Below are 144,179 nucleotides of genomic sequence, written 5' to 3' on the forward strand. Positions count from 1 at the left end.
ATAGCCAATGGAATTCTTTCAGTAGGGATAAAAAAAAAAGTCTAAGTCCTTATTGTTTCCTTCCATTTGGTCCCACTTCCTCTATGGAGATTAAGTGAAATTTGACTAAATCAGATAGGTTTGCCCTGGACCTTTTGAAAAAAAAATTAAGCTGAGTGGTCATAAAAAAAAAAAAAAAAATTTAGCCTGAGATGTGTTTAAAGGCAGGTGTTTTGAGTATTTGATAATGTCTCCGATAAGTCATTGCACAATTACCTGGTTTTAAAATTTTGAAATGTGATGAAAACAGTTTATCTGTGAAAGAAAGAATTCCCAATTTGTACTCTGGGCAATTTCACTTTTTTAACGCCTCTGCTGTAAATAATAAGAGGGAAGGAAGAAGCTGGAAAATTTGGCAATTTTTTTTTGCAGTAGAGTCTAACAGTTTCTCCAAGCCCTTATATTTCTTGTTTAGCTATTAACTAGGCACAACTTATTGATAGTGTTTTCTCTATGCATGAATCAAGATAGATGTTACCTAAGCTATTTTTATGTAAAAACAGTTGTCAGTCTCCTTGAGCTTCAATTTCATTACATCTGTAAAATATAGTTGTACCAGAAGATGATCTAAGATTCCTTCAACCCTAAAATACATGACCTCAGTTTTGTCAAAAGTGTTTTGAAAAACAGAAAAGCACAATGTAAACACAATCAGTTTTTTTATGTAGAAATACTGAAGCTTGAATTCACTGAAGTGATAAACTGCCATCCCCCGAACTGCCATCCCTTCTTTAGAAGAGGATTCAGTAAAGACATCCTCTATAAAAGATCTGTCCAGTTCTGGCAGACTTTATCGATCACTTTACTTTATAGATCACTAATCTTTTCCTGTTTACCCATACCATTTAGGAGAAAAATGAACTCAGCTGGTATAAGTCTTAGGATTTGTCAGTTAAAAAGCAACTGAAAATTATAAGGCATATCTCAAATTAAGTCAACAAGACTCATTTAAAAAGAAAAAAAAAGCACATCTAATTTGCTACTGATGAAATGAGGTGCACCTGTATATGTTTTTATCTTGTGTGATAAAAGTTGACATGCAATTAGACATCAAATATAGTTCCTCTTTGATAACATACTTCACCATTTAGAATGGGTGACCTCTCAATTTCTAACATTTGAGTGATTTCTACAGAGAACTGCTCATTTTTGTATCTGGGAACAAAAATCTGAGGTAGTTAATATATACTTGGACATCTTAAACTTAATGTTACAGGGACAGTATATATCAATTTTACTCACAAGAAACTTAGAGCTTGCTACCTTAGAAATGGAAAATATTATCAGCAAACACTAGAGAAATATCCACCTTGGATGCACTTAAGTCCTAAGTATTGACTGACCCTTTAAAGCATCAGTGCTTTATGCAAGTCAAACTCGGGCTTAAATTTTTCAAAACAAGAGGAAACTATTTATAGAAAACAAATTTGAATTTTCTTCACTTTTACTAGGACCTATTATTTTTCAAACACCCAGAGCAGTGAGTTAGGGGTGGAAATGTATTTTTGCATGTCTCCTAAATCCTGCTCTGCAGATTTCCTTTTAAAGCCGGATGTATAAGTAGCTAGCCTTACTAATCCAGATGGCTATTTCTTATGGAATGAGTGGGAAAGTGCTAGAGCACTGGTTTGGGAATCAGACCCAGTTTTTCGCAGGGTTACACTATATGAACTCTTAAATTCTAAACACTGTCAAATCTCATTCTTGTTGGGCTTCAAGTTTAAGCATTTGACAACACAATATCAAATCTTTTGAAAATTCTATGCACCAATGATTCAGTTCTGTGGTTCGTTGTGCTCAGAAATAAGGAGAACATAACAGCTATCACATTTAAGATTCTTTTCCATCAACTCTCAGCTGTAGCAGTTTTAAGACATAAAACTAGTGTCTGCAGTAAAATGTTTTGAGTTTGGTGAACATAAATACTAAAAGTACAAATTATGCCATCTTGGACAAATTCTGTGGCCCTAAGTTTCATCACTTGTAGAATGGGAATAATGACCAGTAAAATTCCTCCTATATATAAAATGTTCATATATGATTTAAGTATCATCACTTTATTAATTATTTTATCTGAAAATAGCCCCAGATGGACCAAATATACTTGGAGGACCAACATTGGAATCAAATTGACTTGGAGGGGGAAAAAGGGTGAAAACTTAAAATATCATACTTAATTGTGTGAAAGGAAAAGCATTCAAAACTGAATTGTGAATAAAAAACCCCATTAGATTATAGCATTTGATTATACTTTATTTAGACAAATGAAAATTTGAACTAAAAAAAAACAAAATTCATGAAATATCTTGTAACCCAATGCCTTGGGAAGTTGCAAAGCTTAAAGCTTAAATCCAAGTTAAAATCTACAGCCCTCAGCTGAATATTTGGAGTTCCAGAGATCAAGGCAAAATATTGGAACAAACTATCTGTTACAGATGTGTAATTTGTACCATTAATAAAATAACATCAGGGAACTGTCATAATCCTCAATAACAAGAAATGTCAAGTTTGCAACAGTTGTACTTTCTAGAGTACAAGATATCATATATCACTTGTTCCCCAACTCCTTCAAACAATTTACATTAGCTGCAGCTAACCTGGAGTTCTAAACGGAATTTTATACATTAAGAACACCTTTAAAAATTCTATCAAAATTGCATGCTGCAGTTGTAACGGGGATATGGGTATACGATTTCTGATTTTAAAAACATCTCACAACACATTCTGGTATTAGTAACTAAAAAAAAAAAATCACTAATATAATTTCTGGAGAATGGGTTTTGATGACTGCAATTTTCCAAAGTTGAGGCAGTTAGGGGGAAAGAAATAAGGGCGTTTACTTAGAACTATTTTAATGATTTTTGCATGATTTAGGTAAATCCCATACTCATGTTTGAGCAAAGAGCTTCACAGCTATTTTAGAAAGGAATATATAATAGATTTGACACAATACCAGTTTTGCTTGTACCTTAAAATATATTGTCTTCTAATGAGAGCAAGCAAATGTTTCACTGGTACTGAAAATTCCTAAGTGAGTTTTTCCTCATGCATTCAACATGCAGATAAGCTCTTTCTTTGCAGTTTATGGTCTTAAGAGGACTGGCTAAAGCACTGAAAGTTTACATTTATTTACTCAGGGTCACAGAAGCAATATATTGGACAGGACTGAAACAGAGTTCTTCCAGGTCAACCTACTATTCACTACTCCATACAGCCTCATAAAATTATATCTCCCCGAATATATTGTCAAGGCCATTGTGCATTATTTAATATGAAGTGCCCTAAGGTGAATAGCAAAATTCTATGGCTAATTTTTCTTAAGTAGCCATGCTTGCTCTCAACAGCAGAGGAAATATCTTCCAGTTTCATAAGTAACCAGTAAATTAAATGGGGAAAGGAGAGACATTTTGACCAAATGGATTTGCAGGTCTTAGTTCTCCAGCTGTTAAATATTTAATGTTAATATTAGTAACTTAGAAAATGAAAAAGCAACACTACAAAGACATAAACATAGTAAGACATTACATGTGACAATTACATAATAACAAAGGCCTCCAATGTTTAAAACTTTTCATGCTAATTTGTGTGAAAGATCATAATTGGAAGTATTCTGACATTTTCCCAAATTTTTTAGGTATTACCCCAAGTACTTTTTATTTATGGGATTTCTTCACAGAATAATTTGCTATTTAAATGTTAAGCAATTTTAAAGTGAGGATGATAACCATACCCCAGAAAACTGAGTAACTTTCAAGAAACCACCACCAGATGGTGGAATTGTACCAATAATGACATACAGTAGGTGGCTAGTCTTTGGCAATGGCAAAATAAAGCTCTGCCACTAAACACAGGTTTTAAATATGCTGTATTTAACGTCTGTTAAACTTCTGTAAAACAGCCATCTTTTAAAATGATGCTTTGATTTCCCCCTTAATCCATTCAGAGCTTAGCAGTTCATGCCTACCTGATTTGATTAATACAATGGCACAAATGCTTTTACGTAGTTCCAGGTTTCCTACATTCTAATAAGACCAACAAACCTAAGTGTAAGCAAATATTTTATTTAAATCACTTGTCAAATCACAGTTTACCAAATGTATATGAACATAATGAAACACTGTTGAGACAAGTGGGCATATATATATATATATATATATATATGGAGAAGACATAATCTAATATCTATCAAAAACCACTTTCTAAAGAACTTGTCTTATTTCATGCTGTGTGTGTGTGGATATGATATAGGATACAAGAACAATAGAATCTAAAAACTTTAAGCAATGTATTCTTTTCTCTGTAACATCAAAAACATTTTTCTTTTGCTCAGTACACATTCATGTCTAAACATCCATTCTGAAATGATCAAGGAGGGCCTAAAATTTTGCAGAATTTGACATTCTTGAGACTTCCTGACAACTTTCACCAGAGCTTAAAGCAAAATCCATCAGCAAAGTGACTCTCTTCCACAAATTTTCACTCTACAGAGTGAAAGAGCCGCTCTTTTAGAGTAATGATAGAAATGGGGATATAAACATGAATGAATATCTAAAGTAGGAATTGTTCCTTTGAAGTAGGAAGATCTCTCATGAAAGTCGCAAATGAAGCCTCATTTATTGTTTGCTTGTGGCTCCAAACTCCACAGGGCTTTAACTATAGTCATGTGCGCTCAGCACTTCAAATAATGTATGACAATATCTCCTTAACCAGTAAGTGAAGGAAAATATACAATAAAAACAGAACAAAGTTTATTTAAGATATACATATAAATACACAAAGAATTACACTCCAGTTTTGGAAGAATTTTAAACTAAGTTTGGGAATATAAGAAACTAAATGTTTCCAACTCCTCTCAAGGTTCAGAAGTAAGGTCATTAAATCAGAAACATCACATGTTATCAAGTGAAAAAAGAGAAATGTCTCAAAAAGAGGAAATGACATGTTAACATCCAAACTTAAAAGAATGATGAGTATAGCTCCTGATGTCTCAGGGTTGTCAGTGGCTCTCTAGGAATGGCTTCAGGTAGTAAGACCTAATCTTCTGTTCTCACAGATCAGGAACATTATTCTTGAGTCTAATCAGCAGCAGCCTTCACTTTCTTACATGGCCTTCTTCACATTCTGGTCCTACGATATACATTCTGAATTAACTACAGAGGAAAAAAAAAGAATAAAAGTGAGAAACAGGATAAGTAGATTCTTCTCTGTACCAAGACAATGAAAGGAGAAAAAACAATAAGTATCTGAGGATCCTCATTAATGATGGTTATTGTATATGGGGACTCAAAATAATTAAAACCTCAACAAAAATTAGTGAGGTTTTTCTGTGTACATTTTTATTAATTTTAAATTTAAATGCCAAATGAGAAGAAAAAACACGTCTCCACATAAATAGCAGGATTCAGAACATTTCCATGTAAACAGCATTCAACAGAAAACAGTAAATTCTCATTTGAAGAAAAGCTATAATACTATATAATGTATTCAAAGTTATTCATCTTTTTTTTTTGTTTTCTTCTAGATTTTTGTTTATTCTCTGCTATGCACTTTTTACTCATTTTTTCTTTCCCTAATTAGTAAGCTTTTTAATTTAAAAAAAAATTATAGGATGCAAAACAAATGACATTTAAAATATCACTTTCTAGTTTACACTGCATTATTATGTACTTCTCACCATAACGCCCTGAAATTATGAGTACACATCCATGTGCATGGAAGACACCTGTTTAGAACAGAGATACTTTTGTCTATAAGGCAGTATTTTGCATAAGAGACACCTTTAATTGAAGGAGTCAGGAAACAATATTTTAGTTTACCTAAATCAATCCTGAATTCTCTAAATTTTCAATTAATTGTAAATATGTGGCTTATTGAAACATATCGTTTACTAGAACCTGCCCACTCCCTTATGATGCCCTCAGAAAGGTAACTTTACTGTGTATGTAGCATCTTCTGCTGATTTTGTAGCGGGTAAGAGTAGGTCCAAGGTCTAGGAATTAATTTTATCCTTTACTTTTCCTCTCCAAAGCACTTGGTTATCTTGTCCCCCCCCCCCTCTAATAAATTGAAATTCAATCTCATAAGGCTAGAAGCTAGAAAGGGGGTCTTATATCCAACATTGATCCATGTCTTTACTTGATCTAGTTCAGAGATGTAAATACTACAGTTAACTTCATGATAACCTTTTTGTCAATGCTCAACGTGAGCACAACAAAATCAAATACTCCCAAGAACTTCCATCAAATAGTGATTTTTGTCATTGGGCACATAGCAAACCTCATACCTCTTATCTGCCTCTCCCTTTAGCTAGCTTTTCTTTTAGCTTCCATTTTCTTTATGTCTTCTATAGTTTCATTTGGAGAATGTGAATATAATATTTCAGCTTCAACAATATGTCCACTGAGTCACAAAATAAGACTGTCAAACTTAAACAAATTGATAAAACGAATCTTCGTACTGTCTGCCCATTTTCCTACCATTCTGCAGAAATGAAGAGACCACAATCTGAAGAATTGTGTGTTTCTTAGCTTTGCCTCTAGCCTAAAAGAATATCTTTCTTTAAAACATACTTTAAATAAACTGGATAAATAAGGATAATTATGTAAATCATATCTTGCATTATTTTCTTTCTGAATAGCAGTTGACAAACTATCTTTCTTAATTTTATAAACTTGAGTACAGATACCATTTGGAGTAGGGACCACAAAGCAAAAAGCTACAATTTCTTTTGAACTATGGCTATAAAAACTGGAATTGTTTCTTGATAAACCAAACATCTAATGATATAGTTAAGTGATAACAGCATATTCAAGTTGCCTTTCTCTGAATGCTCCCTAGCTTAGAGATGAAATAAAAATATGGCAAAAGAATTAAGTTTAATATTCTAGATTTGTTCTAGCTAGCACAAAATACATCACCTCCTTAATTTTAGGGAGACGGTCCACATATAACTCTCTTAATATGGACCAAGATTTCTGTTGTCATACAATATTGAAATATAAGAAAACCATTGAGATTTTTTTCAGAAAAAAATGTTGTCCATCCATTTATGTCTTTATATGTTTGTACCCTATTGAGCTGATTCACTCCAAGCTCTAGCACGCCAAGATCTTTATGGATATTGTCATCCAATTCCAAGTAGTGATTGAAGAATAAAGCAGCAGAGACCGAAATGCAAAACCTGGGGCACTATCAGAAATGCATAGCCTGTACAGCCTGGTGCTTTCTCCCTGCCCTCCTCCCCAGTTCCCTTGCCCATTTTCTGACTATTCAATGAGACAGAGAACTCTAGGCTCCAAGGCTTGCAAAATTCTTGAATCTACTTCTTGAATCCTTGAAGCATACATTTCCAGCACATCCCCAAAGCCATCTTCATTTGCAAAAATTAAAATTAAATGTCTGGAAAGTGACTTGACCAAAGCCACAGATATCCTAAATCCAAATAGTTTTCTTTTCACTGAAAAAATAATACCTCCCCTCTTCCCCCATCTAAATTTTAGAGAGCCGTTATCTTAGGGTACAGGTGATTCTATGCATCACTTTCTAAAAATTTATATGGTGGACTACATAACGTAAGAAAACTTAAATAGGTAGGACAAAACTTTGGAAGTGAAAAATCACAAAACTGGGAGGCAACTATTTTTAGTAAAATTACAACACAGGTCCTAAATCCCCACTCAACCCCTTCCTTTCTAATTCTAGACTGTGCAAATTTCAGGTCTTAGTCACCTCATTCACATCTCCTTCCTTAAGAAAAGCTGTAGAACTTAATGAGGCAAGTTTTCTTCTCTCAGGTACCAGCCCAACCTGGAATAACTTTACTCATGCCCCCTTATTGGAGGAAATCTCACCAACAGGCTTCCATCCCAGAGGAACATAATTTCCCAAACCTGGAGCAATTTCCACCCTGCAGTAAAATAGAATGCTTTCTCCTAGTAACACTTCCAGAGAATGGAGTGTGAAAATTACAGACCAGAAAAACTGATTTCTAATCCTAGAAAAATACTGGAATTTATTAAAGGAATGTCAATATTCATAAAGGAAAAGGGCAATCTTTAAGTCTGAAAATGAAACAATAAACAAATGGGTTGAGAATAGCCTCATTTCCTTTTTTTTTTTTTTTTTTTTTTTTTGTGATCAGGATCAAGGAAGTGCTGTAGTTAATTTACCTAACTTCTAGCAAAGAATTTAATAAAGGTCATTCATGATACTCTATGACAAGCTGGAGAGAGATGACCTAATTGGTAGTATGTCAGACCAACTATCCCCAGACCAAGGAGATTAAAGATATATTGGACATTTCAAAAGCTCCCTAGATAAAATTCTTAAAAAGGACTTGTGCAAGTCCTGGATCAATTTACCTGGGGCTGAAGTTAATTAAAAAAACAGCCCCAGGACTACAACCACAAGTTTTCACAGGCCTTTCTCAATTCTACCAGTAAGTTTCCTGGCCAAAAAACAGCCAAACACCAACAAAAAATCATGAATGGGTTGATGTCTACTTGAAGTAACATTTCTTTGCATCTGATCCTGTGCTAAGTTTTATCATCAGTGACCTGGATAAAAAGATAGATGCCATGTTTTACAAATTTCCTGAAACATAACTGTAGGAGAAAGAATTACTCATCAAAAGATCAAATTGAGATAAAAAAAAAATAGAAAATTAGAATAAATCCAATTAAATGAATTAGGATGACATATTTATGTTCAAAAAAAAATCAAGCTATCCTTTTATAGAGCTGGAGAGGGAAAAGATTGGAAAAAGAGGGGGAACCTAATACAAACTTGAGCACCTTTATGAGGTTGAATTTGTTTTATATTTTTAAAAATCAAATACAAAGTTAATAAATAAAAGTTAACAATTTCATATATATTCTACTTTGCATGTGGAAATATAGAAAATAAAATTTAAGTAAGCAAAAATAATATCATATACCTTGGAGAGGATGGAGAAGAGGTAGGCTGTTGTTCAATATTGTACAAATGTATGTGGAGGCTTTGCAAGCATTAAAACAAAGTCTAATGGTTAGTAATTTTTGTTCATTATTGTTGTACAAATGTGTGTGAAAAGCTTTGCAATGATTAAAGCAAAGTCTAAAGGTTAATAATTTTTATTATGACCCCATCCTGCTCAAACTCTATCTAAGTTATTGTATTTAGTTTTTAGAATTGCAACATTTAAAAGTATGGATGAAATAGATAATACCAAGACAAAGGTAGCCAGGATGCTGAAAGGCCTCAAAAGCATGTTGGTTGAAGATCCTGGAAATGTGTAACCAATGGAAGGGAAGAAATCTAAGATCGAGGGAGCTCCTAGGAGCCAGTCTCCAAGTATCTGAATGACTGTGAAAGGAATGAGACATTTGATTTTTTTTTTCCTTTTAGAGAATGGAACTAAGTAAAAAGAGAAAAAGTTGGCTTTGATGTAACAAAAAACAGTAAGAAGTAACCCAAAGTGGATAGTGCTGGCTCAGGAAGTAAAAGGTTCTCTTTATATAGAGGGTCTTTTTAAGACAAGGCTCATCCAGGCTATCTCCAGTCTTCTTGCTCTATATGTTATAGCTGGACAAAGCTCTGGAGGGGAAAGGTCACGTCAGGGTATCACCTCCCTAATGTCAAGGTCCTCTTCAAGAACAAAGGACAAACATCCACCATTTCTGAGTGAGTGAAACTATAGAGAGGATTCAGTTATAGGTTGGACTAGATGACTTTTAAGGCCCCTTTCAACTATGCAATTTGTAGATTCTATGAGACTTGGGCTCATCCTACCCTTCTCAGTCTCATTTTCCTCATCAGGAAAATGGGATTAAAAAAAAAAAAAAAAGCAAAAAACCAGTATCTGAGGCATTCACTTTAAAGAGCTATAAGTTAGACTATTCTGTGAACTGTATGCCAGACAATTAAAAGATATTATCAGATTCAACACACGAAGCTTCTAATAAAGAATTTCTACCAGTGCAGATAGGCGGCTTTCTCTGCTCCTCCAGAGTTACCTAAGGGCTCTGAAGGGACAGTCAGCATAGGCATTACTAATTCTCTACGCCAACTTTCTTTCCCCAGCAATCACAAATACAGACCTATTTAGAAAAATCACACTTGGGGAAGGCAAAAAACTGAAAAGCAAAGTAGGAGTAGAAGATGAACAAATTATGATATACGAATATAATGGGACACAATTCTGTCACAATAAATGACCAAGGAAAAGTGCAGAAAATTGAGACATTAGCCCTGATAGAGTGGAATAAGCTAAATCAGGAATAATGTCCAAACAACTTAGACAAATGAAAACAGTACAAGGCAGACCAACAAATTAATTGCAATAGTTATCCTCGGTTCCAGAAAACAGAGTATACTTTCCTCATCAGAAACAAAACAGAGTATACTTTCCTCATCAGAAACAAAGTGATACTTATTGTGTTCTTGATATTGGTAACAGGACCCTCACTGAAATCCAAACTTTCCTTCTCTCCTCACCCCTCCTCCCCCTTTCCCCTGTTTAATCTTAGAGGGGAATGGGTGATTGAATTGATGAGAAGAGCTTATCTATCATTGACATCTATCCTATGAGCTTATTTTATTGACGTTTTTAAACATCTCTTTGATATTTAAAGAAACAAAGGGGTAAACTACAGAAAGTATATACCATTAGAAAATACTGGGTTTTTTAGTCATTCTTCTTGTTTAAATTTTTTTTTTTTGGTCAAAGTGGAGGGGGTGCAAGAAGCGGAAAGCCATTTTTTAACAAAAACCATAAAAGCATCAATAAAATATTAAAAATGAAGCAGAAATGTTAGCTTACTGTCATTATATGCTATTTTAAGGATTACAGAAATTTGCCTTAAATCAACCAAAAATTAAGTTGGATAATTTCTTGTCACAGATGATTCAAAAAGTGAATTTTATTTCTCAGAACCACACTGAACTGGTTAGGGGAAAACCTGAAATATGTCGTGTTTTAGCCAATTCATTTCCTACTATGCCTCAAAAGGTAATTGATTGCATATTTAAATAGGCCAAATTTAGTGTTAGAAAGTATCAATTTCAAAGACTCATTCATTAATTTTGTGAAATATCAGGACTGCACAACAGGAATTAGGGTTGCTATTGATTTTTATCAAAAAGCAGAAACCAAAATTTATTTTTCAAATGTTTCAGATAGAATCAAACTAAGGTAGAAGCACAACTGTGTTTTACAGTAGGTAGGCCACGAGTTCCCTCCTCCATATGGCAGTGGAATCTCACAGAACTATTGTGAGAAAATTAGAGCATACGTATAATTTTGTAGATATATTACAAACATAGAATATTATTTTATAAGAAAAAAGCACTAGACTTACATTATGCCTCAGGATTTCTTCAGTGCCGATTTCGGTGGCGACTCACAAGGCTCATCATTTTTATGTACCTCTTCTTTTGTCTGTGTCTTGATATCTTCTACTGACTGGTTATAAATTTCCTTTTCTATCTGAACTACTAGTCTTTCTTGGCATTCCAGACCCTGGACAGTTTCCTTTAGTTTTAGTCCGTTGGAATCTAAGGACTCTCTGCATAGGTCTATGTCATAACTTTCTCTTGGTACTAATTTTGGGTCATCTGAATATTCAACTACAATGTCATCTTCAGTTTCTCTTTTAGGTACATATTTTAGCTTATCAGATACTTCTCCTGACATTGCACTGTCAATTTCTGGCCCAGTCTTTGTTTCAATGGCTTCTTCAGATGTCTGTACCTCAACGGCCACTATATTTTCAAAACTTTCAGAAAAAGAGGCATCTTTGTAAATATCAAAAATTAGAGTTTCTGAAGTTTGCTCAAAAGCTGCTGGCCCCAAGTGTTCAGTTGTAAAATATTTAATTTCACGCTGTGCTATCAGTTCATTTTCATCTCTTTCAGATACATTTTCTTCAGATTTTCTTATCTGAGCCTGACCTTCTGCATTAAGTGCAGAAGTTTGAGTGCTTAGATCTTTGTCATTACCAAGTTGATCAACAGCAGTCTGCATTATGGTATTCTGAGTTTTGATGTTTAACGTATCTTCATCCTTTCCAAGTTCTACTTGGCTTAGAGGTGGTTCGACTACCTGAGAAACCACTTCAACACTGGCTGCATCTGAGAGTTTCTGAGACCCTTCTTGTGGTCTTTTTATGAAACCAGAACTTTTGATAGTCTCTGTAGTAGCAGATACCACTACTGTTTCTGCTTTTTCTTGAAGTACAGATTCTGCTAGAGACTGCTTTTCCATGAGTACTTCTTGGTCTTTCCAAGCAATGTCAGAGTCTTTCAGGCTTTCAGAGGGTATTTTTTCAGTTATTAATTGAACATTTACAGAATCCAGAGTTTGAACTGATGTTTCTGAAAGTTTGACGGCTTCTGCTATAGCCTCTTCTACTATTGCTGCAGCTGTTAATGGTAAAGATGCTTTTTGAGTCTTAGAGCTCTGCATTTTGAGAATTTCTGAGGATAGTGTCTCTTCCTGAATCAAGACCTCTTCTTTCACTGAAGCTGAGTGAGAACTGATTCGATTTTGAAGTCCAATCTCTTCTTCAGTAACTTTTTCATCTTTCAGTTCAACTTGGTGTATCTTGGTCTGATCAGGTAATTCCATCACTTCCACGTCTAAAGAGATTGGTTCTTTTGTAATGTTTGTATCTTTCATTTCCTGATCAACAATGGAACCTGAATCTGGCACCACTTCAGTTCCTGAAATGTTCTGTAATGTTTGTGTAACTATCTGTTTCTCTTCCACTTTAGACTGTTCTTTATTTCCCTGTGAAGCCTGGAAACCAGGACTTTCTGGAGGTTTATCACTCGATACAGTGACCATTGTTGTTTCTACAATTTCAGATCCTAATGCAGGTGCAGAATCACCGTCACTGCCTTCTTGCTGCTTTATACTTATATCTTCAAAATGTACTAGGAGAGTACCTCCATCTATATTTATTTCAACTGGTGTTTTCCGTTTCATTGGAATTTGTGATGTCTCAGTGCCTGTACTCTCAATGTGATAAGTTGTAAAATCATTGTATGTTCTACATTCCTTCACTTCTAAACTCCTTTCAACTTCATTAAACTTATGTAAGGTTTTTGAAGGTGTTTGTTCAATTATTTCTTGTTGACCATCATTAATGGTTTTATCTTCAGTTTTTGTTCCTTGTACCTCTTCCTGCACCTCAGCATGCATCACTTTAGTGTTATCTAACCCAGCTGCTTCTCCAATTTCTAAGCTGATCCTTTGGTGATCACCACTTTGTTCAGATTTTTTCTCATTCACTTTCTCTGGTATTTTAGTTTCAAGACTCTGAACTGTTGAAAACGTGTCCCCTGAAACAATCGTTTCTGTAATCGCTTCAGATTCTTCAGATTGTTTAACTTTCTCTATAACTGCCTGAATTATTTCCTGAGTTTGTTGCTTTAGAGATTCTAAATCTGGTGTGTCAACCTCCTGCACAGGTGTAGCTTCTTCTGTAGTATCAGGAGAGTCAGTCAACTGTGAAACTGCAGAAACCATTTCAGTAGTCTCTTCTGCACAAGAGGCTTCGGTTATTTCTGTTGCCTCTTCTGGAACTGTCACTGCTTCAGAAGTTAACTCTAGCTCACTAACAATCATATCACTGCTAGTGTCTTTTATATCTGGCAAGGTTTTAGCAACGGGTATTTCAACAAGGACCTCTTTTTCAAACATCTCAGTCTGTTGTTTTGGCTGATCTGATGCTTCTTCAACAGGTTCTGTAATTTTAGTAGAAATCCAGGATGGTGACCTTTCTTCAATACTTGTAACTGCTCTCTCCCCCTCTACAACAGTCACACTAACTCCCTCAATTGTCTCCCCTGTTTTTGGACCTTCTACTTGATCAGATTTCTCCTCATGCAGACTTGTTTTTTCTGCTTTAATGTTTTTTACTCGTTGGGCTTCAATTTTCTCTTGTTCTGCTGCATCATATTCAGATAAAGGAACAACAGCTGGGATGTCAGAATCATCTTCATTAACTCCTGTTTGGTCTTCTTCAGCAGGAATTTGTTCTTGTTTCCCATCTAACCTTTTCTTTCTCCGACCAGGAATGAATTTCTTGATTGAAACCCAAGATTCTTCTTTCACAGGTTCTATCTCTGAAAGAGAATGTTCTATGCCAGAAATAGTTACAGATTCCTCATTTCTCTCTTCCATTTTTGATTTTGACTTTTTTCTTGGAGTAACTAATCTTTTAAATGACACCCATGTGGAAACTCCCTCTCCTTCAACTGGGCTTCCAGCTAGTTCAGGGGAAGAATTTATCTGCCCTTGATCAACTTCATGGGAATTCATGTGTGTTATTTCAGTCCCAGATTCTTTACTTTTTCCTGCATCTTCTGTTTTCTGGAAATCTCCATTAACAACTTTAGAAACTCCTTCTTCATCAGAAGATGATGACTTCCTTGCTCTTTTCTTGGAAGATCCAACACAAATTAAGGCTTCCCAGGACACTGAAGTATCAACCTTACGCTTTGGCTCTTCTATCTTCTGATCCTCCCCATGTCCTTTCATCTCTTCCTGATTATCAGAGACTGCACTTTCAGTTGAAGAAAGAGTAGCACTCTTTACTTTCTCAATTTCATCTTCCTTATCACTTTCAGAAAGCCTTCTAATACGTTTCTTGGGTGTCACCATCTTTTTAAAAGAGGCCCAGGGAGTGACACCTTCTCTCTTTTTCTCTCCATCTGAAACAGCCCCTTCTTCTTCAATCTCAACCTCCTGTGGTACTTCTACAATACCTTTCTCTACAGAGGTTACCTCAGCCAGTTCTTCAGGGGATGAAGCAGAACTTTCACCTTTTTGTTCCTCTGGAGTTTCTGGAGAATCTTCTGACACTTGTGTAAGCTCCCCTGATTCGTCTGGCTTCATTTCATCATCTCCTCTTTTCCCCTTATGTTTCTTTCCAGACAGTTTTTTTAATCCAGTACCAATAAAAAGTTTCTTTAATGGGCTTCCTTGCAATCTCCCTCTTTCTTGTGAGGACAGTATTTCTACCTCATTTGTGATGCCTTCATGTTGCTGACACAAGACTGATACTTCAGGACTTGGTTCAGCTAGTTTAACATAATCATCTCCAGAAGCACATACCACTTCTTTGGTCTTGACCAACTTCTCTGTCACTTCAGCTTTCTTCAAATCTGCATTTGTTTCAATTGCTGCAAGGACAAAAGAGCCAACAACATGTTCTACCTCATCACTTTGATTTTCTCTTTGTTCTTGCTCTTTCACAGTACTGACATGAACTTCTGCTACTGTTTCTACCTTTTCATCAAACACTTCTGTGGCTAAAGGAGCAGCTTTCTCTTCAGAAAGTATTTGTCCTTGAACTTGATCTTCAGGAGACCTATGTACCTTTTCATTTTCAGACACACTGGAATCTTGTGTACTTTCAATGATTTCATGGTGGGGTAGATGTTCAGTTGATTGTTCAGCAGTATCCTTTTTCTTTCCTTCATAAATTTCAACTATATCACCTTTCCCCACTTCTTGTTCCTTTTTCTTCTCAGAAGTGTCTGGCTCATCCTCCTTAGATTTCTTATAACTGGTCTTTTTTCTCCAGCCAGCCCAACCTAGACTGAAAAACTTTTTGAATGATGATATACTTTCAGATTCAGAAGATTTGTTGCCTACTTTTTCTTGTTTCTCTTCATCAGAATTCTTGCCTTCCTCAGGATCTGCACTCTCTTTTTGGCTTTCTTCATCTGTCCCAACTAACTGAGTTGATTCAATCTCTTTAGATAATGCTTCATTTTCTGAACCAGAATCTTGATAATCATCAGCTCCATTTGCTTCTCCATCATCATATTCATCTTTTTTGACTGTGAGTAATTCAACAGGGTCAGACTTATCATTCTTATCCTTTTTCACAGTAAATTTAAAGCCAACAAACTTAAACACCTTTTTAAATCCAACATCATTTGAGTGAGATTCTGTAGGTTGCTCCAACTCTTCTATGTTATCTTCTGACAAAGGCATTTGCTCAATTATTTCATGCACAGTCCCCTGAACATCCTGCACACTAGATGCTGATCTAGCTACCAGAGTATTATCCAGCTCATCTTTTTCAATCATGTTTTCGGAGTCTCTTTGTCCAACTATTGGAAAAAAGAAAATAAAAGAAAATAGTTAAAATAATGTTTTAATAAATGTGTTCATTTAAAATGCAAAACAATTATAACTGACATAAAGTCACCCTATAATATAGCTTACTAAACTTTACACACATCACTCCAAAGTCATTTCTAAGCTAGTAGTCAACTTTCCAGGCAACTTAATAGCTCCTCCAATATCTTTGAAAATCTAAAAGTATTAAGCACAACATAATCTCCTGACCAAATTAAGTAATCTAGCAAGTCATTTTTGACCACTAAAAGGAATGGAATAGCTATGTTTTTCCCCAACCAAAACTATACTTTAGGTTTGTAAAATATTGAAATTCTCTATTGTGGGTCTACTCTTTTCATCATAAGCCTGGCATCTATGGAAGCAAAGGAGTAAGGAAGGTAGAAAGAATAGGAAACTAATGTAAACATCCATTTTTAAAATAAACAAATAATAATAAAAACTAAGATCTCTTCGTAGCAAAAAAATCTGTATATCCATTCACTGACTTTTTTGCCTCTTTTTTATCACTTCTCAAGTGCACCATGGTTATTCTGAATTCTGGTTCTAAAATATTTTGCAAACTTAGTGAATGTGCCAACCTAAAAGGAGAGTCACAAAAAAAATCTATGAAAATTCCATAGTTATAGCATTAAATACAGATTCTCAAATTTATAAATTAACCAAAATCATCCTCAACATTGTGGTCCTGAAACTGCTTTACAAGTAAATTTACTTTTCACTACCTTTCTTCCCCTTGAAATATTAATTACAAATTGATTTCTGCAAAGTGTCAGGTAACAGGTTTCATTTTATAGAACATTTTGAGCTGGGAAGATTTTAGCACAAGTCCTATTCCCTCAAATTTGGAAAACTAATTCCTTGGAACATTAAGAGATTTGCAAAAGAAAACAAAGATATATAGGTAAAAGATCTTGAATTCAGGTTTTATTTGTTCCTCTTTCATGGCTATTTTATTATTCTTTCCAGTTTTATTAGCGTGCAGAAAAAAAAGATAGTAAGAAATTAAAACCAGCAGTTCTGATACATTAATTATTAGGGAAAAGGCTTTCAAACTGTCTTTGTATTTCTTTATATATTCTCTATCATTGTAGATTTAATAGAAGAGAGACTGATAATGGCTTTAGAAATCTCATCAACTAAGTCAAGATTTTTAAAGGAAAAATTACAATGAACAGAAAAAAATGACATGGTCCTTTAAGAAGTGTTAGGAAAATAGAAATGCAAGGCAACAAAAATGATTTTCTATGCTTTGTTGAAGAAGCTCAAAAAAGGAATAAAAACTTGCTCATTGTAGATAGAAAGTTAACTAATAAATTAGTTTTTCAACCAAATGGAATTATCTTCAACTGAAAAGGAATATGTTTGACTCAGTGACAAAAACATGTTTAAGTGCAAGGTAATATGTTAAGTCCTGCCATCTAGGGGAGGGGGTGGGGGGTAAGAGGTGAAAAATTGGAACAAGAGGTTTGGCATTTGTTAATGCTGTAAAGTTATCCATGCATATAACCTGTAAATAAAAGGCTATTAAATAAAAAAATAAAATAAAATAAAAAAATAAAAAGGTAATATGATAAGTACTAAAGATGCAAAAGATTAAATGAAAATCTCTTCACTTAATGAGGGTACAATCTAAAAGCAAATGGAAGAAATATGTACACAAATAGAAGTATAAGTTAGAACCTGACTAAATGAAGAGAAAAGGAATAGAACAGAGAAGTATAAAATTTTCATTCTTGGTGGAGAGAATCATGATGGAACTGAACCTGAATTGGCCTTAAAAAGAAAAGAGGGAGGAATGTAAGTAGGTAGGGTGTGTTTGTGGGGAGGGGGGTGGGGGGAAGAGGGTGGATGTGAGTGGGTGCATACAGGGCAGTTATGGAACACAATGGATAGAACACCAGCCCTGAAATCAGGAGGAGCCGAGTTCAAATCTGACCTCAGACACTTACTAGTTATGTTACCTGAGCAAGTCACTTAACCCTCCATGATTCAGTTTCCTCATCTGTAAAATGAACTGGAAAAGGAAATGGCAAGCCACTCTAGTATTTCTGCCAAGAAAACCCCAAATGGAGTCACAAAAACTCAGACATCACTGATGCAACTATACAACAACAAAATATATTTTTGAGGTAAGTAGACAAACATCCAAATACAAGATATTATTTCCTCAACTTAAGTGATTTTCAGTATGTTGTGTAAAAATTGGTTAACCATAATTATGATATAAGACAAGAAAAGTACACTTAGCTAACACGTTCAAACTACGTTCCAGGACAAGAATAAAGAAAACTTATGATGCTGAACACTTGTTGAATACTTGTTGAAGTAGCAGAACATTTAACTTCAAACTTATGATGGTGAACACTAAGTGTTGAAGTGTTTAAAGATTCAACTAAGGTGAACCTAAGTACTCTGACTCCAGGCCCAGCAAGCATTTCACTGCATCATGCCAAATTATAAATTGGTAAATTATTCCTTAAAATCTAGGGCTATTAAAAGGATGGCATATAGAAAAAATTATCTTTAAATATGGAAAGTTTTAGAAAAACTACACATGTTTAACATACATTGGATGGACATATCTGCTGGGGGGGGGGTTGAGGAGAAAGGAGGAAGAAAAATTTGAAACACAAGATTTTTCAAGGGTAGATAATGAAAACTATCTTTGCACGTATTTTGAAAAGTAAAAAGGTTTTATTATAAAAAAGAAAAAATTATCTTTTCCAAGACTCAGATATTTTTGTCAGTTGCATTGTCTTTTCTTGTCTTTCCAATTTATCTATTTCTCCTATTACTTTCAGATTTTCCTTTCCTGATTATTTCTTGAGATTCAAAATACTGGAAGGATATCAGTACTCAATGAAATAAAAATATCAATACTAAAATAATTCACAGATTTTTAGTGCTATACCAAACTATCAAAGAGTTACTTAAAAGTTATTTGAAGTATGGCCTGGGGGAGAGGGAGGAAGGAAGGGGGAAAGGGTAGGAAAACAGGGATTAAAAGGAAATACTTCTACACTTGGAATTATACTAGATGACACTAACCATAAAAACTACTTGGCATTCAGAACCAAAAAAAAAAAAAAAAAAAAAAAGAGCAAACTATCAGCAGCATAGAAAAAATGTTTCAAATCACAACAAATAAAATTAAGTTCTACCTCACAATTTGACAAAGATACCAAAAAATTATGGGAAAGACTGCAGAAAGACAAGTATAATACTGCACTTATGGTGGGAAGAGTGAATTGGTCCAATTACACTAGAAATTTGATTTTCTCTTTGTTCTTGCTCTTTCACAGTACTGACATGAACTTCTGCTACTGTTTCTACCTTTTCATCAAACACTTCTGTGGCTAAAGGAGCAGCTTTCTCTTCAGAAAGTATTTGTCCTTGAACTTGATCTTCAGGAGATCTATGTACTTTTTCATTTTCAGACACACTGGAATCTTGTGTACTTTCAATGATTTAGAATTTATATTTATGTTTAGTTTCTTTAGAATTTAGAATTATATTCAAAAAGGCACTAAATCTGTCACAATATCACACTGTCCTAGCAATATCACTACTAGGTATCTATCTCCCACCCCAAAGGGAGAAAAGATAGAGAAAAAGAACTCATATATGCAAAAAATATTTATTGTAGCAAAGAAGTTGAAAAGACATAGGTGTGAACAGGTACCATTAATATTAATTTCTTCTATTCTTTCATGAATATGCCATATTATCAAAGCTCAAGTCTTATTTTATTGGTTAGTTTGGAAATTTAAGTATGCTTTTTCATTAGGTATGGATGAGATATATTTAGTAAATTAACCTAGGTATTTGAAATTAGTTGTTGGTAACTTGATAAAAGAACAAAAGGAAAACTGCATCATATTAGCACTAACAAGAATTTCTATTACATGAATTAGAACCACAAAAAAGCATCAGTTGTCCAGTTACTTTTAGCAGTAGATAAAGTGGTGAACCCGAGTTAGAAAGATCAGAGTTCAGTCCCAACCTCAAACATTTACTAATTGAGTGGTCTTGAGAAGTCATTCATTTAACTGGTTTGCCTCAGGTTTTTCATCTATTAAACGGGGATAATGCCTACCTCACATGGTTGTCGTGAGCATTAAATGAGATACTGGCAGATAGTAAATGCTGTGTAAGTGTGCCTATTATTTGTAATTTCTTAACCGATTACACTATTTAAGTTCTCTCCCCTCTTCTAAATATTTTCATACATTGCTGCCACTTTAAATATACAAAAAACAATGTTCAATATGTAATTCCAATATGCAAAAACATGATAACTCCTCATTACTTAAAGGAAAAATCTAAGACTGCTCTATTTTGACCACCACTTAACTTTACACCCTTCCTTTTTCATTACCCTCCTACCTTGCTCTACCAAAGTTGTCTCATGATGTTCCCAACCAAAGCATCATTTCTGCTTTCCCCAAAACCTTTCCTCTTCTTTCCACTTTGAAATGCCTCCTCTAATTCTTCTCCAGGTCCTTATCTTTGCTGCAATATTAGTCCAAGATGATTCCTAGTCCTCATTCACACTAAACATAAAATGAACATCTAGAACTATGACATTACAGGATTATACATTTCAAAGCAGAAGAGACATAACAAGTCTTTTAGTTTAATCTCCTCCCTTTTTACAGATGAGCTTAAGAGGTCAAACAAGTGTGTAAGTACTGACTCCAAATCCAGTTCTCTCTTCCACCGATCACTTGACTTCCAATTTAATTTTTCATATTTTCATGATTCGGGTAAGATCAGGTCTCTAGGTTCCCCCTACTTGCACATTCCAAGGTGGGGAAATACCCTGGAGAACCCTAAAATCAGAAAACCTAGATTCAAGTTCCATCTCTGCATCCACTATCACACCCAAGCTGAGGCTGGGAAGTGGCTAAAGTTCTCCGTCTGGAGTTCCAATTCAGTTTCAAGCACTGACTAGCCGTGTTACCCTGACTGCGTCATTTAACCTTGTAAAATAGGGATAATATCACCTACCTGCTGTGAGGACCAAATGAGAGAATAACTGCAAAATGTTTACCAAAGTGTCTGGTACAGAGTAAGCTCTAGATAAACATCTTAGGTTGTTGTGGAAGGATCAAGAGAGGTAATAATTGCAAAGCAATGTAAGCAACTATGAGCTCCACATAAATGTTGTTGTTGTTGTAAAGCACACAGCACATTGCCTGGAATATCATAATTATTTGTTTCCTTTCTTCCCAAATCCCTATGTTCCAAAACCCACTGAGCATCAAAAACAACAACTCCTTTTTCCTTACAGGGAGGTGGTAACCATCCTCATTGTTGTCTGTATTGATCACATCATCAGCAATGCATTAAAGATCAACTAGTACACAGGAGAATAAAAAAACAATTTCACAACACAGCCACATTAAGTATTTTTAGAGTGAAGATCCACTAATTAGACACTAATAATAGGAAACACCTCCTCCCTCGCCGCCCCTCCCACCCCGCATCCCTGAGGATGCTCACCCCGATGTCCTTGAACTTGCACTTTAACACCACTTGAGTCTCTGCGGGCCTCCCCCCCCCCCTTCCCCACTCTCCCTCCCTGGGGAAATGCAGGGGCGAGTCAGCCTTGTGGCCTCATCCCCTCAACAGGCCGGAAGAAGCCGACCACCTTCCCTGGGCACCCTCCGAACCCGGCTCAGGCAGGCCCGCAGGCCGCAAGCCAGGCACCAGGCCCAGCCACGGTAGCAACAGAAGGTCTAGGCCTAGCCTGGCTCTCCGGGCCTTTCCCAACAGTTTGTGGCCCCAGGGCCTTCGTGGGGTCACAGGGGACAGCCCCCCCCCCGAACCCCCCTGCTGCCTCCTCAAGCCGGCCCCTGGTTAAGCCTCGACAGCGAGCCCGGCCGTGCTTCCCCCCCAGTTTGCTCACCACCCCCACCATGCCCCACCCACCCCCTCCAGGATCCTCCATCTCGCAAGCCCGAGACCTCCCCCAAAGCTTGGTCAAGCCGGGTCATTTCGGCCAAACAGGAATGCCCAGAGTCCCCAAGTCCTGCCCCAGAGAATGTAGGCAGTTAAGTCCCCTTTCCACTCACAGCAGTTGCTCCACCACGGCATCGTGCAGTTAAGCCCGCCAGGTTCTGCCCGGGCTGAGACCCTATGGGAGCCCCGGAGGATCAAATGGGAAGCTCTCCCCAATGTGCTGCACCACTAGATGGGGACTTCCTCAGTACTCCTTCCCTCCTTCCTCCTCCCCCCCTCCCCTCCTCTCCCTCCCCCTGTGTGTGTTTAAGCCTTCTGCGTTCCCCCCTCCCCCCGCCAATAGAAGCCTCTTAAAGATATCTATGGCAGGGCAGGTGAGAACTAATGATGTATGGGTCCCAGTGTGCCTTGGTCCATGCAGATACATGGGGGTAGGTGTCTAAAGAAAAGGGGGTTAGGGTCAGTGGGTGTGAAAAGGAGAGGGGGAGAGGTGTGGGTGTGTAAAGGAGAGAGGGAGGAGCGTAGTGTGTAAATAAAGGGGGAGGAGCATGGTATGTAAAAGAGGGGCGTGGTGTGTAAAGAGGGAAGGGTGTAGTGTGTAGAGGAAAGGGGCGTGGTGTGTAGAGGGAGGGGCGTGGCGTGTAAAGAAGAGGGAGGGGGCATGGTGTGTAAAGGGGGAGAGGGGTGTGGTGTATAGAGGGAGGGGCGTGGTGTATAGAGGGAGGGCGTGGTGTGTAAATAAAGGAGGAGGAGCGTGGTATGTAAAAGAGAGGGGCGTGGTGTGTAAAGAGGGAGAGGGACATGGCGTGTAAAGGGGGGAGGGATGTCTAAAGAGGGAGGGGCATGGCATGTAAAGGAGGGAATGATGTGTAAAGAGGGAGGGGCGTGGTGTGTGGTGTGAAGAGGTGTGAAGGAGAGTGTGTATCTGTGTGTGTGTGTGTTTAAGCCTTCTTGTGTGAGGGATCCACCCTTTTGGCAGGGATTCTTAACTTGGGGGTAAGGGAAAAAATGTGTGATGGGGCACCTTTGGCAGTACGGGGTTGCCTATGGACCCTTCTCAGGAGAACAAGGTTTTTTTCTTTTTTACTGAGGCAGTTGGGGTTAAGTGACTTGCCCAGGATCACACAGCCAGGAAGTGTTAAGTGTCTGAGGCCAGATTTGAACTTAGGTCCTCCTGACTTCAGGGCTGATGCGCCTCCTAGCTGCCCCTTTTTAAATGAACAAAATAATAAGTTCCAAAGAAATACAATTATTTTGAAATACTTATTAAAAGAAGTGTTAAAGTTGCTTTTTGTTTTTTTAAATACCAGGCTCACAGAACCCAGGTGAAGAACATCTGGTTAGAGGCTATTAATATAGAATCAGCTCCTTGAGGAAGGACTGCTTCATTTTTGTTTTCTAATCTTTGAAGCCCCCAGCACCATGCAAGGCATAAAATAGGCATTTATCTATACTGATGTACTGTATAGGCAGAGAGACTGACCAACTTTTGTCATCTATATTAAGAGTGAGATTCATCTGATTTGTATGTTGGATGAGGTCCAACTCTCAGATTCTGATTCTGGGATTGATTGGAAGAAAGTGAGTACTGAGGAAACAAAGCCACAAGGATGATGGGGGTGAGGGAACTTACAGGATAAAAGCCTGCCTCTTTGTCAGAAAGACCTGGGGTCAAGACTCAGTTCTGGTACTTACTTGCTATTCCACAAACATTCAGTGCCCCAGGCAACTCTCAGGCTATAAATTGTGGAAACAAGTATAACATTTTGTCTCTTGTATATAATTCAATTTTATCATCCAATCAGGATTCTGATAGCTTTTCTCCACTGACCCCCAGGATACTCACTTCTTTCTTTCTGGTTTCCTCCACTCCAGCTCCAGCCCTCAAATTACAGGTCAAACACACTAGCTTCCAAGTGTCTGAGTTCCCATGACCTACTGCACTGCTTCTCAGCAACACAGAGATGACTATAACCCTTAACATCACTCACAAGCAACTGCCACTATGTTCCAGAACTCTGAAATTCCTTTATCAAAGCATAATCTTTTAATCATTCCATCTTTCCCCCTTTGCCTTACAACGCTAATCCTTTCCTCACATCCCTTCAGTTCTTTGCCAGGTCATTACCCCTTTAGGAGGAACATTCAGCAGAATATAGCCTTTCCCCATTTTGGCCTATTCGTGAACAAGTTCAAATCAATAGCATTCTTTATATAGTCCAGTTCCTTGCCAGCTTATCCTGAAATCAAGCATCAAGCCTGAGGCTGTTCTAGGTATACCCCAAATAAGTATAAAGTTTTGCTTCAAGTATAGATTTCACACTATTAAGAGTCAAGTATATTTCTCTCTCATCATGGCTACATACCTCTCACAAACTTTTCCATTTTTATATTTGCCATTTTAGTGATCTGAGTACTTCCTTCGGTAGCTTTCTTTTTATTGGCTGCCTAAAACATTTCTATACCCTAGTCCTTGGGTGATACTTTGGTCACCTCCCACAAATTCACAGAGAATTAATATTACAGCTGATGGTTTTGGAAGATAACAAAAGTACACAATCACAAGGCAAAAGCATCAAAATACATCACACAACAAACATTTATTTTAAGGCCTGGCTCTCTAAACTATTTTGAAATCAAATTCGAACCAAACATTTATTTATAAAATTTCTATATTCTGCAAGATATTGGAAAGGACACAAAAATGAAATTTTAAACTTCTTAATGCTCAAAGAAAGAACTTTGGAGGGCGAAAAGAGAAAGGGATTGATTTCCCCACTACACAAATAAAATTTTACAGCATAATCTGAGAGAAGATCATAAAATGTTTACTTTCTTCACAGTATTTTGGATGATCTTTTTTCCCCTATGGATGGAAAGAAATTTCTTTCCTTCTTTTCCATTTAGTTTTCACATAGCTAATATCCCTAAATATCCAAAAAGGTCAAAGGATAATTGATTTTTTCTGACAAGAATTTATTTTTAATTTGCAAAATCTGAAAGTTAATCTGCCTCCCCCATGGTTTTCTTCAAATCAATGAAGACATGCTTAAGAATTATAAACTGCTCTGGAACTAATTTCATTCATAAGAATTTGGATAAGTAGCAAAAGAGATAAAAATTGAAGGAGAAAGAATATGGGTATGACTTAAGCACAATTTGCTAAATGAAATGAAATGAATATATATATATAGTACTTTGCAAACTTGAAGTGCTATAACAATGTAAGCTATACATATACTGGATTAGTTGTGAAAAGTTAAAGGTAGTTTCCTGTTATTTACTGTATAAATTTTATATTTATTATTGTTATTGTAAAATGTTATATATCCATTTAAGCCAAATCCTCTCCCCATTCAAATATTTGCTTTCTTTCCCCACAGTCTCAAATAGTTCTTTTCTTCTTACATTCATAGTCACACAAAAGCATTATGTATCTATCTTTAACACTAAAGAGACTTCAAGTCTTCCCCAGTCCCTCAAGAAAGTTCTCCTGGACTCAACTAAGCAGTAGGGAATACTATTATCCTCCTTAAGGGAAAATGCTTCTCCCTCCAAAAAAAAAAAAAAAAAAAAAAAAGCCAATATCCCCATAATTTTGCAGTAACATACAGTGGGTACTTAGTAAATATTTGCTAATTTAGTGTTCTTTTTTTAACCTTGTTCCACTGAACAGAGGCAGAGGGGAATAGAGATGGGATCAAAAGGCAATTTTGCCAAAGGGAGAAAAGAAAGATATATTCAAACTTTTATATCTACATGAAAATTGCCAAAGGCCAAAATAAGGAAAAATGTGTGATAGAAATTAACACAGAATTGCAACAATCATTTTTAAAGTTTTTTTTTTTTCTTTTTAAACTCTACAGAGAAAATAAAAATAAACTATACAGACCAGGACATGCCTAAAATTATTTGTCACTCTTTATAAAGCCATAAAGTGCTCTGTCATGAAAAATCTTTTGAATCCACACTAGCAAAAGAAAATGTCCTTAATGCCAAATATTATCATTCACAACTTTTTTCCAAAGGAAAAGACACTAAATCTCATACTAATCTGAACATGTAACAGGATAAAAGCTAGAATAAAGTAGCAATGGACAACAATTGGCCATCTGATACATGTGTCCATCTTAAGTGTTAGAATATGCCCCGTGGCAAAATATATACCTTTTCAAACTATTTCAATATCTATAATACAATACAGTACCTGACCTTGCCAGCAAACTCAGTGAATTCAAATTTCCACTGAAGATTAAATTCCTCTTAAAAAAAAAAAGTTGCCTAACAAATTACATTATCACTAAGGGTTTTTTTAAAAATAAGTATTTCAACTAATAATTTCACATACATTTTGAAGGAATACATTTAAGCAGCTAATCACTTTTCATCGACAATGAATGGGGAAGATTCCATGAATAGTTTCTTCAGCTGGTGGGGCAAAAGGATTCAGTAATAATCACTGGAATGGGACTTAGGAAATCTGAATCTTAGTTGTGCAAAGTTGACCAAATTTCTGGACCTCATCTGTAAAATGAGGAGATTAGGCTGCACAATCTCTAAAGGTCTCACTTTTTGACCTTTCTCAAATCACCACAAATCTCAACTCTGTAGAGCTTGGATTAAGTGCATACCTCATGGCCTTCAACATTTTAATTAACATACAGATCAACACATGAAACATATACACACAATACATAGTTCTCCTCCTCAAAAACTTTGTATAATTTTGAATTTAAATTCTCGTTTAGTATAAAATGGGCAAAATTCTTAAAGCCTTAAACTGCCAGTATACTTAATTTTTTATGACCAGAGGTTACATATCCATAGATTACATAGCTGTAAAATTCCCAGCTGTTTTAATGGGAAAAGGTGTCAATTTGCTAAGCTTATCTTTTAATCTCAACTTTAAAATCAAAATAAAATGATTTAAAGGTAAAATATAAAAAAATTATGTTTTATAACTTAAAAATGTGATCTTTGTAATTTAACAATATTATTCACTATCAATATTATAATTATTATTTTAATGTATTAAGTATTCAGGATTTAATGTATTAAGAATTCCAAATCCAACTACCAATTTAAAATAATTTAATAACTTGGCTTATATCTCCAACTATAATTAATATATTAGTATCATATTAATAATACTATATAATACTAATACTAGTATATAATCATACTAATAGTTGAGTTTTCCTCCAATAAAAACCCAGTTTCTTAGTGTGCAGTTCTAACCAAATGAATACTTTAAGACAGCAGATGGCAGTGTCATACTATTTTGATATCTCTAAATCAGAATAACTGCAGCAGGGTTATATATCTTAATGGTAGTGTCAATTTGGAAAATTGCCTATAAACCAAATCTCGTATATTGCCACCTATTCTTCCATTGCTTTCTGCTTGACAGGGCAGTTAAGGGGAGAGGAAAGGGAGCCCACTGCCAAGGTTAACCATCTAGAACATGAAGAGGGGGGAAAAGCACTGGGATTTGGAGTCAAAGGACCTGGCTCCCCATCTCTGTGACAATTAAACCATACTACCACATGTTAAGCAATTAAGTTTTTATGCCCTCTGGGCCTCAATTTGCTTATCCATAAAATAGACTTCCAAATCTAAATTATTCTATAATACCGAAATCCCTCCTTTTCCCCAAAACAGTTTTAATTCAGAGAATTCCAGTCTATCCTACTACTTATACAGGATAGAAACACGGGATCAAATTTAGACAACAATATTTCTTAAATAGCATCTTGCCCATTTAGAAATTTTACTTCAGGCCCTGTGACAAATAGTGAGCTTGAAGGAGCTCTTCAATTCAAATAGGCATGGTATACTGTAAACATATATTCAAGGTACCATTATAGATACTCAATATACAGAACAAAATATAGTACCTACCCTGAAAGCTTATATTCTATTGGGGGAGGGGGTAAAAATACAGTTACGGCACACACAAAATCCTGGGTAAAATGAGGGAGACTATACTACCAAATTAGGGGAAGACAGAGATGAAGAAGGCTCAATAAAGTCCAGTTCTAATAGTCCAATTCTGTAAGAATTTTTGAGAAATAAAGAAGATCAAACATACTGTAAAATATTTTATTTTGGTCGTGCTGAGTTTTATCATGCCTGTGGGACTTTCAAAAGAGGATGACCAATAAACAATTCACTCTATAGGAATTAAATTCCTGAGATAAGTTAGGATTGAATAGATTTGAGAATAAACTCCTTTGGAATAGAACAAAATATATAGGAGTAACTAAGGGGGATGATGCCATGAAGATGGGATAAATTACAACCAAAGGAGAATAAGACGATAGTGGCTCTTATAGTGGCATGGAACCCAAAAAATTAAGAACGACCTGCAGGTCATTGGATCTTATTAATAACACATTCTCATATCACCTTAGGGAAAGATGTTTTAGCAGTTTAATGGAGAGGCCCCAAAATCTAAGTGTTAAGGTCCTGAAAACTGAAGGGGTAGGAAGGTTGTGGGGACCATAAAAATAAAGGACTATTACTTTTGGTACCAAAAGGACTATTCCTTTTTGGTAAGGAAAGGAAAGAACTACATTTCGAAGGAATAGCAGTCAACTGGATTGACTCTAGTTTTCTAAGAATAGGTTTAATCTGAACATATATATTTGTAGGTAGCAGGAAAAGTCCTTTGACTAAAGGTCCAAATATTCTGCTTTGAAAAAAATGGCTATGGGAGTAACCACTAAAAAGCAAGACTACCAATAAGCTAGAACACTATTAAAGACAAGGTAAATGAAAATATTTAGCAAACAAATAAGTGTTTTCAAAAAGACTCATGAGATATGTAAAATAAGTGAGAGATGAATGTTATCAGGTTGAGAAGGTAAGTCCTGAGCTGGTGCCAGAATCTTCACGGTTGTTTGAATAGGCAGACAAAAGGGAGCTTTCAAAATAAGGAGAATAACATGGAACAAATTAAATGTATTTGAGGAGGCTAAAATACCCTTGTTAAAGCAGAAGATTCATTTTGGAAAAGAAATAAAGGAAACAGTGATGGCAGATTATGGAGTTACTTTACCATCCAGTTAAAGAATGCTACTCTACTATAAGCAATGATTCTCCACTTGAGAATTTTAGCACAGGAGTTAAATGATGATAATGGTATTTTGAAAAGATTAATTTGAAGATTAAGGCAGGGAAAAATTCAAGGTGATTCCAAATATTCAACTTTGTAACTAGAAAATGGTGATATATGGAGACTGAGAAATTGGGAGTGAAAGCTTTAAGACAAGAGATAGAAAAACTTATGTAAAGTTTAATAGAAATATCCTCAAAGAAATATGTTAATAAGTCATTGGAGATAGGGAATGCAAATCAAGTGAGAAACATTAAATATATTAGGACATATTAGCATAAAGGTAAAATTCTGAGTGTGTTCAGACTAGTATTTCCCCCAATATAAATTCTTTCCTCCCATCCAGAATGTGGAGAGTCTTTACCTAAAAAAATAAAAGTCATATCAATCTACCTCCATCATGCCAACAGCTGTCCCTGGAACCTGACTGGCCTCAACTTCCCAGAGCATAAAAAGTACTAGACACATGGAGTTAAATCTCAGCCTTGATGGGTGTCTAAAACCAGTGTCCTTATTGCATGTCCTCGCTGTGTTAGGGCAAAATATACCTTCTCTTATAAAGAGTGCCTCATGTCATTCCAACAACAAATCTGTACTAAGACGCCTCCAATAGTCAAAAAGGGTCAGGTACTTGAGGGAATGAGTAGAAAAAAGCATTGTCAATGACTGGGTTTTAGGATTGCATACTATGATTGGCTGAGAAAATCAAGAGGATTCACCTCACTATTTTGTTGTGGTTGAGTCACTTTTTAGTTGTGTCCAACTCTTCATGACCACATTTGGCTTTTTCTTGGCAAAGATACAGGAGTGGTTTGTCACTTCCTTCTCCAACTCATTTTACAGATCAGGAAACTGAGGCAAACACAGTTAAGAGACTATATCTGAGCTCGGAAGTCAGGCTCAGGCTTCTATCTACATGTCAGCCCTTTATTAGCTGTAGCAGCATTTAAACAGAGTTCTATTCCCCACTTCACTAAATATAAAGGGACCTTTTACAGTTCAAATGTATCTAGAAGCCAATAATTTAGAAGCCTGGGGGCCAATAAAATGGGGATTAATGTGTAGTCATATGCACGGGCTTTGTTCCTGCTTTTTCACTTTTCTTTCATTTTTAATTTGCCTGATATTAGAATTAGGGAATGGCCGTGTGATTTCATTACTATAGTAAAGCCCTCCTTACATCTTTTGGGTTTAGAAAATTACTTAGAAGGACAGCTAGGTGATGTAGTAGATAGGGCACCAACCCTGAAGTCAGGAAGAGACTTGAGTTCAAATCTGGCCTCAGACACAATACTTCCTAGTTGTGTGATCCTAGGGAAGTCACTTAACCCCAGTTGCCTCAGGGGGAAAAAATTGCTTAGAGTACTGAGAAAGCTAAATATCTTGTCAAAGGTCAAATAATATGTGTTAAAAAAAAAAAAATAGCTAGATTCTCTGATCCAAGGTTAGTTCTCTAAGTCACACTAGCCTTATTAAACTAAGTTATTACCAGGGCTGCAGCCCTCCTTTGGAAATGAACACTCCCAATGTAGCAGTCTATCAAATATTTCAACATGAATATAAATTCACTTTCCACCAGCAGCAAAAGCTAAAAGATTTGTACCTGCTTGAGAAATAAAAGTTAATAGCATTATACTTAACATTTTTCTATTTTTTTTTTCCACAAATGATATTTTTACTTGGAATAAAATATTTCTGCCTTTTCTAGATCCAGAAAAGAAAGATACACATGAAAGAATATAAGTTGATTAGGATATAGATAAAATGGCCTCTGTTGATTTAGTTTGCTGAAGACAACATCTTCAGATATTAAGTCTATTGAATCTATCTAGTACCTATGCCATTACATGTCATTCATTATTTATAACATCATAACAAGTAGTAGGGATACTGCCTGCATACTTACTAAGCAATCCGGACATCCTTCTGGCTTCCTGGAAAGTATATACCAATCAATAACAATGACCAATTGCAACAGCAACATTTGAGAGGAAATGACAATGACAAATTTGTTATTTGGTAACAACATAGCTCCACCATAAACTTCCCCTTTATCTTTATCTAGACAATCATGTCCTTAAAATGTGAATTATGGAACAGAAAGGAAAATGCCTCCTTCCACTACTTCCATTTTCTTAGGATAAGATATATTTCTTTGGATTTCTGGATGCCTTCATTCATTACGCTTCCTTTTTTCCCATATGAACGAAGGTTTCCAGTATTAGATCTTAGTTCTTCTATTTTCCTAGGTATCCCATTTATTAACTTAACTCCTTTGACATTTATTTTTAAGGGATTAACGGTATGGGGGAAGGGGAGAAGGAAATGCCATAAAATGAGAAACATTTTTAAAGTTTAAGGAATTCTGAAAACGTGTTATATTGATGTAATGATAAGGTCTATTTAGTAGAAAATCAAATGACTTTAAAAGACACAAATGCTATGTCCTTTAATAATAATAGGCAGCATTTCTATTCCATTTTAAGGTTAGCAAAGCACTATACAAACATTATCTCATTTGATCCTCAAAACAATTCTAGGAAGTATTATTATCCCCTTTTACATATGAAGAAACTAAAGTAGATACCAGATTTGCCCAGGGAAACATAGCTGGCCTGAGGCTAGATATCAGCTCTATCCATTGCATCCAAGAAACCTGAACTTCAAAAAATTAATTATTTTATGGATATATACATAAGGAGCTTAATTAAAATATGCCCAATTATTTTTCCATTAGTTCTCTACAAGAGGTAGAGGTATGACAGGTTACAATATTCCTAACTTGATAAAACTGACACAACAGAAAGCTAAAAAGAAAGGGACTATTGAAGGTCAAATGCCACTATTTATATTTGAAAACACACACACACACGTACGTACACACACACACACATACACACACACACACACACACCTATTTTTAACATCTTTTAACTGCATTTTTGAAGCAGTATTGTAATTCAAAGAAAAAAAAAAAGGAGGCCCGGGGGGGGGGGGGGGGGGGGGGGAGGTCTGATACTCCATGTTCTCAATATTTATTAACAGCATGACCTCTAAGAGCATTTCAGTTCTCAATTTAAGATTTTGTACCTTTGAGTTGTTACCCACTAGTCCTCAGAATTAAGCCAGAAAAAATAGTCTCAGTTAAAAAATTCTATGGTTCTTAATTTACAATGCACTACTATTTCCCATTTTCCCCATTTCACTCACTATCTGTCTCTTGGGTAATTCCAAATATCTAAATTATTTTTCACATCTGCCAAGGAGCCCTAAAAACTGAAATATACGACTGCTGAGATAATACCTCATTCTGAACTTCCACTGGGAATTCACTGACAATCTTCTGAAACATGATTAAAATGAAATGAATGTAAAGGTAAATCTTTACCACAAAAAGGCTCTACCCAAACACCTGGTGACTATTAATGGCATAAGCTATTGTTTTCAGTCAGTATTTTTTCCAACTCACAATTTCATTTCATAAACAGATAGACAAAGAGATGATAATAGAATATTTTATTTCATTTGAAAATTTCTCAGAAACATATAGGATTCCATATGAGGTAGGTTTAATGGTTGGAGTTGAAGTGGTCTGATTTTATCCAAATATAATGTTAAAAGTAATGTGAGGAGTCAACATTATTTTAAAATTAGTGAAATATGTGTAATAATTTTTTATTATGGGGGAAAGAAGGCTTACTATTGACACATCCATTATTTGGAAAGATTAAGATCCATTTCCTTGATTTGACCTTTTGATAAGTAAAGGCTAAACTAACTTTCTGATGATCCAGGATGGGCTGTAATAGCTTGTCCTGTAATAGTTAAATCTAAAGCACTTCATGGGCTTGCAGTCAACCATGTCGACATCTGGAGCTGGTTGACTATTTCCCCAAAGATTTGTAACACAGCTCTGGAATTTTTCCAAGAATTCTCCACATTCTAAATCTATCCGTTATGTCCTACACACCCAACTCCCCATGTTCCAAAACCTAGTGACCATAAAAAAAACTCCATTTTTTAAACCTCAAAGGAAAGTAGTAATCATCTCCAACATATCTGGGTTTTGTTGCATGTCATATTCTTCTGCTTAATGATCCTTTAATAAGTCCCGCCTATTAGCAATGTATTGAGGCTGAAACTCCCATCAATTTAGGTTTCCCCAAACTAATATTTGCAAGCAAACAAAAAAATAATTCCATAAAGATGGCATGTTAAATGTTTTAAGATGAATATCTCCAAGTGATTTTTGCAGAACAAATCATATCTTAATTAGATTCTGGAAGGGGAACCAAAGATAACTAATAGACAATTAAAATTTATCTTGGTTATTAGTTCATTTTCACTACTAAAACTTCTTAAAGTGATCTAGACATTATAGATTAAACACCTGAAGTTTTTTTTTTTCCCTTGACATTCTACAAATTGATATCCCCCCTAGCATATGCTTTAGGTCAGAGAGCCTCAACCTGGTATCCATGAAATTATTTATTTAAAAATTTAAAAATTAACTATAGTTATTCAAGTACAAACTATAATTAGTTTCCTATATAGTATATATTTCATTTTATGCATATAAGTTCATCCACAACCTTCATCAGTCTCCCAAAAGGATCCATGACCCAAAAAGAAAAAAATTAAGAATTCCTGCTTTGAGGATTTCATAAATTAGAACATGACAATTAGTTCTTTTACCTTTTAATGTATTTGAAGTGCCATTTTTGAATATGATACTGTTTATATACAAAGACCCAAGATGACTCTCTCTTCAAAAGAGCTTACATTTTACTGAGGGGAAAAAACACACGTTTAAGGTAACTTGGAAAGAGAACAACAACAGTTAACTGCAGGTAAGTGGAGTGAGAGTCAGAAAAGATTTTTAGGGAATGAATAACACCAATTTTGGAAGAAAAGGAATGGGAAATATTTAAATATATATACTCACATAATATGTATATATACATGTAAATAGATGCATATATACACACACAAGATATATATATATATACACACACACACACACCATACTATACATAGTTACTGTATATACTTAAATATATATAGTAACTATACATAAACATATGTTTAATGTTCCCTGATGATTCACAACTTAAATGCATTTATCTCTGCCTTCACATTTTGTCTATCCATCAATAAAATCATCAACTATGTGATCATTGACACTAGTGAAATTTGGGGATCATCTGAAAAGAAGAAACAAAGTTTTTTTTTTTCCCCTCAATACATTTCTTTCAAGTCCGAAAGTATTCAGGAAATTCAGGTTCTCCTCACTCCAAGGCTGGGTACTATATCCAATGTACCACATAGCTTCCTCGTCCCGCCTCCCCCTCCCCCCAAAATTTACAGGTTTTTGCTTTGATTAATCCTCTACCTCCTTCAGCAATTTCAAGAAGTAGTTGCTGTTCTTAGACCTTTAAAAGATTTATTTTATTAAATGCATTCTCCGTTCTCCACCACACACATAACACAGAATGTGAACCTTCACCATGTGAAGCTCAACATATGAAATTCTAATCCATGTTTAATTTTAGTCCTCTTAAGGAGATTTTTCTCTTGAGTATAGCACTGCTGTATACCATGTTATCTAATAATATATGTATATAAAATAAATATTTAGGATACAAATCACTCAACAAGCATTTATTAATCTTGCTGTGTGCCAGGAGCCCTGCCAAACTATAAGGAACACCAAGAAAGAACAAAAATAGCCCTCATGCTAAACAGACTGTTAATTAAAAAAATAAATATAAGGTAGAGAAGGAAGGTATTAGCAATTGGGAGGAGGAGAAGTAATCTGAAGAGAAAGTGATGAAGGTGCTGCCTAAATATAGTGAATCTTGAAGATGAAGGTGAGGAGAAAATGCATTACAGATCTGGGGAATGAGCAGTGCCAAGAAAAAGAGAGAGGAGAAGGGAGATGGAGGAAATTTAAGAATGCTGATTTTAATGTCTGTAAAATGCCCTAAAATATAGTTCACAATAAAAATGAAATCATCTTTTAAGAATATGAAATATGTAACAATTCTAGCCATTTTTTATATTGCTCTAAAAATGAAATAGAATGAATTCTTTGTCAAATTTTTAAAAATAAACAATTTTAGACAAATACTGTATAACAAGATGCAAACTGTCAGCTTTAAATACTTTAAATACTAAATGTGCCTAAGTGTTAATTTTTCAAAAACAAATCATTTCAGAAATATTTGTGATATTTACTTTTGAATAAGAATGTTTTCCTTGTCAAGATAAAACCCCTCATTATTTCATCTGATTACATATTCTCTTTTAGTTTTATTTGTATAGCCCAAGTTTCTGTGCCATTTTATTCATTCCCTGTGCTACTTTATATATTCACTCTGGAAAATAAGTGTCCCCTTCCCACAGTAAAATTATACCACAATTCAAAAAACATTTAATCTAATTTTCTGATGAGCTTTTAAAAAAAAAAAAACAACTTACATATCCCTTTTACTATCTATCCCATTATGTCATCATTTAATTACTTCCCCCCCCCAAAAGAAAACTAAAAGGATAAAGAGCCATAGCAAGTGATAAGTTAAGTAACTATTTTTATTGAAAACCCAGTCACAAACAAACCAGCCAAGTAGAACACTAGGCATGAAACCCTGCCCCCCATCTGCCAGCTGTTATACACCACATGCCATCCCTTGAAGGCAGGGTTGGAGTTTGATAGATTTCTCCTACAGTTTATAAATACAATGGAAGGGGGGGGAAAAGTGTGAACAGAAAAATCTTTAAGTGATTTTTCTATGATTTCTGGCATGAGAGTCAAAATAAGCAAAGACATTACAATCTCCAGCATATTGGAGGGGGAGGGGTGCTCCATTAAAACAATGAAAAATTAAAATAATTTTAAAAAGGTGGTTTGCAAAAACATATTCCTACAGATTAGTTTTTATGAATGAGAAATATTCCGCATAGGTTTTTCCATGTATGTATGTGATTTATACATATATGCTTATGCTTTAAAAAATACCACATAGAAAAACTACAAGTAAAAATGCAGCTATTAGCAATGAAATGGAAAAGAATCTGTAGAGATTTTGAGGCGATTAAAAATTATCATTAAACAGTTGGGGAAGTATTTTTATCCTTTAATTTACTAGATTTAGACAAGGTCTCTACATTCATTCCAGAAATTAATTCCAGAATTAAACTACAAATCAAAGTGTTTTCTAAGACATGTCAAATGAGAAAATATTATTACATGCATACTGCCAGTTTTCTAGAAAGCAAAAACTCAGGAGTATACTGACATGCTAAGTGTCACTAGAATTATGATATTAGAGAAGACTAACTTTTGCATCATAAATATCAGGAAAAAAAACTTGATAAGTTACACTATTTGATAAGTTACATTATTTGGCACATTGAAAACCAAGTTTTATATTGCCCCTAACTTCTCAAAAATAAGTGTCTTGCTAATTACATCCCATTTTGAGAATCCCTCTTAAAAAAACAATGTCAACAAAAGCTCTTTCCATCCTAATCAGTTTGGTTCAGCATATATTAATAAATTTAACACCAAATTTTGGTTTTTTAAAAACCTTCTCTTTTACTGTAAAGGTAATATAGAATATTAGTATAAATTATGCACTTGAAAGAGGAGGGGATCTCTTGTATTCAAAATATTCTTTGCCCATCTATCTCCCCCCTAAAAATGAACACTTACATAAAGTCATCAGAACTCATTGAGAATACTCTAGTATACTGCCACACCCCAAACATGAACATGACCAGCATGGTCAACAGAATAAAATTTGACATGCAAATATATCAAACTCAATTAACTGACTTGCAGTCCCCAAACACTACAAGTCCATTCCACTCACCTGTGATTGTTATAGTCCCTAGCATATTAAATAGCAGGTCTCCACAAATCCTTGATTCCTTTCTCAGGCAAAGGAGCTTCCTAATTGCTATTTTATTCTGTGCAGCTTTCTTTTAAGCAGAACTAAGCATGCAACAGCTTCCAGACAAGCCAAGGAGAGCACACGCTGCCTGAACAGACTGACCAATGTTCGCTCACTCCTTCAGTGCCTGATATGAAAAGCACTCTAGTTACAGGATAGACATCCCGTTGTGGTCTGTCCCTTTTCTGGGCTGGAGAGTTTTAAAGCACCTCTTACTTCACTTGGCAGGATGACCAAGTCAGTCACATGGTTCAGTTAAAGGAAAACAGCCCTCTCCCCCTCCGTCTCCCCCTCCCCCCTTTCCCCTGCCCAATTGCAGCAAGATCAACCAGAGAGGAGGAATTGTTTTAAGTGTTAGGATGCATAAAAGTTTGGACTCATATCATATTACCAAGATGGTTATTTCATTCCTGACACAGTTTTGTTTTTCTAGTCCCACATCAATTAAAGAGAAGCAACCAGTCCCTAGGATTCAGGTGTTAGCCTTCATCAAAAATGATTTGCAAGTATCAATAAAAACATTCAGAGACATAAGTGAAAATTCTACAGCCTTTCAGCTTCTTGCACATTTTTACATATTCTTACAGATTTCTCCACCACAGAACTAAAAAAGGAAGAATTCCTGTCCCCTTTCTCCAGGGCATTACCACATTTCTGTTCTTTTCCAGCTCTTGGAAGACCTCCTCTTCATCTTACTTAGAAAGAACACTAGATAGAACTGGGAGATCTCTGTTCAACTCCAACATTGCCCAGGTTAAAGGATTTGCCTATGGAAGTTACCTCTAAGCACCTCAGTTTCCCTATCTCTAAAATTGAAATTATCATTACACTTTTACTACCTAGGAATTCAACATAGTTACAAGATAAACAATTTGTAACCACTAAAGAACTACAGACAATTTTTAACCAGTTATAACATAAAACATTTCAAAAGTATTTGTTTCCGGTAACGATTCCCAAATAGAAAGGCAGGCTTCTCCAGTGGGTTAGTACAAAGTCCTAGACTAGAGTCAAGAAAAATCTTTTTACCACCTGACACCCCTAAATGACAGTTTAGCAAGTCACTTAAATTCTCTGTGCCTCAGTTTCCTTATTTGTGAAATGAAAAAATTAATAGATCTCCAACCCAGGTTTCATTGCTCTTCAATGCTATAGCATATTTAAAGTACTTGGCAAATCTTGAAGCAGTATAAAAACACCAATTATAATAAGAAGCATGTGGCAAATTGTTAATGGCAAATATATTTGAGCCAGCCCTGGTTTCTCTTGAAAACTATCACAGCTGAAATAAAGATGCACAAAATATTAACAGCTCCAGCTGATTTTTTGAGATTATCTAATCTGATTTCCTGAATTCCGATCAAGTTCTCTTTCAGTTTCTCTGAGTTGATGTAGCAAGGTGGCACAATGGGTAGTCAAACCCGGCAAGTGACTTAATCTTTGTCCCATCTATTTCCCATCTATTTCTGTTTCCCATCTATTAAATAAGGATAATAAAAGTTCTTACCCTGAAGGGTTATTGTAAGGATCAAATGAAATAGTAATTGTAAAGAGCTTATCATAATGTCTGGCATAGTGACATATAAATGTTAGCTATCATAGCTTATTATAATTGATAATGTTGATGAAAAATGCAAAATTGAAGTTATGGTTGCAATGTGATAATTCAGAATGGAAAAAATACATCAGGATACACAGACTAAAATAACAAAAGATTTCATTTGCATATTCGTTAAATGTATACATTCCTTTCTTCAAGTCAGTTTCTTTAAGTTAAATTCACCTCCTTGCTACCCACCATGGCAATTTTACTCCATACCTAGAGAACTAAAAAACCCCACCCACATCTGCTATCCAGCCAAATTCCTCAAATGCAGTTTGGGAGTAGATTATCCAGCTTCTCCCACAGATTTGCAGGCAGTTCACAGCCCCTGTAGAAATACTGTTGTGTGGATAATCTTAATTGTTGTATCAAATTGCTACCTCTAGGGGCAGCAAATCCAACAATTCCTCTACAACTGAAAGGACTAAAGCAATGACTGCTGAGGTAAAGAAAATTAGTAATGGATCTTAGTTCTATTTCTTCTGAAGTTTTCAGTTTTTTAAGCATCACTTATTTTAAAAATTTTAAGTGTAATGTTAGATAGGACAATAGTCATCAGCCTAATGGAAAAAGCTAAAACAATAAGGCAGGCAAAAGATATTAACTCACAAATTCAATCAATAAATACCCTTCCTTTCTTTCATCTTTTTTATATTAAAAAATCAAGGAAGGGGTATATAAATTCATATTCCTTGTAGCTTCTGTATATTTAAGTTTGCAATGTAAAACATTCTTATTTAGTGATGAAGTTTTTTAAAAGGTTATTACAACTTTTGTTATTTCTTTAATTGCATGGATGGGAATAAATTTTGTCTTCCTTAGGAAAGTCATACTCCTGAAAAGTAAAAGAATCAAGATACAGATTTTAACTTAGTTTAAGGCTTTGTCTATTTATAAATAATATTGACTTGCTCAGAAACCCCATAATCTGGAGCTCAATTTGAACTCAGATCTTCCTGACTCCAGAGCCACCTAGGGACCTCTGTATCTATATATCAGTGTAAACTTTTATCAACTGATTTCTTTGCCATGAGATGCCTAACATATAGTGATGCTTAATAAAGGGCCACTGACTTTGAAATGCTCTAAGAAGAAAAAATAAAAAATATTTTTATGCTCTAGGCCAGTATCATGGCATCACTAACAAAAATCTCAGTATCTTCGATTCATTCCCTAGTATTACTAGATATGAACAAAATGCGCAGCTATACAGCGCAAAAGGGCCTGGCATTACAGAAAATCAAGCACAATTCCTTTTCCCTTCTTTCCCCTAACCCCCTACCCCTGCTTTCTGACCCCACCAAAAAAATGTTAAAAGCAACCTGTATTCCACAGATGGATAAGAAATCCTGCCTTGATCACTCTTGAATCTTTACCTCAATGTGATATCTCTTCTTTACTTATATGTTCTATGAATTCTCATTTATTTACCCAACAAGTATATTTGTTAAATATCAGTTATAAGCCAGGTACTGTGCTAAGCTCTGGAGTAAATACAAAAGCCTCCCCCCAAAGTAAAATTGAACCTGGATCTCAACTTTACATTCTATATATACAAAGTGTATAAAGGGGTGGGGGAGGAGAGAACAAAGTATTAACAACAAAAAGAAATCTGGATAGACTTCCTGGAAGAGATGGCACTTGAGTGGAGTTCTGAAGAGAAAGCTAACTCAAGAGAGTGGATTCTAGCCATACCAGCCAGATTTTGTAAAAATATAAAGATGGTATTTGCAGAATAGTTGGAATAATCTCAGAGGGGAGGCAGGTAGGGACATGGAGAAATGAAAAAACACATTTAGGAAAATGAACTGCAATCAGATTTCTAAGGACTTGAAAATAGAGATTTGTACTTTATACAAGACACAAGAAGGAGTAGCAAGATCTATCAATCAACAAAAATTCATCAAGCAGCTACTCTGAGACAGCCACTGCTAGAGATAAAAACAACAAAGAAAATCACCAAAAAAAAAAAAAAAAAATCTGAAACAATCCCTGCTCTCAAAGAACTTACCAGGTATTTTTTCTTTTAGCAACTATGTGGAAAATGGATAGATAAGAGAATTGTGTCAGGGAACCAATTAGGACATGACTGCAATAGTTGAGGAGTAAAAAATGAGGGATAACAATATCTTGAAATGGGATGGTGTCTGTGAGTAAAGAGAAGGGGACAGAAGGAGATATCCTGGAATAAAACTGACTAGCTTAGGAAATCGAGAAAGAGAGTAAAGAGAAAAAAATGGGGATAATTTCAAGGCTGTGAAGCTTTTCAAAGCAGATATTTATTGTCTCTAGTGCCTAGCATCAGTGCTTTTTAAAATGCCTGTTGAACTGAATTGACCATACTTGTATGGACAAAATAACCCCTTAGGGCTTATGTGTATTTGTAGGCGTCTGGTGAGGGGGTGGGGTGTATGTAGGAGAAGGTGCATTATCACAAGCAGCTGCAGTGAATTCTACATTTGTATTAAGACAACTGCCAAGTCAAAGGAAAGATTTTCACAAAGGCGAACTAAAAACTAATCAACACAAGTAAATAGGGGATGTGGGCAACAATAGTTACTGAGATTTGATTACTTCCAAAATAGAGAGGAGCTACTAATAATATAATTGTGACAACTGACCAATTCCTAGAGTAGCAGTACTGATCAGTCAGCCAGGAAAACCTTTTTTTACTAATTTATTTTGTAATTCCGAACTTTTCTGTGTGTGCATATGCTATGTCCACTTTCAAATAGAGTACACTGACAGGTGTTAACTTATATGTGAAAGAGTTTTTTTTTTTTTTTTTTTTTTTTTTTTTTTTTTTTTTTTTTTTGGTGACAAGAAAGTAGTGAAAAGCAAATAAATGCATGCTGATTAGGAAATGTCTAAACAAATTGTGGCTCCTGAATGAAATGTGTTATACTGCCTGCAAAAAACAATGAATATGAAGATGAATCCAGAGAAACAAGGGAGACTTACATGAGCTGGTGAAAAGAGAATAAAAACCACGAAAACAATATACTCAAAGGAGACAAGTATAAATGGAAAGAACCACAAAACTAAAAATGAATATTGCAAAACTGAAAAATAACAATCTTGGCCCCAAAGAAGAAATCTAAAAGACAAACAAACATTTCCCCAATCCTTTGCAAGAGGTGGAATCTTTTGTATAATTATGGAATAAAGCATATAATGTCAGATTTTTTTTATATACTGATTGGTTTGTTGCCTTTTTTTCCCCTCTTTGTTGTTATAAGGAAAAGGGGAAGGAATAAAGAAGGAAAATCTGAGAAATTTATAAAACTCCAAAAATGCCCCCCCAAAAAACTATTTTTAAATGTCTTTTTAAAAAAGATGAAAAAAAATCACAAATACATGTAGATGAAAAAAAGCACCAATCTTTACCTGCTATGTTTCCTGAAACTTTTTCTGAACTGAACTAATGAAATAGTTTGGAGAATAAGAAATTTGTATTTGTTTTCCCCATAGTCCTACATGTACAGGATGACAATATTTCTTTAAAAAAAGATTTTTACACTTACAAATAGTGGTATAACTATATTAACCTTTTAACACAGATTAATATCATACATAAATGCAAAGAGGGGAAACCAGATTAACTTGCAAGAACAGTATTTGCAAGCCTTTCTCATCAATCAACATGATAAATGATACTAAAAAACCTAACCAGCTTGCATGAATCTTTACCCAAGTGATTTGGAATTTTCTTCTAATGACAACATTTTTCACAGTTCTTAAAGTGAGCTCTCCACAGATGTGTGGTATTCAAAGTGCCATGATAATTAAAATTTTAAAACCCAAATGAAAGTTACTTTCTTGCTTCTCCACACCCTCCCCTCCCCCCAAACCCTGCAATGATTCAAGTTGTTAGATCCAGTTGTGTCTAATGAATCAAATACAATAAGCCTAAGAGGTATAGTTCATTTTTTTATAGTACATATAGATGCATTCTCCCTTAATGAAGCATAAATGTATGTATGTATACTGCTATATACTTAGTGTAATAATACCTAAATGTTATGGCATTTAAAAAACCTATTTGCGCACAAAAGCATTTTAAGGAACCCTTACTACTGAATTTGAATTATAAACCAAACAAATCTCCAGAAAGTCTACCTACAATTGGTCTTAAAAGCAGAATATGTTTCTTAAATATGGTAGCATGAAATTAGTAGAGGAGATTGTCTACTCTTAAAATGTTCACAATCCAGTTTATCTGATGTTGTAAGCATTCCTAAAGGGGGGAAAACAAATAAAAACAATATCTTGAATTGAATAACATTCTATACACACATTTTTGAAAAAATGATGCGACTTTCTGGATTCTCTTTTTCCTTAAGTCTAAATTGAAATCCCTGTAGACATTCCCAAAACTTCTGAATTGTAATGTCTTCCTCTCTCTTTATTGTTTCCTATTTGTGCGTGTGTAATGTTTACACATAGATATCTTGATCCATATTTGCTTGTTGTCTTCCTGGCTAGACTGCCTTTTCTTAGTTCAATGCCTAGCATATAGTAGATGCCTAATAAATGTAATTGGTTGGCAGACTATGATTTTAAGAATATAGGTATTGCCTCCAATGGGGCAGATTACAAAATGATCCTGCCCCATCCCTTGTAAGGCTATCCATTCGTCTTTCTCTCCAGCTCACCTTCTATAATACCTTTCTTTGATACTGTCCTTTACACTCTTTTCTCCTGAATAATACATTTCACTGTCAACCTGGCTTCTATATTGCAATGTGGGGGACCCACAAGCCAAGTTCACTTGAGACCATACTGTTTCATGACTCATGGCCATATATCACATCACCAGAAGAATATTAGTCTTCATTTCAATAAGAAGCTGTGATTTCCCAAATGTATCATTATCTTCTTCTGCTCAATTCTGGGTCCAAGATACTGTTTATTTACAATGTTACTCCAAGATGTATATAATGATGGATGAATACTATAAATAATCCATTCAACTATAAAATATCCTAAAAAACTAGTTTGTGTTTTTTGTTTTGTTTTTTAAGAAAACTGTAATAGTTTTCTGGGCTTTAAATAATCATGAAAAAACATATAACAATTTGTTCTCCCTATTTTATCTCTTTCTTATTAATGGTCAAAGGAGTATTAAACAATGTTTCTTTAAGTTTCAAGAATTTTTTATAATTTTATATAAGTGGCATATTCTTGTGAGATATCTTCCTAGAGGAAGACTTTAAACCAATGTTTTGCTTTACCAAAGGGTTTTAATTTAAAATAATCAACAAATAAAGAAGCATAGCATAAATTTGAATTTTACATTTTTAAAAATAAATTGTATAATGGTTAAGAAGAAATATTATAATTTGCATAAAGATTGATGGTTTACTTCTATTTCATTCAAGGATGCCTTCAATATACATGTAGATTGCCATAAAATTTTTAGCAAGACAAACAAGATGCTCTTTTTTGGGGGTGGGTGAGGGAGGGAAGAATTGAGATCAATGTATCTTCCTTGAAATATATATACACACTTTATAATGTTAGAGAAAATAAGTCCATATATACTTGGCATTTATTTAACTTTGTCCCCATTTAATTATATTAGCTATCACACTACTTATACATAGCACCCTTTCCCATATTATATTTTTATGGCTTCTGGGCCAGGCTTTATAAATCTCTTTTTCACAATACCAAAGTGTAATTAGTTGAAATTTTCATGAGTAAAACTTTTTAGTGATTTAAATAAAGCTTTTAGGTCATGACTTTTAAGCAAAAAATAAAACATCATGTAATGACAGCATATGGATTCATTCTAATTTGGCTTTGTAAGTAGTAAAAGTCTTTGAATACCCTCTTTAAGAAAACTATCATTTCATATGAATAGCAAGTTCAATAGGTCTTAGCCTATTGAATCATTGGAATTTATAGCTCTTATCCAAACCACTCCGCATAAAAAAGAACCTGAAGGCCTTCAGTGACTTCTCTAAAGACATATAATTAAGATTATGACAGAGTCAAAACAGAACTCATATTTCCTAAATTATGGACCAATGATATATCAACTGTAATATTCTGGTTTACTAAAATCCCATTTAGGAAAAAAAAAGTAATTTTCTAAGGGCTTTTCTTTTTTGGTTGGAAGAAAAATAAAGATATTTATTAATGCTGGATTATACTCTGATGAAGTTTAAAAAAAAATATATATATATATATAACCCTTATGAAGTAGAGGTAGCCTGTTACTTCTTGGAAGATAAAGCTGAACTTTTCTCAAGATCAAAGCAATGAATATATATACTAGTTATTTGTCCATGACATGAGTGACATCATAACATCTATACTAAAAATACTGTAGGAGGATAGATAGAATGAATTAAAATTGTTTCCAAGAAATGTCTCTTCATTATTTTTATCAAGTTCAAGGTCCATTTTCCAGCCAATTTTCAAAGCATTATAAAACAGACTACAGCTTGAGAATGTGCCATGCAACAAAAGAAGGGTGATCTGTATTTTAAAAGATCAAATGTACACATAAGAAGAGCTGAGATTGGGGAAAAGAACTTAGCACTCACATTCTCCTCTTACTCTCCTCCTTTCTGCGCCTCCCCTTATCCAACTACCAAAGTTGACATTAGTACTAGAATCCCTTCTTTTGTTATATAAAGGTCAGTATCTGATTTCATGTTTCCTAGCAATGACTAATAAGATTCTATGAAAACTCCAAATACTGAAAAGTATCTAGTTTGGTTTTTTTAAACCTAATACAAAATTAAAAAGGAAAAGTGAATTTGCCACTTTGTTATTTGAAACAAATTCAAGTTAAAGGATATAATCATTAAGGAGATAATGAACTGCTTCTCTTCTCAAAATAAATGATTATGCAAATAATTTGCTTGAAAAACCAAGTGATAAACTTTAATTCACTCAAACGTTTATTAACAACTACTATGTGCAGACAACCATACAAGGGAGTAGCTATGAGTACCACTGAGTTGATAAATATTAGTATAGGCCCCAACTGTAATCTCTCATTTGGTATACAAAATGACCATATATATGCTGAAATATGATTTAACTCTTGGTCATTTATATTTTAACAAGTAGAGATACTAGGCTCACACTCTAGAGCCTAGACTAAGATCTAGAATTAGGAAGACCTGAGTTCAAATTTGGCTCAGACATTGCCATGTGACTGTGGGTAAGTCATTTAAACCTGTTTGCCTCAGTTTCTCCATCTGAAGAAAGAAATGACAAAGCACTCCGTTATCTTTGCCAACAAAACTGCAAAGGAGGTCATACAAGAGTCAGACTGACTGAGCTGAAAAAAAGCCTGAACAACAAGTTAAGACATCTCAAAGAAAGAAAATTAAATTCTGAATACTTGGAAAACACAAACTCAAAGACTCAAGCTATACTGCCAAAAATTCAAAGTTAGAGAACTGCTCTTAGGTAAGGAGCACACTCTCTGAAGGGTAACATGATCCAGAACAGATTCTTGTGATTATTTGGCAGTAGTCCTTTGAACTTTTCAAGTCCCAAATGAACCATACTCTAGGAGTTGGTGAGCTCAAAGTAAAAAGCTTGAACAGTTAAAATACTGAGATCTGAGCATTGTCTCCAAGAGAGAATAATGTCTGAAACACTACAACGAATAAACTAAGTTTGACATCAAAACAATATGAAGACATTTATCACTGTAATAAAAAATATAATTTTAAGAATTCCTACATGTAAATACAAGCAGAATATCTACATTTCTACTTATGGAAATATAAATTTAACATACTTCCCCTTAGCATTGAAATTACTGTATGATGGTTAGGTCCAAAAGATATGTATTCTTATGCGTGGGAATGGGGTGGGTAGAACCAGGAAACTGTAACAATTTATACTATAACAACAATGATGTAAAAACAAATAAATTTTTAAAGACTCTGATCTTTACTCTGATCAATACTGTGACCAACCACAAATTCCATGGGAACATGCTACCCACTCCTTGGATAAAGATATATACTTTATTTTGGGGAAGGGACATGGCCAATTTGGGAATTTCATTTGTTTGATTATGAATTTTTGTAAAAAGGGGGTTTATTTCTCACTTTGTCATTACATTGTTTTGTGTGTGTATATGTATGTATATACTTTTTTTTTTTAACTGAAGTGATATCTCATGTTTCTCCCAGCCTCAGAAATCCCATTATGACAAGTAGTAAATATTTTTGGAGAGGAAACGTCAGCACAACTGATACATTGAGAAAAATCTAAAAACAGGTACAATGTGTAACACTTGTGGGTGTTCCATCTTTCTAAAGGAGAGTGTCTTCTCATGTCTCTTCCTTTGTTTTTTATTCTTAAAACTTAAAAAAGCTTAAGTTAAAAACTTAAAACTTAAAAGCCCCCCTTCCCCGTTTTTTGTTTGTTTGTTTGTTTGTTTTTTTGGCAACATCTTAAACTTCTTAAATGTATAAAAATATCTCTTACAGAACAAGTACTAACTCTTTTTTTCTCTTGAAATAAATCTTAAGCTCATTAAATATGGTGCCAAGTTGAATATTTTAAAAAATTATGCCACATTCTAAGAAGTCTCCTCTTCCATTTTCCTTGAATCTGGTCTCCATCTTCACCCCTGAATTTTTAAAAAATTAACCTAAACAATACTAATTATATAAAAGGAAACCACAAATGAAATTCTCTCTCTTAGAGTTTTTATTAAACTTTGAAGTATCCTTTTATATTTGGTAGGAATAGGGATGGATTCTTGAAAAAAAAAAAAAAAAAACATACTGTTAAATTAAGTGAGGGAAGATAAGAAGGGAAGAAAAAACATTTATCCAGTGCCAGGAACTGTACAAAATACTTTAAATATTGCCTGAACTGAACCTCACTACAACTCTGTAAAGTAGGTATATTATTATTATCCTCATTTTTATACATTGAGGTTAATAGTTGTTAAGTGATTTGCCGAAGTCACACAATTCTAAATGTTTTAAGCAAAATTAGGTCTCAGGTCTTCTTTATTCTAGTCTATCCACTAAGTCACCTACTTCCTTCTAGAAACTCCCTCCTCCCTATTTGCTATTTAAATTCCATTATGAGAGAGAAATTTATGGAGGAAAGCTCCAAGGAGGACAAGGAACTATAATTACAGAAAGAAGCTCACCGTAACCATGAATCAATAATCTAGCCACAGACCTTCCCAAAATTATACCATCCTAAAGTGAAAGCCCGAGTCAAATTGGCTTAATTTAAATAATTACTTTCCAAGTTGCCTCCAGGCTTTGGTTTATACCTCACACCACCTTTTCCTTTCCTTTTTTAATCTAAATTATTGCCATTCCCCAAAACCAGGTTCAAATACAACTTTTTCCAGTTCTTAAAATCAAGAGTTTTCTCCCTTCTCTGAATTACAATGACAGTGTTAAGCAAGGTCTCTTTGACAGCTAATCATATACTTCTTAAAATTTCTAAATGTGCTTTAACTACCCTGATGTTCACATTTTTGATTCTCAAACTAGATTATAAACTCCTGAGTCTAGTAGAAAACCATAGTGATTTTTATTATCTCTCCCCAATATCTCCTTAAAAAAGGGCCTAGGCCAGCTCTGGTCAGTAAAGTATATATTAAGTAACTTCCAATTTATTGCATTTGGGAAGGAGAACAGACCAGTATTTCTGAGTTGCTGGAATTTGAATCCGTGGCCATTTATGCTGTACATATATATTACATATATGGGTCTATTTTTCACTTTAAATCATGTCTGTGGTGCTGAGCAAGCTCAGAGTTCCCACTGACTTCAAAAGGAACTCCATCCTTGAAACAGCTCTGCAGGGCTCTGAAGATGAGAAACAGGCTCCACATAATGGGAATTAGGAGCCAATCACTAATCTCCTTTAGAGAAAAAGAAAATATTTCAGTTTCATATTTAAAAATAAATAAATAAAAGACATTTCTCCTATTCCTTTAAAAAGTCTGTTAAAAATTTCCTTAAAATAGGAATCAAATTTATTTTGAATAGTCTGCAAAATTAGAAAAAAAAAGTTTAATTTGCTCTAAAGTAACATTTGGTCATTTTCATGAGGTCAACTGATAAAGGTGTTAGGACTCCATTTTTATCAAGGCAATATGATTTTCTCCGAAGCAGGGCTATTTATTATGAATGTTCCACCCCCATGGCCACATTTCTAAAAGATTAAGAAACTTTCAAAAGTAATAATGTTGAGGTTATACTCTGCTCAGTTTTGGTCAAATTTAAGCCAGCAACCCAGCAGTGAAAGGCCTGACATTCAATTACCAGTGGCATTCTTTGATTCTAATTTTTCTTGCAACTATAATAGTATGCAGAACATAGATGTTTGAACAAAAAAGAGGATTCTTTTCGAATGAAACATATATGACTAGGGAAAAAAATTGCAAGCATAACAGACTATTGCTAATGAAAGAGGTATTAACTATCACAAAGCAACCAGTTCAATGTTTCTATAAAAATTCGCACTAAATATAATAAGCCAAGTGACTGGATAGAAATCAACAAAATGCCGCTTAACATACCAGAAAAGAATGCCTAAGAATGAGGAACAAAACTTTACAAACATGTAAAATTATGATATGGTGCTAATTCCAAGAAATAGAGACTACCAAGATCACTTAAAGAAACATTTCAAGTATTTTATTTACTTTTTCTACTACCATCCCTCAGATAATGTTATACCACATCTTCTTAAATTTACGTATGTTGAGACTCAAAGCACCCTAAAATATCATCCTAATAAAACACTAGTAAATTTCACTTACCATCTAAAACAATTGCTTCTTGCTGTTCTTGTGTGTCTCCTGTTTGCCCTTCTGTTATTCCATTAATGTTGTTTATCTGCCCATTCTTCTGTAGAAGCTATGTTAGGAAAGAAGGGAAAACAGTATTAATTCCATCTAGAGAACACAGCTAAATAAGTTATAAATATTGTCTTATGTTAAGAAAGTGATGGAGGGGGAGGACAAGAAATAAAAAGGAATATCCTGTATTATAGGTTTAGTGATTTGCCCATTTGAAGGTTTCTACTATCTGTAAACCAAATTGCTACATTAGCTTTCTGTACTTTCAGCAACCAACCATAATGTTTACCTTTTAAAACCTCATCTCTTAAACATATAAAAAATTAAAATTCTTTTGAAATGGGTTTGAGTCTTTTTTTTCTACATGAGCATTACCTCGGGAGTTAAGCACTTTCTTAGTCTTTGATGCTGTTAGCCTTGAATATTTTAGTACCAAAACAGCAGAGCCATAATTTTTGAACAATACTTAAGCATCAAATGATCCATAAATGAAATGTAGAAAACCCCTTACTAGAAGAAGATGGAAGACAAAAGATTTGAATATGATGCTTCTCCATTTTTGGTTACCTAGGAGACTTGTTTTCATTAACAAGTAGCTGATTTGCTGAGATAAAGAAATCTCAGGGCTAGATATATACTGCTTAGCACACATATCCTTTTATTGGCTATCCAATGACCTGGATCCAAATAACCTTGGTGTTGCTTTTATTTCCCCATAAATGGATGTTAAGTTCAAGGTATACTATGCAGAAGCCCTTAGTTGTACTAAATTGATTCCAGCTGGCAGTATTCCCCTCCCAGGCAAAGTTGTCCTTCAACTATATAACCTACTTTATGGAAAAAGATATGGGTGTATTTTCATAGTAACATCACAGACAGAATAACTTGGCTTCAACATATTCACATGCTGAGTCCATACATTAAAGAGTTGAATTCCCTTAGATTACATTCCCACTTTAAAGTCTTTGCTTACCAAAAATAAGAAGGATGGTCATTTTGAATGAAATTTTAAAGATAAAAGGGAAAAACCCTACAATGTTCATCAGCAGTAAAGAACCTCAGAATTTTGAGAATGGCTATAGGAGCTGAGCTCCAGGCACCTCCTACAAGGGCTTTTTGTCTCACACTCCAAGTTTTTATTAATATGCTTGGTTTTTACTTTTCTGCATATTATCTCCTGTATTTATCTTAATAAACCTATGAAGGAAGGGTTTTTATTCACATTTAAATAAACTAAGTGAGCTATTGATAAAACTGAGGGCCAGTCATGGATAAGTGGAGTGCCAAAAGTCACAAAGTTGGTAAGTGCTTGAGCTCAAATCTTCTTGGACTCTGTCACACCAGAGTATAACATGAATTATGCATCTCAAAGTTAAATTTTTGGTAAGATTTAACTATAAGAATTTTTTTCTTCCTCCCTCCCTCCCTCCTCTTCCTTTCTTCCTTCTTTTCTCTCTTCTTCTTCTTCTTTTTTTTTTTTACGGCAACATCAATATTTAAATCATGAGATGGGAACAATATCTCAAATGTAGACCACTTCCCACTTTATTCCATGTTCTTATATTTACTCAATTCTTGGCTTTATGACTGTCTTCATTTGCTAAAGTGAGCAAGTTATTGATAACTGACAAAGCTTACACACACATTTACCTATTATGTGATTCTGGGCAATGCACTTAACCTTTGTCACATAAAAATGAAGGTAATAACAGCATCTACCTATCCGAGTAGTTGTGAGGATCACATGAGATAATATTTGTAAAATGCTTAGCACAGTACCTGGCTATATAAATGTCAGTATATTCATAATAATATACATAAAACCTGATTTTTACCATTTTTTTGCTTAATAATGAATTTCTTTGAGTTATTTCAAGGACCTGTATATGAATATTCATTTTACTGATGCAAGTTTTAAAAGATTTCTATGACTTTGTACCTTGTCTTTGAGAGATGCTGGAGGAAAACAAATGTATCACCCTGCTGCTAACTTGGATGGTAAGTCTACCTAAGTTCTGAGTTAAGCAAAAAAAAGTTCTTGTCCTCTGATGTTATGTATTGTTCCTAGGATCAACTCCTTGCCATGATGAGGCATCAAAATAGCACTTTTGCAGACAGAAAGGAGAACCCAAATTCTCCCACTGTACTTTTCAGTATTTCCTGAAAAGCAGTTTATAAAAAACTACAGAACTAAGGGAACTTGCCTTGAGTTTTGTGCTTATTTTTGATCTTGTAACCAAGAAAGAAACAGTCTCTCAATGATTGTTTTGAAATGAGAGGAAGGTGTTAAAATGAGTCATATTTCTGACAGTTATTTCAGATAAAATTCAGGTATTTCTTCCCTAATCACATGGTCATAATTAGTGAACATCTAATATTTAAAGGGAAATGTAACACTTATAGTAAATAGCCTAATATACAGGCATAATTGATATAACTGATTTTTGAAAGTTTTTTAATATCTTTTCACATACCTTAATATTTGAATATGCTAAGTGAATATTTTATATCCTGTTGTTTTATATTTTGTTGTATTTAACAAAAGCAAAAAGGCACATAAAACGTAAATATATAGTATATATACAATTTTAAGTCCTACTAAGTTTCTTTTCTCTTGAATTTTCCTTTGTTACTTACACTACTACTACTATAAAATGAATAGAATAGAACTGATTAAAATCCACACCCCAAGGACTTGTAGATCCTTTTCCTCCAAAAAGAAATGATGAAATATGCTTGATCTCCATTAACTATGCTTAGTACATGCTCTTCAAACAACCCTTATTTTTAATTTTCCATAAAAATTTAATAATCTGATGATTCTAATCCTCTGTGTTTCAAGTGGAAGTTAATGCTTGAGTTGAACTTCAGAAAAAAAATTAATGATTCTAAGAGGCAGCAGAGAGAAAGGAATGCATTCCAATCATGGGAGAAAGCCTGTGAAAAGTCTTGAAGGTGAAATGGTTTGAATGAGAACAAACAAGAAGTCTGGCTAGACCACACTTTGTGAAAAAGAGTAATATAAACTATGTGTGGAAAGGCAAGTTAAGAGTTAGGTTGTAAAGGGCTTTAACACTAAAAAAAATCAAGTTTGTCCTTAACCTACAACTTAACAAAAAACTACAGATGACCAGGACTATCACCTCTTTTCTTGATGTTCTCTCCTTCTTGATGCAGCCTAACAGTACAATAATCCTCTGGACTGGCTCCTAGGTCAGTTTGCCCCACTACATACCCCATTTTTTTTTTTTAAAGAAGTGAACTGCTTTCTAGCTATCCCTCCTCCCATCTTTGTACTTCAGGCTGAAGTAAGAGACTGGATCTATGTGAAGATCATTTTTTTATTTTAGTCACTTAGTGATTTCACTGGGTCTCATGATTTTATGATTTCTTTGCAGATGACTCAAATCTATATATATGGTCTTATTATCAGTCCTCAGTTCCAGTCATCACAATCTTTTAAACATTTTAAATTATCTATCACATTTAAATATACCAAACTATTTATTATTGCTCCCACCAAACCTACCCCTTTTCTGAAATTTAATGTACCTCCAGAAGACACTTCTTACTACTTTCTAGTTATCCAAATTTACAATTGTCTTAACCTTCTCAATCTCTCATCCTGAATATACAACCAGTTGCCCAATCTTGTTATTTCTGATTCCACAATATCTCCTTCTGCCTCAAGTCTGTCTCCAACTCTTATTCATCCTCCATACAGCTGTTAAAGTGATTTTCAGAAACCACATGTCAGCCCCAGCTCAATAAACTCCAGTGGTTCCTTATTACCTCTAAGATCCTCTGTTTGGCATTTAAAAAACCTGGAGATGGCAATATTTCAGCGGTTCTGGGGGAAACATGTACTTTTGGACTAGAAAGGAGAAATAATGATCATGGAGGCCAGATTCTTTCTTAGGAGATAAAATCAAATGGTACAGAAGGTTCAAAAAGAATTAGAGCTGAGAAAAGGTCACTGGATTCAGCCATTAAGATGTCCTTAGTGCAGTGCAGGGAAGGCGTTTTAGTGGACACAAGACAGACTAAAGGGGTTTCAAAATATTACAGTCTTCCTATTTGATTCAATAGCATTTGCATGCCTTCACATACATGTTTACATCTGCAGTTTTAATGTTATCTTTCTAGAAATCACTGTAAACATTTTAGGGAAATTCTAACTTTCTAACTTAAGAAATGAATGAAAGATAAGAAACATTTGTTTTATAAAGTATCAGTTTTTAAAGTTTGGTTTTTTTAGTAATGATTTTTTTAAAATGAGACTAGTCAAGGTTGAAAGAGTTATAGGAAGATGAGCATATCAATACAAAGTTGGTAGACATCTGAAGTGTTCAACAGTTCCCGAAAGATTTTGCTTAAACAGCACTATACATAGATCTCACTTCTGGGAATATACACTGAGGAGGTCAATAACAAAAACCCGTACCATTTATACACCAAAATATTCACAAGAGGAAAAAATTGGGAAATGGTTTAAGAAGTTGTGGATATATGAATGTAAATGGAATATTACAATGTTATGCTCTAATGGATAGGAAGAATCCAGAGAAGCATGGGAAGACATATTCAAAGTGAAACAGGAAAACAAATGTACACAATGCATATAACAGCAAATTTTAAAAAAACCACCACCAATGGAAAAAATGCAACCAAATCTTGATACTGAATGTTTTGGAAATTAGGGACAGCTAGATAGTGCAGTGGATAAAGCCTTGGCACTGAATTCAGGAGGACCCGAGTTCAAATCTAACCTCAAACCTTAATACTTAGTAGGTATATGACCCTGGGCAAGTCTCTTAGTCCCAAATGCTTAAAAAAAATCCCCCCCCCATTTTTATATTGATTAGATTGTCCCCAAAGAAGAGACAGAAGGTACTTCCCTCTTTCTTTTTTGTTTTTGCAAAAGTTAAGGGGCTATGTTTATAGAATCATGCATATAATGATATACTTTAATGTTACTTCGTTTTGACTTAAGAGAAAAGAAGTGTATTGGAAAACATCTATCATTGAAAATTTATCTTTGAATAACACATGTTTAACTTATATTGGATTACTTGAAGTCTAGAGGAGAGAGGGAGAGGAAGGGAGGGAGAAAAAATTTGAACCACAAGGTTTGCAAGGGTGAATGTTGAAAATTATCTTTGCATATATTTTGAAAATAAAATGCAATTATTTGGAAAAATGTCTTCTTGGCACTGTAAAATATTATTTACTTTCTAAGTCATATTTGCCTCTGCTGTTTTTTTTTTCTTTTAAAGAATAATTTGGTCAATTATTTGATTAGGCCAATGAAAATCATCTTGTACCAAGTATGAAATAGTAGCTAATAGGAAACTAATATAAAACATTCTCGATTATTGTAATGCCTGCCTTTTATATGCAGCATAAAAAAGACAGCTTAGTACTGATAACAAGAAGGCTGGCCTGGGGGTCAGAAAAGTGGTTCAAATGTTACCTTTGGCACATCGAAGAGGTGCTATCCTAGGAAAGTCATTTATCTGCTTAATGCTCCAGGTAACTCTCCATTGCTACAAAGTACTGAGGGAGGTGTAGGAATCTCCCTACATGAATGAAATCAAGGTCAGCAATCACAGCATATGGTCCATAACAACAATTTACATTACAGCAGGACTGAATATATTATACTACAGACAAATTAATGGATTCATATACAACAGCATTCAGAATTATGTCTTCTGGGAAGGTCATACAGAGTTCAATTTCAACAATTTTCAACAAAAATTCAACAAAAATCACCATATTACAAGTGAATAAACAATTACATTCATTTTAAAAGAACACTAAAGAATTTTAGATATTTTCCTAGCAAACCATAAAAGATAACACTGAGATTTTTCCTTTCCTTTTCTCCCTTCTTTATAATATTGCTGATCATTTCTGGCTATTTTGCATTAAATAATTAATTAATAACTAGTGCATGAATTAATTAATTAAGTAAATGTTCAGGTAGCTTCTTTATTCACATGTTCTGAAAAGGTTTGTGAGAATTAGCACAGAAAGAGTGAGATTAGTAATGCACGTTTTAGAATGGGAAAGTTCTCCCTGCTCTCCTCTTTTAAAATATTAGGAATACTGAAAGATCCTTACAGTACAAAAGCAGCAGCATGGAATAATAAAGACTGCTAGGATGATTTTAGAAAAGTCTGGAAAAACTTACATGAACTGATGCTGAGTGAAGTCAGTAGAACCAGGAGATCATTGTACACAGTAACTGCAAGATTGTGTGATGATCACCTGTGACTGATGGCTCTTTTCAGCAACAGTCATCCAGACAATTCCAATAGACTTGGGATGGAAAAAGCCCTCAGCATTCAGAGAGAGAACTATGTAGACTCAATGCATATTGAAGCATACTAATTTCACTTTTTTGTTTGCTTTTTCTTTTTCATGGTTTTTTTTTTCCTTTTTGTTCTCATTTTCTTTCACAATATGATAATATTAATATGGAAATATTAAAATTATTGTATACATATAATCTATATCAGTTTGCTTGCTGTCTTGAGGAACGGAAGGAAAAGAAAATAATTTGGAATTCAATCTTACAAAAATGAATATTGAAAACTATCTTTATGTGTAATGAGGAGGGAATAGTTTTAAGTAAAAAAAAAAATTAACTGAAAAAAGGCTGTTAAGACTTTGATTTAGAAAGATCTGAATTAAAAGATGTATTCTACTAGGTAGTGTCTCTATGGACTTCGAGCAAGCCATTTAAAATCTCCAGTCTTTCATTTGTGAAATAAAGCAGATGGACTACCAGGATTAGCTCTAAGGACTTTTACCATCAATCCCTGGTCATTCCATAATAAAATTCCAAAATTTGCATAGGAAACAGCACCATTTTACCTGCAATAAAACTAAAATAATCTTGTAAATACATACTCCAAAGAAACAGATGATAGGTAAACTTAGGTGAGAAACAGTATCTATAGTATCTAGAGGTAACTTTAAACCACACCTAACCAAAAATGACACTATTATGGCAATAATTAGAAATTCTACAAAATAAAATTTAAAGCCTACTCCCTACTGTGGAGACATTTTTACATACAAAAGTTCTTTTTTTTTTTTTTTTTTTTAATAGCCTTTTATTTACAGGATATATATATGGGTAACTTTACAGCATTAACAATTGCCAAACCTCTTGTTCCAATTTTTCACCTCTTACCCCCCCCACCCCCTCCCCTAAATGGCAGGATGACCAGTAGATGTTAAATATATTAAAATATAACTTAGATACACAATAAGTATACATGACCAAAACATTATTTTGCTGTACAAAAAGAATCAGACTCTGAATTATTGTACAATTAGCTTGTGAAGGAAATCAAAAATGCAGGTGTGCATAAATATAGGGATTGGGAATTCAATGTAATGGTTTTTAGTCATCTCCCAGAGTTCTTTTTCTGGGCATAGCTAGTTCAGTTCATTACTGCTCCATTAGAAATGATTTGGTTGATCTCGTTGCTGAGGATGGCCTGGTCCATCAGAACTGGTCATCATATAGTATTGTTGTTGAAGTATATAATGATCTCCTGGTCCTGCTCATTTCACTCAGCATCAGTTCGTGTAAGTCTCTCCAGGCCTTTCTGAAATCATCCTGTTGGTCATTTCTTACAGAACAGTAATATTCCATAATATTCATATACCACAATTTATTCAGCCATTCTCCAACTGATGGACATCCATTCAGTTTCCAGTTTCTAGCCACTACAAAAAGGGCTGCCACAAACATTCGTGCACATACAGGTCCCTTTCCCTTCTTTATAATCTCTTTGGGATATAATCCCAGTAGTAACACTGCTGGATCAAAGGGTATGCACAGTTTGATAACTTTTTGAGCATAGTTCCAAACTACTCTCCAAAATGGTTGGATTCGTTCACAACTCCACCAACAATGAATCAATGTCCCAGTTTTCCCACATTCCCTCCAACAATCATCATTATTTTTTCCTGTCATCTTAGCCAATCTGACAGGTGTGTAGTGGTATCTTAGAGTTGTCTTAATTTGCATTTCTCTGATTAATAATGACTTGGAGCATCTTTTCATATGACCAGAAATAGTTTCAATTTCTTCATCTGAGAATTGTCTGTTCATATCCTTTGACCATTTTTCAATTGGAGAATGGCTTGATTTTTTATAAATTCATACAAAAGTTCTGATAAAGGCCTAATTTCTAAAATATGTAAAGAACTGACTCAAATTTAGAAGAATTCAAGCCATTTTCCAATTGATAAATCGTCAAAGGATATGATCAATTTTCAGATGAAGAAATTGAAATTATTTGTAATCATATGAAAAGGTGCTCCAAATCACTATTGATTAGAGAAATGCAAATTAAGACAACTTACCACAACAAGGTACCACTATATACCTCTCAGATTAGCTAAAATGACAGGAAAAGATAATGATGAATGTTGGAGGGCATGTGAGAAAACTGGGACACTGATGCATTGTTGGTAGAACTGTGAACAGATCCAACAATTCTGGAGAACAATTTGGAAGTATGCCCAAAGGGCTATCAAAATGTGCATATCCTTTGATCCAGCAGTGTTACTTCTGGGCTTATATCCTAAAGAGATCTTAAAGAAGGAAAAGGGACCCACATGTGCAATAATGTTTGTGGCAGCCCTCTTTGTAGGGGCTAGAAACTGAAAACTGAATGGATACCCACCAATTGGAGAATGGCTGAATAAATTATAGTATATGAATGTTATGGAATATTATTGTTCTGTAAGAAATGACCAGTAGGATAATTTCAGAAAGGCCTGGAGAGACTTACATGAACTGATGCTGAGTGAAATGAGTGAATCAGGGAATCTCTGGTACACGGCAACAGCAAGATTATACGATGGACGTGGCTCTTTTCAACAATGAGATGATTCAGGCCAGTTTTAATGATCTTGTGATGATGAGAGCAGTATACACTCAGAGAGAGGACTGTGGGAACTGAGTGTGGACCACAACATAGTATTTTCACTCTTTTTGTTGTGGTTTGCTTGCATTTTATTTTCTTTCTCATTCTTTTTTACTTTTTGATCTTTTCTTGTGCAGCAAGATAATTATATAAATATGTAGGCCTATATTGGATTTAAAATACATATTTTACCATGTTTAACATATATTGGATTACATGCCATCTAAGAGAACGGGTGGGAGGAAGGGGGGGAAATTAGAACAAAAGGTTTTTCAAAGATCAATGTTGGGAAAATTATCCTTGCATATGTTTTGAAACTAAAAAAATTTCAATTAAAATAAAGGATTTGCACATATTTAACATATATTGGATTACTTGCCAAGTAGGAGGGGGTGGGGGGAAGAAGGGAGAAGGAAAAAAAACCAAGGTTTTGCAAAGGTAAATGTTGAAAATTATGTATGCATGTGTTCTTTTTTGTTGTTTCTGCTGAGGCAATTGGGGTTAAGTGACTTGTTCAGGGTCACACAGGTATGACATGTTAAATATCTGAGACCAAATTTGAACACGGGTCCGCCTGACTTCTCTATCCACTCTACCAACTAGCTGCCCCTATGCATGTGTTTTGAAAACAAAAAGCTTGATTTAAAAAAAAAAAAAAAAGACCTATCCATTTCACAAAGTGATGTCAATAACTTTATATAAAGGTGACTAGAAATTTGAAAGGGTAATATTAATTTAAAAGTAGTTTGCCACATATATATACTTATATAGATATATTTACAAGATGACATTTCGCTGATTTCTAATTAATCAAAATAGAAGCTATTTGAACACTTAAGGAGCCAGAGAAAGAAAGAGAAGAGAAGAAGTTATAAAAAGTCATAATTTTAATTAACTAAATGGGATTGATTCAGCTCTTGCAGCTAAGGTCATTTCAAATGACAAAAATTCCTTGAGGAAAAAAAGGAAAGGTCAAAAAGCAAATAACAACACATAGCAATAAGTTTCATTTCCAAAAAGTAAGATTAATTCAAGTCTAAGAGGATAATGTTACCAGTGTCATAAGTTCTACAATTCACACAGCATGAATTTTTATGAGAAAAGGACATTGCCAAAAAACAATCCTTAACTGCTAAACCATATTTCAGGATTCATTTAACCTAAGCTGAAACAGACCTAATCCTTTGGAATCCAAGAAACAGCCAACTAACGGCAAGGAAATTAGCAGCACAAAATTTAAACATTTTAATAAGGAAAAATATTCTATATACCTGATTTTTTTTTATTAAAACTTTTTATTTTTCAAAACATATGCATGGATAATTTTTCAACATTAGCCCTTGCAAAACCTTGTGTTCCAATTTTTCTCTCGTTTCCCTACCCCCTCCCCTAGATGGTAAGTAGTGCAATATATGTTAAACATGGTAGAAATATCTTAATATATTGTATTTTAATAGTTTAACATATTTAACATGTATTGGTCAACCTGCCATCTGGGGGAGGAGATGAGGGGAAGTTGGGGAAAAATTGGAACAAAAGGTTTTGCAACTGTCAATGGTGAAAAATTACCCATGCTATATCTTGTAAATAAGCAATAATAAAAAAAAAAAAGTCAAATTATACAAATTATGTTGCTGCACAAGAAAAATCAAATAAAGCTGGGGGAAAAATGAGAAAGAAAATAAAACCCAGAGTGAGAATGCTATGTTGTGAACCACACTCAGTTCCCATAGTCCCCTTTCTGGATGCAGATGATTCTCTCCATCCCAAGACTATTGGAACTGGCCTCAATCATCTCATTGTTGAAGAGAGCCTGTCCATCAGAATTGATCATCATATAATCTTGTTGTTGCTGTGTACAATGATCTAGTTCTGCTCATTTTACTTAGCATGTAAGACCTGATTCTTTCCTAATCTATGATTGGGAAGAACAGATTTGGTATCAGGTCTGAAGGATTTTACTTAATTGTGAAATAAAAATATACATTAGACAGATCAGATTCAGACAAGAATTTTCATATAAAATGTGACCTCCTAGAGAAAAGGGACTGCTTTCCTTTTGTCTTTCTATTTCCAGCCCTTTAGCCTACTTCCTGGCAATAGCACTTAATAAAATATTATTCATTAATACTTATTATTCAATTAATAAAAATGTCCTTTGACATTAGGCCTAATGAGACTATCTCTCCTGTTTTCTCATTTTTTTACATTTCAAGTTGACTATACTCTGTTTAAGGGCCTTCAAATTCCTAATACATGTCACCAGTTTTACAACTAAATTCAAAATAAGTGATGATGATGTGCTATTTATATATTCTTTTATTTCTTTTATAATGATTGGAACTTGTACACATGTAAAATTAAAACTTGAACTAAATAAATAGGAGTTCATAACAGACAGTTATTCAGATGATTCAAGTATTTTTTCATCTGAAATATAAAGCTTAATTCTTTGTTAAACAAAACATTGGTAGCTACTGCTGCTACAGCAGGATTCTGGAGTCAAGAAGATCCAGCCTCAACCCCCAAGTAGCAGTGTGACTTTGGACATGTCATGTCACTTCCATTTGCCTCACTTTTCTCAACTGTAATAATAGCACTTATCTCACAGGATTGTTGTGAAGATCAAATGAGATAATAGTAAAATGTGCTTGGAATATAATAAGCTTTTTTAAAATGTTTATTCTCTGTGCCAGTACAAGCAATATTTTCTGTAATTTGTCAAATCAAGTTGCATTTCCTTCCTACTTCTACCCCCAATGAACCTCAAGACAGTCACCCAGATAGGAGGAGTTGGGGAGTCATCAGAATGGGCATTAAGTGATTGATTTTTGTCATTAAATTCAATTTTTTAACCACTATTCATTAAGTGATTAACAAATATGTGTTTAAAAAATTCTCTATTAGGTGCTAGGGACGCTATTAGGACATGGTTATACTATCATGGAACTTATAAATTCTATTAGAAGTTTATTATACTTGTCTTTTACCCAAGGCTATTAGCTTTTTCACCCTTCTTTTTTTCTCTTCTCTGTAAAATATTTTATGGTCTGCTGCTTTCCACTCTTTGAGGAAAATCACTTTGGCTTCAGTTTCACTATTTGCATTATCTCATGATTCAGATCCATAGCAATCCCTCAAGACTTTCTCAGGGGCTTCACAATATCAATTATTTCCATAAAAATAAGACATTATTTGCCTATCAAAATAATCTACTTTTTGCAATAACATATTCATTCAAATATTTTAATCAAAAGAACCAAAAGAATATTGCAACACATTAAATTCAGCAACAAATGTGAGAATCCAGCTGTCTTCTATTAAGGCAGATATTAAAGAGATTTGGAAAAATATGTATAACAGCGCTATTCTTCTCACTAAATTTAATTTAGGAAAGTTTTTTTCACAAAATATTATTGAATAGGTATATTATTTTAATGAATAAACTTTAAAATATCAGTTTTGATTTCAAATGTGAAAAAGGAAAAGAATCAGTTCTAAAATATTTATATCAGCTCTCTTTGTGGTAGTAAAAAACTGGAAATTCTGGGGTTGTCTATCAACTGGAAAATGGGTAACAAGTTGTGGTATATGATTGTGATGGAGTACTACTGTGTGTTCCAGAAATGATGAGTTCAATTATCTTAGAAAAACATGGAAAAACTCACATGAAATAATGAAAAGTGAAATGAACAGAAGCAAGAGAATATTGTGTATAGTAAGAGCAATATTGTTTTAAGAAAAACATTTAATTTTGTTATATATTTATTATATTATATTATGTCTATTGTAAACAAAATAACTATAAGAACCTATGAAGACTATTTGCATCCAGAGAAAGAACTGATAAATAAATGTATAAAATGACTATATATGGATATACATATCTGTGTCTAATGGTAGCCAGTGAGGAAAAGGGGATGTTGAAGGGAACAAAAAAAACTTATCTTTAAATATTAAATAAAAGGGGCAAGTTATATATAATAGATTTACAGTTTTGAGTGCACTTATCTTTTAAAAAATGCTTCTTTTATTAAGTTCGGAATAAAATACGTAATTTTTAAAAAATTCCTAATGACAAATATTTAGAGCTATAACCACATAACAAAAGTTGGTTTTGTTCCTCAATATCATTTACGTGTAAAGGAGTCCTGAGACTTCTTAGTTTATATCATAGGGTAAAAATGGTCAAATGAAATAATTTATGCAAAAAGTTTGTGCAAATTATTTATGATTTTAAAATAAACTAATTACTTTTTTCATGGGGAAATGGAGAAATCAAGATACAAGATAGATACCACTTTCATAAAAGGTAGTCTGCTTTCTGTAATCTATGGAAGAATACAAGATAAAAAAGGAACTCTTTTAGTGACTTACGACAGAAGTTTGCTTAATTTTTATTTTAAAAAAATCAGTGCAAAGCATGTATAACCTTTACCTGACTGCTTGCTTTCTCAAGAAAAATGGAGAGGAAGGAGGATGAGAGAAAATCTGAAACTCAAAATTGTAAAAATGAAGACTGATAATTGTTTTTATTTGTATTAGAAATTTTATTAAAGAAATCAGTGCAAAGAAGTGCATAAGTCTAAATGAAACTGTAATTTTCCCATTATAATTATTATCCTTGACCTAGCCATTTAAATGGTTCAGATTACTTTATCTGTGATATGAACACAAGCTATTATATGTCCTAGGGATATTGGTTTTCTCCCATCAAGTCCATACTGCTATGGTCAGCTAACTCTGAGTGCTTCAGGTTTCAAGTCATTTTTGATAGGAGGTAAAAAATGCTCTCTAAATGATCTGTATATCATATGTTTTAATGATAAATTATATGCCTCAAAGATGATACTGCAGTTCATTTGGGACATCAGTTAGTATTTCTTCCTACCACTCAATCCCAGGGCTCTTCCAAGTGGAAAAGGAGTCAAAACCTTATGTCACTTTCCAAAAGGAAGTGCCCTGAGCAACTTTCAGGAATGGTCTTCTCCCCACTCCCCAACCCAGAAAAATCTCTCAACTTTTCACCATTAAGAGTGTTATTTCCTTGAGAGCAAGGACAATCAAGTTGTATTTATATTCTCAGCATTTAGCAACAAGCCAGACAGGTACTAATTAGGTACTTAACAAACTAGTCAATTTTGGAAATAGTTGTCCTAGTTTCACTCCTTTTGAAATTCTTTTCCTCATTTTGATCACTTGTTTTCAAAAACACAGGTTGTTAGGGTCGTGGTTTATTTTTTTTAATATGAGAAAGAAAATATCAAAAATTGCAAAGCAGTCTTAGTTTACTCAATTCAGACTTTTCCCTTTTCTGGGTTAGTAGCTTCTGCACAAGAACCACTATTCTTTCTTGCAAGTTTATCCCTGACTTTCTACTCCCACCCTAAAGATGAGCTTGATTTAAGAATCAGTGCTTTTCTCTGCTTTCTTCTTTTTCTATCCAATCTCAGGCTCATTCCTCTGCTTTTGTTCAAAATTGTTCAATTCACAACCATATCAATCCAGACTCCCTGAAACTCATTAGTATAACTATTAAAATGCATCAGTGCCACTGTGGCACCAAGACAGGAATTAAAAATATGAATACAAAAGTAAAACAGTACTTAATTTATGCTGAAGGAGCTTACATTCTACAGGGGAAATATAATATATAATATATAAAATATAATATATCCAAAGATGAAGGATATGTATCCAAAAATACACCGTGATTTGGGGTGGGGGAACCTAGAAAACTACCTTTTGAAAGAGATGGCACTTCTAGCTGTTTAATTCAGGGTAAGTCATTTAAACTGTCTGCCTTAATTTATTTATGTAAAATGGGGAGAATAATAGCACCTGCTTGTCATGGTAGTTGTGAGGATAATATTTGTAAACTACTTAACAAAACTTATTTAATTATTAATGCTATTGTTATTATTATTAATACACCCTTCTTTGCTGAGGTGGGGAATCACGGAAGTAGGATGTTACACACCATATTTCTCAATGTTAATTTTGCCACATAATGACATGACTTTTCAATGTTAGTTTTGCAGAACATTTTTTTTTTCCAGCAAAGGATAGGAGAAAGTTGATAAGAAATAGAGGTCATTTAAAAACAAAGATAATTGGGGTATTTAGGTGGTGCAGAGGATAGAGCACTAGCCCTTAAGTCAGGAGGACCTGAATTCAAATCTAGCCTCAGATATTTAATACTTCCTAGCTGTGTGACCCTGGGTAAGTCATTTAATTCCAACTGCCTAAGCCAAAAAAAATAATAATAATTAAAATTAAATATAATAATTAAAAACCCTCCAACACTATGTAAATGTTCGCTATCTTTTAGATCATGATTGTTATTAAGGATATGTCCTTCATGTCTATATAAGAATATAATAAGCATAACATGTATGTCTTCATCAAAATCAATGATTTTTTAAAATGTGCAAGAGATCTCCTTCCAGGCTGACATCAACATCTTTAATGCTATGCTCTTTGGTTCCTGGCATTTAACTAGTTCAGAATCTACCTAATTGTACTACCTAACCAATTTTTTTCCCCCAGAAAAAAGTGAGATGTTGCAAAATGTTTTGATAACATTTGAGTAAACAACAATTTCACTTTATGTACAAGAAAAGTATTCATGCACCTATAATTTTAGTATGTATTGTTAAAATTATAACTTTTATTAAATATTTTTTACAAATGATGCCAGATTTCAACCTGACCAGAATCCAAATGAATCTAAAACCCCATTTAGCAATTTTAGCAATATTATTTTATTTAGCAATTTCATCTTATGAGCACTATTGAATAAGTAGGATATAAATATAGTGGTATGCATCAAGAAAATCCTTATTAGGAAAAATTTTTATATGCATCATAAGTCTCACTATGAAATGGTCCAGGAAAAGGATTTTAAATCTCTCAAGGTAAAAGTCTTGCGTGCTTGTTAATTTTAATGACAAGATAAATCATTTAAAGCATTTTAAAGACCATTTCCAGAGTTACAGGAACAGAATCGTGCCCGGAGTCACCTCACTACTTTCTTGAAGGTGATTTTCAATGCAATCTTGGGTAACAATTCATCCTCTTAATTGTATGTGCTGCAGAATCAGAATTGTGATTTACAATCCTAACTCTGAAATGTCTATTCTTTGAGACCAGTGCTAAATTTAAACTAGAATATTTGACGTGCTTTTTGGAGAGTCAAGACTATAAAAACATCAGGACTTGCATTATATCTCATTTGAAGACTAGCTTCATGAAGTTCAAAGATGTTTATCACCAGGATTTGACACTAGGGGATTTTTTTTCTATAACAGCACTTCATGAAGTCATCTACTAAGAGTTTGATGAAGTTACAGATCATTTGAAATAAGTACTTGCTCAATGGAGCTTAGTTCTTAGATCCATAAGAATGGAAAAGGCTGTCAAAGGTTATCCAGCAAAGTAGAAGGAACAACTACATAGCCACGCATAATCATAGCTGAAAAGAGCCTTAAAGAAATCAGTGTAATCTTTTGCACTTGAAAATAGTTTATTAAATATCTCAGACCTTCCTTCTCCCTTATTTGTCACCCTATCTTTGGCAGAAACAAAGCAATTGTTTAAAATTGTGTAGTCTCCTTAAACTTGAGGTGGTTATTTTAGATCAGGATTCTTATGTCATGGCCCCCCATTGGTAGTCCTTTGAAGCCTATGGACCCCACCTCAGTTTGCTGTTTTTAAATGCATAAAATAAAAATTCAACAATTATGTTGAAATATATTTATCAAAATACTGAAGGGAGGGAGAAGCCAAATTTAATAATCCCATTTTAAAGGCAGGGTATGAGATTTGAAGTTAAAGGAAATGAGTTTTTCTGAAGATTATCATTTATCTGAGTGACTTAGGGTATGATTAATTAACTTCTCTGGATCTCAGTTTCCTTATCTGTTGGGGAGACATGACCTCTGAAAGTCCCTTTTACTTAAGGTCTCTGTTCAAAGATCAACCACAATTCCAGAAAAATGAAGATGAATCACTTGACCCAGCTACTGCTAGAAAGGTAATTGGGGGAAGGGGAATAGAGGAGGGGAGTGGGATCTGTTATGCTTAAAAATGCATGTCACAAGAGTTTTATTTTTCATTTTTCTCTTTTCCCCATGAGAAACATGGGGATATAATGTTACTAATTGAAAAAATAAAATTGAATAAAAAATAAACACCCTTTTCTAGAAGGGGTAGGTGGTTGGGAGAGATTGGTCACAAGACAGATAGGAACTTGGAGATTTGTTTGGGAGGATAGCATCAGAGGAAGGCAGTATCTCTCCTTTGTTCTTTTTTGTACCCTCTCTAAATCCCCTCTCTCCTTTCACTTTATTGTCCCATTGTGCAACATAATATAAAACTGGACATTTTCCCCCAATATTATTATTAACCCTAGAATTGACAATAGATAATATTTCGCGTCATACTTTAGATCTAAAACCTATTCTTCTAGCTAAAGATCTTATTTTACATAGACAGTCATTTATGCAAGACATATAATCACACTCTAATAGTATTCCTATTATATCTACATATCAAAAAACAACTGAAAACTTGTCAAATCAAATGATGTTGCAAATTCAGACAAAGTATTTGACAAATAGTTTATTTAATTAAATTGTCAAACAGTTTTTCTCAGTTGAAGACTGATGAAGAAAACCAGTCTTTTATTCCTCCACTGGTCTTTCTAACAGGCAGCTAAAAGATAATTGAATTGTAATTCTATATCCTTAATTATTATCCAAATCACTAATGAATGTTTCATATATGACCAAAAAAGTGTTTTAATAAATTCCAATATTCACAAAGTACTTCTGAAAATTCTTTTCATAAATTCTTCCCATGAAGAAAAGATCTTAGATTATAGTATATGACAACAAGATAGAAGGAAAGTGAATGTTCTGAAAGGTTAACCCTAAGAGAAATGAAAAGACACCTCTCTCTAGTCCTTTGCTTAGAAATTCATGACTATAATACATGTCAGACAGTTAAAATGTGTTAATTAGGTTTTTCAAAAGCTTTTTTTTTTTTTTTTTTTAAAGCTTTGTGATAAGGTATGGCTCTCTGATAAGATGCAATAAGGATAAAGGAGGAAATAGGGGTGATTTAAATATCAATAAAGTGTAGCTCTTTCCTCCCAAACTAGAAGGGAACAGAATGAGAAAAACAATTCAAAATACAAAGTTGTGAATTTCTTTAAAACTTGGCATTTTGGAAATATAATCTCAATCTAAACCTTAGAAAAGATGCATACAAAAGAACAAAATATCCCATTTCTTATGTAACTGTGGAGAATTTGACATGTCATAGCATGCTTAATTACTCCTGTACTCATTTTTGAAATGATGCTTTGTGGTCTGCATTAAAGATAGCATAAGTTAGTGTTTCGTGTCCCATAAATTGGACAGATTTTGAATCTATTCAGTCAAAAGATCACCTCAAAATCTGAAACACAAGGCATTCAAAGGTCAATGTTGTCAGATTATCTATGCATATGTTTTGATTAAAAAAACAAGAACAAAAAGCAAAATATCACCTCGGTATGAAGTTAAAATTCTACTTCATGTTCTACCCTAGCCTTGTATGTTCATTTCCTGGATGCTTTAATAAAGTACTTAAAAACTCCTGGGTACTCTGGGAAAGTATGTGAAAGAAAACAAGTTCTGAATCTGGTTAGGTGGGAGATGGACCATGCTGATTTAATGCAAAGGGAATTTTCCAAAGGTCCCTGCTTGAGGTTAGGGAAACAGAAACCAAAATGGCATCACCTACTGAAACAACATATTTTATCATGAGAATCAAAACTCTGTTCTATGTGTGGGAAATGTTTTCTTTGCTAATTATGTATAAACCTGCCTCAAACTCTTTTCCTTAGTAATGGGGAAAGTTTCATTCCTTTTTCTTCACAAAGAATTGCTTTAAATATATTATTATATTTTATATGTATATAATATGTAATAAATATATCGCTTTAAAGTTTGGCAGGCCTTCTCCTCTCTGACCTTCACAACAATTAGGTGAAGTAGGTTCTATGCATGGTGTTATTCCCATTTTATAGACAAAGAAAAAAGACTCAGTGAGATTAAATGATTTGCTCATGATCACACAGCTAATAGTTACTAAAGGGATATTTGAATTCAGGTCTTCTTTACTTCATGCCCAGGAGTTGCCTGTTCTATACCTAGAATGTCAGACAAATTCTACAGCCCTCACATTTAGTTAACCTGGAGTCAAGAAACAAGCACTGAAATCCAGATTCCATCATTTACAAGCTATATAACATTGGATAAGCCATTTTACCTTTATACGCCTCAAGGTCCTCATCTTTAAAATTAAGATAATTCTTATATTGTTCATCTTAAAACACCATTATTACAAAAGAACTTTGGAATCCTTAAAGCATAAAAAATTATTATTAGCTATGTATAGCTATGTGAATTTTTTTTAATTAAAGCTTTTTATTTTCAAAACATATACATGGATAATTTTTTAACATTGACACATGCAAAATCTTCCAATTCTTCCCCTTCTCCCCCTCTTCTAGATGGCAAGTAATCCAATACATGTTAAACAAAGTAGAAATATGTTAAATCTAATATATGAATATTTATACAATTATCTTGCTGCACAAGAAAAATCAGATCAAAAAGGAAAAAAAAAAATGAGAAAGAAAATAAAATGCAAGCAAACCACAACAAAAAGAAACAAAATACTATGTTGTAATCCACCCTCAGTTCTCACAGTTATCTCTCTGGGTATAGATGGCTCTCTTCATCACAAGATCATTGCAAGTGGTCTGAATCATCTCAATGTTAAAAAGAGCCACGTCCATCAGAACTGATCATCATATAGTCTTATTGTTGCCAGGTACACCTATGTTTACATCATGCCTAATCACCCAATTTAAATTGTCCATCTTTAGGTTCTTGTAAAGCAAGAATCATACTTTTTTTTCACACTTTATGCCTCCAGGAAAATTTCAATATTCTGACTCCCCAAATATTTATGGGTGCAGCAGATATAAAAATGATAAATAGCAGCCTACAGCAATACTGTAATTAGGGTAGACTCATCTGTGCTCTTCCCATTTAGAGAGGCTGCTCAAACTCTATTTTCCATCTTCATGAGGCACAATCAACAAAAATAATCAGGTAAAAAAGGAAGCTGAAAAGTGAGCTCGTCTCAGCCCCCAGGAGTCAGGAAGGAGGGGGGCAAACTTTTTATCAGTGGCAAGCACCTAAAGCTGAATCGATGGTGTTCTTCACATTACTTAACTGTAGCACTTCCCCATGGGGAAAAAAATTGTTAGGGGTCTAAACTAAGAGTACTAGTCCTACAGTAGTACTTGATTTGTTAAAACAACAGCACCTTTCCAATCTGCCAGTATCACTTTCTCAGGCTGTTCTTGTGTCCATACTAGTTTTCATAGTTATCACTGGATTAAGCTTCAAGCAGTTACTTTCTAGGAGTTGTTGCTTCATACAAAGAAATCTGTGTTTAGTAGATGAAATAATTGCCCCAGAAAATGAAGTATATTCGTCTAGTGGGTAATGAGGCAGAGAATGGAAAGGAAGAGAGGGAGAGAGGAACAGGGAGAAGTTGCAGAATGAAAAAGTCCTCTGCTTGGATTGATAGTCAGTCTCCCTGTGATCCTCTGATATTCGGGAGTTTCTGGGAATAAGTTAACTAAATTAAACTACTAAAGTTAACTAAATAAGTTAAACTAAATAAAACTACTAAATTAAACGAAATTAACGATTAAACAAATCAAACATGCCTGGTTTATTTCCTGGAATTGGAAAAAGAGGGAAAAGATTCCAGAAAGGGAAGACTCGTAATGAAGGGTGAAAAGAATGCCGAATAGAATTAAAAATTATATCTGCCCTATTTAAACAAGGACAGAGAGAGGGAGAGGGGATAGAAGGATAAAGAATGCTTTAAAGTCGGATAGGTTGTCCAGGGATTCTGATGTAGTGGTTGGGGGCAGAGTGTAGGCAGGAAGAAAAGACAGGATACCTGCCTTCTTCACAATTTTATTTAGTTGGGTCAGCCTTGTTTATTATTTAAAACATACAAATAAGAAACTCAGGAAAAGATATTTTTGAATGGGGGCACATATTTGCTGAGAAATATCAAGTCAATTATGACACTATTTCAAATAATTGATGAAGGTAGATAAACACACCCAACAGGTTATAAAAGGGCTTTGATCTCAGTGGATTAGGAAATTAATTGGGTGTCCATTTCACTTCCCAATAGTTGGGTTTCCCTTTAATTTGACATAACAGGAAGAGATTCTTCAGGGCAGGCAGAAATAATTATTAGGGTTTGATTCCGTTTGGAATTAAAAACTGAAGAAATGTACGTTATTAATTTAATCAGGTATGAAAGCAAATATCACACCTAAAAGAAACATATACAATTATACTACATTTGCAGAAGAATCCCTGCTGCTTTGTAGAATGTATGCCCTAAACTGCTTTTACAATTGATTAAATGTCTGTTTTCATGCCAGCCTACTCTGATGCATGCTAAGCAGATCTTTTATTCCTAGACCATCTTACAACTCCAATCTTGATAACAGAAAGCACTCAGCATGAAAGGAAGGCTGGCTCAGAGGGGTAGAATTATGTTAAGTGATGCTATGGGGTTGCTAAATGCCTCCTACGAGTAAACCTAAACAAGAAAGTTTCACTTCATACAATGGCATGGATTATTTAATAAAGAAATTCAGATTTATCTCTGATAATAAACCTAATAAAGACATCATTTTGAAAAATCAACTTATACTTTGTTGTGAATCGTTAATAGAAGAACTGAAATAAATCAAATTATTTGTGTGCTTGCTAGTTTTTTGTTAGTTATCCTAGCATTATCACACCAAAAGCCAAAAAGTCTTCTGAATTTATCTGCAATAAACTTGGAGGATGGAAAAAGAAACCTAGTCTGAATATTCTCTTAATCCTATGCTTATAAAAGAATAAAGCATAAAAGTGAGAATGAAGAAAGAATGAAGCAGGGAACATTTTCTTCTATGAATTGGTAGAAATTTTCTAAAGATTCTTCGTGGATCCATAGCTCTAAAACTGTTTATTCCCCAGGAGTATAGTTCTATTTTTTTCACACTGGCATGTAATCTGATATCTCAGGGGACATTATTAGCCTTTTGTCCATACCCTTAATTTTACAGACTTGGAAAATGAGGACCGCAAAAAAATTTAAGTCATTTTTCCAAAGGCCACACAGTCAGTAAATCACAGAGCTAGAATTTGAATTTAGATTCCGCAGACTTTTCAAGTACTACCTCAAACACTGTTTTTGTGGATTCTGAATAAATAACTTATCCTCTGTGCTTCAGTTTCCTGAGATATAAAGTAAGGTTGAACTTGAAGGCCTTTAAAGTCCCTTTCACCTCGAAATTTAAATCCTAAAATCATAGGATTTTTAAGTTCATAACTCTTTCCACAATATAGTGTCTCCTCAGTAATCCCAATCTATTATTTTACATTATTAATGTTTTACATTATTTAATATCCAAATTTGGAAAGAAAATTAACTGATGAGTGAAGGAGGCATATAACTTGTAAAAAAAAGCTATAATAAAAATAAAAAAAAAAAGAGGGAAGGAAGCACCAATTATAAGGGAAAAGGAAGACAACTCAAGGTAGTGGGCAAGCACTAAGCCAAACAACTTGCCTCTCTGAGATGATAAGTGACAAGGCCATCATCATTTGCCAGTATGAGCTGTAGATGTTACCTTATTCAATTATGAGGAGAGAGAGAAGAAGCATTCTCTCTTTGACAGGGTAGCACTAGAAGACAGGGTAGCACTTTTAAAAGAAATTTTAAACCATGCAGCAAGGGAAGCTGTCCCTCATTCTACAGTGAACACAGTAATGACAGATAGCCTGCTAGATTTGTGGCTACCCTGGAGCCATTGTGCTTTGAAACTGTAAAGTGCCTGAGCTGATGAAAGATCTAAGGATGGTTTCTAAGTCTAGGGGGAAAAAAAAAAAAGGAATTTAATGGTGAATATATTAGTATGAACAGCATTAGGAAGTAATATTGGAATTTTGCTTTTAAAGAGATACTGATTACATGTTGGCAACCTAAGTCTCACCCCACTTAGCAGTGATAAGGATTCTTCTAAAGTGCAGGTTTTCACCTTGTCAATCCCCTCCCCCATATGTTCAATAAATTCCAAAGGCCTTCTATCCCTCCAGGATCAGATATAAATTTCTCTGACATTCAAAGTCCTTCATAACTCTCTTCCTAACCTCTCGCCCTATACATATACTTTTCCAGTCTTCTTGTACCTTACATCCTTTGGACATTCTGCAATCTGGCGACACTGGGCTCCTTATTGTCCCTTCTCTGGGTACATTCACTGGCAATGGATTATGCCTGAAAATCTTTCCCTCTTTTATCTCTACACCCTGCTTTCCTTCAAGTTGCTCTGTCTATGGGAAACCTTTCCCAATTCCTCTTAATTGTAATACCTTTCATCTGCTGATTACTTTCTATTTATCCTGCATAACCTTGTCTCCTACATACATAGTTGTTGGCTAGTTCATTGAGAACAGGGATTATCTTTTGCCTTTCTTGGAGCTTAATACAGTGCCTGACTCATAGTAGGCATTTAATAAATGTTTAATGACTGACCTATTTGAAAAAATGCAAATTTAAGCTTAGGTTTTATCCAAGGCACTAAAGATACACTAAAGACAAAAAAGTTATCTTTTTAATTAAATAGTTAAGAAAAACAATAACTCTTGTTTATACGTTAGAAATATTTGTGAATTAAGCAAAGTTTAAGCTTTGATGAGCTAAGCATCAAAGCATGAGCTAAGACTCAACACTCTCAGTAAAACCTCACAAGGGAGAGACAAGGAACATCTGTGAGGCTTTCTTTTCCTCCCTAACCCCAACAAACACACAACTCTCTCCTTCTCTTTCTCTCTATCTCTGTCTCTGTCTCTCTCCCTCACAGCACACCTTTTCATACCTCTGGTTCCTTTTTTCCCTTATTGTTGTCTTAGATTTTTTTGAGGTTCAAATCTAATCTAGCACTACAGATTTTGTAACAATAAAGATAAAAATAAGGCTCTTCAGTATTTTTTTCTCAGCATAAAATCATAAAACCAATCAGCACACACACAAATACACATAGACATACACACTAACTTTTAACTATAAGAGAAAGGTGGCTCAAAAAAAGGGATTGCAAACATGTAAGATACAATCCTCCATTAAGAGAATAAAAAATTGCCATGATAGTGTTTGTCTCTAGTAATTAGGTTGATGAGGCCACCTATAAAGGCCATCTAATTTACCCCATCAGCCAGCCTCTGCTAATTAACTCCAGTGCATAATTAACTCAGTGCTTCTCCTTTCACCTATAGTCAAGCTGAAATGAATATTTTTAGTAGGAGTGACTATAATTACAGTAATGAAGGTCAACTTCATAGGTAAGTCCCAAAGCTTTAAACACTTTGATGAAATTCTGTGATGGGAGAGTGCAAATTAGTATTCAATACCCCTATGGGAAAAGGTTTGATGGAGAAAATAAACCTATTATCTCACTCCTAAAATGGCCTTATGTCATAAATATTATTGAGCCCTACAGATTTCAGTTAATGTTCTCTAAAGTTATGATTAGCATTGAAATTCTCAAAGAATTCCTCTTGACGTAGTTTCCCTGTTCCATGGAAAAGTTGTCTTTATGTGCTCCATAGAGACTAGAGATATTTCTCCCACATACAGATGCCTAGGGTTAGAGCACTTAGAACTGGAAGAGACCCTATCATCCTCCCTTTGATCTAATTTATTTTACAGATGAGGAAATTGGGTCTAAGAAATGATGCAACTATTTTAAGTCCGAGCATATAAGAACAAAATGGTAGATTCAAGACTAGTCTTCAAACTCCAAATGCACTATTCCTTCAACTGAACCATAATGAGTCCCATATTTGAAGATAAAAGACAGGACAAATGAGAAAAATTTTATTATTCATTTTTAATTCTATATTTCAAAGGAATAGAATTATTTTCATAATTGTGTGAATAAATTATATTCCCACTGGAAAAATTTACTCATGTTCCAGGAACGGCACACTCTGTTGAATTTTCAGGTTAAAGGACAGCTAATTTTTTTGAGAGACAGCTTGTGTCTGAGGCAGGGTTTGAACTCAGATACTTCTCATTTTGAATCCACTGTTTTATCCACTTAGCTGTGCCAAGCTAAATCTTTGAAGTCTGGGTATAATGCTGAAATTATTTCCAAAACATGTTTTTAAAATGTTATGGACAGAATAAAGGGAACAAGGAAGAATCTATACTTGACCATAGTAAGGTCTTGCTATGGGCTCATTTACTTAACATTTGTCTCTCATATAAAACGAGGCTGCAGAATAATAAAGATTCTGAATATTATGGGGTTTGAGTTCATGGTAGTTTCACTATGTATTTTGAAATGCTGCTAGGGCATTCAGAATTCTGAGATGGAGAGAGTGCAAAGAGCTCATTCCCAGTGAGGGAGGAAAGCATTTGCAACAAATTTTCAGCAACTAATTTGACTCAATGTCCAATTTTTTCCATTAAAAGCAAGAATCCATTAACTTAGCCTACAAATCATAAATTACAACTGTCAAAAATAGCTTTTAGAGCTACCAAGTACTTAAGTAAATTTGTAATAATGATGTCAAGGCTGATCTACCTTTTACATTTTTAGCTTCATTAGCAATGTTGCAGAAAATGTCTAGTTTTCTATATATTAAAAGTTCTACTCTCATTTGCCAAAAAGAGTAAATAGACCTTAGAGGTAGGGAAGTTACTCTGCATAAAAACCATTACTTATGAACTAAGTATCAAAAAGAAAGCATGATTTAGAAATACTGGTACCAAGCCTAACATAAAATAATTTTTTCAGATGTAATGGAAAATGAAATAACAATAACAGAAATAATAGAAGGCACAGTGTCTAGAAGTCATGGTAACTATTCAAATGGCATCTTTGGAGGTAAAAGGCAAAATGAGTTTGTAAAAGTCCTAAGATCCAGACTTCAATCCTGGAGTAACTTCCTTTCATTTCCTGGGCTTCACTTGCCTCATCTGAAACATAAAGAGGTTTAGCTATACTAACTCTAAATCTTGTGTTCTTATGAGTGTAAGGAGTCCTAGTCTAAACTCTGTGCCATTAACTAGTTATTGACCAAGCAGCTTAGCCACAGTCCCTTAAATACTACAGTATAACACTATCCCTAAAGTATCATATCAGTGAGTCATTCTTAAAAATTTTACATTCTTAAAAATATTACTGTCTGAAGAGGAGGGGAAGAAAAGATTTTCACCTCAGCAGGATACAAGAATTAGGATAACAGAAGCAAACACAAAGCTTTTCCTTCTCTGCATCACAACTGTCTTATATACATTGAAAATATTTGCCAAATACTTAGAGGAAATGATTTGCTTTATTTATGAACATACAATGTTATATAGAGAACTAGAAAGTAACTTCTTTGACTTTCTACATCAGCTAATAAAAGAGTAGACAAATACATTATCCAAACTTGCTCAAATTTTGTTTCCTTATTTTTAAATCAATCCTTCATTTCTGCATAGGAATTTTAAAGGATAGTAATTTCTCCATTATTTTACCCCCTCATGAAAAATAGCTTATCTTTTCTGTAAATCATTCTTTTAAGAATGTCAAGTTCTCTGGTACTTAGTGATTTATAACACAACTATATATAATATGGATTGCTGTTTTCCAAGAAGTATACAATCGTTTCCAGGAAAGAGGGGGGGAAATAAAGAATAACAAATTCTATGTGAATTGTTAGCATGTCACACAATGACTATGATATAGAGAAGAAGTCCAGACAGTCTTAGAGTTTTCATCAAGAGTGTAGGAAATGTACTATAATATTTTAATAATACACTAGTATTACTCTATTTACTCTATTTTGGAAATATGGTCCATTAGACATAGTGATAAACAGTGTGATTAGCTTTTTATACTCGATGGCTTAAATTTAAAACATGTTGATTTCTTGTGTTTCAGTAATAGGGTATAAAGCTTTTCAACCTCTGTGCTCCTTTCCATACATTACCCTCATCTGGGACCTACTTTTCCCCCACTATCCTCAAACTGGTTCTCCTGGATCTCCATTAGGTCTTTCTATAATCCTGAAGGGGGAAATCTGCTGAATTCTCAGAATGTACCTTCTCTTCTTCCTATTCACTGACAAAGGTGGACTGCTTATACCCACCTTCCTGATTTCTGCAATTGGAAGTGTCTTCTCCTATTTTATTTTAACTGCACTGTTAAAGGTACTATCTGAAACCAGTGGTTTTCCTCCACTTCAATCCTTATCCATCTATAACAAGGGCCCATGGGCCAGATGTGGCAGCTGAGGACATTTATCCCCCTCACTCAGGGCTATGAAGGTTCTTTATTTAAAGGCCCACAAAACAAAGATTTTGTTTTTACTACAGCCCGGCCCTCCAACAGTCTGAGGGACAGTGAACTGGCCCCCTATTTAAAAAGTTTGAGGACCCCTGATCTATAACATGACAAATTATGTTTTATCTGATAAGTCACCCAACAACAGAAAATTTTAACAAATATTGTATTCCCTTTAAAAATTTGGTGTATTATATATATAGAAAATCTAAGAAAACACCCTCTGGCTTCTTTGATACTGTCGTATTCTATTTGTGTCACTTTTAATAGTGCCTCTTGGCAAACTTCACTGAACCACAATTGTGAATACTTTCTAATTTGCTTGCCTGTTCTCACTTATTTTCCTCTCAGAAACTTTACCTCCTCTCAAATGCATCAACTGACCTCTCAAATCTACAGTTCTATCACTCTGAACTCCTAAAAATGTGTTGGGTGTTTTCAAATGTGTTTTGGAAGAGTGATGATGAAATGAAGTTTCTCTCTTTTGGTAGAGAGATAAGGATATATAAGGATGAATGAATGTTGGACTTGGGATCAGGAAAACCTGAGTTTGAACCATTAAACCATTAAACTTCCCAACACCAGTTTTATCTGTAAAATGGAGTTAATAACAGCATCAACCTCATAGGGTATAAGACATTTCCATGAATGTTTGAAGTGACAACAATAAAAATAACATACCTAAAATTAAAATCTCTGCCCACATCTGCTCCAGAATGGCAATAACAAATATTATTATAACAAAAATAATATTCTTCCTATACATCCAGACTCCAAATATTGGGCATCTTTGGACTCATTTTTGTCTCTTATTTCCCTATAGGATATATAATTTTTTCTAATAGTGCCCAATAGGAGACACATGTGTGTGTGTATGGTATAGTACATATATATACATATGTCTTGGTGAAATTAGGCTATAATAGCTTAAAACCATACTAAGACTTTAGGGGTAATCTATATAACGAGTCCCTATAGAGGAATTCTGAGAAGGAAAAAACTGTCACCATCTTTCCATTTGAGTTAAAACATTCAACATCTTCCACACAGATCAATCATGTCTTTCCTATAAACTCATCCTAGACAACCCCCTAAACAATCCTTTCAGCATCAACTAGCTACTCTTCTACTCAGAATTTTGAATGACTCCACACTGACTTAAGAAATCCAAGTTTGAATTCCCTGAAAGGCTATTCCCAACATATTTTTCCAACTTTATCTTCCACTACACTTCTGCACGAATTTTCTGATTTAGCTACAATAATTGAATCACTGTCCTAGAAAATAAGATTACATACATTTTGTACCATACCTATCATACCAGAGTTCAAAAACAGGGTATAGAGCTGGAAGCTGCTGACGCAAAGCCAGGAATGAATAAGAGGCAGGTAAAATAGAAGACTTTAGATTGAGGGGTGCTTGGGAACTAAAGCTAGAAGGTTTGAGGGGAGGGAAGGAGCACAGGGAGAAGAGAGATAAGGAAGAGAAACACCTGAGAAAAATATACACTAGGAATAAAGATAAAGCAGAAGGCTAGAAAACAGACTACAGGTAAGGAATCAGTGAAGTAACTCCAATCCCCGAGAAAAATATATGAATTTGAAATAGAAATGAATCTGATGGTATAGCCAATTGGAACAGGTGAACTCTTGATATGGAGATACCAAACAGGGTATCTGGTGGTCACAGGAAGTATCAGGTCAGGTTCCCTAAACAAAGATTTTAAATTCATTTGGTCCCCCACTCCCTGTACAAAATAGTACTGTGAGTGGGGTCGGGGTGAGGGATATAATTCTACTCGAGCTACCAAAAAATGTCTCAGTCAATAAGCATTTATTAAACACCAACTATTGGGACAGATGAGAAAGGCAAAACACAATCCCCGCTCAAGGAGTTTACAATCTGGAGAGATAATATGCAAACAACCATGTACCAACAAGATACAGATATATAAAGATGGATAGAATTTAGACGCGCAGCTGGAGGGGCTGGGGGAGAAGGGGGAGAAGAGGGAAAAACAGAGGGCAGAGGATGAATGGTCAATGATACTAACTGGAGCTTGTCTTTATTCTTGACCATCTGATTATCCTACTTGGTCCTCTTGTCCCCTAAGATCCTAAAATACTCTCCCAGCAATCCCTACTAAGGATTTTCATTCCTTCTAAATACTATATCAACATGGCCTCTCTCTTTAGCACTCCCCAGCTCCCCAACCTTTGTGAGAAGACATGTTTCTCCTTAACATTTTTCCCTTCCATATTTTAGCATATTTAACATGTATTGGACTACATGCCATCTATGGGAGGGGGTGGGGGAAAGAAGGGGAAAATTTGGACAGAAGGTTTTGTAAGGGTCAGTGTTGAAAAATTACCCATGCATATGTTTTGTAAATAAAAAGCTATTAAAAAAGAAACCCCAAAACATTTTTCCTTTCTTCATCCTTGATCCAAAGAGAAGTAGTAGAAATGAAAAAAATGATAAACCTCATTTATTGCTTCCACTGATCTTCATTCCCTCTTAGTTACCACTACTTCTCTTCCCCACCCCAAGTTTATTTTTATCTCTTGAGCCATGGACACCAATAGATTTTGTTATCTCAGAGACCACTCTTTTTCCTGGATATAAATATATGCTTCGTAGAATATCAAAATTTAAAAACGTACCATAACACTAATTCAGGCAATGAACCTAGGTAATTTAGTGCTGGTCAAGTTGAAGCTAATGTTTTATTTTATAAAGCATAAAGTCATCACAGGAAAATAAAGCATGAATCCTTTACATAGTAAACACTATAACTTCTTAAACTTAATAGGGTTATAGAAATATGAACTATCGTTTCAAAGATTAATAAAGAAGATTTTAAAAACCCAGATGATTTATTTAAAGGTTTATTTCTATTCATGGGCTTTCATAATTAATATTTAGCCTTATGAAATAATAGTATCAAAAATGAAAGAACAAAACAAGTATTCCAAGTCACTACAGAAGTGAAGAAATGAATAACTTCCCTTTGTATACAAAGAATACAAAAGGAAAACTCCATTGTAATATCTAAAATTTCTAACGAGTACATTTTTCTTAATTGAAATATTTTTAATGGCAATTGTCCATTTCAAATAAGATGTAAATGAAAATAGCAAAAAAAGATCTCCCCAGGCTAAATATCTTCTGTAATAAAAATGTGATCTTATCCCTGGTTCACCAATAAAAGGGGACAAGCTTCTTTCCCCCCTCATTCTCATGTAAAAATAAGTAATTTAATTTGTTTTAACTGCTTGGTGCCCAATAAAGGGGAAAAAATGATTTAAATGGCTCTCTTTCCCCCTTCACATAATACAGGCCACTTACTCATAAATTTTGTTCCCATTATTATATTAACACAGTGTTGGTTGCATAACAAGTACTTGCTCGATACTTTTCCATTTATTCATGAGGTTAAAATATGAAAAAAAATCTAACTTATTAAAGACAAATGACCACCTAATGCCATCTACTTGAAGAATGGATTAAAAAACAGAGGATTTTTTTTCCCCTGAGGTCTGGTAAAATATATTATGATTCAAACAAAAGATCTATAATATGAGAATCAATATCACATTTATTTAGAAGCATATGTAATATTTTGATTAAGCACACATACTTTTATGACATGCTCCTAAGACATATAACACTGACAAAGACCTGACAAATGTTTTGCAATCCCACCAATGGATAACCATGACCAGATATTCCCAGACCAGTTCAATCTGCCACTACTGCCACTTATTTTCTAATTGCAAGAAACCCACCTTTATACAACTGCAGAAGTAGCTGCCTCCAAGAAGGGAAGGATTCATTTTCTTCTTTTTTTTCTTCAAGATATTTTAAAGGTAATTTGGGGGATTAAGTGATTAAGACCAGTCCATAATACATATATAAAAATATATGTATCTTTTATAAATGTGAAGATATTGTATATGTAAATTTTTAAAAGAATAATTCAAAGTCCATACCTTTGAAAAGTATTACCCAAAAAAATTTAATGGAAATTTGGCCACCCTTCTTCCCAGTAAAACAAGAAAAAAACAAATTTTGATTAAATATGGAAAAATTGAGAAAAGATAGGTTCATTTAAAAATTAATTAAATCCTATTGGGTTATGTAATATATTTTACAACAAAAAAGCAGATGTAAAGCTTTCTGACAAGATTTTAGGAAATACTACAACTGTACCTTCCTGGAAAAAAACAAAAGACTAAAAAGTTACTCAGTTCTTTGATCTTCTGGCGAGTTGGATTCCTGGAGCCACTCCCAGATGTCCTTTTCTTTGTGTGATGTTCTGCATAGATTATGTCCACTGGGAGGTTGCAATGCAGACACAGCAAGGCATATTAAAGAGTAAAGCATCAGTGAGGAAACAGCATCCCTTCACCCTCTCTAATATTGCTGAGTAAAGAAAGAGCTTAATTACAGGATCTTTTACAGGCCAGCTATAAAACACTAGTCAAAAATAAAATTCTTTATTTGAGACAAGATAAAAATCTTTAGGATATTTAGGGATAAAATTTTGATAGGAATAGGAAAAAAAGATTTTCCCAGACAAAATGTCTTCTCCTGGAAGAAAACTTTAATTTAAATTATGTTTCCTTACCCTTTGTTGATCAATAAATTTAGAGTTTAGGCTTCCTGAACTCCTTCTCTCCCCCATCCATGCAAAATAAGCTCTACAACTCTCAAAATTTTAATATTGTCCTTTTTTTAAAGTATAGTTAAGAACAGTTAATGTCTGAATAATCTAGAGCAATACACAGTGCATTTAACTTGATTTTTTAGGATCATGTAATCTATAAGAAAAATTGAAGGGATAAAATTTGTGAAATAGGAAAGTTCTCTATTTTAAATTAATCCTGTTACATCTTTTTTTTGGACTTTTTCTAAGTCCCAAGTTTGACTTTTTTTCACACAAAAAATTTTTATACTCTCAGTGATCAATTATCACCAGTTCCTAGTTATTTGATTAGCTTTTGGGAGAAGCAGCTCAAAAACAATTCTATCTAAATCTATTTCTGTGTAGATACAGGATCTTTGTCTCCAGGCCTTGAAGATGACAAGGGAATGGCCTTTAAGTGCAGGATATGCTAATTAAATTAAATCTAGATACATCTGAAGAGGCAAAGGATCGAAATAAGTGAGATGTAAAAGTTATCAATAACTACTCTTTAAAAAATTAAATATCCCTATACTACAAAAGCACCAATGAAAGGAGAGAAATTCTATAAATTTGTTTAGCACAAAACTATTCAGTAAAAGGAAAGAAATATTAGAAGTAGAAAATATGTAGGTGTCTAACCAAATCCCAACACTACTATTTCAGAGATAAAATAACTATTGTAAAACCAACTTTGGTCACATAAAACTTCAAACACTAGTAAAAACAGAATATTAGAATAATTCTTAAAAGAACCTTTTATTAGGAAAATATTCATTAGTATGCCATACCATGATTATATTAGTAAAGACACCAGAAAACATTCTGTCATGAGGTACAATTTATTGTTAATTAACACCTTACTCTGAATATTAGTTATTTTCTCTTTAAATGACAAAAAAAAGGTCTATGCATAATAGCACAAGTTCAGAAATTTCTCTAAGACATGTTTCTTTGCTGTTTCTGTATATTTTGACTGATTTTTCTAAAAAGTAAATTCAACAACAATCTATTTTAAAAGAACTGATTTTGTTAGTAACACATTTAGACATTCCTAAATTTTTATTCATTTTTGAAATTACATATTTAAACAGCATTATCATAAAAGTACAGAGTATCATAAAATTCTTCCCAAGGGAAAAAAAAAAATCAAACAGAAAATAAGGATGGGGGTTGATATATATCCACACACACATACATACACATCACATCATATGTCTCACAGGTTCATTAGTAGCATCTACCAGAATTAAAATAAGGATATGCCAATATAGTATTTTATCACGTAATATTTAGAGAAGCTCTTTGTTTAGATTTATTTTAGTTTATGAATGCTACTTGATCTCAATGTTGAATTTAATTTAGCTATAGTGCTACTAAAATGATTCCTTTTCATTTTGTTTATGATTAACAATGTGCCCTTCTGGTAAAGAAATTTTATAGTCTAATGGGAAATAATATTTTACTTTTTAATTGAGATATTCAACTTTCCTGTTTTGCTGTAAGAATTTTTAAGAAATGTTAAGCATTATCTTATATAGAAATGTTTTGTGCATGTGTGAGTGAATTGATAAGAATGGAAAATAACAGCTAAATCTACAATAGAAAAACTACAATAGAAAAAAATCTGTTATTTGTCTTTGCAATAAACTGCAATTATAGCTTTGTATAACTTTTATTTATCTAAGGGATATAGAAGTAGTATTTATTATATTAACCATATAGAGACATATAGAACTTAATGCACCTGAGGATAAGAAGTAGAGAATATTTAGAGGGGCAAAAGTAGAGTATAATTCAGATATCCTGAACTGAAAATGATCCACTTTGGGGAATTTAACTTGTTTTAGCAATAGTGATTTTCCTTTCTGCTAAAAAGAAAAATCAATCTTCCTATAATTTCCTCTTTATTTGTTCCTATTTTCTGCAGCTATACCAAGTAGCTCTAAACTCTCACATAAGTGATGTTCAAATATTCAAGTGAAAAGGAAAAAGTGAAGTGACAGTATCCTGTGGAGCAAGAACAACCTAAGTGGGGGTAAATGGGAGAAAAGATAGAAATAACAACCACACATGTATAGGAAAAGACATCCTACATGCAAGAAAAATAAATTTCAAAACTCAGAGAAATGTTCATGGCCTCAAAATTGAAGAAATTTTCATAATATAGTCAAACCCAAAAAACTGTGTTGTATTATGGGCACAATTTCAAGAGACTGACAAATTACAACACACATGAAAGATCTAGAAGCCACTCTGTCAGTATTAGTTTATTTATTTTATTTTATTTTTTTATTTAATAGCCTTTTATTTACAGGATATATACATGGGTAACTTTACAGCATTAACAATTGCCAAACCTCTTGTTCCAATTTTTCACCTCTTACCCCCTCACCCCCTCCCCTAGATGGCAGGATGACCAGTAGATGTTAAATATATTAAAATATAACTTAGATACACAATAAGTATACATGACCAAAACGTTATTTTGCTGTACAAAAAGAATCAGACTCTGAAATATTGTACAATTAGCTTGTGAAGGAAATCAAAAATGCAGGTGTGCATAAATATAGGGATTGGGAATTCAATGTAATGGTTTTTAGTCATCTCCCAGAGTTCTTTTTCTGGGCATAGCTAGTTCATTACTGCTCCATTAGAAATGATTTGGTTGATCTCGTTGCTGAGGATGGCCTGGTCCATCAGAACTGGTCATCATATAGTATTGCTGTTGAAGTATATAATGATCTCCTGGTCCTGCTCATTTCACTCAGCATCAGTTCGTGTAAGTCTCTCCAGGCCTTTCTGAAATCATCCTGTTGGTCATTTCTTACAGAACAGTAATATTCCATAATTTTCATATACCACAATTTATTCAGCCATTCTCCAACTGATGGACATCCATTCAGTTTCCAGTTTCTAGCCACTACAAAAAGGGCTGCCACAAACATTCGTGCACATACAGGTCCCTTTCCCTTCTTTATAATCTCTTTGGGATATAATCCCAGTAGTAACACTGCTGGATCAAAGGGTATGCACAGTTTGATAACTTTTTGAGCATAGTTCCAAACTACTCTCCAAAATGGTTGGATTCGTTCACAACTCCACCAACAATGCATCAATGTCCCAGTTTTCCTGCATCCCCTCCAACAATCATCATTATTTTTTCCTGTCATCTTAGCCAATCTGTCAGTATTAGTTTAAAAAGACAGGGCTCTAGCTAGCTGGAAGAACATGACTACTTTTTTTTTCTTTCTTATTTTTTTTCCTTTTTGATCTGATTTTGCTTGTGCAGCTATATAAACATGGAAACATCTATAGAAGAATTGTATATGCTTAACCTATGTTGGATTGTTTGCTGTCTAAGGGAGAGGAGTCGGGCAAAGAGGGTGAAAAATTTGGAACAGATGGTTTTGCAAGAGTGAATATTGAAAACTATCTTTGCATATATTTTTGTGTGTTGTTGTTGTTCTGCTGAGGCAATTGGGGTTAAGTGACTTGCCCAGAGTCACATAGCTAGGAAGTGATAAGTGTCTGAGATCAAATTTGAACTCAGATCCTCCTGACTTCAAGTCTGGTGCTTTATCCATTGCACCACCTAGCTACCTCTCTTTGCATATATTTTGAAAATAAAAAGCTATTATTTAAAAAATTAGTTATCATCCTAAAAATGAAAACTAATTTCTTAAATAGTCATGTATTAATTAATTTTAAAGTAACAAGAATAAACCATTACATAGGTTAACATAATTTTTTTTTGTGTGAAAATAACTGCATTTTCTAAAACAAAAAGAATTTAGTAAGAATGATATTTTATTTTCCCTCCCCAATTCTCTTTAATATCTGGCAATAGAAGATAGAGTAATTCTCATATATGTTTCTGCATTCAACATGTTGTGATATGTTGTTTTAATTAAAGAGGATTAAAAAAAAATCTGATCTCACATAGATAAGTAGTTGGAAAACGATAGAATATATAGATATATAGATAGGCAAATATCATTCCAGTATTATCCAAAAAGTAGCTTTTACCCTGCAAGGCAACTGTATGAAAAGGCAATGATTAGAGAAAATCATTTCTCAAACATTATTAATACAATAAAAATGTAATCTATTTAAGTTGGGGGATGCTAGTACCCCCAGTCCTAGGAGAAAGAAGATTTTTTTTTTCATCCTGCTATCTTCTGTGATGACTTGTATCATAAAATTACCCTATTTCTGATTATCCTCTGGCTTTCTTTAAATTCCAATTAAAAACACCATCTTCTACAAGAAATCTTCCAACCATTCTTAATTTTAGTGCCTTCAAATTCTAGTTGATTATTTACTATTTGTCCTACTGTTTGTCACTTGTTTATACATTGTTGTCTACCCATTAAATTGTGAATTCCTTGAGAGTCAAGGCTGTAAGTTGTCTCTTTTTGAATCCCCACTCCTTAGCACAGTGCCTGGCACAGAGTTGGCACTTAACAAATGTTTAGTGACTGACGGGTTGGTTTCTCTACTACTGTGTCTCTTTTAGCAATTATTTCTTTTTATTTCTGTTACATTTCACCTTGACTTACTCTTCAATGACTTTCCCATTAATCTATCACAGCCACTGCCTGGGAATGACAGGAACATCTATTATTTACATGTTCTATCCTAGAGTTGTGTTATAATGCACTTTGCTTCAATTCAATACTAGCCAACTGCCTTCTGGGACATCACAGTTTATAACCAAACTTATTTGCTAGTTATTCCTCACAGACTGCATTTTCCCACCCTGTGCACCTTTACAAAGATTCATATGTGAGAAATGAACTTCCTTTTAGAATCCCTAGTTTCCTCCAAAACATATTTCAAGTGATATACATCACCTCTTTCCTACTTAAAGTCTTCCCCGATTTCCCCAGATGACTTTATGTCTTCCTGAAATAATCTGGACCCAGATGGCTCTGGAGAGTAAAGTGAGGCAAGGTGACCTTGCACAGCCCTCCCTCACTCAAATCCAATTCACTTGCAGGTCATGGCATCACCTCCCTGATGTCATGGTCCTTTTCAAGAACGAAATACAAATAACAACAAACTCTTTTCTCCCAAGTCTCAGAGGAGTGAAGGATCAACTCATACAACTATGAAATGGAGACATGACAGAATCCATTGTTCTTATCACTCCATCCAATTGCCAGCACCCAGCCCTTCATGTCATCACTCACTCCTTCCACCTTTCTATCTCCACTTCCAATCCCAATTTCCTCAAACTTAGGCTTCTCTGATGCTCTCACCTAAAAGTCTCTCCCTACTTATGTTCTTTCATAGTACTTGGTTTGAACTTCCTGCATTCTGTCATATAATTATGTGTATTGTGTCTGAAATCCCATATTAAAATGAGAAAAGAGACTATGTCAATTGATGTTTGTATTCATATTCCCTTGAAAGTTGTAGGTATTCCAAAAAGCTAACTTTAGAAGCAACTTTTGGAAAATAATCTGCATTCTACGACTATGCAACAGTTTTAAAAACAAATAGGGTACAGCATAGTAAGAGAGCTGTTTATTCTGCCATCTGGACTACTTATTAGAAAGACAAGTATTTTGCCATTGAGAAAATGAAGCTCTACTTTCTTTATAGGGGTAGAGGGAAAATGTGGTTATGAAACATTGTGTATGACATTAAAAAGGTTGATATGCTAGTTGGTTTCCCTGAATTGTTTCTTTTAAAATATTTGTTACAAAAGGAAGGGAAGCTGGAGAGGCTGGAAAATGAAGGGATATATTCAAGAATGAAAATGATGTCCAAAAATACTAAAAATTAAGATTTCAAAAAAAAGACACTATTTTATCATTTTTCTACAAAAGATTCTTTCTGCATTTACCCAAATTAAAAAAAAAAATAAGGGCAGCTAGTTGGTATAGTAGATAGAATACCAGCCCTGAAATCAGGAGGACTTGAGTTCAAATATGACCTTGGACACCACACTTCCTGGCTGTGTAACCTGGACAAGTTACTTAACCCGAATTGGCTCAGCAAAATATATATATAGAAAGAGAGATATAGATATTTTTTACCAAGTCTTCCAAATAACAAAAGGATCAAGTATGTAACTTGCTAAAATATATTACATATACTTAGAATTTTAGAAAATTATTTTCTATCAAGGAAGATATGAATTCCTATAGCTATTCTAATCCAAATTGAAATAAAAATTTATTACCTCTTGTAGAAATTTCTCTTAAAGCATATGTTCCCCCTTAAGGATAATATATAGTTAATCCATATATTAAGTTTTGAGTAGCTATTTTTTCTAAATCATATGTATAGGAAATAAATTTTCACTGTCAATTTCAGAACTGGACGATTGGCTTCCTAATTTCCTTTACTTCTGAAAAAAAAATATATATATATAATACATGCATACATATACACATATGCAATGTGTACTTTTATTAAAATTTCATCTTTGCTAGACAAATATTGTTTAAATATTTTGGTCATTTTTAAAAGAATTTTTACTCAAGATATTAAGTCAAATAAATATTCCCTTGTCATTTTGTATTATCAGACTATCTAAAATTGGCTTTATGTAATTATATGATTCAAGTCCTGTAATATATTTTAGTAATAAATGATGAAAGTACCAAACCACTAGAAATATACTAAATTCAGAATAAAGCATATTCCCATCCACAGAGTGGAAAAGATTCTGCTATCAAAATAACCCCAGATATAGTTTGTAAAATATGTCCCTATAAATTTGTGGATAAGCAAAAGTTATATTAAATGAGAAATATCGCCTCAAAAATTATCTTCATCATTCTTAGATCAGAAGGGCTTCAAAAAGAGAAAGACAGATAAGAAAAATAAACAAATGATTAAAAATGGTGGCATATGAGAATAGGATTTGGATATTTGCTTCACAATTTTAAAATATTGGGGTAACAGAGGTCAAGAATTCTGTTTTTTCCTTTTATATCAGAAACAGAAAATAAATCTGTTAATAAAGCATCTAATATGTGTAAGCAAGTTGTTGTTCAGTCATGTCTGACTCTTTATGAACCCATAGTACACCAACTCTTGACAAAGGTATTGGAATGGTTTGCCATTTCCTTCTCAACTAGAGGCAAACGGAATCCAAGGTCACATAACTAGTAAATTATCCGAGATTAGATTTGAACTCAGGTTTTCCTGACTACAGGCCCAGCAAATCTATCTACTGAGTCATTTAGATGTCCTTATAGCGACTTAGTACGAAAATAATAAATGCTTGTTGAATTGGATTGAACTCTGCAACAAGCCAAACATTTCATTATCTATTACTTGATTTACTTCAATCATAATTTAAAAGTTAAAAGAACCAATTAGAGAACTTTCTATTTTAGATCTGACTCTCATTAACAAGAAACATCATGAGGCTAGGGGAGAAATGATGGAAACATTAAAGAGATACTGTCATACTCTGTTTTATAACTTATGAGAGAAAAAGACTAAAGCTGGAGAAGAGATTTTTAAAAGAGACTAAGATTCTACAAAATTCAAGACTCTCTGCTAAGGTAAATGATCTTTTAAAATGAACATTGGCTATTTGGAAGCAGAAACCTAAGAGTAAGGAAATAACCAAGACATCAAGCACTGAACGGTCCTTCATAAATAAGTCCAACACACCAAGCTTAGATGAACTACACATCATAGAGTATGACTAGGAAAAAAGCCTTGGAAAACATGATTACTGAGTCACCTTTGATGATCTTTGAAAGGTCATGGACAATGATAAAGCATGCTACCTATTTCCCAACAAAGTGGTAATGGACCCAAGATTAAGAGTGAGGCATATTTTTTTTAAACATGTCTTGAATGAAAATGTTTTTGTTTGATCATGTTCATTTATTCCAAAGATTTTGTTTTTGTTTTTGTTTTTCTTGCCAAAGGGAGGAATTTAAAAGTCTTTTTTCATTGAAAAAAATAGAAAACAGGACAAATGTCTGATTTTTTCAAAAAAAGAGAAGGCTTTTAACTGTAGGGCAGTGTACTTACTTTGATTCTTAGCTAAATATTTGAATAAATTATTGAGACTTCTTAGATATATACACTAAGGCTGTCAAAGACAAAAAGAAAAGATCTCATATATACAACAAAATATTCATTGTAGCAATTTGTGATAGCAAAGAACTGGAAACAGTAGGTAGGAAGCAATGATCAAAGGGCCAGAATGGCTTCATTGAGAAAAGGAGATACACTTTGTGACCTAGACAGGATTATCACCCTGCTGCTTGCTTCCTGTGCTTTAACACCCCCAAAAGCCTGCTGTTTTTGAAGGAAATCAAAGTAACCAGACTCCCCCAAATTATACCGTCTGTTCTGCCACAATGAGAACCTTTGGCTCTTTGGTACTCCTTTCCTGACAGCAAGACTTAAGTATCTAGAAATCATTGCAGTAGCCTGGTTAAGTTTAGCTGGCTACAAGTAGGCTCAAATTTGGGGATGAAGAGAAGAGAAATTAGTTTTGTCATCAGGGTTATGAACAATAGCCTAGAGTAATTAGCAATGTTGCCTTCCTAATTTGAAATAATCACATTCTTTCTTACTCTCAAATAAACACAAAAGTTCTGAATCTTATTACCCTTGCAATAAAAAACATCACTTTAGTTTTCTAAATCTTTTCTTAGTTTTGATTTTTATGGATACCTAGTCTAGGAACACAGGTCATGGCCCTGTAACAGATATCAACCATTCTGCCAACCACAAAATTCCAGAGTGCACTGGAAGTAAATTAACATATAATTGGGAAATATTTAATAAAATAAAAATACAATAAAACTTTTGGAAAGCAATCTGAAATTATATAAATAAAGTGACTTAAACAGTTCATATCCTTTGAACCAGAGACTATTACTTGGCTTTTACCCCATGAAAACTAATGATGAGAAGAAAGCTCTTCAAAATATTTATAGTAACATGTTGTGATAGCTTAAGAATTGGAAACATAGTTTCCAATTGATAGTGCCTATCAATCAGAAAATGACTAAACAAATTGTGGCACATGACTATAATAGACTATTACCATTTTGTAAGAAATAATGTGTGTGGTGAATACAAAGAAGCATGGAAAATCTCTATGAACCGATACAAGGTAAAGTCAACAGAGCCAGGAAAATAAAAACACAGTAACTACAACAATGTAAATGGAAAAATAATTGCACCCCCCCCAAAAAAAAATCAAGAAGGAATGTAACAAAATTATTAAGATTAAACAGAATTCAAATGAGACATGACAAAATAGCCTCAATAAACCCTTTGTGAAGGTTGGGAGGTCCACGGGTATTACACATTGAATATGTGCTAAGACTTTTCAATGTATCAATTGTGCTATTTTTCTCTCTAAACAATATAATCTGTCATATGATATGGCTCTTTGAGTGAGTGGAAGCTTCCTTAGGAAAACCTTCCTAATGTAAAAATTACATATATCAATAAAAACTTATTTAAAAAAACAACAAAAGACATAGATAACATTCCATTTTAAAACTTAAGTCAATATGCAGAAATCCTTATATATATAGATGAGAGTTTGACACTATGACCTTGGAAGTCTTAACTCTTTTAATCAGTAAACAACTATTTATTATAAATACTTATAAATTGGATGCATTTTGCTAAGTTCTAAGGATACACAAAAAGGCAAATAACAGTCTGTTGCCAAGAAGTGTCCCTTTATTACTAAAATTTCCACTATGAATTCCCAAGGTTCAGATCAGAGAGTATCACATGTGATCCATAATAGCAGACCAACTATTCCAGTCATGCTTCCTTCACTTTATTCCAAAGTATTCTTTGTCCTCTGGAACCACAATGAAATTAATACTTCTATTGCCATAGAAAAAAGAAAAGGCCTAAATCTACTATGGCTCTCCTTACTATCCCTAGAGTTTAGCATGGTATTCAGCATTTATTAAATGCTTGATGTTTCCCTCATTGCTACTTTTGTTTTTATATTGCTTTTCTAAATATGTTGCCCTTCTCAGTCATCCTTTGCAACAAACTACCAAAAAAGTAGATCAGCAGTACCAATCAATATATTGCCTATATCTGACTATATAATCCATACCCTTCACCTCTGCAAAGAACCAAGAGAACACCTTCACCCTCCTTTGGAGAGGCAGCATGACATAGTAATAAAGAATTGACCTTGGAATATGAAAGACCTCTCCTTGACCCAAACTGTATAAAGTCAGGGTTGCATGCAATGTTCCTTTCACTGGACTGCTAGTGTTTCCTCTTTTCTTAAGGGATTTAGCCTTTGTTTCTGTTTGGAAGTAGCATCCTTTAGAGAAAAGCTTCTTAAACCATGGGTTGCAGTGCTATCACATAAATGAATGTGAGGATCATGAAAAATTTAGCAACAATATAAAATATCAAATATTCCACCAAAATTTGGTTTTTATGTAAACACAAATAAGAATTCTATCTCATTGGTATTCAAATTTTCTTTTGTCTTTGTTTTGGTAAAATTATATGCATACCAAAGAATTGTTTTTAAAAATTTCTCCATGATGTATTATCAGTAAATGTTTGATTTGTACATCTATTTTATATATCTATATATCTGGGGTCATATAAAATGGGGTAGCAAGTGGAAATGATTTAAGAAGTGCTACTTTACAGAATGCAAGCTCATGGAGGAAAAGGACTTTTAATTTGTCTTATTGCCCTTGCTACCTGACATACTATATCACAAACATAGTAGGGACTTAGTGTTTGCTATAGGAAATGAAATGAAATTGCATATTATGGGAGAGTTGATTCCCATTATATTTAGGGTTTATGATATGTTGAAATAAAACAATAGATTTTTAAAACTCTCCCAAAGATCTCAACTACAATATCTGACATTAGGATTAGGAAAATCTTAATTTTTTTATAATTCACTTTAAATTTTATTCCAACCTTAGTACTGATAAAAAGAAATGGTTATTATGTATAAATGACTATCATATACAAATCATCTTCCATTTAATCTGTTTACGTAATTAATATGGAAAAGGTTGAAGTTTTTACTACAGTATCATATGTAAAAACAAATTTTAACTAGTCACTTAAATTAGTTATTATTATTGTATACATACAATCTGTAGGAGCAGAAAAAAAAAAGGAACACATTTGCATCCTCCTATCTTATTTTAGAACAGAGTTGGAGGAGATGATGGACATCCTCTGTCTTCTCTTTTCAAATACAGGAACTGAGACCTAAAGGGTTGGAATCAATTGCTCCTTGCAAATCCAATGTGCTTCATAATATAGCATGCTAAATACTGGCAGATAAAATATTCTAGATCATTCCAGTCTAATTTTCTTTCTAATGTAAGATATATATGAGACCGTCATCTAGCCTATTTTAACACTTCCTTCAACAGGAAACAGACACTATTGTCCAGAGGTGTCCTATTCTAATTTTGGACAACACAAATAATAACAATAATAATAAAAAAAATCGCTCCTTTATATCAAGTGAATGTTTCCCCTTTTCACTTAAACCAGTCCTACTTCTGTCTTTTATAGAAACAGAAAAGGTTCCCTGAATATCAGACCAAACCTTTCAAGAAAACTATCATGCTTCCTTTACTGCTTTTTTCTTTCTTCAAGCCAAATACCTTGAATTTTGTCATCATTCCCTATGACAACATTTCTCATTTTTGAATTCATTGCAATACTCAAAAGAGTTAAAACCCAGGCACGCTTCAGGTTTTAGTCATTTGAACTGGGAATTATTCTTAATCTCTGTGTCTGAGGGTGGGCAGGTGAATTTGGTGCTAAGGATGGCTAATTGAAAGAATACTGGTCAAGATACTAGGGTTATCTTGTAGAGGGTAATAAATGTAGAGCAATTAAGCTGGTCCAAGTTCATAAGGCGAGTTGGAAGAACATACTTTTTATAAGACATCCAAGTAGAGGTTTCCTGTATACAACTGAGACTGATATTGAGTACTTAAACAAAAAAGGAAGAGAGAAAGAAGGGCAAATAAAAGGGGAAGGAGAAGTGAGGAAGGGAAGAAGGAAGGCTTAAATCTACATAAAGCAACAATTTATATCTTTTCTACTAATCTGGTTTTCTAAGGTCTTTTCCAACTCAAAGTCACTTAAGTCTTTTTTCAATACCTTTTTTTAAAAAACACATTCATGCTTTCTACCATGAATAAACCAAACCTTACTTTCATCCTTCTGTATTCTTTTCCCCTAGATCTACATTTACTGTAAAGTTTTTGCTTTTTTTCCTATAAAGGACAAAAACGCGCTTCCAAAATAAAATATTCAAACTTTGGGGTTCAAATTTGAAACCAGAACAATTCATTCTCTAGAGAGTTTATTATCTACCTGTTAGTGTGAATGTCAGGGGGAAACTGAGAGAGCTCTCCTGTGGATTTATCACAATGATCACAAAATTGAATCTGCTTTCATAGAAAAATTAGCCAATTCTTCTGATTTATATTTAACTTAATAAGTTTTCCAATTTATAAGCACAACATGTTCATTTATTTTCCTTGAACCCACATTCTAAATTTGAGGTTGAAGTTGGTCTAATTCACTTCTTTATTAAGTCATTAAACTGAAACTATGACCATCTCTTTTTGATGTTTGAACTAGGAGCTTTACTTCTTTCATTTTACATTTTAAAAAATACATCTTAAAGGAACAGCTGAATTCCAATGATAACCCAAGAGAAGGAAATAAAAAAACCAAATCATAACAAGTCATTTCAATAATAAATATAAAATAACATTCATAGATATGTTTCAAACTGATCAAAGTTAAGGTAACTATAAAGGCAATTTGGTCTTAGATAAGTCAATTTCTTGGTCTCCAACTGCAAATATTTTTACTCCTATTATTTTATAGAGTTGCCTGAGGATCAAATGAGATATTTAAAGTGCTTTCCACACAGTAAACCTATTAATGTTTGAAGGACTATATAAACAAATTTTTATATTCAATTAAATGAGAATTTATTCACCTATGTGTTGGGCACTGAGGAAAAGGATACAAAGATGAAGAATAGCCATGGTGTCAAGCAGTTCTCTCTACTGGGGGCAGGAGTAGTACAACAAAATATAGATAAATAAATGCAAAGTAATTTGAGGACAGACAGACAGATGGTATAGTGGTTAGAGTAGCAGGCTTGGAATCAGAAGGACATCTTCATGAGTTTAAATCTGGCCTCAGACACTGACTATTTGTGTGACCCTAGGCAAGTATCTTAAGTTTATTTGCCTCAGTTCTACATTTGGAAAATGAGCTGGAGAAGGGTATGGCAAATAATTCCAGTACCACTGCCAAGAAAACTTATAAATGGGGTCATGAAAATTCAACAAAATCTGGAGGAGAGATAGAACACTAACAGAAAAGCATTGTGTAGTCGGGGATTATTTAGTTTATACTGAGGGGCAAGGTAGAATTTGACTTCAGAATATTTTACTGAGTTGTGTTTTTTTTTTTTTTAACTTTCCCCTTTTGATAAAATGTTTGCTAGATAGTTGTAATTGTCTTTAGCCTTTAATGGAAGGTAAAGTAAAACTGGGTTTAAACTGAAAGTGTTAACCTCCAGACTTGGAGTGAAACTCTTGCCTCATATTTCTAGATTTCAATTAGTTTATTCTAGCCCAAAACTGAGGTATTAGGAAAGTGAGGAGGTTACCACTTAGCCTTTTGGATCTCCCACTACCTATCCCTACCAAGATGGAAATCCAGGTCATCTCAGAGATATTTCAGATGGATCAAACAAAAATCCCTTAAGAATCTTCATTTTAAGTGTACAGAATATAGATGATAGAGCTGATAGATAAAATTGTGAATTCCCCAGGTGTAAAAGATTCCAAATTTGAAAAGACATAAGGTTTGAGCTAAATTTCATTATTTCGCCTGTTTATTGGTAAAGTAAATTGGAAGTTAAGACCAATTTTGTAGGAAACTTCAAATGACCTGAGCTGGAAAAGAACAGACTACACCAAAGCAATAGGATTGCATCAGATGAATCTAGAGGAAAGGGAGACATCTACTTTTTCCTTTTGCATCTTTTATCTGTAAGTTCTACTCATCAAAGGGCACTGCCCTTTTTGATTATGTCAATGTTATCAAAGGAGATTGTTCCCTTTGATTTTTATCAAGTGCCATACATTTTTCTTTTTTTCTTTCACATTGTCTCTCTTCAAAAGTCGCAAGAAATCCGTGAAGTATTTGTCTTTGATCTAAAAGAAATGGCCAAGTGGCCATCTTCTTAAATTTAATAACCTGTCAGCCTTGTTAAAAAAAAAAAAAAAAAAAAAAAAAGGTTTAGAAAATACTGAATCTTCCTTCAGGTAGATTAATGATCATAAATCACCATTTTCTTCATGATAGATATAAATGTCCTTTTCAAGAACCCTTTTGGTATCATTTTCTTTTTCTATTCAACTGTGTATATATGGAAATGTTCTTTTATTTTTGGGGTGAAGGATGTTAAATTCAGAATAATTTTTTGAAGGATGTATTGCAGCTCTACCTAATCTAGCTGTCAAAAGGTCCTGTGCAATATCTTACTTGTCCCTTACTCCCCTTAGTTCCTTTTGGGCAGCTCTCTTTATTGTGCCATTATCATTCACCTTTGCCCATAGGAGCATAGGTTTTTAGCTTAAAAAAAAAATCATCATTTGTTTTTTACACACACACACACACACACACACACACTCATTTTAGAGATACAGAAACTGACAGCAGTACTTGTGAAGTGAGATACCTAAAAGTGGCATGGAAAATAAGTGGCAGAATCAAGTCATTTTTCTCCAAATCCATCATTCTTTCCAAGATATCATATTCTACCTCATGATATTCTCTGGTTGTTATTTTGTCATTCATCTCCAAATCATCTTGGAATTTCAGCATCCTAGTAACAAATGTCATTAATACTAGGCAACAAATAAACAAGTGTTTTTATAAATTTCTGTAAACTATATGTGTACACTAATCTAAAAAAAAATTTTTAATAGATGAGAATCCAAGAAATTTTTCACAAAAACTTTTTAAATGTTAATGATTTCATTTAATATTTGATATCACAGTGGCTTTAAAACCATGTCCATGTACTGATTCACATAAAAATTCCCCTGAACAAAGTCAATTGGTAAAACACAAATCGGAGGGGAAAAAATGTTCCAGATAAATACCAAGTAGGCATAAGCTCCAATTTGATTCTTATCTAAAAGATCTAAAATAGCAGACCAATAACAAGTGGTTTTCTTTGCTCACGAAAAAAGAAAATGGACCAACCATAGCAAGGTGGGGGAGAGCTGTGACCTTGTACAAAGTGAAAACAATCTCAATCTTAAAAAAAAAACAAAATAAAAACTAGAGATTTCTCCCAGGCCTACATCCATTATTCTAGAACAAAAAGTGACTAACTCTAATAAAATTTTCTAAGGATCTTTGTATTTATTCATGATTACTGCTGTCATTACTGATATCATTTCATGGAAAATAAAAAACCTTGGGAAAAAAACCCAACCTTGAGTCAAAGTCAAGTTGCTCAATAAAAATATTTGTAGTAGAAAAGAACTCAAAATATTTTGTAGCTGAAAAGGACAGGAAATAATCACAGGGAAATGGCTAAACAAACTATTTATATAAAACACAATAAATATGAAGATTATCAAGAATCTACAAATGATTTTAGACTGATAATCTTACCCAAACCCTCAAGGCAAACATTTACTTTGGGAAACCTACCCAGCTTTTCTGCTGCTCTTAGATCACAGCTTTGAAACTAAATGCAACAATTACACAGAAATATGTTATTTCTGGAAATACAGTGAGGCTTTTTAATTAATATTTTTTTCTTAGAAAGAAATATGTTCCCTGTAATTAAATTCAACATACAAATTAAGTGAATGTATGTAAAATGTATAAAGCATGGGGATTATCTAAAGAAAGTTGAGATCAAGAGCAAAGCAGTTTCCATGTAATTGGAAGTTTCTTGCAAACTTCAGGGTATCTTCAAATGCACATACATGTAATCATGAGAGAGAGAGAAAGAGACAGACAGACAGACAAGGCAAGATAGAAAGAACAATAAAAAAAAAAGTATGAAAGTGAATGGAGGAGTAAATAGGAGTTGTTGTTTAATGATTTCCAACTTTTTGTCCTTCCAATTAAGTTGTTGTTTAGTCATGTCCCATTCCTTTATGACCTCACTGGGGTTTTCTTGACAAAGCTAGAGCCATTTCCTTTCTCCAGCTCATTTTGCAAATGAGGAAATGGAGGCAATTAAGTGACTTGTCCAAGGTCACACAGCCAGGAAATGTCTGAGATGGGATTTATATGTAGGAAGATGTGTTCCTGACTCCAGGCCCAATATTCTATCCTTTTCATCATATAGATGTCCAAAAAAGAGGGAAAGACAAAGAGACAGAGATAATGACATAGAGAAAAAGACAGGGAGAAAGAATTTAAAAAGTAGAAAAAAGGAAGCGGAGAGAGGGAGAGACAGAGAGATTGAATATGTATTTAACACACTTCCACACTTCTTGGCAAAAAGGTGATGAACTAGAGATAAGGAAACACATTTTTTTAGCCATTGCCAATGTGTGAATCTGTTTTGTTTTACTTTTTGGTGAGGAATGAACGTAGTTTTATATTAACATTTACATAGATTTATATTATTTATAAGCCTACAAAGTCTTCTAAATTAAAAAATATATTTTGCCAATTACTTTGTTTTTTTTCAATTTCAATTTAATTTAATATTTTAATATTTTCAATTAAATTTTTCTAATTACATGTAAATATAGTTTTCAACATTTTTGCAAGATTTTGAGTTCCAAATTTTTTTTTCTCCCTCTCTCCCTTATCTCCCCCTTCCCCAGAGAGCAGGCAATCAGATATAGGTTATACATATATAATCATTTTATATGTATTTCTATATTAGTCATGTTGCAAAAAAAAATCAGAACAAAGGGGGAAAAAATGCAGGGAAAAGAAAACAAGCAAACAAACAGACAAACATGAAAATAGTATGTTTCAATCTGTATTCAGTTTCCATAGTTCTCTCTCTGGATGAAGATGGAATTTTGTATCCAAATTCTAATGGAATTGTCTTGGATTACTGTATTGCTGAAAAGAGCCAAATCTATCATAGTTGATCATATAATCTTACTGTTATTGTATACAATGTTCTCCTGATTCTGTCACTCAGCATCAATTCATGTCTTTCCAAATCAGTATGCTCATCATTTCTTATGCAACAATAATATTCTATTATGTTCATATGCCATAATTTATCTATTCCCCAATTGATGGATATCCTCTCAATTTCCAATTCCTTGTCACAACAAAAAAGAGCCTTTACAAATATTTTGCTATAAACTTTTACCTCTTTTATGATCGCCATGGGATCAAAGGCTATGCACAGTTTTATAGCCCTTTGGACACAGTGCCAAATTGCTCTCCAGAATAGCTGGATCAGTTCACAACTCCACCAACAATGTATTAGCACTTCAGTTTCCCACATCCCTTCCAACATTTATTATTATATTTTCCATTAAAACATTAATTAACTGTCAATTTTCTCTATCATTTTCCTATACTTTGCACCTTTCTTTATTGACTATTTTTTAAAAAGTATTATTGAAAGGTAATTCAGACCAATTCCAATAGACTTGTGATGGAGATGGCCATCTGCATCCAGAGACGGGACTATGGGACATAGTAACAACATAGCATTTTACCTTTGTTGTTGTTATTATTTGCTTGCTTGTTTTTTCTTTCTCATTTTCTTCCTTTTTGATTTGATTTTTTCTTGTATAATAAATAATAAATGTGACAATATATTTAACCTCTTTTGGATTACTAAATTTTGGAACACAAGGTTTTGCAAGGGTGAATGTTAAGTTTTTAATTTATTTTTTCAAGTACAGGATAGTTTTCAACATTCATTTTTGTGTAAGACTTTGTGTTCCAAATTTTTCTCCTTCCCTGCCTTTCTTCTCTCTTCCCTAAAACAAGCAAGTCTGAAAGCAGTTAAATATGTGCCATCCAAAGCCATATTCCTTTTTTCCTTTTTTTTTTAATAGCTTTTTATTTTCCAAAACATATGTTATCCTATCATAGTATTCCCAATCCCTTTGTTTTTGTCTGCTTGCATTTTTGATTTCCTTCACAGGTTAACTGTACACTATTTCAAAGTCTGATTCTTTGTACAGCAAAATAACTGTATGGACATGTATACATATACTATATTTAACTTATACTTTAATATATTTAACATGTATTGGTCAAACTGCCATCTGGGGGAGGGGAGGAAGGAGGGGAAAAATTGGAACAAAAGATTTTGCAATTGTCAATGCTGAAAAATTATCCATGCATATATCTTGTAAATAAAAAGCTATTAAAAATATGTTATCAAATTTGTAAAGCACTTTAGAAATAGTGTCTCATTTATTCCTCACAACTACCCAGAGAGGTTTATGACATTATTATCCCTATTTTACAAATGAGAAAATTGAGCAGACAGCTGTCAAATGACTAAGTAAACATTAAATTCTTTAGTTTGTCAACAATTTGACCACACAGAAATAAGGGAACAGATGATTATAATGGTTAATCAGTGTAAATGCCATAATGAATGATTATTAGCTGTTGGATTTGAATAATCTCTTTGTATACCTTTAAAAGCTATAATTTATTGTGATTCTACTTTTCTCATTAATTGATTTTTATCCTTTCCCTTGAAAAGGATATTTTTAAAAAATAGTATAAGCAAGCAAAGCTGTGGAAGGTTCATTCTGATAAGAAATAAATGCATCAGATGGAAAAGAAAATGTAGAACTTGACTTCAACATGGGTAAAAGTTATTTTTAAATTATTATATACAATATATGTATGGGTAATTTTTCAACATTGACCCTTGCAAAAACTTGTTTCAACTTTTCCCCTCCTTCCCTCCACCCCCTCCCCTAGATGGCAGGTAGTCCCATACATGTTAAATATGTTAAAATATATATTAAATACAATATATGTATACATATTTATACAGTTATCTTGTTTCACAAGAAAGATCAGATTGAGAAAGAAGGTAAAAATAACCTGAGAAGAAAATACAAAAATGCAAGCAAACAATAATAGAAAGAATGGAAATGTTATGTTGTGGTCCATACTCATTTCCCAGTGTTCTTTCTCTGGGTGTAGCTGGTTCTGTTCACTACAGATCAATTGGAACTGATTTGGATCCTCTCATTGAAGAGCCAAGTCCATCAGAATTGATCATCATATAGTACTGTTGATGAAGTGTATGATGATCTCCTGATTCTGCTCATTTCACTTAGCATCACTTCAGAGAAAGGAGTTATTAAAGCAAAGGAAAGAAATGGAAAACATTTCTTTAATTTAAGTCACATACTACCTGATGCATACAACAGGAGTCAAAAGGGTATTATGAAATCCTGGAAAAGGGACACTTTTATGACTCCCTAATTTTTGTTTGGGAGGAAAAAAGAATTTCAGTAAAATATGACATACTGTGCATGGGATTGGACTTTTTTGGAAGACTATCTTCAATTGATAGTTGCTTCCTTCATTAAGGTGTCATTTTTGATTTGGTGCTTCAGTATCCATAATGTTAGAGACAGTTTGTACTTCTTCAGATTTCCGCATGAAATAGTAGTGATAAGATCCCAAAGTCAGAGGACTTGATGTGATACCAGATTTTAATTCAGAAAAACCCAACTCTAGGCCCAGCATTCTATTCACTGAGCCATCTAACTCTAATGACCTAAATCATTGGTGTGTGACTATTTTCAAGATTTTCTAAATAAGAATACAACTTTTGGGATTATTATACTATAGAAATTGTTCATTAGCTAAAAATCAACCAAATTATTTTTGCTAAGAATCAGGAAATAGCTACATACAATTTCAATTTAAATGTACATTTCCAAATACAAAATATATTTCCTTAATACCTTCCTAAAACATAGTTTCCTTGACAGAACTTGATGCCTCTAGTCTTTTACAGATTACTAGCCCTCGCCAATTATATTAAATTTGTGTATTCAGGCAACCCACTGTGAAAGTTTCTTTTATTCCCTTACACAGAACAGTTTTAGCTTGTCTAGTAATTAGATTCAGAAATGTGACTTAAGGAGAGAAATCATTCTTCTTCTCTGTGTCTTATCCAGTAATGAAAGAAGTCAGCCGGTCAGATCAGAGGAATCATAAGATGTGCGAATTTTTCCTATTTTGTGACCAAAAAAAGCAACGAATGGGTGACATTTCCCTTTTACTGCTATTGGTCTAAAGAAAAATGTGCAACTCCATTCAAGAAAGTCCTTTCTGCCCTTTCCCTGATCTTCCGGAGAGTTCACATATAGTGACAATACTACTAGTCTTCCTTGAGGGATCTGGAAAGGATTAGAGGAACCCGGTCATTTTCAGCATTTAATTTCACAGTAGTCCAATTGTTCCGAGCTCCAGAAAATATGGTTAAATGAACATTTCAAGGCACAACATGGTTTGTGCTGGGATGTTTAGCTCTAAGCTGAAATAATGAAGTGCTAGAAAGAGCTCTTTGGCTGGATCTCCAGACACAAACAAGTATATATGTGAGGCAATTGTCTGAATTACTCAACCAGTGAAAATACTTTTTCTTTCAACTACCAAACAATTTCATTCCAAAGCAGGATATTTTCCCTCAATTGTTTGGATGCATTCTTCACTTCTCTATCTCATGTTTACTGTACACAAGATATGACAATTTTACATTTACCAATTTCAGGACATAATTAATAATAAATATGTACAATTAAGGATGAACTGTGCTTGAAAAATGAACACTAAAATAAGTATTTTACAACATTACTTCAATAACAATTTCATTGTAACAAGAGAAATTCCCAGATTTTAAAAAATATTTATTGTAAGCTTAAGCTATTTTTCCAATATGATAGCTAAAAAATAAGATATGAAAACATAGTAAGTGCTGTCAGTAAATTAATTACATGAATATAAGAGTTATTTTTTAGATTTTCAACTTTATAGGATCTATCACTTTTCTATTATGAACATTTCTAATCCATTAGAAATAATATATGTTCATTTCAAAACAATTTAAAATAAATTTTACACTAAGAAGGATGCTTTTTTTTTTTAATTAAAAGAGGTGTGTGGTGTGGGAACAACAAAATCTATTATTCTCCAGGGAAGATGGGATGATGAGTTTAAAAATTATGAGCCAAACAACCAGAACCCTAATTCAATAACTCTATTTAACTTAATAATCCAGCATCCTAGGTGAGAGATAATAAGCAGCTTCAGGGATCATAAAATATCTTGAGAAACTTACTTCCACAAAAGCAATACTTTAAACTATGACCTACTTCCATGAACACTTAAGAATTCTTTGCATTCCTCTCCATCATGGGGAGATTGTTTATCAGGCACAGCTCCACAAATGGCCTGAAATCTCAGGCCACACTTTATTGCAAATTCAGATAAAATTGTTGGTCTCTTTTGCCTATCACAAGGATATTATTTACTTCTGTTTCTAGGACAGAAAATTCTTTGTAGAGTCACAAATTAAGTGCTTCATAATGTTAGTACTAAACATAAAACCTCTACATTTTCACCCAAAGGTCATAGTGGTCATAGTGTAATCATTCTAAGGAAATGACAAAACGTTACCCTATATTAGTAAGATTGAGAGTAAGTTATGGAAAATATTGGCATATTTAAAACGAATCCAAAATATGACAATCAAATATATCAAAAGGAAACTTTTACACATTAAATTACAATAACTTTTTTAAAAGATACAGTTAAGCTTTTTCCTTAAAAAAAAATGTAAATCCAAAGTGACAAATGAATTTAATAAAATTCAATGGTATGTCATAACTATTAGTTAATTTGTGAAAGCAATCTGGCGGAAACTAGAGACAAGATCCCACACAATATACCAAGATAATTCAAAATGGGTTAAAGACTTAGACAAAAAAGGATGATATTATAAACAAATTAAGGGAGCATGGAAGAAATTGCCTGACAAAGGCTAAGAGTTCATTCCTAAACAAGGAATAAAGGATCATAGAAGAGTTTTATAAAATGGATAATTTTGTTACATAAAATTAGAATGTTGGTGAAGAAACAAAATCAGTGCAGCTAAATGAAAGAATTTTTATAAACTTTGCAGCAAGGTTCTTTGATGAAAATGTAATTTCTGCTAGATATGGGGAATCATAGAGAAAGAACTCAGTTTCTTTATCTATAAAATGAGCTGGAGAAGGAAATGGCAAATCAATCCAGGATTGTGGCCAACAAAACCCTAAACGAGATCACAAAGAGCTGGACACAACTGAAACTAATTAAACAACAACAAATGTTAAAGAGGATGGTTTCAACCTGGAAATGGAAACAAAACAATTTCTAAAACTAACAAGCAAAAACCCCCAAAATCTCAACATGGTCGGGGCAATTATGTAACACAATGAATAGAAGATGTTTAAATAAAGTTTAAGTTTAAATGTTTATATGAAATGGAATAAATGATACTCTCTCGGATACTCACTAGTTGTATGATCCTGGACAAGTTACTTACATTTGACTGCCTCCAAAAAAAAAGTTTTAATGACAAATAACTTAAGACTTAACAATTCTGATCAACACTACCAACCAACCAAAATACCTGAGCATTCACTACAAAATATTCTACTCACTTCTTGACATAGAGGTGAAAGATTCAGAATACAATTTGGTTATAAGTATTTTTGGACATGGAATTTCTTTTACTTGACTATACATATTTGTAACTGGGGTTTTGTTTTTCTTGCTTTCTCAATGGGAGTGGAAGGCTAAAGCAGAGGAAGATAAGGCAGATTTGATTTTAAAACGTAACTTTAAAACTTTTTTTTAAGTCATTTACTCTGAATTTAAAGAGAATAGTTGGGAAGGGCAATAAAAATAGTATTTTTCCATTTTAAAATTTCTGATTGATTATACAGATTAAATGTTATTATTTCTAGCGCCATTAAAAACAGTATTAAAAGAGTTTGAACTTTTTCAGTTTTCTGTTATTCTTCATGGATTAAAATCCAATTTTCTACCAGTCCCTTAATTTGAATTTTTAAGTATTTCATTATAAACTCCTTTAATATATAAATCATACCTAATGTTTTCTAAGGATCTTTGTCCAAAACTATTTCTCAAAGAATCTTAAATTATTAGCAAACAAATTAGATCTACCTTTCAAATCAAGTACTACACTAAAGATGTACCTTAATATATACTGCCTTTCTTATGTTTTCATAAAGGAAATGTGTGTGCAAATTATTCTCAAATACAGATGAAAAATTAAGCATATGGTTCTGTCACAGTTTGGTTTTTTTTTGGGGGGGGAGAGGGAGCAAAGAGATGAAAACTCATTATTTACCCTAATTGCTTAATATTGTTCCCCTTAAGATTTCTTTTAAAAAGTGATCTCTCCAAATCTTGAACACTGTATCACATCCAACATGTTTTTCTTCCTTGTATATTTGAGCTTTCAATTTAATGTATAAAAATACTATAAATATAAATATAAAGAGGTAGAAAATAAGGAGACAAATTGAAGATGTCCTGTGCATAATCCAAAAGGAAGAGTTTATGTAAGTCTTTAGTTTGTGTAAGACATTGTGGTGATTCTATCACACCTTAGACTAAGGAATTATAGCTAATTATGGGGAAGGGTGAAGGGGTGAAAATCAAATAGACAAAGAATACTGATTGTCTAGGCCTAGATTATGGTACATAGGGCCAGTGTGGCTAACCCAATGAATTAATGAGTGTTCCAGTCTTGGACAAGGCTTATAGATATAAAGTGAACTGAACCCAGAATTAAATCAGAGGTTAGATTACATTTGGAAATTTTTATAGTATTTTCAACAATTATAATTTGCTTCGTGAAAAGAAAACCTATCTTTTAAACCATTATACCAATGAGGTAACATCATTATGAATCATAGATTTCTATAATCGCTTACGACCTGAAAGATATAATAAACTATTTTGAACCAGTTTCTTCTGCTATTTTTACGTAGAAAACTATGGAAAGTATTTTTAGTATATACTAACGAAATGTAATATGGTCACTAAAATAGGGAAATAATAGCACAGATTTGGCCATATTGGCAAATCAAAGACTAAGCTAGCTCGAGTCAATAATAGTAGTGTTTTTTTAGAGGCCAGAGTAGTTTGCAAATAACTAAAAGCCATAACTGCAAAGGAAAATCAATCAGGAAAAAAAAAAAATCAAAAAAGAATGACACTTAAATTTTGCATTTAAACAATGCTTATCAGAAGGAAATATCTTTGAAAACAAAGAATCATCCAACTGTTTGTCCCAGACGGATAAAGAGCAGTCAAAATATGGAAGGATCTGAGAATGCTCTCAGAATGAAACTTCAGGAAGAAAATCCTGCTTCAAATATACTGGCCCTGCATTTTGGTCCAGCTTCTCTGTCCTGCATTTTTGAAGTAACTCATATGTGGGGGGTGAAGTGGGAGGAAGACTAGTGTGAATCAGTTCCACAAGTGCAAAACAATCCTAAGGATGAAAGAAAAAATGCTGAGGATTATGTTGTTATTTGTCAAAGAAGTAACAATGGTCAGAAGAGGAAACTTGGATGACTGGGCAGTTGACTTCCTTGAATCAAGAATTTAGTTACCTAGAAAAAGTTTACCAAAAGCATGAAGTAAAGTGTGTGGGACCGAAACTGTTTCTGAAGATTGAAGCTTAAAGCTCAAAGAAACCTCAAGATTATCTAGTACAAATTCTTCACTTTCCAAATAAAGAAAGTGAGGCACAAAGAGACAATGAAATAGAAAGGAATGATTTAAAATCAAATCTTTTGATTCCAGCCTTTTCTACTATTTTATATTTCTTTTTTAGAGGTAAAGGAGTGTAAAGCCTACATTTTCTATGACTTTTATAATTTTGAAGGCAGAACAATATTTTGTTATATGGCCAGCAAACAAAAAAATCTGCTGACAGAGTTCAAGAATTCTTATGACTCTGGATCAAGTAGTTAAATGGAGAAGTTTAGTAGATACAGGAAAAGTAGATCAGACATAAAAATTTCTGCTTTCAAGAACCCAAGGGACTTGAAAGATATTGTTGATGGAAGATTTTTAAAGTCTTCTAGAATGACAGAATGACAGAATATATTATAGTATATGAGTGTAATTAATGGATTATTTGCTGTAAAAAATAACAAAAAGAATGATTTCAGAGAATCCTGGGAAGACTTGTATGACCCGATCCAGAATGAAGTGAACAGAACCAGAACAACTTATTTGATATCATAACATTATAAAGAAAAACTTTGAAAGCATTAAGAACTCTGATCAATAAAGATTAACCAGGACTCAAGATGACCAATGATGAACCATTATAACCATGGAAGGGTGATGGTCCCCAGATACATAATAAAATAGGTGTTTGTTGGAATTTGACTTTTTTATGAAATTATTTTTGGAGTGGTAGCAAATTACCTTAGGTGGGAAAAGGGAAAGAAATGACAGTGTTGTCAAAAAGAAAAAGAAGTTATTAAGGTTTTTTTAATGCACATTGGGAAAAAAGTTCAGAATTAAACAGATAAGAGTATACTTTTCAAAATGTTGACAATTTTTGAAAAAGCAAGCTGTATAATAGGTTTGCAGTTTCATATATCATCCTCTTTTTCTGTTCTTTAAAAAAAATTTTAAAAATAGAAAAATAGAGTCAAGCTTGAATTAAAAAAAAGGTCTTGCACTTGCAAATACTTAATACCTCACACCTGACTCATGACAGCCTGTTTCTTCTAGTCTAAAGGCAATTTATATTATGAAGCCCTTTTGCAATCTGGTGAAGCCTATAAAACCCATCTCAGAATAATATTTGTGAGCAGCCTTCATAACTGAAAGAAACGTTAAGTTCCATTAGAGGTGAGTGAAAAGATAATTTTTTTCCCATCCAAGTTCACAAATTCCTTGAAATCTAGATTAAGAATCCCAATTCTAGTAATTTCTGGCTAACTACAAGTTGAATCTTCCTAAAGAACAACTCACTCTAAATAAAACAACAAAAGCATATGACTCACCACAGATTACAGAAAAATGCTACTTAGTCTTCCACAATCTGACACCAAATTACTTTTAACACACCATTATCAAAATTATCCAAAATGCCTGAAAATATGCCTGGACTTTATTTTGTTCATACCACTCTATTCACCTGAAATGGAATGCCTGTCCCTATTTTCTCCTTATATTATCCAACTCAGTTCTAATGTTTGTAAAGACTTCTTTGACCCAACCTCACATTCTGATCTCCACCTCTACCAAATTAACAAACTGATTTTCCTTAAAGTCAGATCTTACTATGCCACCCTACTACTCAACTCTAGTGGTTCTTTTGCTGGGCAGGATCACAAAATCATCTAACATTTTCTTCCATTTTACTCTATTTCACTCTACTCCAACTCCCTTGACCTCCTTGTACCTCCTTGCCCACAATACTTTATTTCTAAATTATATCCCTTTGTATTGGCTGTACCCCATGCCTGTTCTTTCTTCTCTTCCCCACCCCCCACACCTCATATTCTGACTTTTCTAATTCCTACAAGATTTAACCAGTCCATGATCCAACCATTCTGGAGAGTGATTTGGGACTATGCCCAAAGGGCTATTGTACATACTCTTTGATCCATTAGTGTTCCTACTGAGTCTGTATTCCAAAGAGATCATAAAACAGGGAAAAGAACCCACATGTGCAAAAATATTTGTGGCAACCCTCTTTGTAGTGGCAAGAAACTGGAAACTAAGTGGATGCCCATCTATTGGGGAATGGCTGAATAAGTTATGATATATAAATATTATGGAATATTATTGTTCTATTAGAAACTATCAGTACAATGATTTCAGAGAGGCCTGGAGAGACTTACATGAACTGATGCTAAGTGAAATGAGTAAAACATTGTACACGACAATAAGATTTTATGATGATCAATTCTGACAGTCATGACTCTACAGAGAGGCGATTCAGGCCAGTTCCAATGGTCTTGTGATGAAGAGAACTATCTGCACCCAGAGAAAGGACAGGGGAGACTGAGAGTGGATCACAATATAGTAACCTCACTTTTTTATTGTTGTTTGCTTGCATTTCATTTTCCTTCTCATTTTTTTTCTTTTTAATATGACTTTTCTTGTGCAGCATGATAATTGTGGAAATATGTATAGAAGAATTGTACATGTTTAACACATATTAGATTACTTGCCATCTGGAGGAGGTAGTGGTGGAAAGGGAGAGAAAAAATTTGGAATGAAAGATTTTGCAAGGATGAATGTTGAAAATTAGCTATGCATATATTTTGAAAATAAAAAGCTTTAATAAATTTTAAAAGACTTAACTAGTCCAAATCTTACTTTCCACAGAAAATTTTTCCAGGTTTTCTATTCTCTTCCATTCCTCTCAGATCATATTATACTTATTTACACTATATATATTTTATATGAACATAGTCATTTATAATTGTCTTTCCCATTACAATGTTCCTTGAGTAACAAGGATGGTTTTTTTATCTTTTTAATTTTTTTGTATCTCCAGAACTGGATAATCCCTGGATTAATAAATATTTGTTGCTAGGTAAGCAATCCTGTAACATGTTTTCATATCTAATTGCCATAACCCGTTTTTTTTTCTTTTTTAAGAATGTGACTTTCTACCTTAACTAGATTGTAATTTCATCAGGAATTTATACCCTCAACACAATATCTTAAATATAAATTATATCTCACTAGATATTATGATTTGATTTATGCATTCAACAAAAGGAAAACCATTCAGGTTAATAGGAACTGATGTACTTACTAGGTGGCAGGTTCCATTTCTAAGTCGATAAAGATGTCACAGCTCCTCCCCCCAGAGGAACAAGATGAAAAAAATTCATTTGTTTAGGATTTATTTTTAAGTTACAATCACCCAATTAGTTAGAATAAAAAGAACTAAGAGGATATTCCTTTCTATTATCTTTTCCCAGTTGTTAGAAATCAGCATTCAAAAACTAAATTGTAAACTGTGAGGGAGAAAGAGGAAATAGCAAGAGAATGACTTTTTTTTTTATTTGCCCAGTACACACAGTATGAACTTAATTGCACAAATGGATTACTAATGATCTTGCCACTCAGAATTATTGTAGTTTCACATTTCTGCATAGAATAAGGAAAGATTATCCACTTAATTTCAAAATGGAATGGAGATATTACATTTACATATCAAACAAGATTGAAAAACGATAGCAGAAGTGAATTAGGCATAGCCAGAATTACAACTTCAAGATTTTGTTTCACTTTTGCAAAAGTAAACATTTGTCCTAATTTGGAAATAGAAACAGGATGATAATCATTCAACTATAATCTTTTGGTGATAACTGACGCATTTCAACAGAGTAAGAAAACAAAATACATCAAGTGTTTTAAAGTAAAAACGAGGCAGTTCTAGGCACAGCTCAAAGGCATAGTTCATCCATTTTAAGAAAAGATTCCAAGAGTTTCAGGATATTGTTTTCTTAAGGAGTGGCTATCTCTTTCCTCATAATACCATTTTTGTGAAGGGCAAGGATTAGGAAGAAATTTCTGGCACTCAGATTCTCTTCCCATAATCACCCCAGATAACTAATTTAAAAATACCTTTATTTGAAAAGTCAAAAAGTAAAAAAAAGTATACAGGGCCTATATTTAAAATATCCCTTGATTGTAAAAAATGGGGGAAAAAAAATCTCCTTTTTCCCCTTAATAATTTAAGTTTCTGCCAATCTGTAATAATTCCAAAATGCCATTTTCTTTTTTAAAATGTGTAAGATTAAATTATACTTTTAAGAAAGTAAACTTAATCACACAGAAAAATAACAATGATAACAATAGCTAGTCTTTATGTAGCCCTTTAAGGTTTGCAAAGTACTTTACAAATATTTCACATTTTCCTAATATTAAATTATAAATATCATACTTTTATCTTCACCATGACACTAGGATATAGGTACTATTGTTATCCTCATTTTACAGTTGAAGACACTGAAGTAGAAATCAAGTTAAGTGACTTACCTAAAACCACATATCTAGTGAGTATCTAAAAAAAAAAGGATTTAAAATTAGGTCTTCTTAATATCAATTCCAGGTTTCTATCCACTGTGCTACCTAGCTGGCTTATAAAAGGAGAAAAGATTTTGAAGGAAGAGTACTTTTACTGAAGGAGACACAATAATTATTTACATTTTTCTTTGTCAGATCTTAACTCCATAACTCAAGCCTACATGATAAACCATTGACAGGGTAGCATGAACTTGGAATCAGAAGCAGCTCAGGTTTTCCATGTACTTACTAGCTGCATGAGTGGGTAAATAATTGCTCCCTGAGCCTGTTTTTTTAATCAGCAAAATACATTTAAACTATATAACACAGTGGTGAAAATCCAAAATGAAATCATCATTTGTTTTGTAATTATACATATATACATATAGTGAAGCCAGGAGATATGTACATACAAGTGAAGTGAGGAGGCAGGCAGGTGAGCACACATACACATACATACATAACACTTACGGATATAATTAAATATTTAAGATCACAGTGATGAAATCTTGGGTTTCTAGGTAGAGGTGGCAGAGAAAACCTAACACAAACAGGGAAGTGCACAGATAGGGATCAGTTCAGCTTATAGACGCACCCTCTGTGGAGGTCTTGGATAACCCTACTTTACTGTATCTATTCAGAAAGTCAAGTTATATCAAACACCTAAGGTTACATTTCTCCTATAAACCTGTCTGTGGTCTTGCCACCTTTTCTGAATCCCTTTTGGGTTAGCACACCACAGCATGCTCCCTCATAGTGTCTTTCTCTTCACCCCTCTCCCATTCCTCATGGTGACTTTCCTCTCATCCTCACCCCATATCTCATATCTTTTAGCTAACTTGTTTAGAGTGCTATCCTTGTATGGATTAAGCCTGCCAGTTAAGGGCATATTCCAACCTCACAGTATATTCCCTTTCTCATAGCTAACTCTTACAATGCTAAACTCCTCTATGGATTTTGTCTGCCAGCTAAGGGCATACTTTTCTCATGGCATATTCCTTTTCTCCTGGTTAATTGTGAGTTCCATTGTTAACCATATACTCTACCAAATCTATTTCATATTTGTCATTCCTAGTATCTAATTTAACTCTTCATTTTATTTGTAATTTCTCATAAATAAATGTATTTTTTTGCCAAAGATTTTGCAAAGATTGGTAATCTGTCATATAACTGACCCCCAACATTTGGTGACAAACCCTATTATTTGGTTCCAATTGCTCTCCTAAATCTCAATATTTGGTGCCTACAACCATCTCATCATTTGGAGCACTGAACCTCAAGCACATCATTAGGGTAAACATCAAGTGAAATCCAAAAAAACCATGATACTATCCAGGGGTCCTCAAACTTTTTAAATAGGGGGCCAGTTCATTGTCCCGCAGACTGTTGGAGGGCCTGACTATAGTAAAAAGCAAAACTTTGTTTTGTGGGCCTTTAAATAAAGAAACTTCATAGCCCTGGGTGAGCGGAATAATTGTCCTCAGCTCCCCATCTGGCCCGCGGGCCGTAGTTTGAGGATCCCTATTAACTATACTATCTCTCATTTAAACCTTTCAACACATCTTCTACAAAGTTGAAAAATTATTTAAAATGTTTCTTTCAATTCTTAGTCTCTAAATGAGCAAAAGGTATTTAGCTCGAAAGGTAAATTAAAAACTGTGGCTTTTTAATCTTGAACTTAAAATAATTTCATATTAAAAATAATTTAAGAATTTGTAATACTTGTATAAATCTGTTTTATGAATACCCGATTTTTTTTTATGTGACTTAAAATGACTCCATTCCACACCCCAAATCCAAAAATAAATTTTACTATATTGTTTGTTTTTCTACCACTCTCATTCCTCATCCTTGGTTTTTGATGACTGTGCCAGTGGAGAAGTTGTGGCACATCCCACCAAGCTGCAAAGATCTGGTGACAGATGGTCACAGGAACAGACTGGCTAAATTTAGCAATGCTCATTAGCAGAAGGTTGGCCACTGGGCAATTAGATTTCTTGTCCACAGCAACTTATGAAGATTATCTCTTAAAGCATGAAGAGGTTGTGATCTGAAAGTACACACACCACTTAAGTCACAAATCTTTTGAAATACTTTTCTTTGTTAGTTTTTGGTTGCCTGATATTTTTAAATGAATTAACTAAAAATGGCAAGTTGAGATATGAATGAAATAGTTATTACTATGTATCATGTTTTTGCAAATGCTAAAGATACAAATATAAAAACAAGAATGATACAAGTTAGGACAAAAATGGCCCAAGGGAAAGGTGTTTTGGCCTGGGAAGGCACAAGAATAGTGAATAAAGCCATAGAACATTTGATTGACCCTTTCTTGGGGAAAAAAAAAAAAGTAGTATTGATTTATTACATTTTCCAGATCAAGAAAGTAGGAAGAATTTGTATTCCCAAGAAGTATATGGCAAGAAGAAACCTAGAGCCGCCAATTGGATGTGTTATGAAATAAGAGCTTTTCTGAGGCTGGTTATGTGAGTTTGTGATTATTTAGCAACCAAGATACTTCAGAACTAAGATAGGGGTTCCAAAACTAAAGTGATTAACAACTCTGTAAAGGTCTGTTTTTCAGATATGGAAATTGACTTAAGTTTACATGCAAATTCATGGTGAAGAACATAAATTAGATTGGCTTTTAATCACCAATTATCAGTATCATGGAGGGAATGACATCTAGATCTAATTAGTTTATATTTTTCATCCATTTACTTTAAAAGTTCACAAATATGTTCACCACTTTCTAGGTATCAGGTGCTCTGGTCCTGCAAATACAAAAAAAAAAAAAAAAAAAAAAAATGAAATGACATCCTTACCTCAAGGACCTTTTTTTTTTTACTAGACTCCAATATACATATACATAAATGTATAAATTTAAACCCATCTAGAATTGGGTTACTGTCCCAAGATAATGTTTTGACTTGAATCAATCAAGAATTTGCCAAGTACATGGAAATGTGCCAGATACTGTGATGAATATGGCCTGGTCTCATGGTTATTTTCTAATACTTCTAACCAATAATGGTGCCATGTTTACTGAAATGGAATGGAAACATATGTGGCCTGTTTAGGCTGGCCCCCTGTTCAAACTTCTTTCCTTACTTTCCTGTCCCCAGCTGAGGAAAGAATGTCTCATACTGATGCAAAGCTTTGGCCTGTTTTAAGTTTACTCTAAAAGTTAATTATCTTAAGGGTAGAGAGATAGAGATAGGTCAAGGATCTTAGTGACAAAATTTTAAGTAATTGTTTAAGAATCTGAAAGCAAAATGTGATAGGAGACTTAGAGTAACTTGAAATAACCAGAAGTAACTCTAAAAGGAGTTACTTTAAGTAGTTAATCTAATCCTCCAGGACTAGTGACTATCAAATATGAGTATTAAACTTAGAAATCAGCCACAGACTAGTATTATTAAGAATTAAGTTTCTTTTTTAAAAAATTTACAACTACCCATGCATCTGTGTAAACGGTAAAATAATAGGTCCTTTGTATTCACTAAAGTGCTAAGATGAGGCAACTAAAATCATTTGCTCATTTAAGTCTTATTCCCTTTAACCTGCTAGACTAGATAATGTAATTACTGTATCATCTTTTGATAGAGTGTGTACACAGTAATTTGCATATCTTTCAGTGAGTTACTAATTGAAAAAAAAGAAATACAATTGCAGAGCAAATCTAACTAAAACACTGTTGTTTTGAAAAAGAATTTTAGGAAAGTCCATATATAGAAAATTCAAGAAATCTCCCTTACCACAGATAGCACCTGTAGGCAGAGAGTCCAAAGTAATCAATCACATTGGTTTTATTTCACAGCTGCTTCAATAGCTAGAAAGCACAAAGGAGAGAATGGTGCAATTTCTGTCAAATGTAAATAAGTAACTTGTATTATATACGGCGATTTCCTCACAACAACCTTGTTAAAATACATATTACAAGTATTTTATCTTCATTTTATAAATCAGGAAACAGCCCAAAGTGAAAGCCAGAAGTGAAGCTTAAGGTTGCACAGCTAATAAATGGAAAACCACAACTGACACATTGCTAAATATAGGAATGGAAAAATGGGATAGTCTGATAGTTTGTGTCTAACTCAGTCAATGAAATTCAGGATAAGCAAATCACATACAAAAAAGGATGAAATTATGAGATCAAAATATTTTAAAATAGAAAATTATCAAGGAAAAAGTTCAACCACACCCTTAAGCATCTCTACACATTACAGGACAAAATATAATTCAAGCCAACTTGAATCTGTAAATCTTTTATATTATTTTTAATATTTGGATAATGAAGAGAATTGAAACTGAACTAATGAATAGAACTAAGACATTTCAATAGTTATGTATGGTTAACTAGCTATTGTCTATACAAATGAGACAGATACATGAACATCAAGGATAATAATCAAGAAAAATACCCAAAGTCTATTTTATTCATAGGTTTCAATCTTCTACAAAGAAAATTAAGTAAATGTGCCAACATGGAACATAACAGACTAATTGGAATTTTCTCTCTTTTATATCTTTTGCCAAAAACAGAGAGGTGCTAATGAGCAATTAAATGGTCAAAAGCAGAAGCAAAGAACTATGGGAAGCCCCAACCTGGGTTAACCAGTATCCAAATAAAATTAAAGGAGGACCAGAATTTAAGGATATCTCAACAGACCCCAAATGTTTGATTCAGTTGATGCTAGTTGTAATGTTAAACATGTCAGAATGAAGAAACCTGAAGTCACTCAACTTGGATTCCTTTTAAAAATAGCTTTGGTATTTCACAGCACCTCTCCCATACTTCAAAACTTCCTGATTGCATTGATAAAGATGCTTCTATATCACTAACACTCTTACTTGAAGCACCCCATATTCTCCAACCCATGCTTTAGTACAAGGTCTTTCAGAGCTGCTGGAGTCAAAAAACATCCATTAACTGACAGTTGTCTGGGACTGTGTTTCTTCCCACTCAGATTGGTTCTCCAAACAAATTCAATTCATGAAATTGGAGAGTAATTTAAATGGGAAAAAAAAAAAAAACAAAAAACCAAACCTGGATATTTTCCCATAATATAGATCAGCCAAGGGGTAAATTTATATTGGTTGTCAAACTACTGTCCAAATATGTCAACAAGTTCATGAATTATATATTTTTTTCATTTTAAGAAACCACTTTAAAAATATGAAGGTGTCCCAAAAATCTTAGTGCAATCCTAAGCCATTAAACCCTTAAATCTTAGGTATCCAGTTCCAATAGATGTGATGGAGAGAGCCATCCAGAGAGAGGACTGTAGGGACTAAGTGTGGATCACAACAGTATTTTTACCCTTTTTGTTGTTGTTTGCTTGTTTTTTCTATCTGATTTTTCTTGTGCAGCATAATTGTAGAAATATGTATAAAAGAATTGCACATGTTTAACATACATTGGATTACTTGCTGTTTGAGGGAAGAGGTGAAGAGAAGGAAGGGAAAAAAAAAATTTGGAACAAGGTTTTGCAAGGGTGAATGCTGAAAATCATCTATGCATGTATTTTAAAAATAAAACTTTTTTTAAAATCTATGCACAAAGGCATGCACCAAGAGTTTTGGTTCACACTGTATAACCATCTGTAGAATTTGGGTGTTTCAAGATTCCGGGCAGGGAGAAAAGCCTGAGTGGGCCATTCTTGAGAAAGAAGCACTTAAGAAGACAATCATATTCATAATTCAACTATAAGCTCAAAATTCTACTTGACGCTTTCAAAAAAATTAATGGTCAAGTTTTTTTAACAGTTTTTTAACAGTTACTTAATTCCTAAATTCCTTTTTATTGTGATAACTGGACTCATAAAATTGTAGGGTATGTTTTCTTTAAAAAAGATATTTTACCATTTATCATGACCTCAATTGTATTAACATTCTTTTAAATCCAATTCCTTTTAAAAAAAAACTGTTTTTTTAAAAATCCTATGCATACCTTAATATACCTTTTATTATCATTGCCTGTTAGCTACTAGGAATGCAGCTTTGTGTCACAGACTAGTAGCTTGTATAAGGATTTCTTTAAGGCATTAGGGCAAAATGAATCATGTTAACACCCTCACAGCAAAATAACTAAGAAATAACTAGCCTAAAAGAAAAGCTCAGTTTGTTGAAGTCCAGGGAATAAAATCTTGATCCTTGTATTCAAAATCAAATGACGCCTCGAATGTGAAGGAAAAAAAGTCTAGAGAAATTTGAAGACAGTAAAGCTTTGTTCTTTCTCTTTAAAACTAAACATTAAATTAGAATATTTCAATTGTTTAAATATCCAGAAATGAGTTCACAAACACTCTTCAAAACTAGGTGCAAGTATTTGTCTTGCTGAAATATGCACATTTACTAGAAAATTTTTTACAGGTTCAATTCCTTAAGGGGGGAAAAAAAACCCTAGTGGTCAAAATCAGCTAATTCCGTTTTTCAAGCAGAAGCAGAGTAGCGTAATCAATATTGTACTTCTAAAGCATCTACAACTAAAGTTATCTTCCCAAGAGAAAGTATACATACTGAGTATATATTAATCTACAAATATATCCTGTGAGAACTTCCAAAGTCGCTATTTATTTATCCAACTAGGTCCAAAGACAATGAACCGAGAGAAAATGGGTGGGGTGCCGCCCACTTTGGGCAACTTGTCAATTCCAGAACCGCTCTTCCCCTTTGCGAAAAACCGAGCTTGCACAGGTTTTCCTTGGCAAGGAGCAACTACACTGCAAGCATCCTCTGCATAAGGAAGACGAAGTGCCTGCAGAGCAGAGAGCAGTGTCGCAGGACAGAGTACCAACAGCAGTGTGTGTTTGGGCTGCAGGAAAGAGCTCTTCCCATAGATCTTCCCTCGAAAAATACAAGGAGAAATGAGGGTGGGGAGTATCCAGTGCTCTCAAATCCCCGCCTATCAGAACCACAGAGACTGGAGAGAACTTCTAGACTAGGGTCGGTCTCACCTAATGGTTTTATTTCCCTTCCGGGGGTGGGGGAGTAAGACAGAAAGGGTTTACAAAAGAAAAAAGAAAAGAAAAAAAGTACCGCATCTAACTCCTGGAGTATCGAGAGGGCTGAGGGCACAGGCAGTGGCAGCAGCATGTGGGGGGTGGAGGAAGCACCGGCAGCTCAGCAACTACATCCGCGCATCCAAGACAAGCCTGTACCGCCTGACCTAGCCCAGCTACCCACTCGAGGGGGTGTCTACTAGCCGCCGGGGCAATGGGATAGCGAGAAATTAGCCAGGCTTTTTTCTGCCTCTAGCTCGCTAAGAGACTACTGGAAGCGCCAAAGTTTTCCCAGACAGACGGCAATAATAAATAAGGGTCACAGCCCCCAGCCCCCAGCAGCTGACTCCCATCCCAGAACTGGTAGAGCCCCCCCCCTTACCCCCCGTCCTTATGGGTGGGGGGGCAGAAGGAGGGAGTCTGACGAGGATGGGAGAAGGACGCGTTACCTTGGGGGAAGCGGGGGCTGCGCTCGTGTCGTGGTCTACCGGGGGTTCCAGCGCAGCTGCTGCAGCTGTGGCTGCAGCCTCCGAAGAGGGGCTGCTGTTCTCCTGCTCCGCTAGCGCTGGGGCCCCTGCAGCTCCCGGCTCGGGTGCATCCTGCGGCGACCCCGGCTGCGCCGTCACTGTCGAGCTCCCTGCGCCCATGGCTCCACTGCGGTTCTCCTCGGGTCAGCCGCAACACACCGCACCGATCGGCTTTTCACCAATCTCACGGAGATTCCCAGCAGTCGGTTGGGGAAGAGGGAGGACAGACTCCTTAGGGACCGTTGTCCCAAATCACTTGGATTCACCTGCCTCTTAGAGATGAGTCGGGACTGCGAATGAGGGCGACAAGCTCTCTGCAAACTCCTTTAAAAAAAAAAAAAAAAAAGAAGCCACCACCTCTATGCCTCCTCCCCCACCGTTGTTTTTCCCTCTCTTCATCACATGAGCTCAGCCCCAGACACGCCTTGCAGCAGCAGCAGGAGCAGCAGCAGCAGCATCTCCCACCCTAAGCAGTTAGGCGCTACAACAGCCAACAGAGATACCCTCAATTAAAGCTTTAACCCCTCTGCTTTCACAGCAACCAACGCATTACCTCTGAGAGCACTTCGTTGTCATCTACCCCAGATTTGCTGGAGAAGAACCCGGAGATAGAGAAGGCAAATGTCCCCCCACCCCACACACACATGCACATACCCGAAATTGGATTAACTGGGTTTTATTAAATGATTGATAGCTCAACGAACAGCCTTCTGTGTGGTGGGTGACCTTCAGCTCGCGGACAAGCAAACAAAAGGCCTCCCTTTCTCTCATAAATTGTTTTCTATTCTAAACATTTGTTTTTCTCTTCCCTTTGATGGGGGGGGGGGGGAGAAGGAGGGAGGAGAAGGGGTTTATTACTCCCTCCAAAACATTTACCCTGATCAAATGGCTTAATGGGGGAGAAGTAGCGAACTAAATAGCAATACATTCAGACTATGACTGAGCTTTGCAACTGGTATCATATTCACAAACCCTCCATCCAAAAGGATGTGATGGCATTTGATCTTATTAATTAAATCGGGCTCCTTTCTTGAGAGAACACAGAAAAATATAGCTGCAACAGTATGGTCCCATCCTCTTTATTTAATGTTTCTATGTTAAAAATTACCCATCTCCCTTCTCCCAAATAAAATAAAAATCGTGGCTAATGTTTCCCCCATATTTAAAAATCGATGCTCTTTAATTCCAGTGTACAAAACTAATTCCAATTTAAAATGGCCTTGTTCTATTACATCTTTTGCTTTTAGATGAGATCAGTTATTTTGTAATTTGAAATAGGAAATAATTTGCTGGCACTAATTAATAGCTTTAGTAGTGATAGTAGTTAACTATAAAGTAGAGATAGATTTTCTCTATGAGCTGATCTATTTTGACATGCTGGAATCTTCTTTTAAGAAAAAAAATGAGTAGAGTGCTTTGAAGATTATTAAAGAATTAAAGCACCAGCCCTGAAGTCAGGAAGGCCTGAGTTCAAATTTGACCTTAGACACTTAACACTTCCTAGTGACTCTGGGCAAATCACTTAACCCCAATTGCCCCAGCAAAAAAAAAAAAAAAAAAAATTAAAGAATTGCTGTAAAAATCAATTCATATTCATCTTTGGGTTAAAGATTTTCCATTCTCTTGAATGTTCTAGTCTTTGCTTTGGAAATAGTGTAAATTCATAATCTTCCCAAGGTAAAGCTTCAGGGAGTCTTAGACCTGGCAAGAAAGGACCTTCAAAATCATTTAGATACAATCTCCTCATTGAGCAAGTAAGGCAGTGCTAAACTCCAAGTCCACCAAAATTAATTTCTTTGAAAAAATAGGAGAGTAGCTGGATCCTTGAAATTCACTTCAATGAAAACATTTCCAGAATTGTTTTGTGCAGGAGAAAAAGAACTATATCAATTTCATTCAATTCAGCAAACATTTAATAAATACTTAACTGTGTGCAAAGTACAATGATAGATACTAAGAATACAAAGTCAAAAATGAAAAATAGTCCCTGGTCTCAAGAATCTCATATTCTACTGGGGAATACTACATATGAACAATTAAGTAACAATAATTTAAGGAGGGCAAAAGCATATAAAAACTACTTTAATCTTCTAATGAAATGCTCTAAAGTTATTTTTCCATAGAAGTAGCAATTCTCTTGTTTTCACAACATCTTCTTTAAAACAAGGAGCAAATAAATGTTCTTTCTCTCCTATAGTGGGTACAGAAAGTCAGTTTTCCTAAGGCTCATCCTCTCTCACAAATAGCATTTGAAATTTCATAAAAATAAAAGCCCTCCTTGTATAGCCAGCAAAATTTGTATCTCTTAAGAGGATATCGGGAAATACAGGTCTCACCCTTATTTACTAAGAAAATCCAGTGGTCATTGTCATTGACTAGGTCTCATACACATATATCAAAACATCTTTTAAATTCAAAGAAATCATGTAGTGTTAGTAATGTATATATAAAAAATTAATAATTCAAGATTTCAAGGGTCTATGATTTTATATGTGTAATTCCTCTAACAATACAGATCAATAAATTAACTAGAACTTTGTAATTCCCTACTATTTTCCAGAGCATTTTGCAAACCATTGTGAATAGAAAGACAAAAACAAAGCAATCTTAGTATTTTAAATGCTTATGTTATATTGAAGAAAGCAGTATATACACATATAAGTATATACAATTACAATACACTTGGAAAAGAGTATTTATTGTACATACTTGGACATAAGGGAACCTTGAAAATAGCTAGCAACTATAAATACCTCCTACTAAGAAGGTGTGGCACTCAAAAGGATAAAGATACTCCAAGAGGTTTATGTAACTAGAGAGAGCACACCTTAATAGACAATCTTCAGGAGTTATTGTGGCCATAAGAAAATTCACCACTTGATGACTACTCATCTATTGTTAGATTATCTGAACTTTACTGGGTTAGTCCTTGGAAAAAAGGCTTTCATTGGATGTGTACTTGAAAGTTTTCTCAGCTTGACATGATGTCAGAATTGACATAGTCTGGCATAGTCTTCCAAAATTTAGGATCACTTTTGTGCTGCAACAAAGCATAGAAGAGACATTAGACTTTGTCCTGAATTGCCATCACAGAGAAGCTGTCATCACTAATGTTGATCAAAAATTCATCTGAATATGCAGTTTTAGAGAATTACCTACACATTGAGAGATTCAGTTATTAGCAAGAAGTCATATAACTAATGTGTTCCAGAAACAGGATTTGAGTCCTGGTCTTCCCAACTCCAAGTCCAAACCTTTACACTAAATCATGCTCTTCTCTTAATGAAGAGTATATTTTTAAATAATCAGAACTGGGAAATGTTTAGCTTGAAAAAAGAAGATTGTGGGTGGGGGAAGGAGAGAGATGACAGCTATTTTCAAGTATTTGAAGGGTTGTCTTTTGGAAAGAGAATGAAATTTCTTCTGTTTAGCCCCAGAGAACAAACCTAAGAGCAGGTAGTGGAAATCCATGAATTTAAATTTAATGTCAGGAAGAATTTCTAACCATTAGAGCTATCCAGAAATGAAATGGGCTGCCTCCAGAAATGGAGATTAGGAGATTATAAATTAGAATGTAAAGAATCTGGATTTAGCTGAATAAAGGTAATTGATGAATCTTATCAAGAATAGGGAGAATATAGATATAAGAAAAGAGCGTAGAAGTGAGACCTGAGGGACACTCATGTTTGTGGTTGTTTTCAATGGTGTCTGATTGTAACACCATTTGGGTTTTTCTTGGCAAACATACTGAAGTGGTTTTCCCATTTCCTTCTCCAGCTCAATTTATAGAGGAAGAAACTGAAGCAAACAGGGTTAAGTGACTTATCCAGGATCACATAGCTAGAAAGTAGCACAAGCCAGATTTAAACTCAGGAAGATGAGTCTTCCTGACTCCAGCCCAGTACTCCTTCTACTGTGCTACCTAAGAGTGTATAAAACTTGTACTAATCCTGCATTGGAAACTGAGAGAGACCCATCAGGCCATTAAGAGAACCAGAAGATCTTTAAAGATACCCAGAAGCCAAGAGAGAAAGATATCCAGGAAGAAATGAGTAGATAGTGCTATCAAAAGGAAGACAAAGGTAAGGGAATATGCCTATGTGCCAGATTCAGTGTCAAGCATTTTTAATTTACACATAATATTGTTTCATTCAATCAAAACTGAAGAAAAGTCAGAGAGGTTGAGAACTTGTAGACTATCATAGGGTTAAGTAGTGAAGAGATCTTTAACCTTTGAGAACAGTTTTAATAGAATAGTAGATTGGAAGCCAGATTTTAGGGGGTTTGAGAAATGAAAGGTGGGAAGGAAGTGCAGGCAGCAGTAATTATAGATGGATGACTATTTCTAAGAGTTTAGCAATGAAAGGGAGAAGAGAATCAGTAAATGAAATGAAGAATTTTCAAGTATAGAAATAAGAGAAGAGTCCCTTTGCTAAAAGAATGATCTGTATTAAGACACTCTTTTTAATAGGAAAAATAGAACATAAGAAACCCAAGATCAAAGGATTTCTACTTTGCACATAAAAGTTCTCAAGTTCACTATTTATGTCTTAAATATCTTTATTTGCTAGGGAAGACAATGGTACATTGCCAATTAACTTCTAGCCTTACAAAGTTTTTACAAGGGTATGGAAAGCTACTGGGGGCCAAATATCAACAGCAAGACTTCTTCAAAGATGCCATGTGGAATTTAAATATGTCCCTTGTGAGTATCATTGGCTTTAACTTGACCCATACTTGAATGATCAGATAATTTACCAAAACCTTCTTTACAATAGTTTAAGAAATCCTCTCCTCATTACATGAAACAGATCATACTCCATACTTTCAATCCAAGATCATATGTGGGTGGAAAACTATTGTTTGGTTTTGGAGGCAAAAGGTACTAAAGCTATTGCAGTCTGCCTTTTAATTACTTCCTATTTAGTGACTGATCTGAGAACAAAGAAGTGGTAAGGGGTAGCTCAAGGTGTGAAAAGGTATCAAATTAGTTAGTGTAAACATTGACTCCAAGCCTGCCCAGGAAAGAATAAAGAAAAGTCTTTCTTTCTTCTCTCAATCTGGAATATAGTTTAGTGAGGTGAAGACCAGTAGCACCAAGTCAGTTTTCCATGGGTTGCCTTTAGCTGGCTTTCTACATAATCCCAAAGCCATCCAATCCTTGAGAGTTGTAAAGACTGCCAGTTTATATGATGAGTACACATAAAGGTAGGAAGTATAAGGAGCTCTGTATTTGGAATCAGGGCACCTAGCTCTGGATCCTAGCTCTGATACTTATCAATGAGATATTGAGCCAGACACAATTTCTCTATCTTAATTTTTTCATCTTTATCTTTAAAGTGAAAGAGATTGGAGTAGATCAGGGCTTCTTAAAACTTTTCCACTTGTAACCTCTTTTCTCCCAAGAAATTTTCATGTGACCCTAGGTATATAGGTATATAAAATAAATATACAAACCAAACTTTTATTGACAATAACTCATAGTTTTGTAACCTTTCCACATTCAGTTTCAAGACCCCATATGGGGCGATGACTCACAGTTTAAAAAGCTAGGGACTAAATGACCTTTAAATTCACTTCTAACTTTAAGTCTGTGAATTCCAGAAGTTTTGAGAAGATTTCAGAATCATAAAATTTCAGAGTTGGGAGGGACCTACCTCTTTGCCATATCATCCAAATAAACCTGAACAAGAATATAGACTATGACATACTTCTCTGTGAGAAGATCTTCAAAGAAACTTCTAAAGACATCTCATTCAACTTTTCAAAGCTCTGATTGTTAGGAGGATTTTTTTCCCCTGATATCAAGCTTAGGTCAGATTTTTTCAACTTCTACTCATTGTTTTTAGTTCTGACCTCTGAGCCAAGACAGATCAAGTCAAATCCATTTTCCTTAGGATTGTCTTTTAGCCTTCTCTTCTCCATGATCATTATCCATTGGTCCTTTAACTGATTCTTATTTTCATGGATTCAAAAACTTTTACCGCTGTTCTCCTCATTTACCATATTCAGAAAGTCCTGTTGAGTCAATATGAACCATAATAGTAGCTTTTTATTTGTTCTCCTTGCTCCCAATCCCTTCCATCTCTAATTTATAATCCATAGAGCTGCCAAAATAATGTTTTTAAAGTACAGCTATGATCATTTTACTCCTTATTTAAAAATCTTCATAATTCTCTTCCCATTAGTTTGGTATTTAAATCATTCTGCCAACAATCGCCAATATAATTCTATTTTCTTTCTCATACTTCCTTTCCTAGATCCTATATTCTGGCCAAACTAGACAACTCTCTGTTCCCTAAACTAAGTGTGGCATCTCCCAGTTCTGGATATTTGCACATACCAACCTGTATCTAAAATTAATATACTTCCTCCTCACTTCAACCTTTCAGAACTCTTCTCTTATACCACTACACACATCTCAGATTGGCTAAAATGACAGAAAAAGATAATGACAAATGTTGGAGGGGATGTGGGAAAACTGGGACACTGATACATTGTTGGTGGAATTGTGAAGGAATCCAAACATTCTGGAGAGCAATTTGGAACTATGTGCAAAAAGTTATCAAACTGTGTATACCTTTTGATCCAACAGTGTTACTACTGGGCTTATAAACCAAAGAGATCTTAAAGAAGGGAAAGGGACCCACATGAGCAAAAATGTTTGTGGCAGCCCTTTCTGTAGTGGCAAGAAACTGGAAACTGAGTGGATGCCCATCAATTGGAGAATGAATAAACTGTGGTATATGAATGTTACAGAATATTATTATTCTATAAGAAATGACCAACAAGATTATGATACTATCTCCTTGATGCTTTCCCTAGATCCTTAGCTTCAACCAAGTGCTCTCTTTACTCCTCAGATAGTCTTATAGCTCATTGTCTGGGTTTTCCTTTGCAATCTTTACTCCCCATTTTGTGTCTAAATCTGTGTTGTATTCCCTTTAAGCCCATGGAAAAAAATAATTTTGTCTTTTTATCTCTAGAAATCTAGCTTTCCACATAGTTGTGTGTGACTCTTCATGACTTCATAGATCACGGCATACCAATACTGTCCATAGAGTTTTCATGACAAAGATAATGAAGTGTTTTGCCATTTCCTTCTCCAATGGATTAAATTCAAGAAAGGTGGCAATTTGGGAAGTCACACAGCTTTGTTCAATTGTTTCAGTTCTGATCAACTCTTTGTTATCCTATTTAGGTTTTTTTTTTTTTTTTCAACTCATTTTACAGATGAGGAATCTGAGGCAAACAGGGTTAAGTACCTGAGGCCAGATTTTAACTCAGGAAGATGAGTCTTCCTGATTCCAAGCCTAGTGATATATTCATTGTACCACCTAACTACCTTAACCTATACATTGGGCCACCTAGTTACCATTTGCAGAGTAGGCTCTCAAAAATTATTCCTTGAATTGACTTGATCAATATAAGAATCTAAGTAAAAGGTCTTACGTAAATTTGACTAACCTGTGCAAAAGGATAAAGAAAAGTTTAGAGAAGACATATAGATATTCCTTATCTACCAGTATTGGTAGAATTGAAAAGGCATTCCAAGAATCTTGCTGAGCGTGGCAAGCATCAGAAATAGATTTAACTACCTAATATTCCGGGGAAATTTTATATTCCCAAGGATTTTCAGTCTTTCTGCCAATAGTCCTATAGAACAAAGAAGGTGATAGTAGAGGGACAGTTTATAGATTGTTCTCCCTTATGTATTTTCTGAAGGAGGAACCTAGGGGTAAATCAGGAAGAAAGAGAAAAGTCAAGTTAAATCTACAAGAATTTATTAAGCAAAAAAAAAAAAGAACAAGAAGAAAAGAAGACTTTATTAAGTACCTACTAAGTCCCAGACTATGTGATCAATGCTCAGAAAACTAAAAGTAATACAAAATACCATGCTACCAATCTCTCTTCACTTTAAATCCAGCAGTGTATTTATTTTCTTATTCCAGATTTCTGATGGGAATAATTATCTGCATAAAGGAAGCAAACTTGACTTTCTCTGGCAAACATCCTGGCAGGCTACAGAAGACTAAAAATGAATAGAGACTTTTCAGTCTTCAAAGAGAAACTTTTTTTTCCTGGAACTATAAAGACTGTATTTCCTTCTAAGCCTTTGACCATATTTCTAACTTGTTTAAATATCTAAAATAATTAAAATCACATGAAATAGGAATTTATGTAAAGTGAACAAAATATTAGAAAAAAAGGGAAATTCTCAGAATTTTAAAAGTATGGACTAATGGAAGGGATTGTTATACTACTAAAATTATATATCTATCAGTTATAGCATATAGCTATGGCTTTGAGCAACTACTTAATAAATATCCACATTTTTAGCCTGGAAAATACAATTTCTACAGTTATAGAAGACACTGCTAACAAATTACTTCTGATTTCAAGGTTAGTAGTGCTGATAGCTTCCTAAAAATTAATTTCTATAGTGATTTAAAGCACCTTGTAAAAATGACAAATGATGGAAATAGTCAATAATGAAAGGGCTGCAAGAAAAGACAAGATGGAGCAGCTAGGTAGCCCAATGGATAGAGCATCAGCCCTGAAGTCAGGAGGATCTAATTTCAAATCTGACCTTAGACACTTAATATTTCCTAGCTGTGTGACTCTGGGCAAGTCACTTGATCCCAATTGCTTCAGCAGAAAAAGAAAAGACACATTCACTCACTGTTGATGAAACTACAAGTTGATCAAACCATTCTGGAAAGTGATGTTGAATTCTGCTTAGGAAGTGAATAAAATGCTTGTGCCCTTTGACCCTGAGATACTTCTGACAGACATATACCACAAAAAAGATCAAAAACTGAAAGAAAGGTCCCATATACTCCCAATTATTTACTATAACACTTTCCATGGTGACAAGGAAGTCACAAACTGAAAACAAAGTAGATTAGTCACATTTATGCATGTAACCCAAATAGGCTAAGTAGTATAGTAAAAATTGACAAATGTGAAAAATTCAGAGAAACATGGGAAAACTTGTATGACTAGATAGAGAGTGAAGTAAAGAGAAACAGGAAAATAATGTATCCAATTATTAAAATTTAAATGGAGAAAAAAAAGAAATAATGTGAAAGGATTATAATGAACTTGGTCCTAGGGGTGAAAAAAACAAATTGAGAAAACATCTCTCTGTCTCTTCTTTTCAAAGGTAAAGTTGTAAAATACTGCATATGGTGTCAGACGTGGTTAATGTGTTGTCAAATTTTGCTGACCTGTTTTTTCTCCCTCTTTTTATTTTTTGTTAAAAGGGATGACTGGCTTGGTATGAGAGTCGGGGTAGGAATGGTATCATTTTCAGAAATAAAGGTGATATAAAAAATAAAAACATATTTTTTAAGACAGTTTAACGATTTAGCAGATGTTATAGGGACCTAGGCTAAGGTGAATAAAATTACGAATAAAGATTGGAACCCATGGCGTTTTGCAAGCAAAGTAAACATCATAGAGCTAGTTAAGAATTCTGTTACAACCACTTTTTTATATGTAAATATAAGTTATACAAGGATATATCAAAAGACTTATTCATTACTATTATAGATAATAATAACAGGGGGGGGGGGGGCAGCCAGGTGACCTGATAATGCTGGGCCTGGAGTCAGAAAGACTCATTTTCCTGAGTTCAAATCTGGCCTCAGATACTTATTATAGCTTTGTGATCCTGCATATAGGTCTCCAGTGATCCAGATGGTTAAGCTTGTCCTATATTCAGGCCTTTTTTCAGTTTTTGTCTTCCTTGACCTTTACACATTTAAGGATGTTATCATCTCTTTTTGTACACATCATCTCCAAAATTCTGTGATACTCTTATTTTAGTGTTCTCTGATACCTTTGTGATGATTCTTAGTCTCCCTTTCTGATTTCTCATCGACTTCTACACAATTAAGTAAAGACCCTGTTCTAAATTCTCTGGTTTTTGTACTTTTCCTTGGACCCTTATCCTGTTTACCTCAGTTTCGTCAACTATAAAATAAGCTGAAGGAGGAAAATGGCAAACCACTTCAGTTATCTTTGGCAAGAAAACTTTAAATGGGGTAACAAAGAGTTTGAAATAACTAAAATGAGTGAACAAGATAATAACCCAAAGTATTCTTAATTTTCTATGATAAATGATGATGGCACTGGGACAATAAGAAAGCAAAGAGCTATACTGTAACCTTTAGAAACTTCAGAAAAAATTAAATTAAAATTCCTCCTAATTTCTCAAAGGTTTTCTTATGCTCCAATGATTTTCATTAACACAGTAATCATGGAACATGGGATTTTCTGACATAAATATTAATGAATGAAAATTCCCTATTATTTCAGCTAATAATGACTAGGCAGTGATATTGGGTTTTCCTAAATTTTTGTACACTGTTATGTGATGAGGAGGTCAAGTCTACAATATAGTACTATTCATTATAGGTGAGACTTTTGGAAGAGGTCCAAAATGAACTGTATATTTATTCCATCCTATTTTATATTGTTATGACGATGTTTTATTGTGAATCTATTTGCTGTCATTTCCTCATCTCCATTTCTCCATACTTTAAAATCTCACTGTATCTTCACCCATCCTGTCATCTTTCTTTCTGACCTCTTTCTGGCCATGATTTGGTCTTCTTAATTCCATTTCTTCCTGTATCCTCTAGAACCTTGCCATATTAGTCATTCTCTCTCACATTCAGTCTCTTTCTTGTTTTGGCTCCACGAATAGAGTAACCTCTTCTTGATCCTACTATCCTCTCAAGCTATGATCTTATACTTCTCTTCCCCACTACTACAAAAATTTTAGACATAATTAGTTGTCTGGGGTGTCTATACTCACTACTTCTACTTCCTTACTAACCATTTACTCAATTCACTCCAATCTGCCTTATAGCTCTACCATTATGCAAGAGGTGCTCTCTCCAAGGTCTCCAATGATCCAGATGGGTAAGCTTGACCTATACTCAGGCCTTTTGTCAGTCTTTGTCTTCTTTGACCTTTATACAACATTTAAGGATGTTATCATCTCTTTTTGTATACATCATCTCCAAAATTCTGTGATATTCTTCTTTTAGTGTTCTCTGATACTTTTGTGATGATTCTATCTTAGTCTCCTTTTCTGATTTCTCATTGATTTCTACATGATTAAGTAAAGACCCTGTTCTACATTCTCTGGTTTTTGTACTTTTCCTTGATCATCCTATTTACTGTCATCGATTCAAATAGCATCTCCATGCTCAGTGTTTCTTCTGTATGCCAGCTATTTACTAGATAGGTCCATCTTTATGTTTATCTGGATATGTCTTTTAACCTCAAATTTACTATGTCAAAAAGTGAGCTTTTTTTTTGCCCTTATTTCACTCCCCTATATGAAAAAGCTTGAGTGGCTCCTTGTTGTTTCATTTTTTTTCATTGAAAAGAAACAACTCTTTATTCATTTTAAACCTAAATTCAAAAAAGACAAAAAAAAAAAAACAAAACCCTCAAACATAGCATAACATAGCACAACATAAGAAAAATAATTCAATATGAAACCATAAATTTCCATTTCATGTTGTTCAATTAAAAATAACCACAAAACTATGTAATAAAGACTACATTGTTTTCAAAGCTACCTTTTTTTTTTTTTAAATTTAATAGCCTTTTATTTACAGGATATATGCATGGGTAACATTACATCATTAACAATTGCCAAACCTCTTGTTCCAATTTTTCACCTCTTACCCCCCACCCCCTCCCCCAGATGGCAGGATGACCAGTAGATGTTAAGTACATTAAAATATAAATTAGATACACAATAAGTATACATGACCAAAACGTTATTTTGCTGTACAAAAAGAATCAGACTCTGAAATCTTGTACAATTAGCTTGTGAAGGAAATCAAAAATGCAGGTGGGCATAAATATAGGGATTGGGAATTCAATGTAATGGTTTTTAGTCATCACCCAGAGTTTTCTCTGGGCATAAAAGCTACCTTTCTTTTCTGTGCTTCCTTCTAATTTTTCTTTTGTTCTCTGCCATGCACTTTTTGACTCCTTCCCCTCTCCACTCATTTCTAAGATAAAATACAAATTCCTCTAAATGATATTTAAAGCTCTTTATAATCTAACTCCAAATATGCTTTCAGGCTTATTACTCATTACTCTCCTTCACACATACTATTACAACTTAACTAGCTTACTTACCATTCCCTGTATACAACTTTTTGTCCTTAGGCTCCAAATTTTTTCCCAGGGCATGCTTCATACCTGAAGGGCCCTTCTTCCTCAACTATTCCTATTAGATTCCCTACATTCCTTTAAAACTCAGCATAGGTACAACTTCTTATATGAAGTTTTTCCAACCTCCACAGTTGCTAGTGTCTCCTCTTACGTTATATTTTCTGTGTACATATTTTAGATATAATCGGATGTGTGAATGTTGGTTCTCCTGATAGAATATAAAGGTTCTTGAGAACAGAGATAATTTCATTTTTGTTTTTAAGCTTCTAAAATTTGACTAAGCATAATGCTTAGAATGTATTGAATATTATATTTTTCATAAAGTAAAATAAAATATTAATAATCATAAAAAATTACTTTTGCCAAGACAAAAGCAGTGGAATCTTAATCATAAAATTAATAAACTCCTTAGCTAGAGTATGGGGGAGGAGACCTAATCTTCAGTTTCTTTTGCATTCTTCCAACTTCACCCACAATAATCATCTATTATATTTCTTTCAATAAGTTAATGAATAACTTCTGAAGAAGTGCTAAATACAGGGCTTGAGCTTGTATTATAAAAGGTTTTATAGGCAAAATTGTGTGATAATCAACTATGATAGACTTAGATTTTCTCAGCAAGACAATTCCAATAGATTTGGGATAGAAAATGACATCTGAATCCAAAGAGAGAACTATTGAGACTGAATATGGATCAAAGCATATATTTTTTACCTTTTTTTCTTTGATTTTTCTTTCTTGTGGTTTTTCCCCTTTTGTTCTGATTTTTCTTTCACAACATGACTGTTATGGAAATGTACTTCAAATGATTGTGCATGTATAATCTATATCAGATTTCTTGCTGTCTTGGGGAAGGGGAAGAGAAGAGAAGGAGGGAGAAAAAAATTTGGAACTCAAAATCTTACAGAAATGAATGTTGAAAACTATCTTTACATGTACCTGAAAACATAAAATGCTATTAAATAAAAAACTTATTATTAGACTTCAAACGTAAAGACTTCTTAAAATATAAAACCTTTAAGAATAAATTTGAAATCCTGAGCTCCTAGCTAACTCAAATGATTCTTTTCTGTCAGCTCATAATGTTGTGAAGCACTTTGTGTCTCTTTTTTCTTTCTAAACATGAAATGCTTAGACACTATAAAACACATATAAATGTATGATAATATATAACAGATATGCCTTGTTTTACAAATAAGCTGTCTGTATATTAAAAAAAAACCCAATACTCTGCTGACCTGACATGACCTCTCAGTTTTCTTGCTTTTTTTGTTTTTATGCTTGGAAGGAAATCAATGAAACCTTTATCATGACAGAAATCTAATTGTGGTAGGGAAAGATGATCAGATCTGTTAAGGGAAAGGTCAAACATTCAAGATTTCTTTCAGAAATAATTGCTTTTGCATCTTTTTAATCAATCACCTTTTTCTATGATACTGAGATAAATTTCAAATTAAAAAATAAACACATTGAATAAACACATTGAAACTTTGAAATATTATGGAATGGTTTTTAAATACAATGGAAGAAATAAGGAAAATATGGAATATTTGGTTTTATATTTTCCTTCTTTATTGGTCTTTAGCCAAGAAGAATTTAGTTAGAATCAGTACCTAGAGTAACATTTCATTGAATTGAGCATGATTCCTATTTTCTGAGTAGAAAATGTAAGCCATTCATATTATATATATTTGATGTAAAATATAATTTATCTCTATATAGCCTTTATATCCTTTCCATATTCATTGCTGCATGATGCAGAACTTTATAGATAAGTAAACAAAAATTGTACTGTTACTATTAAAAAACCCCTATCTATAATTGAGTCAACAACTCAACATTTTTTAAAGCACTTACTATTCACTAAACACCAAAATAATGATGTTTGAATGAGATAACACATGTAAACTGCCTTGCAAACCTTAAAATGCTATATAAATGCTAGCTATTATTGTTGTTTATTAGTACTTAGCAAATAGATTTCTCAAAATCTAAGAATTATAAGTGACTTTCATCGGAGAAGTTGAAACTGTTACCAATATAGGAAGGTTACAACTACTCCAAAAAATGTTACAATGGTGGACTTTTAAATATTTAAATATACAAAAGTATGAAATGTTGCCAATATTGTCAAATGTTGCTTTTAAGGATATTTTAGCTTGATTTTCTTTGTCACATGCTCAGTCTGGAGGGGATATGGATTGAAAGTCTAGAGAAGTCTGGAGGGTGGGAAGGTAGGAACATGATAGCTTTTTTCTTTTTTCCTTTTTTTAATAACAAAAAAATCCATCCTTTTATTGGAAGAAAATTTACACCTTACATAGGTGTCTAATTTGAGAGCTCCAGAAGCATCCAGTTTGATGAATATAAGGAAATAGAAAACTATTTTACATATAAATGACAAACACATCCGTTATGTAAGTAAAGTACCTGTCCTTTATACCTATGTATACCCTATACCCATATTTGCCTTATTTTGAATAAAGATCCCAACCAGAATAAGACACAAACCATCTGCACGCATTGTAGTTATATCCAAGAAGCTAAAGCATCTTGGCTGGTGTATCTATAGTGTTTCAATACAAACAACTATATAGCTACCAACATCTGGCTGAGTTCGCTAACTCTCTTGGCTGACATGATAACTATTTTCAAGTATTTGTAGAGCTGTCACATGAATGAAGGATAATACTAATTTTGTTTAATAACTATTCATGCTTACTCTGTGCCAGAAGCCTTACCATTATTATTTGATTTGATTCTCCCAACAATCCTGGTACATAGGTGTTATTATTATTTCCACATTACAGATGAGGAAACTGGGGCAGGCAGAGTGACTTGCTCAGGGACACACAGCTAGTTAAATGTCTGAAATTAAATTTCAATTCAAGTCTTCCTGACTCCGGGTCCAGCTCCCTATATATTATATCATCTAGCTTCCCCTGTTTAGCACCACGGAGAAAAACCATGATAGGTGATATTTACAAAGAGGCCAATTTCCTAACAATTAGAGTTTTCCAAAAGAGGGATGAACTGCCAAAAAACACAGTGAATTTTCATACATTGGAGATCTTCAAGCAAAGTCTGGATGACCTCTATGTTGTTTCCTATGAAGTTTCCTTTATCTCTATTTTTCTGTGAAAGATAACAAGATAAACCCCCCCCCAAAAAAAAATTCAAATGTTATATTTGTATAATCTATAGAATCCAACATTATTCCCAGAGTAAGGCCAGCTACATAGCTACATGTCTCCCACAGCTACATATCTGCCTCTGCTCCTTGATATTTTATTTTAAAGTTTTTCATGGCATCACTTTCTCTTGGTTCTCCTATCTACATGACATCTTCTTTCTGCTTCCTTTGCTGAAACTATATCCCTATCATGCTCCAAAGTTCTATTCCAAAATCTTTTTCCCTTTTCTTTTTCTCTTGTTTCATTTGTTAATCTCATCTGCTTTCATGGTATCCAATGATTATCTGTACCTTAGTGATTCTCAGATCAATTTATTTTTCACTCTCCTTTCTCCTGATTTCCAGTTTTGAATCTCCAACTCAACATGTCTCAAAATGAATTCATCTTTTCTTCAAAATCTTCCTTTATAGAAGAACCAATGAGGGGTTGGAGTCTTTTTTCTTTAATGACATTGCCTCAAGACCTCTTCTTCTCCTCTCATTCTTTGGTTAAATTTTTTTTATTAATTGTTTTATCTTTTTATGGTTATACATGTATATTGAGTTTTTAAATATACATTTCTTTATGAATCATGTTGAGAGAGAAAAATCAGAACAAAAAGGAAAAACTGAGAAAGAGAAAAAAAAAAAGAAGTGAACATAGTATGTGTTGATTTACATTCAATCTTCATAGTTCTCTTTCTGTATGCAGGTGGCATTTTCTATCCAAAGTTTATTGAAATTGCCTTGGATCATTGAACCACTGAGAAGAATCAAATTTTTCATAGTTGATCATTGCACAATTTTACTATTACTGTGTACAGTGTATTCCTGATTCTGCTTGTTTTGCTCAGCATCAGTTCATGTAAATCTTTTCAGATTTCCCCTCACTCTTAATTGCCAGAGACTAACTCTCCAATTCTACTTTATCAATTAATATCAATTAGCTTTTACAAAGATGTAGGTACTTTGAAGATATGGAAAAAACAAAAGTCTCAGATTTCTCCTCTAATACTTATGGGGGTTTATGCTACTTAGCTCTCCCATCAGAGTAAGCTTAAGTTCCATGTAGCATTAGTCTCACTAAACTCACATTCAAATGCAGCACATAAACTATCACTAGGCTAAGTTCTAAAGGTCATTCTTTACCTATGGCATCAATGCCAAATTGACTGGCTGCATCTTTGGCATAGATGCTGATCTAGCAATTGTTCTTCAACTAAAAGAAGGAAAAATAGATGCAAAGAAGAAAAAAGCAAAAGCTTATATTTCCTAGCTGCCGATTAGAATTTGATAGTAATGTTTTTTTTTGTTTTTTTTGTTTTTTTTTTTGTGGATCTGCCATGTATCTGCTCTCCTTCCAGCTAGGTGGTGAAGTAGTTAAAAGTGCTGGACTTAGAACCAGGAAGGAAGGCCTGAGTTCAAATCAAATTCAGTTGAATCTGGCCCAGTCACTTAACCTCAGTTTTCTCTTCTTAAAAATGGAGATAATGATAATACCTACCTCCCAGAGTTGTTGTGAGGACCAAATGAGATAATAATTTTAAAGCAGTTAGCAGAGTGCTAGCATTATATGAGTAATAGCTATTATTATCTATAAACCTATGCTCCTAAGATGCACATAGTTTATTTGCCAGCCTAGGGAGGGAAGACTCTGAATTTCTTTTGCTTCTTAAAAGAAATATCTCCTGGAGTCTATCAGAGAGACCAATTCACTATTTGTCTGAATAAAATAGCAGTTGAGTTGAAGAATGAATGCTTTGTTATTTAAATAACATTCCTTGCACATAATACTGTTTTTCTCAACACAAATGATGTAAGAGTAACTTCATTTAGGTGTATTGTCATCAAAGAATTCAAAACTAAATGATAATAAAATGAGATTCACTTCCCTTCCAAGCCTCAGTGACATAGAATGAAGGAGATGTAATTTTTTTTAAAAAGTTTTCTTTTAAAACTTTCCTTTTCCAACCAATTTTTAGTTTTATTTTATTTCCATCACTGGTGCCTTTCTTCTGCTTCTATGTTTCTAATAAAAAAGCTACAAGTTTTATTTTTAATAGCCTCTAAAAATTTTCCTCTTATTTCCTTATCCCTATGGTGCTTTCTTTAGGTAGGCAGTATAATAGAACATATGTTGGGGGAAACTCCTCAAGCCTTTCTTTCTTTTTTTCCCTTTCCTTTGTTTTTCTTTCTTTCTTTCTTTCTTTCTTTCTTTCTTTCTTTCTTTCTTTCTTTCTTTCTTCTTTCCTTCCTTCCTTCCTTCCTTCCTTCCTTCCTTTCTTTCTCTCTTTCTTTCTTTCTTTCTTGTTACTTCTGTCTGACTCAAATGCTCTCTAAGTCCTATATTTTCAAAAAGCTGCATATAGACCAAGGCCTGGAGCCAGTCCCATTCTGGAAGTTTTCTCATAGATAGTGGTGGTAAAAAAGAGATCACTGATAAAAAGATGGAAATGAACCAAATTTGAGATCACACCTCCTTGATTTTCTACAAAAAGTTCTGATATCAATAAAAGTAACCTATGACCAAATCTAGCTGTTGACTAGTCTTTCTGTAGCTCTTATTTTGCATAGTAATATAATGAGAAGAACATTGAATGGTTATTCTGAAGCCCTGTATTACAATCTTGGCTTTAATACTTTTTTTAGGGCAAAAGTATAGAAAGTGGGCTTCATATCTGAGAAGACCTTTGACATATACTGACCCTTGGCAAAAAATTTAATCTCTCAGTGGTTAAATTGCACATAGGGTGCTGACCTGTTTTGAAAGAACTTTTCTCAACTGGGAAGCTCACTAAAATTGAAATGAATTTTTTTAGTAGTAAATGAGGGCATTTTAATTAAATGATCTCTAAATTCTCTTCCAACTATAGATCCTGTACTTTTTTAGTTTGGAAAATTGTTACAATATGGTACACTTATCAAGTTCATTTTCCCTTGACACCCCTCTCCCTGGATGGAAATAAATAAAAATACTGAAGCAAATTACTTAACAATGACATTCATTGTCACTCCCAGTTTACAGGCTGCTTCCTTACAGCTTACAAACATGCTCCTATTTCCCCAATTCTCAAAAACTCCTCCCTTGTTCCTTCCATTTAGGCTTTCACCTTATACTTCTCCTCCTTTTTGCTTTTCCCCCAGTTCTTCTCCTCCCTATCTAACCCCTCCTCTGCCTTCTTTGCTGGATCTTCATCTATATCACACTCCAAGGTTTTGTTCTGGATTCTCTTCTTTTCTTTCCTCTATCTTGTTTCACTAGCTGATCTCATTAGCTCCCATAGATTTAATTATCATCTCCATGTTAATGATTCTCAGATCAACTTGTTTAGCTCTTCCTTCTTTCCTGATTTCCAATTATGTATCATCAATTACCTTTTAGGCATCTCAAAGTCAACACAAACCCAAATAAATTCACCCAACATCTACTCTTTGTCCTATTCTCTATTATTGTTGAAGGTGTCATCAATATCCTAGGCACCCAAGCTCACAAATCTCACTCTCTATTCTTTGCTCTCTCTCTCACCTACCATAACATCAGTGGTCAAATCCTATTGTTTCCATTTTCATATTATTTCTTCCATTCAGTCCCTCTTTTTTTCTTAAGATACTGATACCATAGTACAAATCTTCTTCACATCCAACCTGGATTATTCAATAGTTGACTTGCCTCAAATCTTGTCTCACTCTAATCTACTCAGATGTTAAACTGATCTTCCTAAAACATGAGTCTGCCCAGGTCACCCCTTTCTTTTTTTTTTTCCTCATTAAAGCTTTTTATTTTCAAAATATATGCATGGATAATTTTTCAACATTGACCCTTGCAAAGCCTTGTGTTCCAAATTTCCCCTTTCTTCCCCCACTCCTTAAACATGTTAAAATATATGTTAAATACAATATGTGTATACATAGTTATACAATTATCTTGCTACACAATAAAATCAGATTAAAAAGGGGGAAAATGAGAAAAAAAAATGCAAGCAAACAACAAAAAGAATGAAAATGCTATATTGTGATCCACACTCAGTTCCCACAGTCTTCTTTAGGTGCAGATGGCTTTCTTTATCACAAGATCATTGGAACTGGCCTCAGTCATCTCATTGTTGAAGAGTCAGGTCCATAGGAATTGATCATCATATAATCTTGTTGCTGATGCATACAATGATCTCCTGATTCTGCTCATTTCACTTACCATCAGTTCATGTAAGTCTCTCCAGGCCTTTCTGAAATCATCTTGCTGATCATTTCTTTTAGAACAATAATATTCCATAACATTCATATACCATTACTTATTCAGCCATTCTCCACTGATGAGTTCCACTCAGTTTCCAGTTTTAAGCCACTACAAAAAGGGCTGTCACCTACATTTTTGCACATGTGGGTCCCTTTTCCCCCTTTATGATCTTGATCTCTTTGTAATATAAATCCATTAGGAACACTGTTGGATCAAAGGGTATGCACATTTTGATAGCCCTTTGGGCATCCCTTTCTCTTTTTTGAGGCAGTCTTTGAGGGTTTAAGTGACTTGCTCAGGGTCACACAGCTAGTAAATCTCTGCTACCATATAAGAATTTAGGTCTTCCTTACTCCTAGGTCAATGCTCTAGATTCACAGCACCACTTAGCTTCCCTCTCTAACACATCATCATTGTTTCCAGGATCAAATATACATTAGATGTAACATTCTTTTGCTTTCTAAGTCCTTCCTAGGATTGGACACCAGTGAAAAATCATTAAACACAACAAAAAGATATGTAACAAATATAATTTGGGGGAAGGGGAGTCCATTATTATCTTTCATTCTAGAAAAGGACCATTAATTCTGGGAGGTGATGTCAGAACATGAAAGGTAATTAGATTTAAATGAGAGAGGGCTATGCAAAGCACTGAGGTGGATAAGAAAGGGAGAGGGGGAATCAAAAAAGACATCTTGAAGGAGATTGTGCTTGAACTGAACTTTGAAAAAAACTTGCAATTTCAAGAGGAGGCAGTGAGGGGTTCATTCTAGGAATGGAAAAAAGATTGCATATAGATACAAAGTCTAGAAGATGTCTTATCTCATAGGAGGACCATGGGTAGCCCAGTTTGACTAGGATTTAGAGTATATAAGGGACGAATATTGTATGCATAATGTATGCAGAGGCTTATGTTGCTAACTGCATAAATAAGACTTCATGGAGCTTACCATTTTACGGAGAGAAATAATAGGTAACTTTGAGGAAGATTATTAAACACTTTAAATGCCAGTTAAAGGAATCAAAAGCTTGTTGGAATCTTTACAAATTGTTAAGTCATTAGAGTTGTTAGAGACAATAATTATCTAATTTAGCATGGTTCAGTATGATTAATCTGATCCTACGAGGAGATGTTATGGGCCAGAACTTGAAACAAGATACTAAGTACAACTGATAGACAATAATGCTTATGTTCACACCTCCCTTGAAGTTCTTAGGACCAGAGAGCACTCTGGGAGATAACCCAGAATCCCATTCTCTCAGATCATATATATAGAGGAAGCTCTTAGAGCTTCAAGGGAGTTACTTGGGAACATTCCCAGGGGTCGGAGAGGAGCACTCTGGGAGGAAGCCCACAAGCCCTCTGTCCGAGGCAAGAGAGATTCATTACAACTTTCGCCTTGGTGTTGGCTGGAGGCTGAAGTAAGCAGAGGCAAAAGCCAAGGACAAAGCTGCAAGAGCTCTTAGAACCAAGCAGAGAGATAGGCCTCTGAGCTAACCGGGCTATATTGAAGGACACAATAAAATATCTGAACTTTTACCAGCTGGCTGCGATTTTGGAGTAATTATTGATTGTAACTGAAACTAAGGCTGCCTCCAGAAAACCTCCCCAAGAAACCTGCTTTCTCCCAGAGAGAACGCTTATATTTTAAAGAAAAAACACCATCATTTTGGCGCCCAATGTGGGGCGTCAAAATGTTGGTGTTTGTGTTCTTTAAAATAATAATAATGTCTATTATCAGACATCTCTATAAAGAGAGACAGCAGGAATCCTTCATAAAGAGGTTCTCTGAAAAATTTCCATGTGGGCATTCTATGAATACTCATATCACTTATTTGCCAGAGAATAGACATTTTGATCCTTAGAATAAAAAAAAAAATTATGCTTGGAATAGAAAACTTTCCAACATCATGGTTATTTGCTGTTCCTCACAAATGACATTCCATCTCTTGATTATTTTCAATGGCTTGCCTTCATGTCTGGAATTCTCTCCCTCCTAATTTCCATTTCTGGCCTCCCTTATCCCCTGCCCCACTTCCTGCAAGATGCCTTTCCCAAAGTCTCCCAATACTTGCCTTCCCTTCATAGTGAATATCTTGTTTGTACCTAATTGCTTATACATTGCCTCCCTCATTAGATTTTTAACTCTTTTTAAGGGCAGGGAGTTTTTTTTTTTTCTTTGCCTTTTTCTGTGTTACCCCTCCATTACTGTATGACACCTGGCACATAATAGACACTTTAATAAATGCTGATTGACATTGATTTATTTAGCCCCCTACCTTAGATATTGATTTTATTTAGTGTGTTGGATCTGAAAACTGATTAATTGTAGCTAATACTACCAACTTCGCCATTATCTGTATGAATTTTATAGTCACATTGAAAATATTAGTACTACATGCATAGATGTTATAGATACTGTGAAAACATTATTTTTTCAATATTGATTATGCAAGGATAAATATTATATCCTAAGGATTTTTTATTTTCACCAAGTAAATCAAAAGCATTTTCCTAGTATCTTCTTTTTGGGAGAAGATTCTCCCCCAAAATACTAGATTCTATTCTATCAGAATCCACCAAATAGAAGCTACAATGGTGTATTCATATTTTAGTCAAAATGAATACTGTGATTGAATCTTTTGGTTTTAGCACAAATTCAGGTTTGAACATGATGAGAAAAAACTATGAGTAGGAAGCGAGGTAATTAATGTGCAGTTATGTCCCCCTTCCCATCCCAAAGAATTTTTCAGCGAAAGCCTCTACCAAGTGTGGTCTCTTGTGCTCAATTCAAAGATTCAAAGTTGAAAGATCAGGGAGGTCAGAGAGGTAACATGGCAAGAATAACTAAATCCCATTCAATTTTTATTAAAACTATAAATAGAATATGGACTTCCTTTGCCCTGCTTCCTTGGTTATTTAGGAATCCAGAACCACAAGGGACTCAAAGGAGCATTCTTGGTTTTAGAGGTAACTTTATGAATTAAACTTTTAAATCACTTTATGGAGTGTCACATCAATTCTTGGGGCTAGGAATAAAGGATATTATTCTTAGGAAGAGAAAGTAATTTCCCTAAGAGACCCAGAAGACATTTATAATAGGGCTTTAGGAATGGTAAGATAAACACACCCTATTGTGGAAATAGCTACTTTGTCTTGGAGACCTAAGAAAAGTTTATTGGTTAGTCAGACAATGAAACTGGGAAGGCACTTGAAAAGTAAGGAGTAAATCAACATTTGTAAAGAACACAATTGTTTAGCTGGGAGTAGCCAAGATTAGCCAAACTCCGAAAGATTTTAAAGGAAATTCCAACCAAGTTAATGAGAAAGTGAAGGATTTAATTATTTGGGCAATATAGATTTGAAATTAGATTTTAGAATTAGAATGTGAAAAGACTTTCTTTATTCTAATAATGTTTAATCAATGAAATTAACATTATATTTATTGTTCTTATTCCCTTATTTTGGAATTACTATATTTGATAGGCCAATCCCTAAGAAATGATCATTGCCTTAGGATGACAAAGCCAATGTTTATATTAATAAAATAGGAAGTTTAGATTAGGAAAATTCTTTATTGAATTATTATTCTTCATCTCATGTTGTTATTCAGCTTTTTATACTTGTGTCATATTTCATCTACAGAATTTGTAAGGTTCTTAAGGACTAGAACCATATCCTTGATACATCTCTGTATCCTACCATCCCATCCTTTCTTCCTTTCCAAAATGGGGATTCTATATTTCTTGTATGTCTTGGGAACTCAGTCTATTTTCATTTTGTCATAGAACAACCTAATGTTTTAAAAGTGGTTTGCATTTTTAGAGGAAAATAAAAGAATGAAATATATATATATATATATATATATATATATATATATATATACTGAGAGTGAGTTATGTAAGTGTGTTCTTGGACATGCAAAAGTTAAGAAAAGTTCTGGGAATGTGTGGACCGGTGTTTTGAGGAGGGATATATATTGAAAGCCAGGGAAGTTTGCTTTTAAATAAATGTTTCTCAAAGAAACCTCTGGCTTTTAATGCCAGAAGATCTGTATATAGCCTCCTCAAATTTTGAAAAGTAAGGATTGCTGATATAGATAATAACAAAATGTTAAATGTCAAATGATTAGGAAAGGCAAATATCTCTATGTATGACACATTTACACAGATATATTCTATTTATTGCCTATCTCTTTGGGTCATGAAGAATTGGAATAAGATGACTCAAAAACAAAAAGTCTTCTTTTTTGGGTCTACCACTTTATTAAATCAGATTTCCTTAAAATCTTTCTTGCCACCAGAATATTTTCCTTTTTCTGATCTCCAGTCCCTACCCTAGCTTTCTTTTTTGGTTTCACTTTTTCTCTCCTTCATCTTCCCCAGACTCCATTTGCCTCTTTTTATTTACTTAGGAGATTTTTTTTTTAAACTTGTGGAGCCAGTTAGGGTCAGCATAGAACTAAAACCATTAGATTCCAGAGGGGGGAAATTCAGATTCCGTTGAATCCCTCTCCGCCTCTGTCCCTCAGCTGTTGCTTCCAGGCGCCTGGCAGAAGTGTAAAAGTGTTAGAACACCAATTGGGCTCCAGCTACCACATTTGCCTATCCTTTAGATCTTTGAGACAGAAGGAGTTACTGCCTGGAAAGGCTAAATAAAGTGAAAGACAACTAAACTGTATGGATCAAAGTTTTGTTCTGGACAGTTGTTCAAAACTCAGACATTTGAGAATCTCAAGTAGAATCCATGCAAGTACCTAAGGCAAATAATTTCTGAGAATATGGCAATTTTTCAATAGGGAAGAGGTTAAAGATATGTTTTGTATTTGCAAAAGAGAAAGGATCAGATTAAGGAAGCAAACATTTCTCTGGCCCTTTAAATTTCTATAAATATGCTATATATAATTAGTATAAAAAGATTAATTTCTAAAAACTTTTCTTTTTTTAGAAGTAGCACTATGACCTTGGGATAGAATTAGCTAGTAATAGTTATGAATGCCTTCTTTTTCTAGATTTCTTCCCACAACTGGACATATAGCATTAATAGAGTACAATCCTCTTGGATTATTTTTTAAAATAAATATATCTTGACAAGACACCATTCCAACAAACACTGAAACAAGTGTTCTCCTCTCCCAACAATGTCGTCCCCAGAGAATTCAACAATATGGAGCCATGTCATTTTCGGCTTTTTGGAGATTATAGGCTGTTAACAAAAAGAAAGGCAATGTCAAAGCTTTAACTTTTCAATTTGGCACCAACATAGTCTCTTATTTGACCTGAATTTTATCTTTTAGCATAGCCTTCATTTATATGGCTGTAGTCATTTTGTAGATTGTTCATGGGATTGTAGTTATTGAACTGGAAAGCATTTCAAAGGCGATTTATTCCAGCCTTTTTTTACAGACCAGAAAGAGGTCCTCTTTGAGAAAGAACAAACTCTGTGAATAGGAGTAGGAGTTGTCCCACTGGGCACTTACCTGGAACTGGTCAGATGGGCAAATTCCTTTTTTTTTCCTTCTTTTTTTTTCCTTCTCTCTGACCACATAGAGTAGCATACCCTTATCTGCTGGTGCTTTGCCCAAAGGAATATAAATTTTGACCATTGAAATCTCAAAAGATAAAGTGAATGTAAATAGCAGTTATTTTGGTTTTGGTCAGAAACTCTGAGGGTCTATAAATGCATATTTTGATATTCTCTGATTCTTTTCTTCCCTAGCATCTCAGTCAAACCCAGTCAAATTAAAGAACTTAACTTAAAAAAAGCCAAGGTCTCCTACTTTATCCAGGGCTATCTCCAATTGTCCTGATCTATATCTTGCCACTGGACCCAGAGAGCCGATTCACTTGCATGTCACAAGTTCACCTTCCTGATGTCATGGGCCTCTTCAAATGAACAAATAATAGACCAGGAAATAGAAGTCCAGTACTATTAACTTGTCCAGGGTCACAGATTATAAACACTGTAGGCAAGATCTTTAGGTGTGTTCCTTATTCTGTATTACTTCATATAAGTCTTTCAATATTTTTTTCACTTTGTAAAACATTTTATTACATTCATATCACAAGCTTGTTCAGTCATTCCTGTCTTTGAACACATAATTTATTTCCAGGTTTTTGTTATTACAATTAATGCTATATTAATATTTATGAATGT

At 34.1% G+C, this 144,179-nt stretch overlaps 1 protein-coding gene across 3 annotated transcripts; it reads right to left on the reverse strand.

The window, feature by feature from the left end:
- Positions 1-2,276: 2,276 nt before the first annotated feature.
- AKAP12 (A-kinase anchoring protein 12) lies at positions 2,277-118,733 on the reverse strand. 3 transcript variants are annotated; one of them, XM_023503270.2, is made up of 4 exons: positions 118,332-118,733; positions 49,591-49,687; positions 11,376-16,143; positions 2,277-5,189 (listed from the first exon to the last, which is right to left on the reverse strand). In XM_023503270.2, exons 1-3 carry the CDS (start codon positions 118,527-118,529, stop codon positions 11,384-11,386), a joined length of 5,055 nt encoding a protein of 1,684 aa, XP_023359038.1. In that variant the 5' UTR covers positions 118,530-118,733; the 3' UTR covers positions 2,277-5,189; positions 11,376-11,383. The 3 variants fall into 3 exon arrangements, with proteins under 3 accessions (XP_023359038.1, XP_023359039.1, XP_031793486.1); XM_023503271.2 differs by lacking the exons at positions 49,591-49,687; positions 118,332-118,733 and adding an exon at positions 37,130-37,413; XM_031937626.1 differs by lacking the exons at positions 49,591-49,687; positions 118,332-118,733 and adding an exon at positions 22,252-22,430.
- Between the last annotated feature and the right edge of the window lie 25,446 nt (positions 118,734-144,179).

The sequence above is a fragment of the Sarcophilus harrisii genome, chromosome 4, assembly GCF_902635505.1.
Source record: "Sarcophilus harrisii chromosome 4, mSarHar1.11, whole genome shotgun sequence".
NCBI lineage: Eukaryota > Metazoa > Chordata > Mammalia > Dasyuromorphia > Dasyuridae > Sarcophilus > Sarcophilus harrisii.

Excerpts from the sequence above, each read along its gene's own strand:
- AKAP12 (XM_023503270.2), bottom strand. The coding sequence starts at position 118,529 with ATGGGCGCAGGGAGCTCGACAGTGACGGCGCAGCCGGGGTCGCCGCAG. Across the intron at positions 49,688-118,331 it reads CAGCCCCCGCTTCCCCCAAG|CTTCTACAGAAGAATGGGCA; the intron begins GTAACGCGTCCT and ends TTCCTAACATAG. Across the intron at positions 16,144-49,590 it reads AGAAGCAATTGTTTTAGATG|TTGGACAAAGAGACTCCGAA; the intron begins GTAAGTGAAATT and ends TTTTTCCAATAG.